The 111,098-nt window shown below is 39.1% G+C and overlaps 1 protein-coding gene across 5 annotated transcripts; it reads left to right on the top strand.

The window, feature by feature from the left end:
* Nucleotides 1-13,677: 13,677 nt before the first annotated feature.
* On the top strand, nucleotides 13,678-106,402 carry LOC124594971 (lysophosphatidylserine lipase ABHD12). 5 transcript variants are annotated; one of them, XM_047133492.1, is made up of 11 exons: nucleotides 13,678-13,908; nucleotides 29,436-29,512; nucleotides 34,235-34,392; nucleotides 45,456-45,574; nucleotides 56,402-56,507; nucleotides 72,379-72,575; nucleotides 78,583-78,715; nucleotides 78,852-78,969; nucleotides 79,061-79,222; nucleotides 82,341-82,468; nucleotides 106,208-106,402. In XM_047133492.1, exons 3-11 carry the CDS (start codon nucleotides 34,328-34,330, stop codon nucleotides 106,236-106,238), a joined length of 1,059 nt encoding a protein of 352 aa, XP_046989448.1. In that variant the 5' UTR covers nucleotides 13,678-13,908; nucleotides 29,436-29,512; nucleotides 34,235-34,327; the 3' UTR covers nucleotides 106,239-106,402. The 5 variants fall into 5 exon arrangements, with proteins under 5 accessions (XP_046989448.1, XP_046989451.1, XP_046989452.1 ...); XM_047133494.1 differs by having other exon boundaries at nucleotides 13,757-13,839; XM_047133495.1 differs by lacking the exon at nucleotides 34,235-34,392.
* The last annotated feature ends 4,696 nt before the right edge of the window (nucleotides 106,403-111,098 follow it).

Genomic DNA, 111,098 nt, shown 5'->3' with positions numbered 1-111,098 from the left:
TAGCTGGCACAGGGGGCGTGTGGTGTGCATACAACACAACTTCCCCGTTATCCATGACATTTCCTGAGTCAGTCTATTTCCAGTATTTGAAAGCCATTGTAGGGGGTGTGGCTATAAAATAACAGGACCATTGCTGCAAAACATTTTATTTCAAAAACATACATATTTAGTTACTGTCACCCTCAATATAGCCCTCTCCTCTATCCCTACAATGTTACATGTGAAGTCTCCATGGATGGAAACAGTCCTGGGAAGCTTCCTCTGTGAGCTCCCTGATAACCGTGCCACTTTTCCTTTCACTGTTTCAGCGGACTGAAATCTGGTTGGTTTTAATTCAGACTTGACGTTGGAGAATAGATAAAAGACACAGGGTGCTAGGTCGGGCGAATGGGATGGGTGATTTAGCACTGCGATGCTGTACTTCGCTAGAAACCTCTGTACAGACAGTTTGGTATGGGCTGGTGCGTTGTCTTCATACAGAACCCATGACTTGTTCTTCCACAATTCGGGTCTTTTTTCTTATTTTCTCATGGAGCTGAGAAATAACCTAAAGGTAGTAATGCTGATTAATGGTCTGACCTTAAGGAACCTAGTGGAAATGCATAGTTCCATGAACATCGAAATAAACAATCGTCATCGCTTTGAATCTTGATTTGCTCATTCGAACTTTTTTCGCTCTCGATGAAGTTGGGCCCTTCCAGTGCATGAGTTAGTGCTTGGTTTCTGGATCATAAGTGAAAAACCAAGATTCTTCACATGTTATCAGTCTTACCATGGAATTAGCAAACATTTCACACAAGCTTCTTCCTGTTCGATCGCAAGAATTTTCAACACCAGTTTCGTACACCCTTTCTCATATTAAACTGGTAATGTAAAATTTGCCTTTCGCACTCCGTGACAATTCCTACAGTTTCAGCAATCGATCGAACACTCAACCTACGGTCAGATCGAATCAGATTACCCACCTTTTCTATATTGTCATCAGTTTTTGATATTGAAGGGCGTTCCAGGTGCGAGTCATCTTCAACGTCTTCTCGACCATCTCGGAAATGCTTGGACCACTCAACAACTCGCGTGCGTGATAAACGGTCTTCGCCGTACACTATTTTTAGTAAAATATATTTTTCAGTGAAAATCCACTGCACTGTGATTACACTTATCATTTTTCCTGCAAAATAAAGTAATAGCTCTTACGCGAAGGTATGCCACGGCCAGACAGATTTATCTACAGACACCAGACATGCCGCATTTGACTGAGAAGGCTTCACGCTTCACAGCTAGCGTTCACCATTGGCACATGCGTTCTTACTCTGTGACAGCGTTAGCCTCGTTATTTTATAGCCAAACTGCATATGTAACCGATGTTCTGTGGCATATAGCAAACATATTCGACTGAGTGTAGAAAGTCTACGCCATAAACCATCTCCACCAGTTTGAGTATTTATTTAAAAAAAAAGATAAATCTGTCATCAAACTGAGGGATGTTTTGAACACCTTTGTGCTTTATTAGACTTGGTTTTATTGGAGGTGGTATGCCCTTGTCTTCATCTGAGCTTTCAGTCCGTTAAAGGGAAACCTACAGTATAACGTGGTCTCTGAGCCACGATAAGGTGCAGCACGGCGTTATTTTATATTAACAGACTTTGATAGTGAGGTAAGAAGTGATAACTGAAAGATAAAATTCTTAAGGCTGATTGGAGGAAAGCAGGAGCAGCAATGTGGCGTGCAAAGTGATACAACCAGTTGAACCGAGCCATCGAGAGAGAACAATACCGTTTATCCATGTTCCAAAAAGAAACTCCAGATCATGCTCTATTTGTGGAACCACTCAAGTTGACAGCTAATTCTGTGTCGTCCTGATATGTTGCCATGTGTAACTCCTTCAAATAATATGCATGTTTCCATGAAAATTAGCACAGTAGCTGGCAGACATTGTACCAGGGGTCATAAGTAGATAGATTGTTGTTTTGTTCATACTGCCATCCGTTCTTAAAAGAATAATTTCAACTTATCTCGAAGTATCAGAATAGACATTAACTGACTTGCTTAATTTGTTCGTTTATACTTCACAAATTCATTGGCTTTATTATATGACGCGAGAAACGGTGCCATATCGAATGCCATTTAATCGAAGTTGTGAAGGTAGTTGTGTGGGGCAATATGGGTCGGAAATTGTTTATGTGACATCTGCTGAGACTTTGACGGTGATTTGATTGTGCACATCTGTTTGCATATATGTGGAGGACACATTTAGATTATCTTCATTAAAGCGTTTTGATTTTATACCAAAACAATGAGACAGGACTCACTGAAATGAACATACTACACTTGTTGCAGAGGTTCACTAATTTCGTATCAGTCAGTCTTGTACAGTAGTAAGGAAGGTGACAGTCTTTGTACATTTTGTATCCATTCATGTGCAGTATAGCAGTTGTAGGATGCACTACGAACAGCTTGACTTCACAGTCTTACAACAAGGTAAAAACCATTTTCAGAACAATACCCTGTCCAGTCGTCTTTTGGGTTGGGCATTCATTCATACTGAGACAGTCATGATTGTGTGAGTCTGATACGTAGAAGTCTCTTATGAAGCTAATCAACTTGTATACATACAGGAGCCGTTCAAGCAAGTGATCACTATATAATGTCAGCTCGAGATTTACTGATGCATTCTACTTGCATGTCACTTGCACCACCCCACTCTCCATTGTTGCCAGATGTATCGAAGTTGGCGGCGATGACGTCATCCAAGATGGCGGCCTGTAGACTTGAAACAGCGCATGAAGTCATCCAAGATGGCGGCAATGACATCATCCAAGGTGGTGGATTTTGGCGGGAAGATAGGTCAATTGGACTACCTCCACTAACTTAACTCCTCCTCCCCTCCCCCAGAAAATGGCGGGAAATTCAAATTCCATCAGTACAGTGCAACACACCACAGCTACCTCTACTAACCTAAGAAAATGGCCGAAAAATAGGTCACTTGGGCTACCTCCACTAACCTAAGTCATCCGTCTGCCACCTCCTTCTAGGAATTGGCAAGAAATATTAATTTTGGGCTATCTCTACTAACCTAAGAAAATGGCGGGAAAGAAAGGGCACTTGGATTACCTACACTAACCTAAGTCATCCGACCGCCACCTCTTCCTACGGACTGGCAGGAAAAGGACTTGACCTGCGCTGGACATAAGTCTTTATTTTACATGCAGTCTTTATTTAAACAATTTGGTGCACTACAGCCATCCAGTGTGTTCACCACAAGGTCCAGACTCCAACTGACCCAGTACACAGTACCACCACCAGAGGGCGCTGTCATCAATTTCCGTGATGTAATCTAAGACGGCGGTCTGGGGTGGGGAGAAATGGCGGAAAACAGTGTGGTCGCCATGGGGTCCAGAGTCCAACTGACCTAGTACACAATACTGCCAACAGAGGTGCTGTTGTCCATTCCATGACATAATCCAAGATGTTGGGGGAAAATGATGGGAAACAGTGTGGTCGCCATGGGGTTCAGAGTCCAATTGACCTAGTACACTGTACCACCACCAGAGGGCACTGTTGTCCATACATGACATAAACCAAGATGGCTGTCTGGAGGGGAAAGTGACTCAGCCCGTGCATGGCTGCTTGAGAGAGGAAGGAGTGTACTTTATTTATTTTGGAACAGTTTATTTAGGGATGGATTTTAGATAGTATATTTATCATACTGATACAAAACACACACTGACACGCTTGAGGTCATGTCATACAGCCTACAGACCTGTAAACTCTCGTTAATTACCGAAATAATGCTCTGCAGACTCCCAAACAACCCCTAAATTACCGAAATAATTTCAGTAGACAGCATACACACATGCAACCTTCTCCCAACTGATGCAGTACACTCATGTGCTGACACAAAATCAACTCATTAACTATCCAAATAATGTATAGCACAGCCTACAAACCTACTTGCAAAATAATGCAACAGACATGCAAACAACATGCACAGGCACCGCCTGCTGCCCCCTGTCCAGTGGATCATGCAGGAGGCTACCACACACGTTCCCAGAAGTTGGATGCACCAGCAGCCCCCTGCGAAGTGATGCGGCCATCAGCTGCCAAGCCATGCGCAGGTGCCCATACCAGTCCCTCAAGCATGAGGTGGCGGCATCCCTTTCATACTTGACACCTGAGAAATTCCTCTTGAAACACGTGATCACCTAGGCACTGTTGCTGACACGACTGGACTGGAGTAAAGACCTATTTGCAGAGCACAGACACTCAAAGGGTGTGCGCATGTCGACGCCACCGTGAGCCATCACCGAACACGAGCCATTGCTCTCGTGCTGCTGCTGCCTACAACAAGCAGGTGAAAGTTGCGTGCATTTTCGGGTATACAGTTAGAGTTCTTCGAGTGTTATACTGACCTCACAGAACTCCAAGGTGCGCTCATGCTGGTTCCATATGTGAGATGCTTCTGGGCAGCTCGTGTGTTTACTATTGCTGGGGTGATCCCTCTCTCTACCTGTGGTCCAGTGAAGACCTAACTGCCAAGCGACTCACCCTCACAGACATTGCAGAAATCTGTCCCAAAATAGCACAGGGTGCATTGTTCCTAGTGATCTTAACGGGACATGCGAGCTGCGTCTAGTCATGCATGCATACCCAGCATGGCTGACAAGTCGTGTGAAATGTTCGTCTTGCTATCAATATACATCTCAGAAACGTCAAACATTCTCACCACTAAATGCCTGTGCAAGCTCAGAAAAACACTGTTAATCATAAAAGCATTCTTATTGTTTGTAAAGAGAGCATTCTCTAAGCACACACGTGGGGAAATCAGAACAATTACACAAACAGAATTCGAAGCACTGTCTTACAGAAGAGAAAAAAATGGCCAGATTTTTCAGTATCCTACAGCTACAGGTCTGGAGATGTCCTAATGCCACAGTGGTGGATGAGTGACAGCATTGCCGCCAGAGATGGAGGGTCTGTTTCAACTTGTCTTTGAACACTTGCTTTCTCAGAACATTCTGTACATACCTTGCCTCCATCTTGTTCGAATCAGTTTGTAGATACTCCTACATCCCGGATGTCTTGTGAATGGATAGAGCATTATGATTGTTTGTACAGATTACCATATTGCTCCTACAATTAAACCCTGCAAAGTGGCCTACAGATCGTCAAAAAGGGAAAGACTCTCACTCAGTTACACTGCTCTCCCACTGAGGACAGGAGCTTGAATATTAGAGTGTGGAACAGATCTCCAACCCACCAATATATCACTGCGTACCATGTCAATGTAAACATACAATTCATATCCTGCGCCTACAAAATCAGCTGTAAAGCATTGACTAACTAGAAACTTGTCATGTCTGTGAATACATTTACACAGAAACTCTAAGAAAATAGAGAAAACTGATATTTCCACTCGCAAATACCAATGTCGATAATGAAGCAAATTCCAAATCATCCCTATAATTTACAAGGTCAACTAAGGTGTTTCTCATGTCTAGAGAACTGGCAAACATGGCTTCCACACGCTAGATGCACACACCACAATCGATCTTCTCTCAACTAAATAAATGTGCAGAAGCAGTCAACTGAACAATTTACATGGGAGAGAATAACAGTCCAGTGCAAACACACCTCCATATTCAATCTTCTCAAATTTCCACGCGATCACGAAAGCTATCCGACACATACTAAGTATTAGTTTGCTATTCCATCATCTACACATCAGGACAACATGGTTAAGTCATATACATTCCTACACTCCAACAGGCCTCTCCATTCGGACAGCTCCTACTGTCAACAGGAAACATGAATCATCCCCGTACAGATCACCAGCGCTGCATGCCAAACACGCACAGGTAGAATCATCATCCTAAGAAATCGGTCAAATGGTTCAAATGGCTCTGAGCACTATGGGACTTAACATCTGTGGTCATCAGTCCCCTAGAATTTAGAACTACTTAAACCTAACTAACCTAAGAACATCACACACATCCATGCCCGAGGCAGGATTCCTGCGACCGTAGCAGTCGCGCGGTTCCGGACTGAGCGCCTTAGCCGCGAGACCACCGCGGCCGGCAAGAAATCGGTCACATATATCTTTTATCCATGTACTTACAACTAAATGTTACAATTGTGGTTTCAGTTGAATGACATTCGACAATGAGTGAAGTATCAGAAATACACCCTGTTGACGGCTGTGGCTCTGGAAATAGAAATATCAGTACCATTCTTATGACTTGACATACTCTTCCCTTTGCTATCACAGTACTCGACTTCAAATCCATACCTTTATTACGAATCGACATAGTGATTTCCTTTGCACATGTTGGAACACAAACACATACTTTATACGCCTGATGCTCATGGCAAACCTATCACGCAACCCCTGCTACTAAGTATAATACTTCATCAATAACTGATCGCTGGCGATACGAAATAATACTGACCGAAAATCAATGATGGGTGGACATGTCTCGTAAGTTATTCTTGCAAATGCTTCCACCGTGTCTTAGAAAGAGAGGTTTAATCGTCTTACAAACCGCAAGATGTTAAAAAAAAAAAAACAATCCCAACAACTACTGTATGTTACTGTCACAAGCGGTCTTGGATCTACATGTGCACACAACTGTCCATGTTAAAAGCTATACCAGCTTTATAAATCCACATATGGCATTACCTACGAATCACGTGGTTTTTCCAGACTAATACCGAGATGGTGATCATAGGAGTGTATATATCAGACCAGCAGTCCGGTTACACGTACCCCACGATGCAACCTCATCAAAAGATCTCTAAATTTTGAAAGTGGTTCCGCTAAGGAACATGGTATGAAACCGCTATTTGCAACCCCCTCACGCCGCCACCACTAGATATTTCTCCAGTATTTGTAACACATTCTGTCTTGATATCATTTGAAAGGTTCTGCGATATATCCACTGAGCTATAGGCGATGACTGATTGAGAAAAATCACATGCAGTAGTAGATGGTGTGCTGATTGAGTTTGTAAGAAATGTACACTAGCTTTTCAGATCTCTGATGTTTTGCTATCTGCTAAAAATGATGTCTATGATTTGGAATCAAGTCTCTGCATTCAACCACGTACCTGCGTTGGATCCTATGGAGAAGTCCTCTAATGATTACAGCCACAAGTGAATCATATTTCTGGCACTCTCGAAACGAGTCAGCTTTCTCGAACCTGTCTGCTATAGCAAAATTCCAACGTGGTTTTATCAGTCCCTACGCATCTTGCGACTGCTGTCATTTCCGCAGCTTTGCACATGAGATCGTTCCAATTTAAGTTGGAACTGGATGGAAGTCATAGAAAGCCATATCCACCATGCCGGCCGATGTGGCCATGCGGTTCTAGGCGCTTCAGTCTGGAACCGTGCGACCGCTACGGTCGCAGGTTCGAATCCTGCCTCAGGCATGGATGTGTGTGATGTCCTTAGGTTAGTTAGGTTTAAGTAGTTCTAAGTAAGGGGACTGATGACCTCAGATGTTAAGTCCCATAGTGCTCAGAGCCATCTTTGAACCATATCCACCACCTTCTGCAACTTGTGTAGAAACAGAGCGACCTGAGTCAGTGCGGCAGGAGTGTGTTTTGACCATTTGGTGGAAATGGGCTTATTGTGTTGCATCCCCAAACTACATATAGATACTGCAGTCCAAAGCAGATCCACGTCCCTCAGCTCCCATTCACGTCTATCAGCGAAACATGCTATCGTCGTTATTCTATACCATCCAACAGAGAAAAATTACGAAACATAAAAGCTCTACTAACTTCATCCGATATAGAACTCGATAAGATTTTTACTGCATATATCTCCTCCCATACACAGAAACAAATACTATCTGCATGGCGGCATCGAGCACACGTGACAATCCTATTAAATATACAGGTATTGATCAACTGCACAGACCAGTTTAAAGTGTCATCACCTGTACTGTAGGAGGATGACCGTATCCCACAGACTATACTGTAAGTCGCAAGAGACGCTCCCTGTGACCCTGTGTTGTTGTTTGAAACATTGTTTTTTTTTCTGCTCTAACATGCTTTGTACACTGCCATACACACTGTTTTTTCGCCACGATTTCGAGGTCTGTTTTGTAATTCTACATTATACTACCAAACTTAAAGTGCGATTTGGATTAGCATTCTCACTATACCAACAGGAAAAAGGAGCGTCGTGACACTCAGTGGCACACAAGACCAATCAGTTACACATTACACCATTCCTTCATGAGGCAATCGTCAAAACAATAATGAAGAAGTAAAACATGGGGTGCTGCTTGCTGCAAGCGACAATCGCTTTCGAAAATTAGGAATGCATCATAATTGCAACTGCGGATTGGTGAGTTGAGAGACTGCAATATTACGTCACAATATCCTTTCGTAATTTTGCAGAACATCGGTGAACATAGCTAAAGCAGTATAGAGCAACATTATGCACTGCAACACATTCAGTGGCAAGATGTGTTCGATCTTAACAGACGGGAGAGGAGGCAGGGGAGGAGAGAAATCACACAGTTGTGGTATGCGCCCAGGGGGAATGCAAAGAACCGACTGAAGGTGTGGAATACACATGCAGACTCGGAGGTCAACGGAAAGAACAAACAAGTGTTCTAGGCTTACCTCCTTTGAGATATATCAGTATATGTGGTGTCAATGTTCTCAAAATGAATATAGAGCTTTATTTGGGGTTCCGGCAAGTGAAATACTCTGAAGACAAAGTATGGTTCTACGGGTTTAGAGATGTGTTGTACACTGCTGCGTATACGCCCTAATAACAACACTGGCTATCTAAATTCGGTTTTACCAAGCCTGCGCCGATTACAGAGAAAGTTATGCTTGTACACTGATGGAAAAAATCGCAACACCAAAAAATAATTAATGTTAAGTAATGAAATTTCGGGAATACATTTGCCTAGCCAATATTTTAAGTGATTAACAGTGCAAGTTCACAGATTAATATAAGATCGGAGTAACCGCCAGAACGTTGAATGAAAGCATGCAAACGTGCATGTATTGTGCTGTACAGGTACTGGATAGTGGGATGGAGTTGCATGATTTTTGCACTTGGTCGGTCAATACAGGATCGGTTAATGCTCTCTGTGCTGGACGATGGAGTTGTCGTCCTATGACGTCCCATATGTGCTCGATTGGTGACTAAGCTGGTAACCGAGCAGGCCAACGCAACATGTTGACACCCTGCAGGGCATGTTGGATTACAACAGCGATATGTGGGCGAGCGTTATCTTGTTAGAAAACACCGCCTGGAATGCTGTTAATGAATAGCAGTACTACAGGTCGAATTAACAGACTGACGTATGGATTTGCAGTCCAGGTGAGTGGGACAACCACGAGAGTGCTCCTGCTGTTATACGAAAGCACACCCCAGACCATAACTTCAGGTGTAGATCCAGTGTCTGGCATGCAGACAGGTTGGTTGCAGGCCCTCAACAGACCTCCTTCTAACCGTCACACAGCCATCACTGGCACGGATGTTGAACCAGATTTCATTAGAAAACACAACAGACCTCCACCCTGCCCTAAAATGAGCGTTGGTTTGGGGTCAGTGGAAGACACGCTACAGAGCGCCTGTCTCGGAGCTGTCCATGAAGTAACCGATTTGTAACAGTTAGTTGTGTCACTGAGGCCTCAACTGCTGCTCGAACTGCTGCTATAGATGCAGTACGGTGCACAAGAGCCATACGTTAAACACAATGTCTCCCCCTCTCGGTAGTGCCACGTATCCTTCCGGAGCCTGGTCTTCTTTCGAGCATACATTCTCGTGGCCACCGCTGCCAGCAGTCATATACAGTGGCTACACTCCTGCCAAGTCTTTCTGCATTATCACAGAAGGAACATCCAGCTTCTCGCAGCCCTGTTACACAACCTCGTTCAAACTCAGTGAAGTGTTGATAATGACGTCTTATCGCCTTAAAGACGTTCTTGACTAGCATGAACTCAGCACGTCCAATCTCCAAGGTAACTAACGCTCACGAGTCACAGCGTGTATTTAAAGCAAATCTGATTTGTACCCTGATAGTGGCGCTTCTAGCAACTGTAGAAGCTGGCCTGCCAACTTTCGTTAATGTCGTATAGCTTCACCTTGTGTTGCGATTTTGTTTTCCGTCAGTGTATTTAAAAACAAAGAAATAAATAAGTTAAATTAAATAAATGGTAACTAGGTAGGAACAAATTAATGAAGTCAACACAATGGAGGAGATAATTTAGAATCTATACACTGTTAAGTTTGAAACACAAAGATTGATGACCTTATATCAAGTAATTGTAAGCACATTAGTTTCCAAATTAAAGCTGAAACTAAGTGCAGTTAAGATTGCATGAACACACTGTATGTGAACAAGATCAGAGATGATAACAGTCCCTAAGTGATAAGAATGTAAACAAAGTTCAGAGATATAATTTACAAATATTAATTCTCGAGTCCGCCACAACATAAGCTAACATGAAAGCAGAAGCACAATCCAAGTCTCACGTAAGCGTTAACGTTTAAGTTCATCGATGATGCTGCAGCGCCATTCAGAAAAGTTTATTACAAAAGACACTGAAGCGCCAAAGATACTGGTATAGGCATACGTATTCAAATACAGAGATATGTAAACGGACAGAACATGGCGCTGCGGTCAGCAACGCCTATATCACATAACAAGTGTCTGGCGCAGTTGTTAGGTCGGTTACTACTGATACAACTGCAGGTTGTCAAGATTTAACTGAGTTCGAATGTGGAGTTCTAGTCAGCGCAAGAGTGATGGGACACAGCGTCTCCGATGTAGCGATGAAGTGGGAATTTTCCCGCTCGACCATTTCACGAGTGTACTATGAATATCAGGAATCTCGTAAAACATAAATCTCCGACATCGCTGCGGCCGGTAAAAGATCCTGCAAGAAAGGGACCAACGACGACTGAAGAGAATCGTTCAACGTGACAGAGGTGCAACCCTTCCGCAGATTGCTGCAGATTTCCAAGCTGGGCCATCAACAAGTGTCAGTGTGTGAACCATTCAACTAAACGTCATGGATATGGGCTTTCAGAGCCGACGGCCCACTCACGTATCCTTGATGACTGCAAAGCTTTATGCCTCGCCTGGGCCCGTCAACACCGACATTGGACTGTTGATGACTGGAAACATGTTGCCTGGTTGGACGAGCCAGTTTCAAATTGTATCGAGCGGATGGACGTGTACGGGTATGGATACAACCTCATGAATCCGTGGACCGTGCGTATCAGCAGGGGACTGCTGAAGCTGGTGGAGACTCTGTAATGGTGTGGGGCGTGCGCAGTTGGAGTGGTACGGAACCCCAGATACGTCTAGATACGACTCTGACAGGAGACACATACGTAAGCATCCTGTATGATCACCTGCATCCATTCATGTCCATTGTGTATTCCGGCGGACTTGGGCAATTCCAGCAGGACAATGCGACGCCCCACACGTCCAGGATTGCTACAGAGTGACACTAGGAACACTCTTCTGAGTTTAAACACTTCCGCTGGCCACCAAACTCACCAGATATGAAAATTATTGAGCATATCTGGGATGCCTTGCAACGTGTTGTTCAGAAGAGATCTCCACCCCGTCGTACTCTTGCGGATTTCTGGACAGCCCTGCAGGATTCATGGCGTCAATTCCCTCCAGCACTACTACAGACATTATTCGAGTCCATGCCACGTTGTGTTGTGTCACTTCTGTGTGTTCGCGGGGGCCCTACACCATATTAAGCAGGTGTACCAGTTGCTTTGGCTCTTCGGCGTATAACTATCACTAACGCTAAGTTAAATTAGCGTTTGAGACTCGAAGATTGACCACACCTGAAAACATTGCTCAGACTTTGATGATCCATAAGTTTTTACATACCGTATTGAAATGTTGCGGCTGACTTGCCGCCCGAAGACTATGTTCAACTCCTGCCAAAAGCTATCAATCCCTCCAGATCTTTATCTGACACTGGCTCACCACCGGTACACTGCCGAAAGACCACCGAAACGACCACGAAGCACATATGTGCCGACTACTTAAAAGCCCGAGAGCCCATATGACATTAGTCATCTTCACAAATTCTCACGAATTTACGTCAAATTGACATCATTTAATTGTATTTTATTCCAGATGAGCGCCTCCCCACATTGGCCATTTTCCGACATTACAAATCATTATCATATACACGTTGCGATAAATATTTAAGAAAGTAATATGGCGCAATCATACACAACTTTTAAAAAATTGTTACACAAGTAAATTTTTCATGTACATAAGTGTTGTGCACCACATTATGGCGTTTTTTCCTGCTCGTTTACGTAGCTCTGTTCGTTTTTATGTGGCACTCACCAATTTTCAGTTACGGCCAATTTAACTGGACGTTCGTTTGATTCAGTCTGAATAAAGCTTAATTTAAAAGGAAATAGCTTACATACCTAATATAAACCCTTAGACAAAGATTAAGGGTGTAGGACATTACTTGCTTACTTCACAAAATATGCAGATGTGTACTTTTAGTTTTGGTTAATTGAACTGAGTGGTTTTAATCAGTTTGTCAAGATTCTCGATCTGTTTAAGTTACAGTCAGTCTGCAACAGTATGTATTCACTGTGCAGTTCAGCTCCTGTTCAACGTATTGTTTATGACTGTACTTTTTTTGGGTTGTCAGTAGCTTAACTTGAAGTGTTTTGTGTAATCATTGTTTATAGAAAGTCAATGTTAAGTTAAAAAATAGAGTTTGCCCAACATCTTACATTGCTGTGCAGAACTTGTGGCATTGATATCTACATTTACAACGTAGATCCGTTGGAATCAGTTTCCGTATTTTTCTGCGTAATTCCTGCGAGTAATGTTTTGCTGCTGAAAGAAGACGTCTTGGCAGTCGGCAACTCGCCCGCCAGCGGCATACTCATCCTAGAAGTACCAGGCTGGGAAGGCAAAAAAGTGATGGGCATGCTAACGGGTAAAAACACACTCTTGTAGTGCAGTGGAATAAGAAGATACGTACTGTACGCGTAACGCGTCGACTGAATCAGCCTTCCTTGCTCAGACCACGTACGGCTGGGACAAGAAGGAATATTAAAATACTACAGACAAAATGAGAAACGCTTTTTACCACACCGTTTCTGCCGATCAGAGGAATGTAATTACAGATGCACAGGAAAGTACCTATATCAAGAAATATTTATTTTGTTACAAATATATTGTAAAATGTGTATTTAATTGTTTTCTTCTTTCCTTTGTTAATAAATTTCGCGATGCCTGTCATGAACTACCAACTGCTTCGTTCATATTTACAAAATGTACTAAACTGGCAGTAGGTACGAACAGAACGTTCGTAACTTACAGACTATTGTTGATGAAATTGTCTTACACATACCGGTAAGATTTCTATAATCAGTTCGCCAAAGACATCTGGATCTTATTATATGAGGGCTAACAGTAGGCAGTTTATCGTGATTTTTCCATTTTCGTTTACGATTAATTCCGAGACTTTTGTTCTGTATAGAGTAAGTAAGATTTTTGACCACTTTACATAATATGAATACGCCAAGTAACTGACGTCGATTAATAGTTCTGTTTGTGCTGTACGTTAACCGTTGTTTCGGAGATTTTCTTGTGCCCTATGGCTTACCTTTACATATGGTCTGTTGTGTTGGCTGCCATGAAGTTTGGACTTGAGACACTGAATCAGAGATGTTGAAGGATAATAGGATAACAAAGGAGCGTGGGTGTGACTTTGTGTTGGTTTTGCGTTTAGTTTAAGCAATGAAGTGGCCTAAAAGAAGCTGGAATAGATAAAGGCACACAGTTCCTCAATAAGAAACACAAAAGTACGTATTGAAATACGTTGCCGTACGGTTGTTTGTAAGTTTGTGTTATAGCGTCAGTAGAGTAACGTGGTAAGTATTGACATAGGTCTTGGCGTCTTCGTGATTTGTCAGTTTCTGAGCGAAGTATGTGTTGCCAGTAGTATCGTCTTAGAAACAGATCACTCATATAGCATTTAGTAGGAGTTGCCTTGATCGTTTGATCAAATGCGGTGCAAGAAAACGACGATGATACCTGTGTATATGTAGCCGAGCACAAATTATGAGCGCACTGTTCTCCAAACATCTTGTACGCCCTAGTTTTTAGGTAATACTGCAAAAATTGAAGTAAGTGTGTTAAGGAGATGCTTGTTACTGATATTCAAATTTTCCTCTCGACATTTCCAATTGCCCTAGATTAATTATGTTCCAATTTAATCTTAGTTGTTACCGATAATTTGCGGTATCTTCCAATTTATTTTGTCATTGGGGAGATTTTTCCCGTATTAGGTTATTTAATATTTTGGTTAAGTTGTTTGACTGTTATTTTGGTAATTTCGTTGCTGAATATAAACGAATGCTTCACCCCTGCACTTGACATTCTGAAAGGAATCTGTAATTTTTTGTATTGTGATGATGTGTAGTACCATCTTGAATATTCTTTACCTAGAAACGTAAGTATTCTTCTGCAGAAAGGAATATCATAAAATCAGTCAGTGGTTGATTGGGAATGCACTGTAGCAATTTTAAAGCAATTACTGATAATTCTAATGGTTGCATGTAGGACTGATTTGAATTACACAGACTGTGGTTCCAATATTTGTGTCTTCTGTGTCACGCATTTATCTTTTTCTGCATTCTATTAAATATAATACATATTTGCTACCACCATACGCTACAACTTCATGGGTCATTCCATATAAAATCACCCAATAAAAAATAAATTTTACACCCACCTCCTTAGATTTTCATGGAATTTGGCTCAAATGGTTCTAATACCACCCTGACAACACCTGCAAATTTTTTTTGCTGTATCTCTTATAGTTTTTTTTAATAAATTTTTAAAGTTTTTATGTTTTGCATTTTCCGAACCTTCGGAAATGGTAAATTTAATTTGTATTCAAAACCTTAAAATTTCTTATCTTAAAAACTCTTTTAGATAACATCATGAATTTTTGCAGCAAGTTTATTTATTATACATATTTGAAGATAAAAATGATACTATTAAAATATATTAATATTTTCTATGAAAAAAATTATGTATATGTATTTTTTTTCTTTTTTTTTAATGGATGTTTTGTTTTATAAGAATTGCAATATCTAGAGTCTCAGACCTGATAGAATGCTCAAATTTGTTTTAATTTACTCTTAAACATATAGGCTACTTGATAAAACAAAAATAATGATGGCTTTTTAACATGTTTATTAATTATAGTAGATTACATTAGAATTATGTACGAAGATAGTGTTCTTACAACACTTATGTATAACCCAACTGATTGCTTGAAACATTGAATTTTTTGAGTAATTTTGTCTGTTTAATAAACATTAATGCTGATTCAAACTGTTTTTCCACTTCATCCAAGAGCTTTCAGTTCTTTTGATACAGTCTTTTTTGAAGTAATACATTCTTCCAGTGCCGCTTGATTGAGGTGTGTCTACTACACAGACTATGTGCTCCAAAGGCACTATGCAAGAATCTTCTCTTTCAGGCCAATGAAATGATGCAGCTGGTCCTGAAGGATGTAGAAATAGAATTTCTGCATCTTCTTCATCATTGAATATTGTTTTTACCTGTCCAAAGTACCAGTTACCATCATGATTTGCATGGTTCAACATGAACCCAATCAGAAGAAGAATGGAAAGAAAAGACTAAGGAGGGTTTTACACTATCTGTAGTCCTTCTAATTTCAAGGTTGTTTGTTGGAAGTGGTTTGAAGTTATGAAAACTTCTTGTTCCTGGAATGGTTTGGGTTGCTGAAAAAACGTTTTTCTAGTTTTAACCGTAGCAAATCAGCTTTTTTTTTTGTCAATAAAGTGAAAATGAATGTTTTCAATATTTTTTCACAAAACTTGTACACATTGATTGCTGTCATTATTTGTTCTTCATCTGAAAGCTGTAGACTGGCTTTCCTTAAAATTCTTTTAATAGTTCCTCCTAGGCCATCACAAATTGACTTCCCATGACTTGTTGCAAAAAAAGAGTGTTGGGCCTTCAAATTAAAGTCTCTCAAGTGTTCAGTCAATTTTTTAAAACTGTTTCTATTTTTGTACTGCCCAGCACAACCATCTGTAAAGTAGTGAACTGAGTCAATGTCAGTATGATGTAATGACGGCCACTTTGTAATTTCTTTTTGTACAAAGTTAACAAACCAGTGTCATGTTCTTGGTCATCACTAATAAAACAGTGGTTGGAAACAAAAACATTGTTTTCCTCATTTCCTTGGAAAACTCCAACTGGGTGTAGAGTACAACCACCTCTATTCCAGTGGTAACTTTGGATCTCATTTTGTATAACAAAGGAATAATTTTCACTGAAATCCATCACAATAATTGCTGTTTTGGGTGGTGGGTCTTCTTTCAATCTTTTAAAGGCTGCTGATTGGGATTTTGCTATAAACGAGTGCGGGGTGAGCTTTTTCAATGACCTAACCAATAAAGAAATGTAATCTTAAACACTGATAGACTGTTTGATCATTTCTGCCCTGTCTGTGTTAACCCACTGACTGATTACAATTTCTTCTTCTAAATCATAATCTTCAATTAGTTTTTCAGTTAAGTACTCAGTTAGTGCAGCATTTGCAGGACAGCTGTCGCAATGATGTAGCATGCAGTTTTGGTTTTCCGTGTTGCACACAAGCATCTTAATTAGCTCTTTATAAGATTCTTCAATTTTCACAGCATCCAATAATAGTTTAACATTCTGGTGGATACTGCATACACATACAGTGTGTGTGCCTGCAGCACCATCAAGGATACACCATTTAGGTCTCAAGAAACAAAATTTTGAAAATCCTACTTCTACCTCAGGATTATCCCATTTGAAAGAATAATAGAGTTCTCTCAAGTTACACAAAATGAGTCTTTTTTTGCATGTACACATTTTTTTGAACACTTACTTTGTCTTTTGTTCCAGGTAGCACTCTGGAACTTTCATCCTTTTCATAAAAATCTGTTACAAGTCTTACTGTATTTTCAGAAAGAGTTTTACCTTTTTTTTGGACCAGGAGTTTCCAAAATACCCTTTTCAGATTTTAGCTTTCTAGCTTGTCGCACCATGTACTCACTTACATTAAATTCTTTCATCACTTTATTTCGACTCCAAGAATCTGGAGCCAAGGTCAGAACCTGGATTTTTCTAGACCTCCAACAGATGACATCTTCTCTTTCACAAGAGAAATCATTACATCAAAATCCTTTGCTTTCTCAACCACACTTATATCTTCTTTGTCATCATCAGAACTTGGTGCATCATATTTTAATGCTTTCGAAACCGCCTTTTTTGCAGTCTTTTCAATACTACTAACCTTCCTTTTAAAATAAGACCCTTTACTTTGTTCTGACAAGTCATGAAGCTTTATCGGTGTTAAACCTAAATTATCAAGAGCAATGTTTGTTTGTATGAGGGATTCATTTCTGGATTCCAATGATTCTAATTCAACCATGACTTCATCATCTGTTTCACTTTCATTGACTTCAACTCTTAATTTTTCCTCACAAAAGTTACGGCATGTTGAGCAAAGCTTTTGTCCAGGTTTTATGCTACTATTTTTTGTCAGTAATTGTTTAGAAAGATCCAAGCCTACACTTCTCAACGACTTTTGATGGGCTTTTTGTGTTTTTTTTTTTAGTGGGTCTACACATGTTGTTTGATACTTTTCGAAAACATTTAAAAAGTAGTAGCTGTGGTGTGAACATATATTCTTAAATTCACACAGATTAATTCCAGGTCGTAAGTGGATCAAATTTTTTTCTTCCTCACTCAATTCAGGTACCGGTTGTAACTTTTTTGAAGGTGTGTAGGTTGTTTGGAAACAGTCAGATTTTTTAAATAACCCTATGCTACAGGTTTGAATATCTGACATACTGATTTCACTTTTGGTCTGATACTGTTCTGGTTACTTTTATAGGATATTGGAAAAGAATCTCTGTAAACTAAGTAACAGTACTTACTGAAAGTTCGAATAAACTTAATAAAATACTATCCAAGCACTATTTAACACTGTAATAATTTTTTACTTCAAAACACAGGAATAACAAAACAAAATCCAAGCATACATTGTTACTCCAAGAAGACAAAAACTTATTTTTGGTGTCTAAGTCACTTGGTACTTTTTATTTTTAAAATATGATTAATATTACTTAAAAAATTAGATAACTATTGAACAGGTTAAAAAGCCAACATTATTTTTTTTTATCTAATAGCCTATACATTTAAGAGTATTTTAAAACAAATTTGAGCTTTCTATCAGGTGTGAGACTCTAGATATTGCAGTTTTTGTAAAACTAAACAAAAACAAAAAAAACTACTTGTAATTTTTTTTCATTTGGAAGATTTTAATATATTTTTATGGTAATTTTTTTAACATTTAGATATAATACACAAACTTATTCTGAAATTTCATACTGATATCTTGAGTATTCTTTAGCATACAAATTTTTTTAGTTGTGAGGACATATTTAAGTTACGATTTCCGACTGCTGAAACAACGCCAAATCTAAAAACTTTAAAAATTTATAAAAAAAACTATAAGAGATAGAGCAAAAAAAAATTACAAGTTCTTTCAGGATGATAAAAGAAGTAATTGTACAAAGTTTCATCAAAATCTGACATGGTTGGTGTCAAGGCCTGGGTGACTTGACATGGAATGACCCTTATACTATTCCTTATTGTGCATTTTTACCAGGGGCAAAAATTATTATTGCAGGGCAGGCTGTTATTGTAGTTCATCTGTTTATTACACAGCAAATTAAATATGAATCTTTTGTTATGGATGCTACAAGTTGACTTTTCTTGATACACGTGATCAACATGCCGTTTTGGATCCTTTATGCATGAACCGAGAACATTAGAACATGCTGTATTTTGATCCTTTTGCTTTACAGTGTTAATGCTGAAGATTGTTGTGTGTCCATTCCACAGTTCATCTGGTTATAATTGTCAAGCACTGGAACTTTTTGTCTGTAATTCACAGTTTGAGTGTTGAACAGCTCCTGACAAATGGTTTACATCATACTGTTAGACTACACATAGCACTACTAATTTTGATCAGCAGGATGTGACAGGGAACTGTACGTGATCTGTGTACCAAATTTTTTATCTCCCCCCCCCCCCCCCCCCCCCTCCCGTGCACACACACACATTCCTGTCTGTTGCCTTATATGGTATCCAATATGATGAGAATGATTACACATTGCATTGTATTGAATTCTTTACTGGTCCTTTTTAATCATTTTTGTATATGCTAGCAAATGCATTATGATAATGCACAGGTCAGAATTTTATGTCACACTGTAGTATTCAAAACATCCAAAAGAATATACTTAAACATGACAGTAATTATAAAAAAAATATATAAAACAGATTAACATTATGCTGAATAATCAAATGTTGCAAAATCCAGGATGGAATGTAACTATTATGAGTAACAACTTTCCTTTTCATAATATCATTCTAAATAATCTAGAATCATTACAAATAAAGATGTAGTTAATGACTGGTTCCATCCATAGCTACCAAACAGACAGGGTACAAACAAGAGAGAGAACCCATGATATACATCAATGACTTTCTCAAAAATGTTAGTCGTGGGAAAATAATTCTTTTGGTGATGAGCAGTATTGTAGTCAATGAGAAAACAAGAATTCTTGGCACCCTAATGCCCACACTGTTAGTTTACACTGTGTTGTTTCCATCCCTTACTGTACTAACTCAGAAAATTCTATTTTCATTTAATTTGAAAATGTTTTTTTTTTTATGTAGAAAATCTGTCCTCATTCATCAAAGTTCAGTACTTACTCATTCTGGTACAGTGTACTCCCAGTTGTTTTTACTTCCCCACTTCAGCGGCCTTTTTTATAAATTGTCAAGTTAATGTACCTAAAAGAAAATAGGCTGTTTATCATTTATATAATTAAAATTTAGTGGTAGCCATTGTATGTGCTGAGGCTGGACAAAATATGGAAACACCATTAGAAATGCATGCTTAAACATTTATGCAGATGCTAGCTAAGCCTGCAGGTTGTGCTGTTGCATTTGACCATGAATAGCACCTGAACGTATCCTCAGTATGTTTCAAATGTTAGTTGTGGTCAGAATTGTGTCCTGGGTAGTTGCGAGTGCATTATGTTGGAGCTAAGTGACTCTGAACATGGGTAAATTGCTGGTGCTCATATGTCTAGTGCTTCCATAAACCAGGTAGTTGAAGTGTGTGGTGTTTCAGGAGACTCCATATTGAAAATTTATATTGTGTACAGGGAGAGGGGAGGGGAGGAAATCATCATCTGCTAAGTCCCAGTGCAGACAAAGGTTTGTGTTGAGCTATCGTGACACAGTTATTGAAGAGGATTGTGACAAAAAATAAGATGACAGCTGTAAAAGTCCCTGCAGAACTGAAAGTTACACTCGTTAACTCTGTCAGCATCAAAACAACATGAAGGGAGCTCCATAACCCAGGAAATGTATGGCAAGCTGGAATTCCAAACCCACACATCAGTGATGTAAATGCCCATAACAGGAAAATACAGTGCCAGAGCCATAAAACCTGGTGTGTGGAGCAACGGAAGAAATTAGTTTGGTCAGACGAGTCTTAATCGGCTTCACATTCCGTTGATCATTTGATCAATGAAGTGTAATGACATAGTCTGAATCATTTTACATTCACATAACAAATTAGTTTGTAAATTTGGCTATATGCTGACCAATTTTCTAATACACACATGTTACACATACAGTAAGAAATACTTGTGTGGAACAGGAGTTGTTAAGAAGAAACTTCTTTCAGTTTCTTTTCAAATTTTACTTTGCTGTCTGTCAGACATTTTACATCGCTGGGCAAATGATAAAAAAAATTTAGTTGCAGTGTTATGCACCCCTTTTTGTGCTATAGACAACCTTAAATGTGGAGTACTAAATGTAATTTTTTTCTCCTGGTATTGTAATTAAGTATATCAATGTTTCCTTTGAACTGGAGTGTATTATTTACAGCAGACTTCATGAGGGAATTAATATACTGTGAACCAGTAGTCTAAATGCCCCCACTACTGTAACAGATATGAGTGAACACCACATATTCTTACAGGACATCTATGAGCAATGAACACTTTCTTTCTTAAACATGAGTTACCCCAGAAAATTATTCCATATGACATTGTTGAATGAAATTATGCAAAATGTGTCAGCTTACTGATTTGGCTTTCCCCAAGATTTGCAATGATTCTAAGTGGCTGAACTGAGTTGTTTCAGGAGTTGTATAATGCGTTTTTCTAGTTTAAATTCTCATCAGTAGGGACACACAAATTTCGAAGCATATGCACCCCGTTCATTATTTCCTCACCACGTGTAACTCTTATCATTGCTTTAATACCTCTAGACATATGCACTAAATATATGGTATCTTTTTAAAATTGAGTGTGAGACCACTTGCAGAAAACCAATGATACTTTTAAGAACATTGATTACCATTTCTTCTGTAGCTGGTTGTATGCTTGGAGTGGTTACAGTAGTAGTGTATCCACAAAAAGAACTTATGCTGCTTGTATATTAGATGGCAGCTGGTTTATTTATGTGAGGAACAATGGTGGACTTAAGTTTGAGCCTTGGCAAACCCCTTATTTGAATTGTTCCCAGGCAAAATAATATAACATGATTCCATTGGAGAGTTACTAAGTACAACATTCTGCATTCTTTTGGTTAAACATGACATTATCCATTGGTTGGCAAATCAATCAGTTTGTTAAAACCACAGTTTATCTAGGAGAGTATTGTGATTTGCGCAGTCATCTGCCTTAGGTAGATCACAGAAAATTCCATCTGGTGTTGTTTTATTTATTTATTTAATGCTTGTAAAATTTGATGAGTGAACTGTGGGTTATATTACACACTGCAAAAGTTTATGCCCCAAATGTGAAACATAGCACGGGTTCGGTGATGATTTGGGGAGCCATATAGTAGTATTCCATAGTTCCCATGGTCATTCTGCAAGGTTGCATTACTGCCAAGGATTATGTGACTGTTTTGAGTGAATAGGTCTATCCCATGATACAATGTTTGTTCCCCAATAGTAATGTTGTGTTCCAAGGTGACACGGTCCTGTTCACGTAGTTTGCATTGTTAAGGACTTGTGTGAGCACAAGGCTGAATTATCACACCTCCCCTATCCACCAGTCACCAGATCTGTGTTATTGAGCCTGTGTGGCCCATCTTGTAGAGAAGTATGTTGTTGTTGTTGTTGTTGTTGTGGTCTTCAGTCCTGAGACTGGTTTGATTCAGCTCTCCATGCTACTCTATCCTGTGCAAGCTGCTTCATCTCCCAGTACGTACTGCAGCCTACATCCTTCTGAATCTGCTTAGTATATTCATCTCTTGGTCTCCTCACTAGTTACGTGATCTACCCATCTAATATTCAGCATTCTTCTGTAGCACCACATTTCGAAAGCTGCTATTCTCTTCTTGTCCAAACTATTTATCGTCCATGTTTCACTCCCTTACATGGCTACACTCCATACAAATACTCTCAGAAACGACTTTCTGACACTTAAATCTATACTCGATGTTAACAAATTTCTCTTTTTAGAAAAACTTCCCAGTCTACATTTTATGTCCTCTCTACTTTGACCATCATCAGTTATTTTGCTCCCCAAATAGCAAAACTCCTTTACTACTTTCAATGTCTCATTCCCTAATCTAATTCCCTCAACATCACCCGAGTTAACTTGACTACATTCCATTATCCTCGTTTTGCTTTTGTTGATGTTCATCTTATATCCTCCTTTCAAGACACTGTCCATTCCGTTCAACTGCTCTTCCAAGTCCTTTGCTGTCTCCGACAGAATTACGTCATCGGCGAACCTCAGTTTTCATTTCTTCTCCATGGATTTTAATACCTGCTCCAAATTTTTCTTTTGTTTCCTTTATTGCTTGCTCAATATACAGATTGAGTAACATCAGGGAGAGACTACAACCCTGTCTCACTCCCTTCCCAATCACTGCTTCCCTTTCATGCCCCTCGACTCTTATAACTGCCATCTGGTGTCTGTACAAATTGTAAATAGCCTTTCGCTCCCTGTATTTTACCCCTGCCACCTTCAGAATTTTAAAGAGAGTATTCCAGTCAACATTGTCAAAAGCTTTCTCTAAGTCTACAAATGCTAGAAACATAGGTTTGCCTTTCCTTAATCTATTTTCTAAGATAAGTCGTAGGGTCAGTATTGCCTTACGTGTTCCAATATTTCCATGGAATCCAAACTGATCTTCCCCGAAGTCGGCTTCTACCAGTTTTTTCATTCGTCTCTAAAGAATTCGCATTAGTATTTTATAGCCGTGACTTATTAATCTGGTAGTTCGGTAATTTTCACATCTGTTAACACCTGCTTTCTTTGGGATTGGAATTATTATATTCCTCTTGAAGTCTGAGGGTATTTCGCCTGTCTCATACATTTTGCTTGCCAGATGGTAGAGTTTTGTCAGGACTGGCTCTCCCAAGGCTGTCAGTAATTCTAATGGAATGTTGTCTTCTCCCAGGGCCTTGTTTCGACTTAGGTTTTTCAGTGCTCTGTCAAACTCTTCACGCAGTATCATATCTCCCATTTCATCTACATCCTCTTCCATTTCCATAATATTGCCCTCAAGTACCTTGCCCTTGTATAGACCCTGTATATACTCCTTCCACCTTTCTGCTTTCCCTTCTTTGCTTAGAACTGGCTTTCCATCTTAGCTCTTGATATTCATACAAGTGGCTCTCTTTTCTCCAAAGGTCTCTTTAATTTTCCTATAGGCGGTATCTATCTTACCCCTACTGAGATAAGCCTCTACATCCTTACATTTGTCCTCTAGGCATGCCTGCTTAGCCATTTTGCACTTCCTGTCGGTCTCATTTTTGAGAAGTTTGTATTCCTTTTTGCCTGCTTCATTTACTGCATTTTTATATTTTCTCCTTTCATCAATTAAATACAATATTTCTTCTGTCACCCAAGGATTTCTACTAGCCCTCGTCTTTTTACCTACTTGATCCTCTGCTGCCTTCATGACTTCATCTCTCAAAGCTACCCATTCTTCTTCTACTGTATTTCTTTCCCCCATTCTTGTCAATTGTTTCCTTATGCTCTCCCTGAAACTCTGTACAACCTCTGGTTTAGTCAGTTTATCCAGGTCCCATCTCCTTAAATTTCCACCTTTTTGCAGTTTCTTCAGTTTTACTCCACAGATCATAACCAATAGATTGTGGTCCGCATCTGCCCCTGGAAATGTCTTACAATTTAAAACCTGGTTCCTAAATTTCTGTCTTACCATCATATAATCTAACTGAAACATGTCAGTATCTCCAGGCTTCTTCCATGTATACAGCCATCTTTTATGATTCTTGAACCAAGTGTTAGCTATGATTAAGTTGTGCTCTGTGCAAAATTCTACCAGGCGGCTTCCTCTTTCATTCCTTACCCCCAATCTATATTCACCTACTACGTTTCCTTCTCTTCTTTTTCCTACTATTGAGTTCCAGTCACCCATGACTATTAAATTTTCGTCTCCCTTCACTACCTGAATAATTTCTTTTATCTCATCATACATTTCTTCAATATCTTTGTCATCTGCAGAGCTAGTTGGCATTTAAACTTGTACTACTGTAGTAGGCATGGGCTTCGTGTCTGTCTTCTCCACAATAATGCGTTCACTATGCTGTTGGTAGTAGCTTACCCGCACTCCTATTTTTTTAATCATTATTAAACCTACTCCTGCATTACCCCTATTTGATTTTGTATTTATAACCCTGTATTCACCTGACCAAAAGTCTTGTTCCTCCTGCCACCGAACTTCAGTAATTCCCACTATATCTAACTTCAACCTATCCATTTCCCTTTTTAAATTTTCTAACCTACCTGCCCGATTAAGGGATCTGACATTCCACGCTCCGATCGGTAGAACGCCAGTTTTCTTTCTCCTGATAACGGCCCTCCTCTTGAGTAGTTCCCGCCTGGAGATCCGAATGGGGGACTATTTTACCTCCGGAATGTTTTACCCAAGAGGACGCCATCATCATTTAACCATACAGTAAAGCTGCATGCCCTCGGGAAAAATTACAGCTGTAGTTTCCCCTTGCTTTCAGCCGTTTGCAGTACCAGCACAGCATGACCGTTTTGGTTAGTGTTACAAGGCCAGATCAGTCAATCATCCAGACTGTTGCCCCTGCAACTACTGAAAAGACTGCTGCCCCTCTTTAGGAGCCACACGTTCGTCTGGCCTCTTAACAGATACCCTTCCGTTGTCGTTGCACCTACGGTACGGCTACCTGTACCGCTGAGGCATACAAGACTCCCCACCAACGGCAAGGTCTGTGGTTCATGGGGAAGGTAGAGAAGTATATGTGATCACTATCTATCTCTATCATTGTTACCTGAATCCACCACTATTTTGCAAAAAGAGTGGTATAAGGTACACTTGACAACGATATATGACCTGTATTTATCGATTCAGAGATGAATGGAAGCAGTTTTGAATGCCATTGGCTTTCCTACATCATATTAGACACTGTAATGTGTTGTGTTTTTGATGTTTTTCATTTTTAACATTTGTTCGATGTCTCTGTTACACAATGGATTTTCCTATAACTGTGTAAAGAGTTTTTCATAGGCCAGAGGAAAGCAAAAGCATCATGCCTAGTAAAGCAAGTCTCTATTTTGCTTGTCACCTATTCTGTTGCTTAGTACAATTCTGTTACTTAGTGTGAGCACTCAGATGTAGACTTACGTTCTATAGGCAAGTTTCATATCTGGGTATATTTATCTATTTATTAATTCCGCAGTCGGATGCACTGAATTTGTGGTAGCCTTGTCTGTGTGCTCAGTTTGAACTCACATTAAGGCAGCATTATCATGTATGCTGGTAATAGAGTGGATGTGGTGTATGCTGATAAACACCTGATGCCAGTTTTGTACTCTGAACTTTCACGCTATGTTACGCCTCAGAGCAGAGCCATAAATTCCTAAATATTCCCACTTGAACTCCCTGAAGTATTTTCCTTCAGTAATTACGGTCTAGCATCCTTAGGGCATTAATATTGTGGGGATTCATTCATCTGTATGTCTAGATAGGTATTTTTGCAATTAAATTTGTGTTTAAATTCTGAGATTGAAACTGGACACTTAAATTAGCTGGTCACATTTTATGAGTGAGTTGCTACATGACATCCCACATTTTTTTTTTTTTTTTTCCCGTGGGTCTCAACTGTTCAGGTGTTAACATAGATTTTCATTTGCTGTATGTTGTGGTGAAATGAAACTACCTTAAAACGTTTACATTTTAGGATTCCTGCTAAGACACTTCCTGAAGGAAGTCTTTCATCCTCGGAAGTCTGATATCACATCAAGAATCATAACTCTCTTGTGCTTTTATCCAATTTTATACCCAGCTTCACAAAAAAATAAAGTAGTTGCCATGTTGGTGAACTAGCATGTTTGAAAAGTCATTTATTTTAGAGTACTTTACATACATATTTAAGATTATATCATATGCAGGGTGATTCAATAAAAGTTTACGAGCTGACATGGCATACTCTGCATGGAACAAGGATCAGTAATTACATAGGAACCAGGGGCGCATAGGCCAGCTGGGGCTGCTAAATGGCATTGCATTATTTAGTCACCTGCAACAAACGGACACCCACTACAGGAGCCGCGCAAAGTTTTTTCCAGGTGTGTCAAGACGCGCCTTACTTCGATGCTGCATTAAATGGCGCACCCTCTGAGGTATCTCAAAGACATTGTGCTGCCTCAACAATCCAACCCACTAGGTCCTCCAGTGATGTAACAGGTGTTTCATACACAAGGCCCTTCCGATACACCCACAGGAAAAAATCAATTGGGGACAGATCAAGTGATTGTTGTGGCCATGCAACTGGCACACTTTGACCAATCCAGTGGCCAGGAATGGTTGCCTGCGAATGTGCCCTCATTTGTATGCTGTAATGTGCAGCAGTTCTCTCGTGCTGAAATCGAATGTTGTGATGAATGGGCATGGGAACATCACCCAGCATGTCCAACAGAACCTCTTGCAGGAATACGAGATATGTGCAACCATCAAGTCAGTCTGGGAGACTGTATGGCCCAGTTAAACAGTCTCTAATGGTGCCAGCCCACATGTTGAGGGTAAATTTGTGTTGTGAGGTATGTGTACATGTAGCATGTGGGTCCATATCTGTCCATTTATGCCGGTTGTGGACGTTCATCACACCCTTGTGTGAGAACGCAGCCTAATTGGTGAAGAGGATGGCACAGGTCATCCCCGTTTTCAAGAAGGGACGTCGAACAGATGTGCAGAACTATAGACCTATATCTCTAACGTCGATCAGTTGTAGAATTTTGGAACACGTATTATGTTCGAGTATAATGACTTTTCTGGAGACTAGAAATCTACTCTGTAGGAATCAGCATGGGTTTCGAAAAAGATGGTTGTGTGAAACCCAGCTCGCACTATTCCTCCACGAGACTCGGAGGGCTATAGACACGGGTTCCCAGGTAGATGCCATGTTTCTTGACTTCCGCAAGGCGTTCGATACAGTTCCCCACAGTCGTTTAATGAACAAAGTAAGAGCATATGGACTATCAGACCAATTGTGTGATTGGATTGAAGAGTTCCTAGATAACAGAACGCAGCATGTTATTCTCAGTGGAGAGAAGTCTTCCGAAGTAAGAGTGATTTCAGGTGTGCCGCAGGGGACTGTCATAGGACCGTTGCTATTCACATTATACATAAATGATCTTGTGGATGACATTGGAAGTTCACTGAGGCTTTTTTGCAGATGATGCTGTGGTGTATCGAGAGGTTGTAACAATGGAAACTAGTACTGAAATGCAGGAGAATCTTCAGCAAATTGGCGTATGGTGCAGGGAATGGCAATTGAATCTCAATGTAGACAAGTGTAATGTGCTGCGAATACATAGAAAGATAGATCCCTTATCATTTAGCTACAAAATAGCAGGTCAGCAACTGGAAGCAGTTAATTCCATAAATTATCTGGGAGTATGCATTAAGAGTGATTTAAAATGGAATGATCATATAAAGTTGATCGTCGGTAAAGCAGATGCCAGACTGAGATTCATTGGAAGAACCCTAAGGAAATGCAATCCGAAAACAAAGGAAGTAGGTTACAGTACACTTGTTCGCCCACTGCTTGAATACTGCTCAGCAATGTGGGATCCATACCAGATAGGGTAATCGCGAAAGCGTTACGGAGATGATAGATAAACTGCAGTGGAAGACTGCAGGAGAACGCTCAGTAGCTCGGTACGGGCTTTTGTTGAAGTTTGGAGAACACACCTTCACCGAAGAGTCAAGCAGTATATTGATCCCTCCTACGTATATCTTGCGAAGAGACCATGAGGATAAAATCAGAGAGATTAGAGCCCACACAGAAGCATACCGACAATCCTTCTTTCCACGAACAATACGAGACTGGAATAGAAGGGAGAACCGATAGAGGTACTCAGGGTACCCTCCGCCGCACACCATCAGGTGGCTTGCGGGGTATGGATGTAGATGTAGATGTACTGTGAAGCTTAGGTCTACAATGGATTCCTGCGGAAACCAGTGCGCAATTCCCATGTGCTTGTTGTAGTCCTCTGGTTGCAATGCCTGAACATGTTGGAAATTAAGCGGATACAGTTCTTCATTATGTACAGTGCACCAGTGCATATCATTGGAGTGGGACACACCGTATGTGCTGGTTGATGGAGTACACTACGCTTTCTTCCATTGCAGCTGTCCGTGTTGTTTTTTGGTGACCAGCGTCAGGCTTGTGCATATGAAATGAGCCGGTATAGCACAATTGGCAATGCAGGGTGGTGGAAAAATGTGTGGGATGGCATCTTTCTATTGGGATATTTTGCACAATTCAATCACACAGCTTCTCATCCATTGCAACTGGCCGCACCGTAAATCAAATACATCTCAGCCATTTTGTGGTATGTGCAGCTAGCCACTTTATTCCCAGTGCTTGCATGGCATGACTGTCCGTAAACTCCCTGCTGTGCAGCCCACCCGTGTTGGTGTAAGAGCGCCCTCTGATGACCATAGTGCCCTCTTGTGGCATTTGCGACCCTTGGTCCCTATATATTGCTGATCCTTGTTGTATGCTGAGGTGCCATTTAACATTTTTTTGAGTTGCTCTGTATAGTGAATAGGAGACGAGATGTTAATGATGAATAGGATGTATGTAAATCATAGGTTAACTATATGTAGGCCTACATGAAATAAGTGATTTTACACGGAAGCAAGTGAGGCAATTGTGCAGCGCATGTGGGAAGATCTGCTTGAATAACTGTCTCATTTACTGCTGTAGGTTCATGTTGCATTTGTTGAAGGTAATTATGTTTAATTTTCAGAACAAGTGGTGTCTTTCTTTTTCCAGGTGATCTTTTAACCGTGGTACAGAAATTTGCATCTCGGCAGTATGAGGTACCTCTTCAGAAGAAGATACGTCAAAAGGTGATATTGATTACTGTACCTGTTTTAATAAAAGGCAAAACATCCTTAGTTGAAGGCATGGTTGGTAGCATGCTAAGCTCTTAGTATTGTTTTAATTGGTGTGTATGAATTATCGACTTCAGAAGAAATGCAACCAATGTATGCAAGTCTGTAATACTTAGAATACTCTTTCTTTACATCTACCTTATACGTTTCTGCAAGCCGTTGTATTGCGTATGGTGCAGGGTACCCTGTACCACTACTAACCATTTCCTTTCCTCTTCCACTTGCAAATAGAGAGTATTTGTTGACTTGTTTTGGCAGAAGATGCAAATTGATTGCTTTTTTTTCCCATGTGGATAGCAGGAGATTGATTGAATATTGATCAAACTGTTACAGATTAAGGTCCCCAGTTCAAGACCCACTCCAGCACACAATTTTAATCTGTCAGGAAGTTCCATGAATTATCAGCTGGTGACTAGTTTTTGTATGTATTTCTTCTTTGGCTGCGTGTTGGAAGACTGGATCCCATCCCATCTACATCTTTGCCGCTGTGGTTTTTTTTTAGCCTACTTCTTTGACAAGAGGACTGCCTTGATCTCCAACTACAAGTAACCTTAGAAATATTGGATTTCGTCTACACTCATTTATATGATGCCTCTACAATGTCTTCTACCATTTTAACGAATTTCAGTTCATATATCATTTACTGTGTCTACAGTTGATACCAGTTGTTGATCATACACTTATCATAGTATGCAAGGTTCACTTTCACTTTGACAAACTAGATTGATTCTCTTTTTTTCACATTTTGCACAGTAGACAGCTTTATCATTAAATCTCAGTCTAACTGAAACTGTTTGTAATTGCTGTCAGCATAGTTTGCAAAACTTTCAGTATTCTCTTTATAGTTATGAAATCTGGAAATTATGTTGTACTGCTTTGACTTTTTCAGACAACAAATAGAATTATACAGTGATTTCATCCCATAGCCACATTTTTTTCTTAGCAGAAATCTCTGTTTTCAAGTAGTATGAACACAACCTTTGTCAGTGGGGCTTGCTGCACTGCATTGGTTTCATCTTCGCATTTTTTTTTTATTTTTTTTTTTTTTTTAATTTTTTTTTCCACTCACTCATTGTTCCTTTTACCTCTGGGAATTGCTTGTTAATGCGAAAAATTCCCAAGTCACACTTTCACTTAAAATCTTGTGTTGAATTTTGTTCGAAGTCTTATGTTGAAAGACTAAAAATCCATCCTAAATTAGCGGTAGATCTTGACAGTAAAATTATGTTTGTACAGAACATGAAGACTTATTACCTTTATGCCTTACAATTCCAGTTACTTTACCAAATTAACAAGACAGTAAAATTCAAAGTGGTGCATATCCTATAACATGTAGTTTAAATCTGTAATAAATTATCATCTAGTTTTGGTTCCCTTAGTTATTACCCATCACTATGGGCAAAACTTTTGAACTATTATACAACTAAATCCTAATGCTGACCTCTAAAAGCTGTTGAGTTCTATTTTCAGATGATATGATTGTCTTTAAATGTAGAGGAAAGCTGTTCCGTTAATTTACCATTACATTGGAAAACAGCACTGGTATTTTTAATTTTCGGAGGAAAGGTACATGGGTTATTGCTTAATTTGTGGCTGGTGAAGAATGTCCTACAATCATACTCTTCTCATTGTCTATTAACCCGTGGTTGTCTTTCTTTCATAATCTTGTAGATTTGTGCTTAAATTTTTCATTCTTTAATATCCTACAATTTTCTGCTGCTCATCTGAAATCTAAATATTTAAATATGAGATCAGTAAATCAGTTTGAGGAAAGAAAAATCTATTTTCTGAAAAAGTGCTTAATCAGAAACTTCCTTTGTCCTCAGAATGTTTTGTGTATGCTGCTCTGTTTGTGACAGTTGTTAAATTTATTTTACTCTGGAGCTGTATTTTTTAATGTGTTAGTTCCATAGCCACTAACCTCTGAAGCTAGTGTAGACTGACATCACATTTGGTATTACATGTTATGCTTGTAGACTCGCAACTGTTGGAGTTTCCCATCTTACCATGTGAGTAAAATTCCTGTATGAATGTTTATTTTATATCAGTTATAAGATCGTGTACATTGCATTCTACATGATAAAACTGACCTCCTTCTGTACGTGTTCTGCTGTGTTTGTTGTTACCTGAAAAACATTTTGTCAGAGGTTACACTATTTACAAAACTTTATCTTCTTGGCATTCTTTTATGTGTACATGGAGGGGTCCTTTGCATTAATGTGAGATACAGTTAATGTAGTTTTTTGCTTAAAACATAACTCTCAAATTGTTAACACTTTAACTGCTCTGGACGTGTTAACGTGTGCGCCTTTGTACCTGTCCCTGTGTGCTCTGAACGTGTTTATGCGCACCACCAGTCCATCTACCTGGTACTCTGAACGTCTCTACGCCTAGACTCGTTTAGAGTACCAGGTAGAAGGACTGGTGGCACGTGTAAACACGTTCAGAGCACACAGGGACAGGTACAAAGGCACGCACGTTAACACGTCCAGAGCAGTTAAAGGGTTAATAAGAGTGTAACTAATATCTGAAGCATGAAATGTCATTAATATCAGTTACCACCTGCAAAATGATTATAGTTATCAGTTGGTATCTTAGAGTGTGTAATATGCTTCCTCCACTGGAAAAGTTGTTTCTTGAACATTGTTTATCAGAAATTAAATATTATATTTGAGTGTGACTGCAGTTACATGTCCCAGTTTTTCCACTGACAAGGAATCCCTGAGTGCAAGATCGCAAGTTCAGTCATTAGTAAGACACAGTTGAAAGTGTTGGGTTAATTATAACAGGAGAAATATTAGCTGCTAATGACTCACCAAGTGCCCCAGGAGGGCAACAGAAAATGAGCGTGCAGGAGGTGCAGAGATCAACCTTATATGGGCTGTATGTACTACACTTCACAAAATGTACACCTTCAACATTCAAGAAATGTTCAAAATAAACCATTAACTTGCACCATGAACACCAAATGGAAAATCGCATTTCACAGTGATCGCAGAGGTTCACAACATCGAAATTGAAGGCGAACTCCTTTAGAGTTACAGATTGTGCAGGACGTTCAGCTAGGTATCCACTCTTAAAGAATGCATGTAGAATCGTTTTGGTGTAACGGGGTGATGAGAGATGATGGAATGTGATGACATGCAGGAGCTTATCGTGAAATTGGTTATCCTTTAAGGCGTATCTGCAGATAGTATGAAAATGTTTTAAAGGCATTGGGGAAAAAAATCCAGAGGCTGAATTTGTCCAGTGACTCCAGGTGCGATTGCAATGTCCCTCATTTTTTGAGAGGGATCGTTTACTCTAAAGGGGTATGATTTTTATACACAGACCAGGATTCAAGCAAAAGCAAGTTCTTTTGACCAGCTGTTGACCAGAGGCAGTGCTCATACCATAGTTGTATAGTTCTTTAATGCCCGTTCTCCCACTTTTGCTTGCTGTGTCATAAATATTCCCTACTGCCCTTGCAAGATCTCTGCGATACACACACACACACACACACACACACACACACACACACACACAGGGAAGGAATTGAGGAATTGTAGGGGAGCAGAGTGCCTCCAACTTCACTCAGCACAATAAATAATGTTACAGCCAATTTACCATGCAGATTAACAGTCGCATAATTGTATGTGAATGGGTTAAGACATTGATGTTAGTTGATCTTGATACAACTCTCTTAGTACCTCTAATTTCAAGGGTTTCTTTCGTATGCATTTTCTCTTCAAATCCTGATTGGTCAGAGCTGAAGACTAATTCCTTAATGAATGATGGGATACATTTGTTTATTTCAAATACAATTTTTTTAATTTTTTTACTATGCTCTTCATGATCTTCCAGGTACATAGTTATGTTTAGTACCTGCTCCTTGGGCAATGATTGCCCCTTACAATATTTCACTGGAGACAGGATTTATGACTCCCAGTCTGACAAGAATGATGAACTACATGGCTCGACACCTGTTTCAATACCATTTTGACTTGTTACACATGTATCAGCATCATTATACTCCTCAAGGACATTGTCTGCACAGTTAAGTGTATACAACACCATACTTTCCACGGACTAGCTTTGTAAAAATACTAATATTTCGCTTGCTGCTTCTTTCTCATTCTGCGAAATTCCTTCCTGATGGAATATCTACTTCAGCAACTGTTGTTGTAGATATAACGCAATATTTGCTCTGTGTATCATTGCCCCATTTGTACTGTAGCACTGTTGTGAGTTACTAGTCGACTAAGCAGTTCAACTACGCTTCATAGCCTCATGCTGTTGTCAGCATTGGGTACCTCCAGACCTGCCCCCTGTTGGCATTAGCAGCCAATATTTTTGTTGCGTGGTAAACAATATGTGGGCCGTCGAATGCCGTAAACGTCATTGGCCTTTTGCAGCCTTGCTCTCAAAGGATTCCATTTAAAACAATTGTTTCCTGCATTGCATAATGTATGGGCACCATAAGTATGCTTGTGCTCATGTCTAAAGTTTTCTATGAGTGTAAATGATAAAGAATGATAAAGAACACTAGTTTTACATACCATTGTGCCAGTCCAATTGTATCTCGAATAATTTTCTTTTCAGGTGTACTTCCTGGCATTCTGTACATTTTGTGTGTGTGTGTGTGTGTGTGTGTGTGTGTGTGTGTGTTTTTTATTAAATTTGTTTTTATTGTTTCAGGTATTGCATTTAATGTAACCAGTCAGCAAATTAACAACACAATCTAAGTTTATTTCATACTTAGTAAGGATATCATATATTACATTGAAGACCATGGTGGGGATTACAGTTACCATATCCCTGTTCCTACTTCCTGTAGGTCTTTGGTTACAGGGAATGTGAGTATAGTTACTTGACAGATTTTAGTTCTGATGTTATAAAAACATATATTGTCCTTTACATTATTTTTCTTGTATTAGTCACCTTTGTAGTAACCATTATGAAATCCTATGCAGTAAAATCATTTAAAAGGTATAGTGTCAGTTTCTAACTGTGTGTCACTGAATTATGTTATAACATCTGGTATACAGAAGAATAGTAATATTGTTCTGTACAGTAACCTACTATAGTGGGTGTCCAAATAAGGTATTTAGTAAGTTGCACATTTGAAGACTTCTTTAAATATTTGTATAATTCAAGATACGAATCAGAAATACAGATAGTTCATCATGAAAATAATAGCTTTTTAGATTAGATCTTAATTCCAGTCAAGGTGGGAAGAAAGAAAAAACTAAGAATGACACTGTTTAAGGAGAAATGATTAAAGTCAGGAAAAAAACATCCAAAAGGAACTTGGAGAATTATTTACAGTATGTGTGCAAAATATTTCCTTAAATTGCAACCATGCTGTAGTTATTCTCCTTTACAAAATATAAGACAGACAACATATAAATTACAGATCTGTCAGTCTAGAATTAATACCTGCCACATTAAAAATAAAGTAATGAGGTAAAGAAATAAGCTGGGAAAAACGATTTTTGCACACTAGACCTTTTGCATGTCATGAACAAAATTGAATAATATGCATGAATTGGCACTTTCTCGTAGATTTGTGGATTAGAGAAAGCTATCTGATAGCCCTTAAAAAAAGGCTTTGAAAGTGTTGTTAAACGGAAGAATAGATACTACCATTAGGCATCATCAGATTACTGACAGATTCAGAATTGAAAGAGTAGTCAGGTAAGGAGATTTTGTATCCCCAAGACTGTTCATGCCACAGTTAATAGCAATTTACCGTCCACTTCCAGATTATTTCCTTACCTAACATTTTCTATGAATTATGGTCTTTAGCTATGTGTTGCTCATTATGGTTTCTAAAGTCACCTACCCACCTTCCATTAATCTTCTACTCTTTTTTATCATCTGGATACCAACAAAGAATTCTTAGTCAATCTCTGAGCCATTCACCAGTCTACACATTCTGTCTGTTTTCATTACTGTCATAATTACGTCTTTCACTGTAGCTTGTTCTGTGGTTCATTTATTAGTTTTCTGGTCTTTCCTAGTAACTTCCATATGTATCTTATTACTACTTCCTGAGCAACACTCACTTCTTGAAGGGTTTCCTTATTTGGAAGTTCTTGTTTCACAACTGTAAATTGAAACTGGTAGGACAGACAGATTGGAAATTTTTCTTTTTACACACGTCAGAAACTTTTTTTTTGTAAACTCTATTTACCAGTCAAATGTGTAATCTGAATCGTGTATAGTTTCTGACAAATCCTCACATAGTTGATATGTGAAGGTTAGGTTAAAACAAAGACAGGAAAATTTGTGTTCCGACTGAGATTGTCTTGTGACCCCTCAGTTATCCAAAGGATAATTTTTTGTCCAAAATCCCAGTCTTCTCATTGTGGCTGTCTGAGACTAGACACCTCCTCTGTGTGGTGGGTAACAATCTTGCTTTTTCATAATATTATTGTTATTCCATCCTGGACTTTCCGTTGTTTGGTATTTGCTTCAGTTGATAGTTGGAGAGATAAGAGACAAAATTTTGCAGCTGGGAATAAGTGGAGGGAGCAAGATTTTTGAACTTACCTCTATGATGTCTGTCTCTGGAAGGTTTAAAATTTTCTTTTAGGTAGAATATGTTGATTAGGCAGCAACTGCATAGAACAGGAATGTGGCACTAGTAAGGTCATTCTGGTGACGAGCTGGGGAGTTGTGTGCAGGGCACACTGACATGGAGGAGTGCATTGGATGAAGAAGGCTGTGAAGTGGAAGGTGTGAGTGTAGGATGAGTGAAGTTAAGGAACAGAGGGAGGATTAGAGGGTCATAGTGTGTGTTGCAGTGGCAATTCCTGTGTATGTAATTTTGGGAGACTGGCATTGAAGAGGAAGGAATCGGACAACACTGGTTGTGGAGAAGCTGCTGGAATTGCCCGTGTTGTGCTAAGGAATGTGTTCTGTTCTTTGGTTGTCAGCTGTGGCTTTGGCCATGTTGTGTTGGACAACTGGTTGGTAGCCATGCCTACATAAAAACTGTGCTCAACTTACAGCTGAGCCAGTATGTGATACGCCTGTAACAAGATGGATGTATGCTTGTGACTGGCACAATGTTACAGTTTTAACATGCTAAAGCAGTGATTCATGAATCAGAATTTGCTGCTCATTTACAGTCAATTTTATAGTAGCGTGCATCTCACAGCTAGGTAGTTGAGCTGTTGTTCAACCGTTTTTCTGTGACACCATCCTTAAATGGTAGCAAGAGTTCTGTACTCTGCTTTTGTAATCCTCTTTGGATAATATCATTAGATGTCATTTCTACTGTCATTCAACACACACATGAAATTTATTATGTGGTTGATGACTTTCTACAGAACTACTGTTCTAACCCTGATTTGCTCCTTTTTATACCCTCCATCAATCAGGACGAATTATGAGTCATCCAGGGATAACTCAGTTAGTAGAGCAATTTACTGTGAAAGGCAAGGGTTTCACCTCTCTCTCTCTCTCTCTCTCTCTCTCTCTCTCTCTCTCTCTCTGTCTGTCTAGTGAATGAATCAAGCAAAAATGCTAGTTAAATTTTTGTGTAATTTTGTATAAAAACATTACATGCACGTATTTCTCATCTTTTCGTGTTGTGTAGTTGCTGTATTGTGTTCCTTTGTAATAATTTGTGATCTTTAAAAAACATCTGATTTTTCTGTTGGGGACAAAATGATCATCATACAAAAAGCTGTGCTTTGATTGTCATTGTTAGTGTTTCCTCCATAATTTACCATTTACATGATAAAATTAATTAGGAGTTTGGACATAAGATGAATATTTGTAATCTGTCTAAAATTAATTCTTTGTTATAGTGTATCCTTTTGCCTGTTCTTATTGTTTCTTGCCTTCCATCATCATCTTGTGGATCTTCCTTAATATCGGCTTCTCGCCCTTTCTCTTTCATGTGCCCATACAGTTCCATTGCTTTCTTTTCTCAATCTTCACTGGTATCAGTTCCTCATGCGTTATCTCCCTTATACTTTCCACTTCTTTTCGTTGTACACCTTGGCTATAATATGATATCAGTAATTTATTTTCACACTGCCAGCTGATTTTGGTGATTTGCCATTTTCAGGTGATTACTCATGTGATTTGCATTGTGTGTTACCATATCCTTGTATTTTACTAATCATCCTATGTGGGTGTATACATTATACATCTGTCTCATTCTTATATGATATCTGGCATAGTAAACTCGAATGTGAAGAACTGTGCGTACTTGTCAGCCATTTAAACAACACTAATGGCATACATATGTAAAAATTAAACTCACTGTACATTGGCAAACGTGAGCTTGACAGTTTCAAATAAATCTGAGGAGGGCAGAGTTCTGTGCAGTATATCATAAGCTTTACATTTATTGATGTATGCCATTATACTGGTAGTTTTATTGAAATGGTTGACAAATATGGAACACTGTTCTTGTTTGAATGTACTACACCAGCAATTACAGTAATCGGGGGGGGGGGGGGGGGGGGGGGGGGAGGATTACAACACCAAGGAGGAGCTGTGCAACATAATTGAAAGTTGGTAGGTGTGTTTCTACATCCGAAAGATGATCTCTTGGCATTCAAATTACACACCAGTCGCATACTGTGCTGTGAGCGTTAGTTACCAATGAAATTGGACGTAGTAAGTTGGTTAGTCAAGAATACCTTTAAGGCAACAAAGATGTCATTATCAGAACCTCACTGAATTTGTACGAGATCATGTAATAGGGCTATGAGAAGCTGGATGTTCCTTCAGTGATATTGCAGAAAGACTTAGCAGGAATGTAGCCACTGTACTCAATTGCTGGCAGCGGTGGTCACGAGAATGTATGCTTGCAAGAAGACAGAGTTGTGGATGGCACATAACACTACTGAGAGGAAAGACCATCATGTTCGACGTATGGCTCTGGTGCATCGTATTACATCTGCATCAGCTATTTGAGTAGCATTTGGCACTACAGGGACACAATGAACTGCCATAAATCAGTTGCTTCATGGACAGCTCTGAGCCAGATGCCCTGTACCATGCATTCCACTGACCCCAAACAACCCCCATTTGCAAATTCAGTGTTATCAAATGAGAACTCTTGAAGAGCAGGATGGAGGTGTGCTGTGCTTTCTGATGAAAGCTCTGCCTCTGTGTCAGTGATGGCTGTGTGTTGGTGACCTAATTTCTTCTGTACCTTTTGATCACTGTTCCCCCACACCATCAAATCATCCCCCACACCATCACCTGTCCTGCATTCTCTTGCCGCTTGTCATTATGTTATCCCTCACCACTATGGAAAGTATAGTGCACTTTTTTTGTTTCAGACAACTTTTCTGTTCTCTTCCTCCCACTCTCAAACAACTTACACTTCCATGGTACATTTCTTTTGTTCTCAGTACAGTCTGCTTCTCTACAAATTTCCGTCTTAGTGCCTCCCAGACTTTGTTACTGGATACAGTGTTCTATGCTTTCTCTTAATCCAGGAAGGCCGTTAGTAGATGTGTCTCAACTCATAGTTGTGTTCGTGCAGCTGTCTCACTGCAAATATGAGACCTGTTGTGGATCATCATCACAGAAGCTATACTTCTCTCCTCTCAGCTGCTGTTACACTATTTTTTTGGCTTGATCTTTCCAGAATATTCTCATAAATTTTGCACATTGGCACATCAGGGTAATGCCCCTTCAGGTTTTTCTGTCCTTCCAACTTACTTTCTTGAAAACGGATACAGTTATTCATATAATTGTTCCCTTCTTCAAGTTTTCAGGAGTTTTTGTTTCCTTCCAAACAGCTGCCATAATGCTGTACAGTTTGCCTCCTCTGTTCCGTTTGGTTTCAGCAAATCGTCAAAATATGATCTCCACAGTTCTTTTAGGTCTTCCTCCTTTCCTCCCTCATTCCCATCTTCCTCAACCATTTTAACATTCTCTGCCATCCCTCTTCTCCAATTTCTTTATTGTAACATACAGTAATTGCTTATTACCTTTACTATCATGTTCCACATGTATATTTTTTCATCCACTTTCTCTTTTCCTTTACGACAACTTTTGTGCCTCCCTCTTTTCTACTCAATATTCTCTGCTTGCTTCTGATGTCCTTTGTGGGAAACTATACTCCAAATGCCTTCTTCTTATTCCTCAAACCTAATCCTTTAACTTCATAATTCTGCCAAAGTGCTCATTGTATCTCCTTCTATGACTGGATCTTCCACACACCTTGTCTGTCACTTCTACCAGTGTGTTCTGAAATCTTCTCCATTCTTTTTTGCCATTTTGCAGCTCACCCAGTGGGATTTTAATTATATTTTCCTCTGATAGTGTTTCTTCATTTCTGCTTCTTTTAGTGGCCATACTCTTATTTACCAATCTTGGTTTACTGCTCATTTTCTCTCCTTCACTTCTCTGATGTTCATTACTAACATCCTAATGATTGCTGTCTAAGGCCTCTGATGGTCTTATCTTGTCATCTGGTGTGATCATTATTATTTCAACATCTGTTGACATATAAGGTGTCGAGTGAAGGAGTCTTTGATTTCAAAATTAAATGTCTCAATAACTAAGATAGACAGACAGACAAGTGCAATGAATGTACTATTTATTGTGAAAGCTGTAAGAATTTTATACAGAAGGTTTGAAATAGTTTGAAAAGCACTGGCACTGTAATCGCAATGTATAGTGCCTATAAATAAGTGTGCCACAGCTGGGAGCAGTCAGTTCCACCATTAAAACATGAAAGGAGGTTAGTGTACTGCAGGAAGAGGTTGAAATCATGTGTTCCATTGAACAATGTGTTTTTGGTGCTGGAATACCACAAGTTAGAACAAAGTCCTACAGTAACAAGGTGCAGTATTCAGACACCATGTAATGTTACAAAAGTCACCCAGGGTGAAAATCATTTGTCAGCTCTTTGTCAAATTTCAACCAACAGATGGTGTTGCTAATAATCTGGCTGAGAATGTTGGCCCCGGACAAAACTGTAGTTACTCCAGAAAACATTGCTACAGTTTCTGGAATTTCAATATTCAATAAAATTCAGGGAAATCCATCTGAAGAATTGCAGCAGAGACTATTTGAAGCATTCCACCACACAGAAAATACTGGGATGGAGCTGGCACATGTTTCTGTTCAAAATCCAAAGCTACCAGGTCCAGTCTGTATAAGCTGTGTTATAGAGGGCTGGCTTTGCAAACGATATTCTTACAATGATTGATAATGAAGGCTTTGATGTACCTGAATGGAGTTCCGAGTAAACAAAACTGGCGATTTTGGGGTTTCAGAAATCCCCATTTGGGTGAAACGAAACCACTGTGTTCTCCCCAAGTCACTGTTAGGACTGTGGTATGCTGCAGAGGCATTGTTGGCCCCTTTTTTTCGTGTGAGAAATGATCACTAATGTATATTACATTTCAGTTTTGGTACAGTTTGTCACCACATAGCTAGTGTTGAAGGACCAACTGGGCATTGATTGGTTTATGCAAGATTAGGTCAGACCAGATTGCACCAAACAGGTATTTTGCTTCCTTGATGAATACTTTGGGAATAGTCATTGCATTCGATTATTGGAAATTTACTGGTACAAGGATGGGCTGACCTCCATATTCACCCGATCTGACCCCCATGTGAATACTTTTTGTGGAGCACATTGAAAGACACCAGTCTACTGGAACCATTCACCTACATTGGACGAGCTTGAATTGGCGATTTGTGTGGCATCTGAGTCCATTTTCACTGACAAAGGGAAGGCCTCAGACATGACCAACCGATTTGGCTCAGATTTGGCTGGTCACTTGTGTACAACCTAAAATGAAGGAATCTAAGATATTTTGGGTCAACACTCCCACGTTTTTGAGAAAATCACCCCTAAAGTTTATGATGAGCAATTGACTCAAAATTGGTGGGATTGATACATAATTGTAAATAGAGCATTTTTCATCGTCGGGCAAGGGGTCCGAAAACGCATACTTTCCCAGAAATCGAGGAAAGAAACTTTTACAACTGTCACTTCTGTACCCGCATGGTGGATGCTTTTCGCCGACGGCACCTTCAGCACCATGGCCAAGGTAACTGGCTTGGAATCAGAGAACTCAGGTCAAATCTTGAAGAAACCTAGCGGATGTTCTTCTTTTTATTTGTGTTTTTCCATATCTCAATTGATACGGATAGGATGGTTAATAAGGTAAGTAATTCAATAAGGAATGATAATAATAAGGTAGGCAAATAAATTTCTCAAACCTCTTGGGATAGTAAACAACTAAAATGTTACTCCAGCTCACTTTACAATGGCTCTTCCAGTCACTGTTATGTGTTCTCACTTTTCTTTGAACAACTAGATGGATGGTACTTGTCATATAAATATTTGAAATAAATATACTCACGGCACCAATAACATCTAATGAATGCAATCTATCGACAGCTACACTGTTCCTTCCGAAGAGTCGGCGGAAAACAAACTTGTTTTACATTTAAAAATATGTCTTTTTTGGGAATTAAATTTTGATGCGTACCACACATACGATATCATTGCCCGAAAAATCGGTGCTGAAAGTTGGTTATGAATTATGCTGTGAATAGTTATTGCATCTGTGTGGTTGTGCAATTCCCGCTGGATTTCCAGAAGCGCGCTGCAATTCTGAAGCCTGGAAATAAAGTTTTTAACATGGCAATAGAAATAAACATCACACGGCTGGCACACAGGTGTGCAGTTTGGTGGTATTACTCTCACTGTGCACGTCGGCTGACCCTCGCCATCTATAAACATTATGTCATATATTGTTGTATTAATTTGTCCGCTCCAGGAATCCAATATTAGACAAAACCTATCAGAAACGTATGGTTTTAAAACATTCTCAAGAAATGTTTTGTAAATCACATTCGTCAGCTTCTCGGATTTGAAGCAGGTAATGTAAACTTTTTTCAATGAGTCAGTTAAACAATTGACCTCTTCTATAACCCGAGGACCAGATGTAACATTCATTTCTTGTAAACACAGGAAAACCTTAGGCAACACTTTTCCAGAGACTATGATGGGATGTTGCACCATGTACGAATGTGTTAGTTTGTTTTTACTACCAACTGTGAAAAGGGTTCATTTTTGCCCCTTATGCGATAATGTGCGCTGAATGTTCACCCAATACTCGCATCCTGTTTGATTGGTGTTGATCACGTAACCATGATTAAAACCGGTCATAAGTGACGCTGTTTGCTTGCTGAAAAGAGCTGCCACTTTCTGTATATCTTCTATATTTGTACCTCCTTATGAGAGACATATTTAGTGACATGCTGTTGACGAATTTTATACTCCGATTTGAAATTTCTTACCCAAGATAATGATGCAGCAAATGCAAAATCCTTGTTGGCCGTATATTGAAGTGCTGTACCTGCAGCCCACTCCTGAAGTATTCTCGCTGTTACATTCTCGTTACGACAACGAGATTCGACAAATCGGTCGTATGTCCATTTATTTATCACCTGGTGTTTGTCGTGTCTTGTCCGTCCTTTAACCATATCACTTTCCCACAATTTCAAGTCCTTCTTCCTTTTCAGGGCTGTTGTTGCTCCATTCTTTTGCAGTTTTTGTATTCCAATTTGGATGATTCCTGGCTAGTGCTACCACCTTTACTTTTACTTCAAGGGATATAGTGCCGTAGTTCAATTGTTTAGTAACTGGTTTGTAATACTAATCGGGAACAGATGAAGCACATATTCCCAGTGACGTGGAGATTTCCAAAGTGTTATGACCATTTTGCGATTAACTAGTTGGGATATCTTCCACTGAATCACTTCCTGTTCCATTTTCATGGTATAGTACTTCAGTATAAGCAAAAGTCATTTCGTACGTCAGCTCCAAAAATTGTTCAACGATAGCTGCTCCTATCAATCTGGAATGCTGAGAAATAGAACTCCCTGCTTCCGGTAGTGCATTGATAATTGCATCTGTCTTGCAACACTTTTACAAACCAAAACACAGCATCGGTAACTTCGCACTTGCCATCATCTGTGACAGGCTCCCAACTATATATTACAGCGCTAGTCGTAGGGTGTACATTCTCCATTATTCAGATTATGCACCTGAAGGATATGACACAACGAACAATAACTAGTTACTACGGCATAAACAGATGAGCTAATTACTACAAACTACATACAGTACTCGTCATCTGTTACTTACGGAAGAACACTGTATTAATTCACAATACGTATTTCATTTGGCGCATTAGCGATGGAAAAATCACTACGTGTATCTGCGAGGTTCGCAGCAGCCTAATGACGGAAAACAAGTCTTTCCGATAGACTTCTATAAGGCTCGTGCTGGACACCTTCACTCTTCCAGGTTCACAACTATGATATGATGAAGAGGCAACCAGGACAACATAACTCTCCCAGTGTGCATTCTTTCCCATGCGTCGCGTGGTTGGCTATCTGTGATCCCTCATGAGGAATTTGCAGCACTCTTACTCAGAGTTGTTTCCATGTGACAAGGCTTAAAAGTTTAATACTTTACTAACTCACGGCATTTGGGAAATTAGTTTGCCTACCTTATTATTATCATTCCTTATTGATTTACTTACCATATTAAACCACCTATCCCTATCAATTGAGATATGGAAAAATACAAATGAAAAGAATAACATCAGCTAGGTTTCTTAGACATTCGAACCCAGGTTTTCCGATTCCCAGCCAGTTACCTTGGCCGCTGCGCTTTCGGCGAAAAGTGTATACCATGTGGGTACAGAAGCGGCAGTTGTAAAAGTTTCTTTCCTCGATTTCTGGAAAAATTTGTGTTTATGGACCCCATACCTGATGATGAAAAATGCTCTATTTACAATTATCTATCGATCCCTTCAATTTTGAGATAGTTGCTTGTCATAACCTTTAGGGGTGATTTTCTCAAAATTGCGGGGGTGTTGACCCAAAATATCTTAGTCCTTTGTGTTTGGTTGTACACCTGCCAAATTTGACCCTAATCGGTTGGCCGTGTCTGAGGCCTTCCCCTTGTGAGACACTACAGGACTTGATGGCAAATTTCTTGCTCATTTGTTGCACCTCTATACTATGAGTGATGGACGTTTTGAAAAAATTTGAAGTGGCTGTGAAGACTGCTTGCAGAGGATGAATTCATTTATGCCCACTAATACTGTATGAGCCGCACACTGTGCAGCCCAATGCGTTACAGCTTTTGGAACTATTTCAAAAAGTACATATAAAATTCTTATAGCATTCACAGTGAACATACCATTCGTTGTTCTTGTCTTTTGATCTTAGTATTCGAAATATTTAATTTTGAAATCAGGGACTGCTTCGCTGGACACCATGTAATAATCAACAACAGACCTGAAGTGAAATGCTGTCATCTTGTTTGCTGTGATAAACAGTTTACGGGCCACTGTTGCACTAAAAACGTATCTGGGGCATTCGTTAAGAGTTGGTAATGACATAAGCACCATTGTATTTGTTTGATTGTCTACCCTGCCATCTGTAAAGCTACAAACTAGCAGAGCATTTTTACAAGTTATAATACTCATGCAACTCCTTTTGTGTTTACGGTTGCCTGTACAATTAAGATCTACTCATTAATCAAGCTTTGCAGCACGGTAACTAAAGCTGTACACTGACTTTCATATGAGGCAAATACTTTGTGAAAGGCTGCAGAGTTCACAAGATCCAGCATGGATAAAATTGCATCAAAAGATACTGTTATATTGGATATGTAGCATATAGTCAAGTGAGGACAGTGTGGCATAATAAATGCATACTTTAGTTGTTTCACTGCTACAGGATTTTGTTATTACATTGTAGGCAGAAGATAAGAACGGGGGAAAAAAAGAAAAACCAAAAGAAAGAAAATGTAATAGTAGTATCATCAGAACTTTCTTTGTCTGAATATTTTTTTAAAGTTAAATTTTGTCTGTTATATTTGTTTTTCTCTTTTTTTCAGAATTGTCTTGACGACGCTGAAGATATTTCTAGCAGTATTGCTTTTTATATACATTGTTGTACCATTCGTCTTCAGATACACGTATGCTTTACAGAGGACAATGATATTCCTTAATTTTGGTATGTATATTTTTTTTATATGGCGTATCCTATATACAGCTTATGGTTTTATACTTCAAATTTTCATGCCATTTGAACATACATGGTGAGTCGTCTAAGACATGACACCCCTGTTATTTCGTAAACAATTCCAGATATTGAAACAAGGTTTTCTTTTTCTGCTATTGATAGTATCCTGAGTGACAATGCTCTGAACTGTGGTATCAATTTAGTCATTGAAACAAGTATTTGCCCCCCCTCCCTTCTCCCCCCCCCCTCCCCCCTCCCAAAGTGAAACCGTATACTTTTCATAACTCTTTTCAGTAGCTTTTGGAGAGACTGTTACAGTGATGTAGTGCCTGTTAATACTGACATTGAAACCTTTTGCAAATCTGAGAAATGTATTAAAATTCGAAAGTAATGTGCCCAGAGTTAGCTATTGTGGTGTAAATACCTCCAGGCAGAGTTCTCATGCCAGGCTCCGTCATATGTGACAAGACCGGCCTATGCTTCTAAGATAAAACATTGTTTTCTATACAACATAGATACAGGGTCACCTATGATTTTTTTGTGTATGGGTCTATGGCATATGTTATCTTCTGGTGCATCAGATGAAGCTTGGGACAGCTGAGTCAAATGTGTATACGTTTCCTGATTCCTGTGATAATAAATATAGTTAGATCAGGCAGTTTTCCATGCGTTTTTATATGCTGCTTACTTGTCAAAACCCAAACAAATGTCGGTCATTCATTCTTCATAATGGTAAACAGCCCTATTAACAGAAAAAAACTACTGTATTAACTTTCTTAGATTTGAAAAAAGTAATAAAGACACTGGCCCGTTGATGTTCAAGTTACCTGTTCGCACTAGTGACCTACTAATCTGTGCAAGTGACTGGTGTGACAGGGCATGTCATTCTAGATGGCAAAATAAAATTCTGTGATTTTTGTGAATGAGCGGGTCCAAAAATGTGCCTTTTGATGCATAATATCCTAATTTTAAAGATTTTTCTTTATTAATAAATAGTTAGCTTGGTAAATTTGCACGTGATTATAATTTATATTGAAATTTCCAGCAAAAGGGTGTAAATTTATGTAAACTCTACAAAAATTTGCTCAAAAAGTGGTTTAATGAACTCAAATAATTTTCTTTGTGTTCTGTCTTTGTCATCAAACACTGAAAACACTTTGTAAAAAATGTAAAAAGCTTCAGTCAATCATCAAATCTTGCTTTGATTAATTCCTAGACATCATTCTTCAGCTTGCTTCCTGACTGGTAATGTATCCTCGCTTCTCATGAGTATACGCTTTGCCAGGAGCCTCTGTTACTTGTTTCACACACCTATCTATCTACTGTCCATGACGTGGGCACTTCGGAATTGAATTGGCTCTTGAACAAACTTTCTTATTTATGATAGTTTACGTTTACAAGTGGAAGTTCATGTACTTTTTCTGACCAGTCTATCACTTCATAAAGTGAAGTTGCATTTGGATTTACTGCAGGTATTTTCCTAGGCTGAACAGATGGGTCTCCTACAAGGGGAAGGCCTCAGACACAGCCAATGGATTCTGCTCAAATTTGGCAGGTCGCTTGTGTACAACCTGAAACGAAGGAATCTAAGTTATGTTGGGTCAACACCACCATGTTTTTGAGAAAATCGCCCCTAAAGGTTGTGAAGAGTAATCGACTGAAAATTGGAGGGATCAATAGGTAATTGTAAACAGAGCATTTTTCATCATCGGGTATGGGGTCCGCAAATGCAAAATTTTCCAGAAATCGAGGAAAGAAACTTTTATAACTGCCGCTTCTGTATCCACATGATAAATGCTATTTGGCGACAGCGCTGATAGCGCACCGGCCCAGGTAACTGGCTGGGACTCGAAGAACCTGGGTTCGAATCTCGAAAGATATGACGCAACAAACAATAACTAGTTACTACAGCATAAACAGACTAGCTAATTACCACAAACTATAGACAGTACTTGTCATATGTTACTTACGGAAGGACACTATATTCATTCACAAAACATATTTCATTCGGCGCATTAAGGATGGAAAAATCACTACATGTATCTGCGAGGTTCGCGGCAGCCTAATGACGGAAAACAGCTCTTTCCAATTGACTTCTTTAAGGCTCGTGCTGGACACCTTCACTCTTCCAGATTCACAACTATGATATGATGAAGAGGCAACCGGGACAACATAACTCTCCGCGTGTGCATTCTGTCCCGTACCTCGCTGTAAACAAGCGTCGTGCAGTTGGCTATCTGTGATCCCTCATGAGGAATTCGCAGCACTCTTTCTCGGAGTTGTTTTCATGCGACAAGGCTTAAAAGTTTAGTACTTTACTAACTCAAGACGTTTGGGAAATTAGTTTGCCTACCTTATTATTATTATCATTCCTTATTGATTTACTTACCTTATTAACCCTCCTATCCCTATCAAATGAGATATGGGAAAATACAAATGGAAAGAATAACATCCGCTAGATTTCTTCGAGATTTGAAACCGGGCTCTCCCATTCCGAGCCACTTACCTTTGCCATTGCGCTATCGGCGCTGCCGGTGGAAAGCTTTTTGCTTGTCGGTACAGAAGCAGTAGTTGTAAAAGTTTCTTACCCCCATTTCAGACCCCATACCTGATGATGAAAAATGCTCTACTTACAATTATCTATCGATCCCGCCAATTTTGAGTTGTTTGCTTGTCATAACCTTTAGGTGTGATTTTCTCAAAAACGAGGGGGTGTTGACCCAAAATATCTTAGATTCCTTCGTTTTAGGTTGTACACAAGCGACCTGCCAAATTTGAGCTGAAAGCACCATTTAAGTAATTGTGAAGCATGATGAACATTGGGTTGTTGGCAAAAAAAAAATCTGCTACCATTTTCTTCTGGGATTTTAGTAGCTTCAGTTGATAAAGAATGTGACGTGGTCCTTCCACCCAAGAGAATTTAGATTTGTTTGTAAACCACCATGAATCGCAAATGCCAACAACGTATTCCACAAGCAGTTGTGACATCTTCAAATTGCTGCCTTTAAGGCCATGCGACAAATTGTTTACACAGTTTTTAACCACCGAGAGTGGCTTATCAGAAAAATTTCTAATAATGCCAGATCAGTTGGAAGTGCACCAGTCTTTAGAGTCTGAGTTATCTAGTAACTATGAGTCAGATCTGTAGAGAGATCTAATACAACAATGTCACTCACTGAACGAAAGGCTCTAGAAAGGATATCCTGACAAATGAAGCATTGTTTTCAAGTTTTGCTGCACTGTCAAGGATGTCGCCAATCTTATCACTCCACTTGTTGCACTACGTTTTCCCATCCAACTGTTTATTAAATGTGTGCAAAGGGAGCTCATTAGTATGAAGAGTCCAAACCAACCAGATGAGTTTACGAGTCAGCTTTGTCTCAACCCAGTACACAATTCCTTCTTTCCTGCCAGTGTTATAATTCCCTGGTTCACTGCAAATAGTGTAATGCTCATCTTTCACAATACTTGGAAACTGATGATGACATGAGTTATCTTTTTGTAACAGAACTTTAGTGGAATCTCGGCATACATGAAAGAAGATACATTCAGTCTTGCCTGTCCTACATCGAGCATGAAATTCTTCCTGGAGCAATTTCACGACATTTTCCTCAGCCCTTTTTCAATTTATTGTGATCAATAACAAGTCTCCTTCAGTAATTAGTCCAGCAACCAAAGATGAAGCTGTTGTGATTGCAGCTGTAGCACCTAGACAGACACCATAACCAATACTTTGCAATGTAGCACCCCAAAATTGTAATATAATATAATACAATATAATGTAGTATAATATAATAGCTTGTACTTGAAGGAGAAGGTACATCAGAAATGCCACTTAGTATCTGCAAAAGATCTTCAGAATCCTCACCTTTAACATCAGTTGTCTCCTCATCTTCTCCTGAGAAAAGAATTTAGTTTGGTTGTAATATTAACTCTTCCTTGTATTATCTGCTTGTATTCGGAATTTTATCTTAATTCCTCTTGTTGCCTCTTCTGCTTTTTAATTTGCCTTCTGTGTTCAGATAGCTGCTTTTTAATTTGTCTCTTGTGCTCAGGTAGATCTGATAATAAATTCCATGCTATCCAGCAGATCTAACCTTCTCTCTTTGACCTTTAATAAATGCTACTTCTTGGACAGGGATCTTCATATCCATAGAACAGAAGCAGATGTATACCTCTTGGTTACAGCCAGCACCATCTGGACATGGACCCTCATATTCTGAACATAGCTTAATCTCACACTCGAAATTGAGGACGTCAAAGAGTTTGTCCAATGTTGCTATGAAAGCCTCCGTCACTTCCAACTTTCCTCTGCCAAGTGATATGTTTTTGGTCTTTTCCCAGTTTTCAGTCCGTGAGGACTGTAACCCTGGAATTTAATATTGGCAGCACAAAACAACTCTTCGGTAGTGCCCACTTTTTTAGCACTTTTGGATCAATATCCTTTGCAAGAGTGGCTGCTGGTTAATTTCTGACATTCCCTCCACTCTGTTCTCTGAAAAGAAGCCCGTATCATAGAATAGTACATAATGTAGAGATGGGATTTCAGAAGGCAGCATTTCTCGATCAGTTCCAGTGAAGTTATTTGTATAAGTGGAAGTTGCCAGTCTTGTCTTCCTTTCACTAGCTATGGTTATGAATTTTCATATTTTGCATGCGGAAGAAACTGTCTGAGGCTGGCAAAAGACAGACAAGGGAAGTCACAATTTGTAATGTATTAATAAAAAGACACTCTGCTGTAAATGAGTATCGCTAGTTTAAAAGCATTTACAAATGTCAGAAAAATGTTTAAAAATTTTATAGTGTATTCTTATCCTTGCAGCAAAAGTACAAATAGAAATAATAAGAAGGCACTTCTTGAAAGAAGAGAGTTTGCTGTGAATTTTACATGAAACATCAAAATATCACAAAATTCAAGTAGCTGTTTACAAAGCAAAACAATGTAATTGCCATATCTCATGAATATAATTGGGAATTGCTATCAGAACACAACCTCATGACTCAATCATGTTTTGAAAAACGAAATCAAAAGATTTGACAGAACCTACTGGTGCAATGGACAGTGACAATAAGGAAAGACATCCCTACAATGCTATATCACTTCAGCAGCATTTCTTTGACATTTGTTATATAAAAGTAGTGTGTCTAACCCCCGCTCATTGTTTTACATGACTGCATGCAAGGAAAGTTGAAGCAGTGGAGAAAAATACAGTCAAATGGCTCCATATACAACAGTGTAACTTGACGGGGGTGAGTGTAATTACTACACAAGAGCCAATTTCAGTCAAATTTCCTTTCAATTTTTGAACATTTCTGGGATTCTGTTGCAAAAAGTTTCATCCTCATAATTACAAGTATTACATCACTGTACTCTTCTTTTCAAGTGCTTTCAGAGACCATTACAAATATGTATGAATCTTTCATACTTCTTCAATATCTCGATCGATACAAGAGTTAAGACTCGTTGTCACATAATAGAAGTGCGTGCCCCTCATTGTACTATCATTTGCTGAAAGCCTCATTTCAATATCTGGAATTGCACATGGAATAAAAATGGTGTTAAGTCTTATGTGACTCACCCTGTATATCTATACGTAAAAAATATCTCAAAATTTGATGCCAGGGTAGTCTGCAGTGCAACTTTGATTTCCAGCTTTCTTCCCCCATTCCTCATACCATTTTCATTGGTTGTACATGTTTCTCAGTAGACTTAAAGTCCTCACTGTTGCATTATATTGTTAGCATCCCGACATGAAGGAGGGCTGTAAGGGGTGTGGAACCAGTCAAGGTATACATTAACAGGTAGGAGCAGCCATTCCAGTTCATTGTTTAAACAAGAATAAACCATATAACAACATACTGCCTAATGGTTGTAAGAAATTGATGCCAAATGATGATTTTAAAAATTAAACATATTTTAATAGTATCATCTTCATACATTCCCATATAAATGTTTTCCATAAATAAAGCCTGCTGTTGTGACTTAGCTTGTGATAAATTGTGATATGGTTAGAGGTAAGGATGAAGCAGTTTTTATACCATATTCCCTATGGAAGTTGACATTTCATTTTTTGGTATGGGTTGTAAACATTATGTACTAGGTGAAATTGGCAGCACTGGGGTGCACTGCAGATGGCAGCAGAATTTTCTCTCTTACCACAAAATGAACAATTGTAGTTGTTAGAAAAAGTTACGGATTTATTTTAAATATGTTCATCTTAAGTCAGTCGGGCCACAATGGTTAGCAGTCTTTTCATAGTCTGTTGGTGACTCAACATCACCTCCTTTTGGTGAGAAGCAGTCTGACATTTTTCATAATATTATTGTAGATAGCCCATGCATCTTTAAAGAAATAGGAGGAATAGAGGCAGTCAAACAGTCACATAAAAGAATTGGAGATACATCTGAGTTAAGTCTGTAAAAGGTATCTTGTGACTTTTAGGTATGTTTGTTGATGATCTGCTTGTAGTCTTTTGCATGTTTTGCTTATTATCTTCTGTGTGTGCTAACCTGTTTACCTATGTATATTACTTATTAGCTCATAGTTCTCATTGACGTTGCAGAAACTGTCATTCAAAAGAGTACAGTAATCAAATATTAACTGCTGTATTCAAAATTTGTGATTTTTTTTTTTTTTTTTTCCTCATATTATTTACCACTGAAGATATGTTACCTTGGCATTATGGTTTTCAGTCTGAAGACGTTGCATTCAGCTTCCTTGCTAATCTATCCTGTGCAACCCTCTTCATCTCATAATAACTACTGCAACCTACATCCAATTATACCTGCTTACTGTATTAATCTCTTGGTATTCCTTTGCAGTCCCCAAACATGATGATTCTTTGGTGTCTCACTCTTTTTCGTACAAACTGATCCCATACTTTTTTAGTCAAATTGTGCCACAAATTTCTTCTTCACCAATTCTGCTCAGCACCTTCTCATTAGTTCCACAGTGTACCCATTTAACCTTCAGAATTCCTCTGTAGCACCATACTTCAAAAGCTAATACTCTCGTTTTGTATAAACAGCTTATTGCCACTGTTTCAGTTCCATACCAGGCTACACATCAGACAGATGGCTTCAGAAAGGGCTTTTTAACACTTAAATTTATATCTGATATTAACAAATTTTTCATCTTCAGAAACACTTCTATTACTGTTTTAAATTTATATCTTCAGTATTTCAGCCATTGTCCATTATTTTAATGCCCAAGTGGCAAAACTCATTTACTACTTCTAGTGTCGCATTTCTGAATCTGATTGCTTCATCATCACTTGATTTAATTTGACTTCATTCCACTACTCGTGTTTTACTTCTGTACTTGTTAGTTTTTTAGCCTCCTTTCATGATATTGTCCATTCCGGTCAACTGCTCTTACGTGTCCTTTATAGTGATGACAGAATTACATCATCAGCAAACATCAGTTTTTATTCCTTCTCCCCGAACTTAGATTTTTCCAAATTTTTCTTTGGTTTTCTTTACTGCTTACTCTCCAGATTGAATAACATCAGGGATAGGCTACAAACCTGTCGCACTCCCTTCTCAACCATTGCTTCCCTTTCATGCCCTTCAACTCTTATAGATACTGTCTGGTTTGTTGTAAATAATATTTTGCTCTCTGTAATTTATTCCTGCTATCTTAAGAATTTCAGAGAGAATATTCCAGTCAACACTGTTGAAAGCCTTATGTAAGTCTACAAGTGCTGTAAATGTAAGTTTACCTTTTCTTACCCTATCTTCTAAGATAAGTCGTAGGGTCAGTATTGCCTCATGTACTCCTACATTTTTCTGGAGCCCAAATTGATCTACTCAGAGGTAGGCTTCTACCACTTTCACCGTTCTTTTACAAATAATTTGTCAGTATTTTACAACCATGACTTATAAAATTGGTAGTTTGGTAATATTCACATCTGTCAACACCTTTTTTTTTTAATTCTTCATTAATTCTGACAGTATTTCCCCTGTCTCATACATCTTGCACACCGGATGCAATAGTTTGTTCATGGCTGGCTCTCCCAAGGATATCAGTAGTTTAAGGGAATGTTGTCTGCTGCAGGGGCTTTGTTTCATCTTCGGTCTTTCAGTGCTCCAACAAATTCTTTTCACAGTATTGTATCTCCCATCTCATCTTCATCTATGTCCTCTTGCCTTTTGTAATATTGCAAGGAAGTTCATTTTACTTTTATAGTCTCTCTATCTATTCCTTACACCTTCCAGCTTTCCCCTCACTGCTTTCTGTCTGAGCTCTTGATATTCATAAGCCTCCTTCCCTTTTCTCCAAAGGCCTCTTTAATTTTCCTGCAGTAGTGAAATATGCTTCTAAATCTGTGCACTTGTCCTCTCCACAGTCTGCACTTCCTGTCAGTTTTTACATGTTTGTATTCCCTTTTGCCTGTTTCATTTGTTGCATTTTAAAAAATTCTCCTTCATCAGTTAAATTCAGTAGCTCCTGTGACATTCAAGGATTTCTGTTAAACCTTAACTTTTCACGTATTTGACCCTCTGCTGTCATCACTATTTTCTCTCTCAAAGCTACCCATTTGACTTGTACTGTATTCCTGCTCCCTCTGAAACTCTCAACAACCTCTAGTCTTTCAACAATGTAGGAAAAGACAGAATGCTACTTACCATAAAGAAGACACATTAAGTAGCACACGTGCACCATTGACACACTTCCATGACTGCCTGTAACTTAATGTGTCTTCTTTATGGTAAGTAGCAATCTGTCTTTTCTTAAATTGTTGATATTCCTATCTGGTTCTTTCAAGTTAATCAGATTCTACCTCCTTAATGTCCTACCTTTTGCAATTATTCAATTTTAATCTAGTGTTCAAAACAAATAAAATGTGATCTTTCAGGTAACTCCAGGTACCTAGCCTTCTTTCATGATTCCTATGCCAAGTGCTAGTGATGATTAAATTATGTTTTGCACAGAATTGTAGCAGGCAGCTTCCGCTTTTATTCCAGTCCCCCAGTTCATATTCTCCTACTATATTTTTCCTTCTCTTCCTCTTTTTACTAGCAAATTTGTCACCCACCACAAATTTTCCTCTCCCTGAAGTACCTCCATAATTTCTGTGGTTTAGTTGGCATACAAACTTCTACTACTGTTGTGCATGTACGCTTTGTGTGCATCTTGACTATGATAATGCATTCACTATGCTGTTTGTAGTGGCTTACCTACATTCCTATTTTCTTATACATTATTAGACTGATTAATTATGACTATTTGATTTTTTTATTTATATTGCTGTGCGCATCTGACTGGAAATCCTGTTCCTCCTGCCACTGAGCTTCACTATATCCCACTCTACCTAATTTCAATCTATTCATTTCCCTTTTTAAATTTTCTAACCTACCATTGTGATTAAGGTATGTAACATTTCACAATCGAACCTGTAGAATGCCAGTTTCGTTTTTCCGCACTGTGTGACTATTTATATGAAAAATCATGTCTCTTTGTATACAAGAGGATTTTTTTAAATTTTCTGATGTAGTACAAATACATGAAAAATTTAAATTAATTCTGAGAGAATGGACGAGGCTATTTATCATCATATCTCAGTATCAAATTTCTCCTATTCTATTTGTGGTCATAGTGTGGGGATGTTAATTAAATGTGTGTAACAATAATGTGCAGGAAGAAGTGGGTGGTTTTCTATTCGTTAAACATTGTCACTCCTTTAAATTCAAGGGATGTCTAGTATTTTCTGTTGAGAGTAAATGTTTTATATAGGTTGTGACAGTAAGTTGCGGAGAGAGTTTACCTACAATTCCATCTACTGTATGGATTCATACTTCATAGGTACATGTTGCAGTCGCGCGGTGTTAATGTTCCAACAATCAGTTGTGTAAAAGATAGTAGTAACTATTATCACCATTCTCTGAAGACACTCTGGGAGTAAAGTTACTCAATGAAACAAGGTGTGCCCACTATTTCGGGAGCATTATTTGGATATGTTGTGAAGGTCCCATAGATTAAAGTCGAATATGTCCTTCACATTAAGTGAGTAAATTGTTTTGGAAATGTCAGTTTTTTTTTTTAAAGACATAGAAGGCATATTTCATATTTTGCTTGTTTGTGTATATAACAGAAAATTTTAAATATTTGGGTAACATCTTTGTAATTGTTAAACTTCTAATGCTAGGGAAAAGTGAAAGCTGCAGAGACCAATGGATGTAACATATCGTTATGGCAGTGGTTGTAAACCAGAGATGCATAGGGCTCAAATCTGTCTCTGGTCCCCCTAATTTAGATATTTTATGATTCTCTAATTCTCTTTAGGTGAACTATTCATTCAACAGACAACAGCTCGTTACTTCACCTATTGAGGTGGGTGAGGTGGTGTTCCATCTCAGTGAGACGAAACCACCTTCAACTGAGTTGGTGTTTCATCTCGGTGTCACTGGAACATTAAATTGTGTTATTGGTCAGAGGATTCTAATCAGTGACAATAAAAAAGAAAAAGCAAAAATAGTAGTAACAGATAGTTTCTTCCATTTGGTAGGGAATGGTAAGAAACCTTATATGCTGCAGAATACTTCAGTGCACATGTAAAGTTGTCCGGTCAGGCCACAGTGTAGGTGTAAGTGTGTGATTGAGTTACTTATTTCGTTAGTTAGTTGGTTAGAGAGAGAGAGAGGGGAGGGGGAGGTTGTGCAGCTACAGTAATAATCATTTTCTAAGTGTGTCTGTCTGCTGTTCAACTCTTCCTTTGTGTGGTAAGCAGTTGGTTTCTTCCCTTACCATATTTATCCTCCACAAAAAATTTGTTAATACATGTTATGAAAATGCTGTAGGCTTATTTTTATTTTCAGTGAGGTGGCCAAGGAATCCTGACTTCAATGTGCCAAAGAAGTATGGTCTTGATGGAACCAGAAATTTTTATGTTAAGACAACAGAGGATGTTCAGCTTGGAGTATGGTAAGTAATCCTTATTATTTTTATATCTAAGTAAGTAATTTAGTAATTAGTTTGTAACTTACATTAATTTTATGTATGAACAATGGGCTGCAGCCTTGATTGACACACTGATTTTGTAAGTGTGAATTTTTTGGAATGCTGCATAGTGGCTGTTAAATTGCACTTACTATCAAATTATTAGGTGAATGATCTATGAAACGCCGGCCGCGGTGGTCTCGCGGTTCTAGGAGCGCAGTCCGGAACCGTGCGACTGCTACGGTCGCAGGTTCGAATCCTGCCTTGGGCATGGATGTGTGGGATGTCCTTAGGTTAGTTAGGTTTAAGTAGTTCTAAGTTCTAGGGGACTGATGACCACAGCTGTTAAGTCCCATAGTGCTCAGAGCCATTTGAACCATTTGATCTATGAAACAACCGCTCTACTATAATAATCTTTATGCTGCTCAGTGGTAGCAAGGTGTCTGTGTATGATTTATACTAAGTAGAATGGCAAATGCTTTAAGTAGATATAATTTTAGTTCCTTGCTCTGGTTGATTTTAATACAAATTGAAATGCTGGAATGATCCAGCCACATGTGAAAGAAATTTTTTTAACAGTGACAGCTGTTACATCTTATATGGGGAACACTTTGGCCCAACGTGCAAACCTCTGATGCAGTATATACTCGTATATCTCAATCTGAAATCTTTTGTGGTCATTGTCATTGAGGGTAAAATCTTTTGGGAGATTAGGCCAAATCATTTTCCTGCTCAAACTTCAGTATTGTATATTTTGGCAAAACATTGAATTCTGTAGTTTGTGGGGGAATATGATGAGTGGGGCCTAATCTTCTAGAAGATTTTACCTTCAGTATCAGTCGTCTTCATGACAGTATTGAGCTCCTTATGTCAATATGGACATGCTTAAATCACTTTTTGATGCAGAGAAGTGAAAGTACCAAATGGGATTGCAACAGACTGTTCATCTTGTTGTGTTGGCATGCACCACACTTATGTACAAAGTTGTTGCAGTATTTTTTGTATTCTGGGTGCAGACTGCCAGCTTAGTGACTTACGTCTTGATGTAACTAAGTGTGGAGCAATGAGATAACACACCAGTGAGAAACTGCTGTCACAAAAGGGGATGCTTGCACAACTGAAACACTCCAGTAAAACGTAATATTGAAATGTGGCATCAGGAGATGCCTGTGCAGTGAGCCTCATGTTTCCTTAAGGAACACATTCAGTTTATTGTCTCAACACTATGCAAGAATGAAAGCTTCAATATCAAGTTACTTTGTGATAACATTGGTACAGTAGTTTCTGTCTGCTAGCACATTATACATGCTTGACGTCTGTTGTGAACTGCACAATACAGTTTAACTGTCCCGCTGACGTACCATTGCTTCGTCCAGTCTCTCACGAAGACCAAAAGTGAGTGATAAGTGATTCAAAAATGTCTCACTTTTGAGAATGTACAAAAGTTTTTCTTGGAGGCATGGCTACATATACCTCATACTTGTGTCCACATCAGTTCATTTGCCGGAATGATCACTTTCGACTGAAAATTACCAAAAGTTGGTTTTGTTAGTTGACAAATTGTTTAACACAGCTGCTGTAACAGTTACAAATGTGTTCATTGTGAGAGTGACAGATGGCTGAAGATGAGACCATGCCAGTGGTGTGCCTTCTGCAATAGTGACTTATAATCTGTTCAAAAGCATTTACTTTAGTCTTACTCTGCAGGCTTAAATTTTTAGCAACTATTTGAATGATGTGGCCAAAACCATATTACTGTATGCAAAATTTGCTGTGGATATTTGTCATGCTCAAGACCTGCCACAACTCGTGTACCCTTTTAGATTGTTTAAACTTGCAGATTGCTTCGAAAACGCTGTTGAGACTATCATTGAGACTCCTTGGTTTCCATATAGGAGGTCTGTTCAAATAATTCCGGAACATCGGTAATTTCGCACCAATGGTGTGTTGGAGCGAAATGCAGTTGGCATCCCTGCACACCCCTTTGCTTAATGTGTAAGTGCCGGAAGTGAGGCTTTGCACTAATTCTCACTGTCTAATTAAATGCAGTAAGAAGGAATGCTGGGAGCATGGTGTCTCTTCCTAAGGAGCCTATGTTTCTTCATCCCAAGTGTGGGCCAAGCTCCATAATCCTTTCGGCCACCAAATATCATAGCTGTTCTGAGTCTCTTCCTTCAGTGTGGCATTTGTACTGATGCAGCCCACTTTGCAATAGTGTCAGAATCCTATTCTTATCCAGCTACCATTCAAATGCATAAGTTGAAGACGTCTCTCTATCTTTCACCCCACCCTGAATTATATAATGAACATTTCACTGACTTGAGGACTGCTTCAGGCTCTTGTCTTGTCACAATATAGCCCCATGACCTGGTTAAATTCATAATCAGATGGCACAACATAGGAGTGTTACTGAGACTCCATCTACTCAATGTCTTTGACTATATTTGACTTGAAGGTGTTTCTCTTTCGCTGTGGAGAGATAGTACTATCTACTCAATCATTAAGCCAGACAAAAACCCAACATCCATTGACAGCTAATAAACACTTAGGATCATCAATGTGCTCTGCAAACTGCTTGTAAGGTTGGTAGTCTGATGATTACACCGGATTATCAAATGAAATCAAATTAAGATGCTTAAAGACAACATTTTTCTGATGCACTGTTGTTAAAACTTCCTCGTATGATGCTTGCCTGGTGTTCAATGATGATAACTCTGGAAGAATCAGGATCCTTATGAGATGAGGCTCTGATGCAGGTTGCTGTACAGGAAACCTGCTGAAGAGGATTGATGATGTGCATATTGATTGTTCTGAAATCTCAGTGGAAGATATTGGCAAAAAGGCAAACCAGAAGATCAGATTAGAAGAAAAGAGCTGCATGAAGACCACAAAGACCAAATGTACAGATATGGCCAGCACTAAGGTGCTTGGTTCTGGCATAAATCTTAATAATTTTTTTCTGCATTTCTTGCAACTTTCATTTTTCATTGTTCAATGAACACTTTCTGCTGAAGCATTGCAGACAAAAAGGTGAAATTCACTGCATATTTTGTACATACTGTAACACAACTTCCTGTGGTACAAAGTTTTTCAAAGTGAATTACTGTCAATTTATGTACATTTTTGTGAAATAAAAATTGCTGTGTATCATAAGCATAAATTTAAAAAGTTGTGAGAATTCTAAGACTGATATTAAAAAAGTGGTGTACAGATTTGTGTACGTAATTACTAAGAATAATGTAAGACATTTTGAAAATGGCAAGTAAAGTATGTGTTGTAATACTAAAAATATGCAATGAGGTACTGTTTAAATTATTTGACCAAAGAAATGGAAAAGTATACAGATTATAGCAAATAACATAATGACAATATGCAAAATTTGATTCAGTTGTCTGTCAAACAGTAGAAGTTACATTAGCTCACTTCGTCTCATTATTGTTAGTTCAAACTAGTACCCATTACATTTTTAACCTTCTCCCAGCTAAAAGGAATTCTTTACTCTGTGACTGTCTTTGCCCATAGTAGGGTTGGTGGGTGGGGGAAGGGGGTCCGATGCAGGTCTGGTTTTTCTCATCACAGATGAGCCCTGAGAGGTGCTTTGTCTGTTCTGATCGATGTACATCAGCTCTGGCATCAGTAATGCTTTCAATGCCTCAATTTTACCAGTCCTGCATACTTTTACGACCCCTTTAAATTTCTGTTGACGTCACTAACTCCAGACAAATTCCCCCTTGAGCAAGGGACTAACGACCTCACTGCTTAGCCCCTTAATCACCAACCAACCTTCTATATTTGTTCATTACAAAATCATTAATATGCTGTGCCGGATAGCAGTTGATTATAGTTTGGGCATTGAGTTATCAGTAGTTGCTACAGGAGTGCCATCTGTTGTCTTAATTACAACATAGAGTGATCAAGTCAAACTGCTCTTCGAAGGACAATGGTATACATTTCAGCATAAACCAGTAGTTTTATTTTGCAGTTGGAAGCTTATCTAGATACAACCAGTATGCCCATGCATGAACCAGTAACATTGGATAAGGTGATTGGTTAGAAATGTTTCACTATTGCTGAAGTAGTTATTTATTGAGTGACACCTGGGCATTGCCAAAGCTGTTCATCATACCAACACCAAACTTAACAATCATTCTCACAACAGAATTGTTGACATGACAGAACTGGCCTCACCTAGAAAAATGAGTTTTATGTTTCTGCAGCTGGGAGCATTTTCTTCGTATACCACGTGTGTGTACTAAGAGTCATCAAGTGCATTTTCTCTGGTGTTTCAGCAGATATTTGTAGTTTCATTCTCACTATATGAAGTTGGAGTTATACCAAACAAATATTGTTCATCACATCTTTCATGCAATACCCAATGTTGACAGAAAACATCAGTTTGTTTCCCATTACAAATAAGAGCTTTTAAAGCTGAACTTCACATGCCCAACAGATAGTGGTCCCAAATTAATATAGTAAATTATTGGATTTGGAGATATGTTTTAACAGGGACAGTAAAACACTGTAAAATATGTGCTCACCCTGTCTTCATTACACGACTTACCGTGTCTCACATGCTGTCTTGGCTTTTTGCTGCCTGCTACCTCCATGCAGCAGTGCTACTCAGTCACAGCTGGGGATTAGTGGTTATTCTTAATTTTCTACTGTCGCTAGTGACACATATAGCTAAAAAAATTTCACACTATACTAATTTGAGATCACCCTATCGAAAGCGCACATAAAATTAAGTTTTAAAAATAATTTTATTTGTAACTGGAAACAAGCCAACACTTTCCATTGAAACTAGACATTACATGAAACACATGATGAGCAGTATTTATTTGGGCCAACTCTGTCTACATATTGCAAAAGCAGAACTTAAAATATCTGCTGAAACACTAGACAAAATGCACCTAACAACTTATGTATCTTCAACCTGCAGAAAGTCATGGCTACTATTTTTTGATGTTTGTCATTTATCATGGTGTGGTGCTCAATGACTACTACCACAATTGCAGGACCACTATTGCATTATACTATAGTACTGTATGTGGGATGCAGTTGGTGATAAATGTCCACATCCTTCAAAGAGAAAATTCTTTTCTATCTCAAGGTGCACACTCGCACATTTTAGATCAGGACCGGCCATGGCATCCCAAACTTAATCCATGCCAGGTATGCGAGCCTTGTGCATCCCAATGCCAGGGCTGTCTCAGCTTATTTTCAGTCCTTCTCAGTAAAGCCCGCTACAGCATGAGGGTTTTCTCTCTCTCTCTCTCTCTCTCTCTCTCTCTCTCTCTCTCTCTCTCTTTTTTTTTTTTTTTTTTTTTTTTTTTTTTTTTTTTTTTTTTTTTTTTTTTTTTTTAAAAAAAAAAATTGTGGTGTGGCATTTTTCAGCCAGCACAATTCTTTTTAGTTTGGTAGAATCATGGCGCCAGTGCTGTTTTCCTTTTGCTATTTCTTCGCATTCACAAGTCCAGTGTGTGCCTGCACAAAAAGAGGCTGTCTGGTGATGTATTGCCACAAGGCTTTAAGAATGAAATGGGAATGGCATTCGACATTGCAAGGTGAGAAACAACTTATTTTTAATTTGATGGGGATTGAATTAAAAAGAACACACACATTCAGAAAAACACTCCAGTTCCCCAAACTCGCTTACATTAAAGAAAATGCAAGGTTTGAAGAATTCATTGTGGCCGTGAAGGAATTACAAGGATAGTGTCATAAATGTTTTGAGGACATTGGCAGTGTTAAATCTGTTTTGTAGCTATTTTTGAGATCTTTTGCTGTTTCCCTTGAAAGTGCCTCGTGCATGTGTGAAACACTTTGTTGTGTGATTATGAAACTAAATGTCATGATTACGTGGCAGCTTGAGTGCAAAAATCTGTGAAATTGCCTTTGTCTGTCCGTATGCCAACAGTTTGTACTGGATAGAAATTATGTCTTCATTGCACCAAAAATAATTAAATAATACTAAAAATTTGTTTTGTTTGTTGTCTGTATTGCTGAGAAATTTGAATTATAAAGCCAAGTCGTATTATCCAGTGTAACAAAACTGTCATTTACAAGGGCCATTCAATAAGTAAAGCAACACTCTTTTTTTTTTCTGTGCCAGTTTTGATTGAAAAATGCAGAATTTGTTGTGGAATATTCCTGTTTCAGTCCCTGTAGTTCTGTGAAGTTCCAATTGGTGGCATATGTAACAGTGATTTTATAGAAGTACAGGAATGTCATTGAGTTTCTTTTGGCAGAAAACTGGAGCATCACAGATATACATAGGTGATTGTAGAATGTGTATGGAGACCTGACTGTGAACAGAAGCATGGTGAATCATTGGGCAAGGCATTTGTCATCATCGCAACAAGGTCACGTGAACTTGTCTGATCTCTGTGTGCTGGCTGGCCATGCACAGCTGTGACTCCTGCAATTTTGGAATATGTGGCCACTATCATTTGGGTGACCGGTGGATCACAAACAAACACCTCGTTACTCAACTGGATGTCTGTTGGTAGTGCTCACATACTCTTCCACCAGTTGGGCTATTCAAGTTTGTGCACCTGCTGCGTTCTTTTCCGCCTAACGGAAGATCGTAAATAGTATTCTGGAACCACAAAGAGCAGTCGAAGGACCCTCTGTACAGAATTGCCTGTGCATTATGAGGCTGATTGTGACAATTTTTTGTTGAACATCATTGCAGGTGATGAAATGTGGGTTCATCACTTCAAACAGGAAACAAAATGGCAATCCATGGTGTGGTGTCACACCACAAAAAAAAATGTCATGGTGAATCTCACACCTTCCGACTTCCATCCTTTTGTAGCCAAATGAGTGGGGAATAATATGGTATATTGGAATCCTGAATAAAACCAATGTGTATTCAGAAAAAAAGTGTTGCATTACTTATTCGACACCCCTCACAAGTGCAAAGCAATTGTAGCTTCCCCTCGTTCCATAGAACAAGCGAGAAGACCATTTTGAAAAAGAGTAACAAGAAAGGACTGCAAAGATTCACTTTCTCATTTCTGGTCATGTTTCTCTGACATTTTCAGTGATTAGACTGTTCGTTTTATAAAATTGCAGTTAATTTTTCCTATAAATACATACTTCCTCTTATAAACTTTTAAAAAGACAAAAGTTTTTATCACCTACCAAGTACCATCACATCTGCATACAGTATCTGCTGGAAGGGTGTACTTCAGTTCTTGCTCATGCCAGCAGGCAGTAGAAGTTGTTACTGTGGCCATATGAATAATGTTGTGTATAAGGTACAGGGAAGTACTTTTTTTATTATGGGACCAGAGGATAGGAAATGGTTGAGGGATTTATACTGTATTTCTTGCCATGAGAGCCATGTGTTTGCCCAATTGAAAACTAAAACTTACTTTCTATATAAATAATATTGTACAAAGAAATGTCTACAGTGATAGGAAATACTGAATACTAGGTACTCATTATTGTCTTTACATATATCTTGGCTTATAACAAGTAATGTTTTTACTATTCAGTGTTCTTTATTATATTTGACAAATTGGATGTATTTATCCAGAATGAGATTAACACTCTGGAGCGGAGTGTGCGCTGATATGAAACTTCCTGGCAGATTAAAACTGTGTGCCAGACTGAGACTCGAACTCAGGACCATTGCCTTTCGCAGGTAAGCGCTCACTATCTGAGCTATCCAAGCACGACTCTTGCCCCGTCCTCACAGTATTATGAGACAAGGTACTGGCGGAAGTAAAGCTTTGAGGATGGGGCGTGTGTCGTGCTTGGATAGCTCAGATGGTAAGCACTTGACCGCGAAAGGCAAAGGTCCCGAGTTCGAGTCTTGGTCCTGCACACTGTTTTAATGTGCCTGGATGTATTTATGTTTCTGTCACTTCATGTCACTTAAAACGCTTCAGTTAAGATACTTTGAGCTGCATTGTTCTCACGGTCAGTCTTCATGTTGTGCTGTGCCAGAATTGCCACGTAAGAGTGTCCATCTCTCTAGCCCTGATAAAACATTCAGGTGTGACCCCAACCCAGTACAAGAGGAAATATAGGGAAAAAATGCAATAAATTGCTAATAATTCATGGAGAGGTGCAATAGGTCTAACCTCTCAGAAGATAAGATTCTTTGAAACACTGTGTGAGCATTTCTGGAAATGATCAGCACTCGTGTATCTGATCGCATTGTTAAAACAGCTTTCCAACACTGTAATATTATAATGATCCCATGGATCTTCTTGAGTTAAGCTCATAAATAATTATAGAGATCAACAACACACCACAAATGAGTATATTGTACAAATTACCATGAATGAAAATTATACTTGACAGTCATACTCTACCATGTAATAATGACACCTCTTAACTAGTTTCTCAGGTAATAACAACATTGCACTTGGCATTAAACTATTTCTGTTAATTAATCCCTGGTCTTTATTACAGCACTTACACATTCCAAAATGTATAAAAGTTCTGTAATTAACTATTTTTATAAAACAGATGACATCTCAGGCCAAAGGTGTATTGATACTGTGGAAATATGCACATTGGTTTATAAGTCTCAACAAAAATATTTTTTAACTCTAACTCCGATGTTACCTTTCAAGAAATTATGGAAATAGTAAACTTTGTGTTGTTAAACTTTGATAAAAATACTTCCTGCTTTCTTTTTAAAGACTCAACATTTATTTATATTATATCACTGACTTCAACATGCTTGCTCTACTTGTTATAAGTCATATCTCTAAACTTTCAACACTTTTTCCACTTTTTGAGGTTCAAAATTGGATTATTCTCCTTCACTTTATGTGGAATAATGGATAAAATGAGAATACGGGGACTTTGTTTTAATTTTAACAAACCAGTTTATTTTAGCTCTTTAAAATGATTCGGATCTTTACATGGTCAAATATTGATGTGAGCGAGTGACCACAAATCTAATCCCCATAATGAACAAGATAAAATGTGCACACACACACACACATACACACACACACACACACACACACACACACACACACAATAAAACCTCGTGACGTGGCTACCACTTTCCAGCTGATTAAAAAACTCAACCACTTCAGATACACATACCCACTACAAATCTTACTGAATGTGACTCATAACTTATTACTAGAATAATGGTATCAGTTGGATTTTCCATCTCCAAATGGTTCATCTAGGGCAAGGAATCTCTATAATTGTCACACTAACAGTGAGAATGGGCTAAATACACTGGTAATCACAGTTCACTTTCAGTCCGTTTTTTCTTGTGCTTGATCCTGCAACCAAGAAAAACTTGAATGACACTCAATTACTAAATACTCAACAGTGTGCCGCAAGTTACAACCTCGCAGTAACACTGTCCTCCACAAATCTACACAAATAGCTAATGCTCAACTACCTTTGCGTGTGCTTATCCCTAAATTTCCAAACTATACGCGATACCCCAGTCTTTTGGCATGTATAATGGACTATCACAGGCAACAAAACCGGTCCCCATCAGACACAATTATGGACATTAAAATCTCTATGGTTGTACCTACAATGCACAAATACTAATCTTCGAACTAACACAGCGCGCCGACAATGCTACACTAAGCCTGTCACTCGAAGATCGCTTGACCACAGTTAAAGTACAAAATAAAATTACAAAGAACTCCTTCCAAATAAAACAAGCCAAATTGTTCTGCTAATTGTGCCGTAATATTGTTTTGCATTATCTAACTTGCATTTAAAAATCTAAATCCAATCAATATGAGCTTCTGAAACGTTTTGAACAAAATTCATGAAAAACCTTCAACTGTCTTTGATAATCAGTACCAAATTCTTCTAGCAAAGTATCAATTGCGACACATGTAAACGTGTCTCGACCTACGTGCAGTAACACAACAATCATCTACGACTCAAACTCACGTATTCTTCAGCTCCTCAATAGTGGCTAACTGCTTCTTTCCACAAGACCGTAGCTGACTGTGTGAAGACTTGTACAGCTGATTACAGTACAGGTTTTTCTAGAACATATACAGGGTTATTCACGGATATCTGCAAATATTTTAATATGTTATTCTACAAGTAAAACGAAAGAAACATAGGTCCGCAAATGTTTAGTTATGAAGTTACGGCTAGTAAAAGATTTTGCCTGAAATTTAGCAACTTTGATAATATGAAGTCATCACAAAACTGTACAAGGTTAAAGTAAAGCACGATTTCCATTGATTTTCTTGTTATTGGTCTGATGAATCGTAGTTTTCCAGAACATCCAGAGAAGCAAGGATTATTATACAAGTAAATTTGTTTGCTTTCCATTAAGAATGTAGAAACATTTACGTCATTATTGACAACGGTTAGTGAGTTGTTTCAGTCATTTCATAACCTTGAAACAAGTTAGTTTTGTGTATTGTTCAGTGAAAGAATATGACAACAACAGTGTATTTAAGTGAAACCGTATAGTAACTGTTGTAGTTTGTAGATTATTTATGAAATAGGGATGCCTTTCAAATTTACGACGGGGGAATATATCGATATGGTGTTTATTTATGGCAAATGTGGTGGTAATGCTATGGCTGCAGTTAACAAATATCGCATACGTTATCCAACTCAAAGGGTTCCACATGCACGAACCATTAGTGGAGTATTTTGAATGGTACGGGAGTCAGGTTTTCTACATAGCATTTATAATCAGTACGAGCACTTGATTCATGATGAGAACAATGATGAAGATATTATGGATGCTGTTCAATTTGGTACGGGTACCAATACGTGACGTATCTCTCAACGATTAGGCATTTCACAATCTAAGGTATGGCGTACACTGAAGTACAATAATATGTATCCTTACCATAAACAAAAAGTGCATCATTTACATCCGGGAGATCCTGCCCTTCGCTTAGAGTTGTGCACCTGGTTAAATAACAGTCAGCAGTTACGCAAATACATTTTATTTGCTGACGAGGCACAGTTTACTCGAGATGGTATAACAATTTACATAACGAGTGCAAATGGTCTTGAAAAAAACCCACATGCAACAGTGCAACGCAATTTCCAGCAGTGATTTAGCATAAATGTGTGGTGTGGTATAATCAGCACACGTTTCATTGGACCATTCATTTTCCCAGGACGTCTAACTGGTGAGAAGTACTTACAGTTTCTTCAAGAAGAAATGGCACACTTGCTCGAAGATGTTTCACTTGCTACACAATTGCAAATGTATTTTCAACATGATGATGTGCCTCCACATCTCACCAATGCTGTTACTACACATTTAAATAAACGTTTTTCCTAGAAATGGATTGATTGTGGTGCTACACATCTGTGGCCTCCCAGATCACCTGATTTAACACCCATGGATTTTTGTGTATGGGGATGGATGAAAGACGTAGTTAATGAGGACAAATTCAATACATTTGAGGAATTACCTGCTCACATTATGAACGCAGTAAACGAAATTAAGAACAACCCTGTGAAATTGAAACGAGCAACAAAATGTGTTCATACACATGCAGCTAAATGCATTGAACTTGGCGGAGACATTTTTGAACATTTATTGTTCATGTTTAAATGCGAACATTTTTAGGTTAGGCTTTACCGTGACTGTTACTGACATTAAATGAAACAACAAGTTTACTGTTACCAGTCACGGTTTTATTTTTTCCACGACTCGTTTTGAAGGTTTAAACACCCATCATCGGGTGGATTTACATTAGTTGGTATTAGATATGTGTGTGTGTTGTGTTACGCCACATATATTGCAGCAGAGCTAGTGTATAGTGTGGCTGCTATCACAAGTGGCACTCCATGTAATGGGATAGGATAAGCCTGTGACAGGACTAGAGGAGACTGCTGGGTGTGTGGATTGGCCAGGTCTTGCATCTAAATCTTCAACAGGGATATGATCCCTATGTCAAGGAGATGAGAGCAGCATAGAGATAGAGAAGGATATTGTGTAGGTTGGTGGGTGGCAGAATACCACTTCAGGAGAGCTGGCAAGTATTCTAGGTAGGCTGTCTCTCATTTCCGGGTATTACGATAGAAATTCAAAGCCCTGGAAAAGGTTGTTATTAAGTTACTCCAATCCAGGATGATATTCAGTGATGAGGGGGGTGCTCCTTTGCAGCTAGGTTCTAAGGGTTGGTGGGAGGATTAGGGTTGTGTGAGAATATGGTACTGAAAAACTGTTTGCAGACTAGGTTTGGTATATAGTGCTTTTCTGAAGGCCTCAGACTATATGGGAGTGACTTTTTGGTATGCAAGGGATGATAGCTCTGAAATTGCAGGGATTGTTGAAAGTTAGAGGGCTTGATGTGAACAGAGGTATGGATGGAATCATCAGAAGGTGAAGGTCATCATTCAGGAAGGTTGCACATTGGGCTTAGGAGGACCAGGTGAAGTGAATGGGACAGAAGGTATTTAACACTGGAGGAATGAGGATGGGGGGCCTTTGCCCTGGATCCAGATCATGAAAATGTCACAATGAACCTGAAGGTGTTTGGGGTTTTGGGAGGCTAGGATGACTCCCTTTAGATGGCCCGTAAACAGATCAGCATAAGGTGGTGCCATGCGGCACCCATGACCATGCCAATGAGTTGTTTGTGTATCTTCTCCTGAAAGAGAAATAGTAGTGTGTGTGGATGTATAAGGAATGAAGTTGTGGGTTTGGAATCTGGTGGACTTTGGGAGAGGTGGTGGTCAGTAGCAGCAAGATCACGGGCATAAGGGATGTTGGTGTATAGGGCAGTGGCGTCAACAATAACAAGCAGGGATCAGGGATCTACATGGTAATTGAGTGGTGATGGTCGAGAGTCAGTGACGGAAAGTGGTTCATACCACAATATGAGAGGCTAGGCTACAAGCAATTTTTTGGAGATGTTAGATGGTAACAGAAATTCTTTCAATGAAAACACAGTAATGGGGGGGGGGGGGGGGGGGAGGACAGATTTGGATTAGGGGGAGGGGGGGGGGGGATTTGGGGCAGGCCTAAGTGTTTAAATAAGAGTTTAAGGTCGTATAGGACTTCTGAGATGTCGGTACGATTCGTCAAGGCACTGGTGGAGCCGTTGTCTGCAGCGAGGCTCATTAAATCAGGCTGTTCTTTTGTTGTGAGGTTTGTGTTCTTGAGAAGTGACCTGTGTGAGTAAGGAATTCTTGGAACGTAATTGGGGTGGTTAGAAGGAGGCTTCTGGATGGATGGATGGTGGTATGGACTGGGAGAAGCAAGGTTCAATGTTGGATTAGTTTGGTTTTTGTTGGAGGGATTGGTAGCAAAGAAGGGTTTCCACTGTAGGGATCAGGAGAAGCAGAGTAGGTCTGTGATGAGTCCAGCATGCTAAAACTCGGATGTAGGACTGAAAGTGAGACCTTTGGATGGGATTGAAATTTCTGTAGCATTGAGGTTCTTGGTAAATAGGTTTTTTTAATTGAATTTCTTGGACTTTAGCTTACACCACACTTATTTAAAATTACTGTTAAATATTTTTTATTCCCTCATGAACCATGGACCTTGCCGTGATGGGGTGGCTTGCATGCCTCAGCGATACAGATTATTGTACCATAGGTACAATGATAGCAGAGACCAGACAAATGGGTGTTTCCTGTAGAAGGGAGCAGCCTTTTCAGTAATTGCTGGGACAAAAGCCTGGGTGATTGACTGATTTGACCTTGGAACATAAAACATCATGGCCTTGCTGTGTTGGTATTGCAAGTAGTTGAAAGCAAGGGGAAAGTACAGCTGTTATTTTTCCTGTGTACATACAGCTTTTCTGCGCTGTTAAATGATCATGGCAAGCTCTTGGGTAAAATAGTCAGGAGGTAAAATAGCTCCCCATTTGGATCTCTGGGTGGGGCCTATTCAGGAGGCTTTCATCATCAGGAAAAACAAAGCTGGCACTGTAGGGGTTGGATATGGAATGTTAGATCCCTTAATCGGGCAGGAAGATTAGAAAACTTTGGAAGGGAAATGTGTAGGTTGAAGTTAGATATAGTGAGAATTAGTGAATTTGGTGCCAGGATGAACAGGACTACTGGTTTGGTGAGTACAGGGTTATAATTACAAAATGAAATAGGGTCAATGAATAAGAAAATAGGAATGCGGGTCAGCTAATATGAGCAGCAAAGTGAATGCATTATCATAGCCAAGACTTCGTCTGTCCCCCCCCCCCCCCCCTCTCTCTCTCTCTCTCTCTCTCTCTCTCTCTCTCTCTCTCACGCACACACACACACACACACACACACACACACACACACACACACACACACACACACGAAGTCACACCACTTCCTCTCTCTTCCATCATCACTCTCTCTCACTTTTGTCAGGTTTTTTTTTTCCAAAGAAAAGCATATTTGCCTTTATTGTGCTCCAGCAGGAGCCTTCTTCAGCTGGTTTGCTTCTTTTCCCTGTGCTACCTTTGGATCAAGAGGTCCCGTGTTTGATTCCCAGCCAGGTTGGGGATTTTTACTGCCCGGGTACGGATCGTTTGTGTTGTCATCATCATTCAGTTTTCATTCATGAATATGGCAAAATTGGCCTGTGTACAGATTGGGAATGTGTAAGGGCAATGATGACTGTGCAGTTGAGTGCCCCACAAACCAAAACATCATAATCGTCACCTTGCAGGAGGGTTAGTTGTTTATACTTGTTAAATGAATTGTCTAGGCCATAAAGTTTTGACAGTTTATTTATATACTTACATTCATTTACATACTTTTGACACATACAAACAACAGATAAGTATGCATGATATAAGATTAACACAGAATCGTCTCCCAACCTTTACAAGTCCTTCTTACACTACTGTACATAAAAATGCATAGCATTTTTAGGCTATCCTACAGCTTACCAAAAACACCATGTTTAATGTTGAAGTACAAAGAATGTTGTATGACAAAATAATTTTTTGTACAGTGCTTACACCACCAGGTGACATCATTGAATAATTTCCAGTTCGAGACAGCCTGTATAGATGTGAATTGTCCATTATACAGAGACAAAGTTTTATTGATGGAAAAAATAGCGATTAAAAACATAGTGTGGTGACCTCAGAACCCTTCCAGTGGCCCCTAAACGCTTGCCGTGTATTCACTATGTCAGTTGAAACTACATTTAAACTCAGACCAGATATTACATCCATATTTTACGTGCATGCTGTACTCTTAACTTTTAACCTGTGGATCTCAACACCAGATAATGATACCAAAAAATGTTTCAAGGTTCCATGAGAACATCATCTAAAGAAATTTCAACAATACGCCATGAATAAAAATTATATGAGGGGTCATCCCCACAGTCTGTACTTTCGGTGTCCAAAAATCATGATTTCTCAGAGTGTTTTCAGGAACAGGCCATAAGCAAATGGTGCTTTCAGAAGCCACCTAAGGCCCACCCTAGACCACAACTAATGCAAAGGAATCAACCAATTTGCTTGGACTGGAAAAAGTGTGTAATGTTTAAATTTTGACTCTATGTTGTAATATAGCTACAATTCTTTCTTCTGATAGGAATAGAAATGGTCGCTAGGCCAAGGGCTATACAAAACACTTGTCCTCTTATCTCTGTGATCAATGGAACCTGAGATAAGACCCCCTTAAAAACTTTTTTTTTTTTTTTTTTTTTTTTTTTTTTTTTTTTTTTTTTTTACACGCATGACTTTTTGGAATGTATTGGTACCATACACAGTCATGCAAAGACTGATCATCACTAATACTCCATTTCTTTCCATACCATCTTGAAATGAAGTTACTTTTGTGGAGGAAGAAGGGCAAGTTACATGCATAGTGATGTTAGTAACAAGAAGTATCAACAGACAAAATTCAATTTCCTTAGCAGTAATAAGAAGTCACTGCCAGCAGTTTATAGAACGTTTGGTCTCTCTTTCAGGCATACATTACCCAAATCTCTCATCAATGAATCAAAAACTGCTGATGACGAGTTTTTTGAGAAGTCACTGACACGTGGTGAGCCAATCATACTGTACATGCATGGAAATTCTGGGTCTAGAGCAAGTCCACATCGTGTTGAGCTGTACAAGATGCTGAGGAACCTTAATTATCATGTTATTAGTTTTGACTACAGAAGTAAGTATTGTTAAGTAGATTTTATTTACAGATCTTGATGACTTAAGTTAATGCAAAAAAAGATTTTACAATTAAACCACTTATTTATTTAAATAGTTTATACAATTAATTCTTCCCTTGCAGTGGCTTATTAGAATCACTGGAAACGAACTTTTTTTATAGTTTGGCCATTACCTGAAGTACTGTTTTAGGATTTGTTTCCTGACGCAGTTTGTGTTTTCTCTGTTCTGAAACAGTGTGTGTGAAATAATGCAAAGTTCAGCTGTGGTCCAGATTCCATGTTTCAATTGTTTGTTCGCACAATGAGATGGATTAAGTAGTTCATTCTAAAACAATATAAAAGCTTAAACTTCCTACCAGATGAAGACTGTGTGCTGGACTGGGATACAAATCGGAACTTTGCTTTTTGCTGGATAGTACTCTGCCGACTGAGCTTGCCAAGCATGACTCACCCTCATAGCTTTGCTTCCACCAGCCTCTCCAACCTTAGCAGAAGTTCTGCTGCACACCTTATGGGACTACAACTCTTAGAAGAAATGATAATGCAGAGGAATGGCTTAATCATAGCCTAGGATATGTTCCAGTGTTGCCCCATACGATGAAGACACTCACAGACATCCCTCACCTGCCCACGGGCAGCTGCATCCTGGCTGCATGACTTCCTGTGTGTTAGCCGTTTGCCTGCCCCTGCCCTCTTGCGTCTGTGGGTGCCCAGTTGCCTGCTGGCAGGCACTCTTGATGGAACAGCCTTGCATAGGGGATTGCTTCCAGGCTGAAATTTGGATGGTAGGACAAGAGATACTGGTGAAATGAAGATGTGAGGGCGAGTTGTGAATCCTGCTTGGATAACTCAGATGGTGATGCAATTGCCCACAAAAGGCGAAGGACTTGGATTTGAGTCTTGGTCCAGCATACAATTTTAATCTTCTAGGAAGTTCAAATCAATGCACGTTCCACTGCAGGGTGGAAATTCATTTCAGGAACTTGAGAGAGAGAGATGGATAGAGAGAAATGTTGTGTCTGTTGCACACCACACCTGCTTCGGGGAACAGTCATTAACTTGCTGTAATATAAGCATTGCTGAACAGTATAGGAACAATGCTGAACACAAATTTTGTATGAAACTTACATGAATAAGTGCAACACTTTCGAGTGGGGTAGGGAGGGGAAATGGAGGGGGTAGCAGGGTACAGCCAGGGGAAGAGGAATCAGGCCTCCCTGGCAGAGTTTGCAGGGATGAGAGGTGACAGGACAGGGCTGCCAAGAGCAGTGTCAGCAGGCTGTGGATGAGGGAGAAGGGTCAAAATGAAGAGTGGAAAAGAAAGGAGCAGTGAAGGGAAAATGACTGCTGAGTGCAAAAGCAGAGAGCAGCACACAATGAGGGTGATGTAGGGCAAATTATGAGGTGGTGGGAGGATAGAGGAGGTGGAAACAGTTGGGTCAAGGGTGTGGGGACAGTAGGTTACTGTAGGGGGAGGCTGGGATGATTTTGGGAGTGGAGAATGTCTTGTAAGGATAACTTCCATGTGCACAGTTCAAAAAAACTGGTGATGGAGTAGAGGATACAGCTGGGTTGTGAAGCAGCTATTCGAATCAAGCATGTTACACTCAGCTAAATGTTGTGCCACTGGGTGATCCACTTTGCTGTTGGTCATAGTTTTGTGGTGGCCATCCATCCTGGTGGGCAGCTGGTTGGTAGTCATTAGGAGCACAATAACCAGCTGCAATGGGGCATCCAGAACTGGTGGGTTTGTGGTTTTTAGAGAGCATGTAGAAAGTGGGTGTGCGGTGTGTCATAGGGGTGAGGAGAGGAAAATGGATTCAGGGGAGAGGTTCTGGGAAGGGCCTAAGGTTTTAAGTAGGGATTAGAGGTTATATTGGGCTTCTAGGATGGGATCACAATGGCAGAGGTTCTAAATGGTGAAGTCACAGTTGGCGGAGGCCTTCCGCCAGGTAGTCACCACAATTTATGACGACAGTGGTGGAACCTTATTTTGCAGATAAGTTGATTAGTTCAGGATCTGTTTTGAGGCTGTGTATGGTTGTCCTGTCTTTTTCTGAAAGGCTGATGTTCTTAGGAAGGGACCTGGGGAAGGATGGTGAGATCAAGCTGGAGGTAAAGCATTCCTGGAGGGTGACAAGGATCACCCCCTGAAAGAATTTCAGCCCTCATCGACCAACACTTCCAACTTCTTGCCCAAAATCTAGCCTCTCACATCAAAGATACCAACCACTACCTTCACCGACTCATCACAATCGCCACACATTCGCCTCCTGGATCTGTAATCGTAATTGTCGTCACCGTTTTCCTAGACACACATTTTTCATGAACAAGGTCTTGCCATTATTGAACACTATCTCTCCCAATGTAATTCAGACTCCAGATCCACTATCTCATTCCTCTTACGCCAACTATATGCTAACACACAACTTACATTCCATTTGAAGGGGAGGTACACAAACAAATCTGCAGCAGGGCTATAGGCACCCACATGGCACCCTTCTGAGCCAACCTGTTTACAGGATGCATAGAGGAGACCTTCTTAGCCTCCCAAATTCCTGCTCTGTTTCAAATTTGTTGATGATCTCATCATTATCTTGACTCAGGGCCAAGGTGCCCGATCCTCATTCCCACACAAGCTTAACACCACCTCTTCCATCCACTTTACGTGGACCTCGTCGCCCATTGCCATCTTCCTGGACATTCACATGCTTCTGATGGCTCCATACACACCTCTGTCCAAGTTAAATCCACCAACAGTACCTGCATTTCGACATGTGCCATCCCTTCCACACCAAAAAAATGCATTCCGTACGTACTGACCACCCAGGGGTAACATATCTGCAGTGACAGGAGCTCCTTTGCCCAGTATGCTGAAGCCTTCCAAAGACCTCAATGGGCAGGCGCTGTCCCTCAGACCTAGTCCGCAAAAAGGTTTTCTTGCCATATCCCCATAGACCCCTCCAGTACTCCCACCACCCCTAAGAACCAGCTACAAAGCAGCATTCCCTTCATCACCCAATATCACTTTGGTCTGGGACTACTGAACCTCATCCTTTATCAGGGCTTTGATTATCTATGATTGTGCCTTGAAATTAAGGCTTCCTACCCAAGATCCTTCCCTCCCTTCCTAAAGTGGTGTTTTGTTCCCACACAACCTCCGCAACATCCTAGTCCATCCCAGTCCCACTCTCAATCCCAACCCCTTGCCACAGGGATCGTATCCCTGTGGAACAGCCAGGTGTGAGGCCTTCCCAATCCACCCAACCAGCACTTTCTAATCCAGTCCTGTCATAGGCTTATCCTACCCCATCAGAGGCCAGGCCACCTGTGAAAGCAACCATGTTATATACCAACTCTCTCCAGTCAGTGCTCAGCTTCTTATATTGGCATGATACCAACCATCTATCCACCAGGAAGAATGGCCATTGCCAGACTGGCCAAAAGTGAAGTGGACCACCTTGTGACACAACATGCAATTGAACAGAACAAGCTTGATTTCAATGGCTGCTTCACAACATGCACTATCTGGATCCTCCCCTCCACCACCAGCTTTCCTGAACTGTGCAGATGGGAGCTATCCTTAAAACACATTCTGCACTCCCAAAGCCATCCTGGCCTCAAAATACAGTAATATACTACCACCACACCTTCCACCCAACTATTTGCACTCCCCAGTTCCTATTACATCCTCGCAAATTGCCTCCCCTCACCCTCGTGGTATGTTGCTGTCTGTTGCGCACCCACAAGTCGTTCCACATTCTCTGGTCCTCTCTTTTTTTGCTCTCCATCTCCCTTCTAGTCAACATTATCAAAAGCTTTCTCTGAGTGTACAACTGTTACAAACATAGGTTTGACTTCCCTTAATCTATCTTCTAAGACAAGTCGTAGGATCAGTTTTGCCTCACGTGTTCCAACATTTCTACGGAATCCAAACTGATTTTCTCCAAAGTTGGGCTCTACCAGTTCTTCCATTTGTCTGTAAAGAATTCATGTTAGTATTTTGCAGCCCTGGCTTATTAAACTGATAGTTTGTTAATTTTCACATATATCGACACCTGCTTTCTTTGGTATTGGAATTATTATATTCTTCTTGAAGTCTGAGTGTGTTTCACCTGTCTCATACATCTTGCTCACCAGATGGTAGAGTTTTGTCAGGGCTGACTCTCTCAAGGCTATCAGTAGTTCTAATGGAATGTTGTCTACTGCCAGGGCCTAGTTTTGACTTAGGTCTTTTAGTGCTCTGTCAAACTCTTCACGAAGTATGATATCTCCCATTTCCTCTTCATCTACATCCTCTTCCATTTCCATAATATTGTCCTCAAGTACATCACCCTTGTATAGACCCTCTATATACTCCTCCCACCTTTCTGCTTTCCCTTCTTTGCTTAGAACTGGGTTTCCATCTGAGCTCTTGATGTTCATACAAGTGGTTCTCTCTTCTCCAAACGCCCCTTTAATTTTCCTGTAGGCAGTATCTATCTTACCCGTAGTGATATACACCTCTACATCCTTACTTTGTCCTCTATCCATCACTGCTTAGCCATTTTGCACTTCCTGTCGATCTCATTTTTGAGACGTTTGTATTCCTTTTTGCCTGCTTCATTTACTGCATTTTTATATCTTCTCCTTTCATCAATTAAATTCAATATATCTTCTGTTACCCAAGGATTCCTACTAGCCCCCATCTTTTTACCTACTTGATCCTCTGCTGCCTTAACTATTTCATCTTTCATAGCTACACATTATTCTTCTACTGTATTTCTTTCCCCCATTCTTGTCAATCGTTTGCTAATGCTCTCCCTGAAACTCTGTACAACCTCTGGTTTAGTCAGTTTATCCAGGTCCCATCTCCTTAAATTCCCACTTCTTTGCAGTTTCTTCAGTTTTAATCTACAGTTCATAACCAATAGCTTGTGGTCAGAGTCCACATCTGCCCCTGGAAATGTCATACAGTTTAAAACCTAGTTCCCAAATCTCTGTCTTCCCATTATTTAATCTGTCTGATACTTTCTAGTATCTCCAGGATTCTTCCATGTATACAACCTTTTTTTATGATTCTTGAACCAAGTGTTAGCTATGATTAAGTTGTGCTCTGTGCAAAATTCTACCATGCAGCTTCCTCTTTCATTTCTTACGCCCATTCCATATTCACCTACTACGTTTCCTTCTCTTCCTTTTCCTACTATCGAATTCCAGTCACCAGTGACTATTAAATTTTCGTCTCCCTTCACTATCGCAATATATTTTTTCTTTTTTTTTTCTTGTATCTCATCATACATTTCATGAATCTCTTCGTCATCTGCATAGCTAGTTGGCGTATAAACTTGTACTACTGTGGTAGGTGTGGGCTTCGTGTCTCTCTTGGCCACAATAATGCGTATTTGCTGTTTGTAGTAGGGCTATGATAGAAGTGCATTGAAAGCTATATCAAACCAGATTTAGGACTAGGACCACACCATCAACACAACAGATCACGTACTGCCTCCTTCCGCCACACTTCCTCCTCTTGTCCCGTGTGCGCATTCTCTCTCTCTCTCTCTCTCTCTCTAATTCTCAGCCATATGATGGTTAAATGTGCAAGGCATTGTTTTCACGACAATTACAATTTGCTTTTACGCTTCAACTGAAAATAGTTGTAAATTGAGCACATAAAATTCATGACCTTACCTATGCGTTGTTATTCCCCTTCAGACTCTCCGTATCTTTGAAGCCAGCAAGTGTGTTATCAGATGAATTCTTTTACAACAGCAAACATCACTTGAATTTATGGGACTACATTGCGCTATTTTCTACAAAGTGAGTTAACATTATCTCAGCTGGAGTGTTATATTGTAATACGCAGCACTCTGTCAGTGACATAAAGTTCTCTCTAAATGAAAAAAGAATGGTAGCCTTGATGTGAATTATTTGGAAAGATCCTTCCTATTTCATCACAACATATTTTTGTGTCACATTCTGTGTCATTCAGATGTTGTTTACCGTCACGCTTATTGTGATACACAGGTTATGCTGATTCAAGTCCTGTGTCACCATCGGAGACAGGTGTTGTGTCCGATGGAAAATTTATGTACAGATGGGTGGAGGAGCATGCCAAAGGATCTCCATTGTTTGTGTGGGGTCATTCTTTAGGAACAGGGTAACTACTTCATAATATGTTATTTTTATTATGAAACTATAGATTTAAAAAGAAATGCTATTATGCCTTAATCATAGGATGTAATGGTAAGATGCCAGTGCTTATTTGTAAGAAATGTCTCCCATTTTTGTTTTAGAGTGTCATCACATGTGTTAGATCTGTTGGCACAAGAAGGAAAGAGTCCATCTGGACTTATCCTGGAATCTCCTTTCAATAATTTGAGAGATGAAATAAAGGAACATCCATTTGCAAGGGTAAAATTACAGATTTACATCAATTATTGATTACAGTTTCATATTTGAAGCCCTTCCATATATTTTGCTTAAATAAGAATCTCTGTTTCAGCTTTTCAACCAGTTACCATGGTTTGATTTCTTTTTCATTGATCCAATAGAGCAAAACGATCTGTTGTTTGCTTCGGATAAGCACTTGGTGAATGTTCATTGCCCTATTCTCATTCTGCATGCCCAGGATGATGTCGTTGTTCCCTTCATTCTGGGCCAAAGGGTTAGTACGTATGTCATATCTTAATTACAATAATGTATACTAGGAATCAGAAAATGTGCCTTAATCATAATATTGTCTCATTTGTGATTTACCATGTTTCTAGCCAATAGCAGTAGTTACATGTTCTGATAAAATTTTTCGAATGGAATGTGTTACTTGTCACTCAGTCATTCAAACATTTATTATTAAAAGTAAAGTGAAGCATTTGTTGATGTTAAACCTTTCTTTAGATTTTCCATGGGATTGGTTTTCCATAACATCTCATATTAATAGAATGTGACACACACTTAAATGTCACAGGCTGCTCATCACTACTCAATCTCAGTTCTTTTTTCCTTTTTTGTACCATATGGAGATTGGTTTTCTTGGAGAAAACATGAATAGTGCATCAAAACCACGTTGCAATGTAAAAGTTTTGGTGTAATTGTAGGTCTAATAATGAAATATTTCAGAAATGCATTAATACTTCTTGATTTCTTCTACCTCGTCTGTGTTGAGATTACTTCCTTTCAAATACAACTAGTTCAGACTACCTGTCCAGCTGGTGCATTTAGTTTCCTCCTCCCCTTCTGGGCGATTCTTCTTCTTCTTCTTTTTCCAGACAGTGTACATTTAAAACATTGTTGTATCAGAAAAGTTGCATCACATGGTGACAGTTTTATTGTTGCAATTACAATATCATGGAATGGATAGTTGCTACTTACCGTTCAGTGGAGATGCCAAGTCACATACAAGCACAACAAAAAGACTGTCAAACAAAGCTTTCAGCCAAACAGGCCCTCATATGAATTACACACACACACACACACACACACACACACACACACACACACACACAGTGATCACTGTCTGTCGCTGTCAAGGTCAGATTGTGTGTTTGTGTGTGTGTGTGTGTGTGTGTGTGTGTGTGCGCGCGTGTGTGTGCGCGCGTGCGTGTGTGTGTACACACTTCTGATGAAGGTCTGTTTGCCTGAAAGCTTCGTCTGACAGTGTTTTTGTTGTGCCTATCTGCGACCCAGCATCTCTGCTATACGGTGAGTAGCAACTGTCCTTTTCATAATATTGCCAATTTTCCATCCTGGATTTTCCAGTATTGGTGCAATGGTAGTATAAGTTATTTCACACTGCATAAACTAATAAAAATGCATAAGTAGCCATATGTTGGAAGCATCAGACGATTGCATCAAAATTCTCATTTCATTTTAAGTTGCCTGTACTGGCGGAAACTTACAGACATAGCTCTTGCCTTAACAGAAGCAGAAGTTTCAGAAAATTAAATAATAAATAAGTAGCAGCAATTAACCTAGCTCAGAAAAGGCGAAACAATAAAATCAACATCCTCCATTTTTTATTCCATTTCTAATCCTTGTCTACATATTATATTTTCCACTTTTACTCCTCCCAGCACCAAACTATTATTGTGTGCTATAGCATACATCCCATTAACCTGTCCATTCTTCTACTAACAGTTTTTCATAGCTTTATTTCCTAAGATATTTTTACTAGTAATTTTTCATTTTGTACTTATCTATATTTGTCCACTTAATTTTTTACATTATTTCTGTACCAACACATTTCAAATGACTACAGTTTATTGTTCTCCTGATTTCCAATGGTCCACATTTCACTTCCATATTATGCTATGCTCCAGATGCACAATTTTAGAAACTTTTTCCTCATTTATGTATGAATATCTGAAACCAGTATAATTATGTTAATGTAGAGAGCATTATTTGCTTACGTCAGTCTGCTTGTTATTTTTACTTTTCTGAATTTATGTTTAATACCCCTATATGTTGTGTGGATATTTCATATAATCATACCTTTCTCAATATCTTCTTTTTCATCCATTCTGATTCAGCCTGTTGGAGCTTCACCTTATTTTAATTCCTAACTAAAGCTCAAATATTTCTTGAATCATCGATGGCTTCTTTTCCTCGACTTTATCTGCACTTCCGGTATTCTATCCTACTTAAATTATTTCATCATCATGTTAAGTGGAATTGGTTCCTGTGTGTACTTCATGACTGTACATATTTTTGTGTTGCTTGGTAGAAATCCTATGTATAACTGTTATTCTATGGTAAAGGATCCAGCCAAACCAGAATTACTAAGTTAGCAGTAAATGCTTATTGAAAACTTTTAAAAGAAGCTTGCATCAAATCCAATACAATTTCATGAAGATGTGAAACATAAAATGACTATGCTCTTCATCGCCCAATCCAGGAACGGCATAAAACTAAGTTAGTTATTGGAAGTTGTACATATAAACTCCCATTCTGGCTTTTCTTGGTTTAGCATTTATATGGTTTTACAATAAATCTCGTAAGGCAACACTAGAGGGATTCCTTCAATAAGTACATAACCACCATTGTCCTGCAGAGTTGTGGTCCATCACCGATTACTTTGTTGTGAATGGTATATTAAACATTCTTCACAAAAATCTATATAAATTGCTAAATTATATAATTTCATAAGTAACGAATTTCTAAGGCAAGTGAATATTCCTTGGTTATATAGCTAGTTTAGTAATACAGATAATGCAGTGAGACTGAAGGTAACCTCTTTTTATAACTGTAAGTTCATTTTATCCTTGATGGGAAAGATGTGTTTAGTTGTACTATATTTGCAGACTGAAGTGACAAATGAAAATTTGCACCAAGTCCAGGATTCGAACCCATGTCTCCTGCTCACTAGCAAATGCGCTAAGCACTACACCACTCTGGCACAGTGGCTTTGCACAAATGCATGGACTACCATATCATACCTCCTTTCTCAGTCCAGATTCCTGTTCATGCCTCTTGCCACTTGGTATTCCCCGATTTACACGTATACATCATAGATGTTTGAGACTTGAAAAGATTTCTGGAACCATATGGTTTCATTTGCTATTTAGTTGTAGGTTTATTTTTCACCTATTGCATCTTGTTTACACTTTCATAATTAAAATAGTTTGTGAAGAATTGTGACTAATGAATTATGCTATTACTGTGAAATACTGTGGTCATTTCTCAATAACTGCTGGACCAACCTAAACTAGAATGAATCACTTCTGAAAAAAAAATACATTGCAGGAAGCAGATAGCAATAATAAAACTTCGTTTTAAATTTATTTCAGCTCTACAAAAGTCTTGAACAAACACGGCCCAAAGATGCTGCTTCTGTTGAATTTGTGATATTTGAAGATAAGTACCGATATGGACACAAGTATATTTGTAGAGCTCCTGAATTGCCTGACATTATTCAGTAAGTATTTAAAAATACTTTGTAATGTGTGAATCCTGGGGGGGGGGGGGGGGGATATATTTTTGGTAATTCTTCTTCATAGTGTTAACCTGCACTAGCAAGGTCCACTTGCTGACACCTCTGTCTCCATTTGGGTCTGTCAACGGCATCTTCATAGTTGGCACTGAAGAACTCCATATTCCTCTTGATACGGCCCATCCGTGTCTCGGGTGTACCACTAGGCTGTCTGCCATTTGTGTCCAGGTGTGTAGTTGCTCTTGCCACCAAGTCTGCTTCACTGCGCACGAAGCGTCCATGTACCATCTTAACCTGCTTTTCCATAGTTCGTCTGAGATGAGTGCAACTCAAAGTCGCTGTCGAACGTTGACGTTTGTTGCATTGTCAAATCAATTGCTCCACTTTCTTCAGGTCCTCTCCACTGACTTTGATGATCTCATCAGTCTGAATACCACACTCCATGCATTCTGTCTTCTGCATATTCAGACGGAGGCCAAATTTGCCTAGTCATTGATTCCATTGCTGCGTCTGTTCCTGGAGATCTTAATGGTGTTCGCTTGCCAGTAAAACATCGTCAACATGTAGAAGTGACCAAGGGTGGGGTACTGTAGGTCGTGTGTCACAATGTATGTACAGAGGGTAAAAACTAGAGGTGACAGTGCTGAACCTTGATGTACTCTGACATGGATAGTGAAAGGGGGTGATGTTCCCACTGCATATATCGGACATTGCTGGAGACATTTTGATAAAGCAGTTGGACCCATTGGACATAGGCTTCAGGGACATTGAGAGATTGTAATGCATGCCAAATAAGCTGATGTGGGACATGGTTGAAGACCTTTCCAGACCTAGGAATTACATGTGAGTATCCTTGGTCTTCTCAAGTTGTGTCTCAATAAGTAACAAAGCGGTATGGATGGCATATGTGGTTCCACTTCCTTTGATAAACCTCCATTGATTTGGGGTGATAGAAACAGTTGCACTGAGCCTAGAATCTATAACACACTCAAAGATCTTCATCATGTGACAAAGCAGTTGAATTAGTCAATACTGTGAGCATTCTGTCACATCACCTTTTTGCTACCAGATTGTCGGTGTGACACTAGTTGTCCTGGGACTATATCCTCACCAGTGATTCTGTTGAAGAGGGTAGTAAGAATTGTGGCACCTTTGTGGCCAAGGATCTTCCATACATTAGCTGCGATTCATCAGGGCCAGTAGCCTTCCCATTCTTCATCTTTTTGACTGCTTGCTTGACATCTTAATTGGTAGCACAGGTCCAGCATCCATATCAGCACTTAGTATTGGAGGATAGCAAAAATTTTTGGACAAGTAGTCACTTTATCTGTGGAGAATGCTGAGAGGGTCTCGAAGGAGTTGATGGTCTTCGTTCTTTATGTTTGACATGACCAATGTCCTGGGTGGCTCGATGGTGTGCTTTGGTGAGTTGATAAATTTATTTACTTCCTCTGGTGCATCCAGTTCATCATACACATGATAGTAAAATAATGTGGCTGCCGCAATTGCTCTCTCGGTAGTCAATTTTTGTGTCTTGGAATGTTGCAGATTTTCATTTGTGTGGGACTGGAACCATACTTAGAAAACCTTCTTCTTCTCCCTCACAGATGTTTGAACGTTTTCATTTCACCACCAGACTTCGTTATTGATTGCTTGTTTGCCTGGTTTCATCCTGCCAAGAATGTTGTTCACTGCACAGTGGGCTTGGCTAGTAATGCTGTCCCATATGCTTAATACTGCCTGGTCTGTATCCATATCAATGGCCTTAAGAGCAGTGGTGAGCTGAGCTACGCATTCTGACATACGCCACCATTTGACTCCCTGCACTCTAATGATTTGGGGATGATTTCGGTTGTGGATATTCAACTTGAGGTCCATCAAGAGAGACCAATGCTGGAAGCAATTTATTCTGAGGAGATGACTTTTATGTCAGTTACCAGCTTCAGGTTGTGTCCTTCTTGTAAGTAGATAATCAATTTGAATGTCGTGCACACCACTTGTGTAGGTTATCAGATGTGCATGTCCCTTCTTGAAGAATGTGTTGGGCACCACAAGCTCATGTGCTCGGACAAAATCCAGAATCAGTATCCCAGCCTCACTGACAGTGCCATATCCATTTCCACCATGACATTGGTCATATCCATTTTTTGCTGATTCTGCACGACCAACTATTATCAGATATTGTTCGGGGTCAATAGTTTGTAGATGTGTATCTAATGCTGTCAAAAATTCATCCTTCTCTTCATAAGAGCATCCGGCTTGAGGCACCTAGCAGGACACAGTTCGAACTGTAGATGTGCCAGATGCGAATTTTACACTCCTGAGTCAGTCGGAGATTCTGTATACTTTTGTGACTCTGTCCTGACACTTATTGCTAGTCACAATGCCTACGCCATTACGAATGCTGTTTGTGCTGTTATGGTACAGTTTGAATCCATAACCGATCTCCTGGACCTTCACCTATTTCCATTTCTTTTCGTGCATACATGCAGTATTAATGTGCCGGTTTTTCAAGGTTTCAGCTAATGCCTGGCTCCTTCCAGACATGGTGCCATTGTTGACAGTAGCAATTCATAGATGAACTAACTTCTTTAGCCCAGATCATCCAGCTCTTATCCATTTCTCATGTTTCCCAGCTGACGGGAATGTGAGTCGCTTGTAGGGTATGCCGTAGCATTCATACCCAATATTCGAGCAGACATGCTCATTTGATGTTATGCTAGAGGCATTTTATACTTGCTGCCAAGTAGCAGGGACAAGCAGCTCCTCTGGAGAACAGTTGCCTTTTTGCAGCTGCCTCACTGAGGTACAGATGCTGCTGGATGAAGATAGTTTCTCCGCCTTGTCCACAGCTGGGACTTTGTCCTCCTGTGCCTTAAGAACCATTGACCATCTTCACCTGTCGCTCCTGGTAGGGGCCATCACATGGTACTACCAGGTGGGCCAGTTGGACCAAGGTTTTTTTAAAGAGGTGTTACTTCTCTCTCGCTCCTCACTTTGTCCTGGCTTGTAACAGGCAGAGCTTGGCTTCCCAAATTTTGGGTCCAAGTTGGTGACGTTCGTTATTTTTTGCAACACGGTGAACAGATACATCTTTCTACAGGGGTGCTAGATATTCTAACAGTGTGATTCACTGCAGCATTACCAAGCAGAGAAGTTATGTGTTCTTAGTTTAGGCATATTAGAGGGGTGGTAGAAGTCATTTCAACTTAACAACTCCTTATTCAACTGATTCTTAAGTATTCCTCCTCAGTGGGGCTCTCTAAGAAGTTAAGATTAATGGAGGAAATAGTTATTATTCTAGAGGGACTAAGAATTTCTATCACAGCTTCATTTAGTAATCTGGTCATTCCATGTCAAATCAACTAATTTTGGAAAATTTTCCTGCTTGACCATTACAAATTTCATTGAAATTTTATGTAAACATGCACACAGGTCCCCAATGAACATTTTCAAATTTATCATTCATCAAAGCATTACTAGCCAAGATATATCAAACAATGGAAACTCCAGGTAGGAATATCAGCAGTGTAGGGAAAGACAGATTACTACTTACCGTAAAGAAGACATGTCAAGTTGCAGACAGGCACAATTTAAAGACACTTAACATAAAGCTTTCGGCCACAGCCTTCATCAGTAAAAGAGAGGCACACATCATTCACACACACAAGCACACCTCATGCACAAATGACCGCCAGTTCCAGCATCTTGAACCAAGCTCTCTGGGGCACTCTGGGATGCTCTGTGTTGTACGCTCCACTGGATAAAGAGGCATGAGTCATATATCAATTTTTTGTGTGCGACCTTAACTGATTGCAGCCCTCACCCATACGTGGGCTACTAGAGATCTTACCATCCGCATACAGGGTAGGCGCTGCACCCTGTCGTGAATTTTTCTGAGCCCAGAGTGGCTATATAAGGTGAGTGCAATCGTGTCTTTGGAGTGGTCTGGATCTGGGTGCTGCACAGGCAACTCCATTGAATGCCAACATGCCTCCAAGGAAAAGACATCATTCTCATTCAAGACATATGATGTATAAGTCAATAAATGATATAGAGCTGACTACCTCATCTGGTGATGACAAGAATAAAATACCTGTTAAATCAGTAGCACCTCTTTCCCTACATGGCTGGCAAAGATATAGTCATTTGTTTGATTCTATGTGTGACTTTGCACAGAGCGAGTGTCAGTTTCTAGCAACTTTGAGTTGTATATCTCTGGCAACAGTCGAAAGAAATGAAATTTTGTGATCTTGTACAACTTTATGCATTCTCATAAATGATGATGATGATGATGATGATGATGATGAAAAGGATTTTACTAGTGGTATCCAGCCAGAAAATTTTAGGCAAAATCGCCCGAAAAAACTGGCACCTAAAATATGTCATTTTGGCTTCGTATATCATGGAGACTAATGGTATGAGAACTTGGTATGTAAACAACATAAGTTCTCAAATGTAAAGTTTCATTTATCTGCTACTCTCCAATTCTGAATAAATTAAGTTGAAAATTGAAGATTTTGTAAAAACGTCAAAAATGCATTATTTTTTACTTGAGTTTGCAACAAACTCTGTCCTGTAAAAACACTATAAACTGGGCACATTAGGAAGACCATGGTTTGAACCGCAAAACGAGGTGTGTTTGATTATCGAGTATGGGCTGATTTTGTAGTTTTTACAGAAATTGTGTGTGAACTGATTTTCTAGAAATTTGGGAAGCAGTACATGAATAATATTTTATATTGGAAAACCTTATATTGCTAAGTTGCTGTATCCGAAGTTCCATGTTTATCATGTCTTTAGTCAATGAGATATAAGAAGCCAAAGTTACAACTTTATTTTCAGCACAATTTTTCTGGTTACTTTGCCTCAATTTATGTAGTATTGTTAGCTCATGTTGGAAATTAAATCCACTGTTAGTGGGGGGGGGGGGGGGTCAGGATTAAAACACATTATTTCAAATGAGACTGGTTTTGAAGCTGAATAGAAAACTATTTGTAAAAGAAGTGTCAAATATACCTTATTTGCCTTTTTGACAAATTTGTAGATAAATTGTTGATGGTGTATTGCAAACAGCCACAAATTGGTTTTGGGTTACTTTATTCAAAAAGTACTGTTACTGGTTTCGAATTTATTAATGTACAATTCATCATTGAACAGTTTTTTCAGGCATGTAACAATAGTTACTGTAAACCAAACGTTAGCATGGTATCGTCTGTAGACTTGTAATATACTGTATGTCGTGAACGAAAAAACCCGAAGCCGGTAATGATACGTTTGGAATAACGTAACCCAAAACCAATTTATGGCTGGTTGCTGTACGCTATCAACAATTTATTTTAGGTAATAGCCACGGTCTCCAACCATGTCTATATTTGACAAAATTGAATTACTGGAAAATAGTATGTGAATGAAATTTTGTATTCCACATCCTTGTGCTATCGAGCTAATGTTTATTAAGTTTCATGTTCAGCATGTGTTGCCTCCACAGGATATAAGAATCCAAAGTTTATCTTTTATTCATACCACGATTTTATGTGCCCAAATTTGGTTCAAATTATCTAGCATTGTAAACTCATGTTGGGTAATCAAGTACACTTTGTTTTGCAATTCAAACCATGAGCCCAGTTTGGAGAGTTTTATAGAACACAGTTTTTTTGCAAAATCAGATCTAAAATACCATATTTTTTACCTTTTTGCAAAGTCTTCGACTTTGCATGTAATTTATTCAGAATTGGAAAGTGGTACATAAATGAAACTTTATGATTGAGAACTTGTGTTGGTAGGGTACTACATGCCAAATTTCATGTTCACCTTTAGTCCTCATGATATAAGAAACCAAACTTTGACACTTGTTTTTGGGAACAAATTTTTTGGACGATTTTGCCTAAAATTTTCTGGCTGAATATCACTTGTAAAATTCTTCCTATTATTATTCGTAACAAAACAAGTAAAGCTGTACAAATTTCATTCCCTTCAACAAACATTGCCTGACATACAACAGTTCAAAGTTGCCAGAAGTTTACACTCACTCTGCACAAAGTCGTGCATAGTCAAACAAATGACTACCGTATATGTCGGCCAGTATTGCTTTGAGGAATGTTAACCTTTACCAATGTTCATTAGGGAAATGTGTGTGAGTTGACATGGAATGACCCCATCATGAGAATACCATGGAGGTGTTGATCAAACACCAGGGAGTGACTCAACAAGAGCAGTATTACACATCATGGAAGATTCAAACAACACATCACTTCTCCCAAACAATGGAAAGTCCAGGTTGGGATATCAGCAGTATTATGAATATAATAGATTGCTACTCTCCATAAAGACGACACATTGAGTTGCAGACAGAAGCGACAAAAAGCTGTTACACGTTTGAGCTTTCAACCAAAGCCTCCTTCAGAAAGGAGAATGCACACACATTCACACAAGGAAGCACATCAGACACACACATAACAGCTATTTTTGGCAGCTTCATCAGTTTGGTCAGAGCAGCCAAATGTAGCAGGCATTACGACTTTTCATCATGCTTGTGTGCAACTCATAGTGTCACCTTTATTATGAGCAGCAATGTATCTTTTTTATAATATTCTTTTTGTCACTTATACTTATACATTAAGAAAAATGAATATGAAGGGAAAACCAGAGAAATTTGAACAGGTGCAGTTGTTCTCCCTCGCAGCATTCACAGATGGAACAGGGAGAAGTGGAAATATGTAGTAGTACTTAAAAGTACTGTCCACTGCTCACAGTGAGATGGGTTGCAGAGTATAGCTGTAGATGTCTAGGAAAATAATAAAAAGTTGTCATTATAAGAGTAATTATAATTAAACTTCCACCACTTGAGAGGCCCCTCATGAAAGTAGAGCAATTGTAGGCCAAATGGAACTTTATGGAAATATTTGTAGGAACACGCGGAAGAGAAACAAAGAACAAGCCACTGAAAGAAACACATTTTAATTTCCCCATGTCAAGGTAATGCTAATGTGCTCATGCCACAGGAGGACTATATTAATAAGGTCAATGTTTTATTGTGTGACTAAATGTATCGCAAAACGGATAAGGGTCCTAGTAATAGAGTGATGGGAAAAACAGCAGAACTTCTGTCTTAACAGCTCTCTGCCAATGGAAGCCTTCAAGAGTCTGAGACCAAATAGTTCATTTCCAGCTATGCTGTGTGGACTGCCCAAGGCCTACAAAGAAAGTGTGCTTTTATGTCCTATAGTAAGCAATATTGGAGCAGCAACGTATGGTATGGCCAGACACCTGGCATCTGTACTCAAATCCTTTGCAGGCAAATGCCCATATCATATCAGAAATTATAGTGATTTCATCAGACTCAAGTCACTTAAACTGGAAAGCAGTGACTTATTGGTCAGTTTTGAGGTCGTTTCACTTCTTACAAATGCACTTCTGGTGGACTTGACATATCTCATTGGCAGTAGGTTTGAGGCTGACATTACAGCTTTGTTGGAACATATTCTCTTCTTGACATAGTTGTTGTTTAACAAGGACTTTTTTTTAACAATGGGATGGTGTCAGAATGAGAATGCTTTCGTCTCCTGTGGTGGCTAATCGTATGGAAGAGTCTAAGGAGTGAGTGCTTCCCTCACCTATTTTATAACCAACATTATTTTGGTGATAAGTTGGTGACACTTCTACAGTTCAGTCTCATGGTTTTACTCTGTCTCCAAGGGTTCCTCCAACATCTGTACTCCATACATGAAAAAATAATATTTATTATGAAGATGGAAAAAAAGACAGTTGTTTGCTGCCATTTTTAAGTATGTTGGTGCGATATAAGAGTAATGGGACATTTGGTATCCCGAAAATCCACTCACACAGACTGTATTTGCTAGCTGCTAATTAGCACCATTCAGCACAAACAGTGGGTGTTGTAAAGACCTTAATCCACTGAACCCATACCATCTCGGATGTCGATAATATGCAAACAGAACTGGACTACCTGTAAACTGTGTTCCTGAGCAATAGATACTCATCTCAGCAAGTATGGAGAGCACTAAAGACATAAAAACAACAGACTGTTTATCTGCCATATATTGGAAATATTTCAGCAAAAAATAGGCAGAATATTAAAAAGACATAAAGTTAAAGCAAACTTTCATCCTTGGAAAATTTCAACACTGTTGGGATCTATTAAAGGTGACTTAAGAGTTGCGCAAGGCAAGTGTTTACTGGATTCCATGTGAATGTGGCAAACCTTACATTGGGCAAATAATGCACGCAGTGCAGGATCACATTATAGAAAATCAGCGGCATACTTGCCTTCCTCAAACCAGTAAGTCTGCTTTCACTGAACGCTGTATTTCCACAGGTCATTTGATGAAATGCAGTGAAACAAAAATTGTGGCCTCTATGTCAAACTTTTGGCACTCCAGTTAAATTCTACGTGGAATCTTTTCACAGAGAAATTTCATGCTATGCATAGCTGGCATAATTTTGTGATTTTACGGTACAAAGGCAATTCATTTGATGTTGATGAGGTGAACTTTCACTGTGAAGGGCACGCAGTGCAGTGCACAGACTTGCAGCACAAGTTTCCATAGTATTCACTTGCCGGTGGCCAGAAGACTCACCAAGCAAGGTGGCGCAGTGGTTAGCACACTGGACTCGCATTCTGGAGGACAACGCTTCAAACCCATGTCCAGCTGTCATGATTTAGGTTTTAAGTGATTTCCCTAAATTGGTTCAGGCAAATTCCAGGATGGTTCCTTTGAAAGGACATAGCAGACTTCCTTTGCCATCCTATCTTAAACTGATGGGACCGATGACCTCGCTGTTTGGACCTCCTCCCCCAGACCAACCAAACCAACCAACCAGAAGACGCTGCACTGAAATATTGTAGCAGCAAGTTGCAGACATCTGCCAGTTCTGCTAAATTTTATGAAACAATATAGCGCCTGTTCCCTCCTTCATTATTTTGTTATTCCAGAGGACTGATTTCAGTTGTGCGACTTTTGCTCTGCCCTATTTTATTATTTATATCATCTTCACTTCTGTTTGGAACCATTATATTCCCCGGATACTTAAGACTTTCCCCTGATTGTAATGGCTCCCACGTCCAAATCCTCTAGGGTATTGTTGCCAATCTTCGTGTATTCAATTTTCCTCGTTCTTGCTCTGAAGCCCAATCTTTCATACTAGTCTTTGAGCTTTGGAAGCATGTACTTGGTATCCTTGTCATCAGTGAAGAGAAGTGTGTACAAGGCTTCTTCCAACGCCCACAGCGACTCCAATGCCCCCATGTGTACCTTTTTAGGAAAAGACATTGTTGTTTTAAATTAATTTAACTGTAGATTGTTTTCTAAAAATTTAAAAATCAGAAGTTTTGTTATCATTTTAACTGTGTATTTTGAACTGCTTTTGGTTGAGACAATTTATTTTATAAGTTTAATTACTTAAAATTTTAGTTTGGCATAAGCAAATATCCCGCAACCTATGACATTGGTTGTTGCCACTTGCTTAGTAATGAACCATGGCTGTGACCATTTTTCCCTTGGTTTATAAACAAATCATTATTTTTTTAAAAGAATAATAATGCTGAAGACATTAAAAACTGAGAAGTTATTTTTACTGATGTTCGAGCACTAACTGATTTTGTAAGATGACTGAAAGAAAACTGACATAAAATTTCCGCTACAGCAAGAAAAATTCCGTGCAGGAATGATAATCCCGCAAATTTAATTTCTTCACGTGATATCCTTTGCTTTGAGGATTACTTTGGAAAAAAATATTTTGTGGATTATCCGTTTCCCATGTCATATTCTATGTAATAACAAGCAGTGTTCCTTTTTTTTACAAAATGAAACACCAAAATGTAAATACACATTTTTTGTTGCTTTGGTGAGCTTACTTAAAGATATTAGATACTTTTGAAACTTCCTAGCAGATTAAAACTGTGTGGTGGACCGAGACTCGAACTCGGGACCTTTGCCTTTCGCAGGCAAGTGCTCTACCATCCTTTCTTTTAGGAGTGCTAGTTCTGCGAGGTTCGCAGGAGAGCTTCAGTAAAGTTTGAAAGGTAGGAGACGAGGTACTGGCAGAAGTAAAGCTGTGAGGATGGGACATGAGTTGTGCTTTGGTAGCTCAGATGGTAGAGCACTTGCCCGTGAAAGGCAAATGTCCCGAGTTCGAGTCTCGGTCCGGCACACAGTTTTAATCTGCCAGGAAGTTTCATATCAGCGCACACTCCGCTGCAGAGTGAAAATCTCATTCTGGATTAGATACTTCTGCTTACAATCCTTATACAGCCATCAAATTTCATACATTACATGAATGCCTGGTGTCCATCCTTCTGAACAAGTCCAAAAGATCAGACATGGTGTGGATTCTGCAGCTGTCATACATGTTATGTAAATAGAAGGTGAAGGGAAGCTAAGGGAAGAAGGGACGGGACGGGACTTCTGATGTCAGCTGCATTAGGAGTTGATTTGGAATCATCAGCGATGAGTGAAGAAAATGTTTATCAGACATTGATTCAAACCCAGGATTGCAGAGGTAGTGTGCACACTTATGATAAACATGGTGCTGGGTGGTGCACTGGTTAACAGAAATACCTAGTAAGCAGGAGGCCCTGGGTACAAATCCTGGTTCAGCATACATTTTCACTCGTTACTGCTGATTTCGCATCAAGTCATGCAGCTGACATCGGTAGTTCCTTTCATTTCCTTTTGCTTTTGATTTTCCTTTCCCTTTTCCTTTCCTTTTTCCCCTCTCCACCTTCGATTTAAATAGTAAATTTCATACAGGTTGTTCAGTAAAACCTGAAATTCATAGCAGTGAGATTTATGGGGAAAATTTAAGTTTATATCGAAAGGATAGGCGAATGGAAAATGGAGGTGGCGTGTTTGTCATAGTAGACAAGAAACCCAAATCCATCGAGATAGAAATTGAAACATGTGAGACTGGGGCAAGACTCGGTATCAGGGATGTGCATAAAATGATAATTAGATCCTTCCGTCACCCACTAGGCTTGTCTCCTGATGTAACCAAAAACTTTAAGGGGGCACTCAGTTCACTTGTATGCATGTTCCCCATGCCTACTGTAGTCCTCGGTGAAGATTTTAGTCATCCAACAATCAGTTGGGAAAATTATAGTTTTATTAGTGGAGGGTGTGATAAGACATCCTGTGAAACATTACTAAAGGCTTTCTCTGAAAGCTACCTAGAACAGATAGGTTGGGACCCCACTCATAGAAGTACACAGGATCTAATGGCAACAAATAGATCTGAACTCTTAGATGACGCCCACATTGAAACCGATTTCAGTGAACATGATACAGTTGCAGCAACAATGATCACCAAAGTACAAGAAGCAAGAGGAAAGATATATATGTTCACTAAACTAAATACAAAAATCAGTAGTGTCATATCTCATTAAGGAACTTGGAAATTCCAGCACAGGGCAGGAGCATGTTGAACTATGACCCATGTTTAAAAGAATAATGTACCATGTGGGTGGAAACATATGTATCCAGCAGAACAGTTCGTAATGGGAGCGGCTCTCCATGGTACGCAGTCACTGTAAAGAAACTACTTGAGAGGCAGACTACTGCATAATGGGTGTAAAACAAAGCATAGGGCTGTAGATAGAGAGATGGTGAATGAAACGTGTTCTGCTGTAAAGACAGCAATGCTTGAAGCCTTCAATGACTACCACAGCAGAATACTGTCAAATGATCTTCCACAAAACCCAAAAAGGTCTTATTGTAAGTAAAAGCTGTTAGTGGCACGAAAGTTAGTGTCCAGTCCCTGGCGAATGAGACAGGAACTGAAATTGAGCGTAGCAAAGCAATAGATGAAATCCTTAACCCTATATTCAAATGTTCCTCTACAAAGGAAAATGTAGGAGAGTTACCTCAATGTAATTCTCATGCCACTGAAAAGATGAATGAAATTAGTGTTAGTGTAAGTGGTGTTGAGAAAAAGCTGAAATCATTGAAACTGAACAAAGCTCCAGGACTCAGTGGACTCCGAGTCAAGCTCAGTACTGAATTTGTGGCCAAGTTAGCCCCTCTTCTAACTTTAATCTATCATAGATCCTCTGAGCGATGCACAGTTCGTGGAAAAAAAGCACAGGTCACTCCCGTCTACTAGAAGGGTAGTAGAAGTGATGCACAAAACTACCATCCAATATCATTGAAATTGATTTATTGTAAAAATTTAGAACATATTGTGAGCTCAAACATAATGGGATTGCAACCAGTATATATTCTGAAAACATTGATCACATGAAACCCAACTCACACTTTCTTCACTTGACATACTGAAGGCTTTGGATCAAGGCAGACAGGTAGGTGCAGTATTTCTTGATTTCTGAAGAGCATTGGACTTATTTCTACACCTGTGCTTACTGTCAAAAGTACAGTCAAATGGCATATCAAGTGACATTTGTGACTGGATTGAGGACTTTTTGGTAAGGAAGACACAGGATGTTATATAGGATGGAGAGTCATCGTCAGATGTAGAAGTAACTTCAGGTGTGCCCCTGGGAAGTGTTGGGCCACTTGCCGTTCATGTTTTATATCAATGACCTTGCAGACAATATTAACATCCGACTTTTGAAAGAAGCTGGATAGATACTCAGTCAGATCTTGAGAAGATTTCAAAGTGGTGCAATGATTGGCAGCTTGCTTTAAATATTCAAAAACATAAAATTGTGCGCTTCACAAAATGGAAAAAAAATGTGGAATCCTATGACTAAAATATCAATGAGGCACCGTTTCAATCAGCCAACAGATACAATTACCTGGGTGTAACACTTCATAGGGATACGAAATGGAATAATCATATAGGCTGTCATGTAGAATGCTGGGAAAGTGCAATCAGTCTACAAAGCAGATAGTTTACAGATCACTTGTGTGACCAGTTGTGGGTCATGGCAGCTGTACCAAATGGGACTAACAGAGCTATAAAATTAAACTGGAGAGAGAGAAAATTGTAAATGTGGCATGGTTACTCATCTTCGCAGAGAAAACAAATAAGTGACCCACTAAAGCAATGTTTTTTGAACTTTGTATGTTCACAGTTGCCTTGATCTGAATGAAAAAAAAAGAGTGGTTATTCCTGTATTAGCTATTATTATAACATGCTTTAATCAATTTTTAATGTGATTACATCTTATACTTACAACAAAATCATTGGGAAGGATGAACTTGCTTAATCATCATCAGTTCTTCAAACCTTAGCACATGATTGGAAATTGTGACTCTCATCTCTGTCTCTCTATTCATTTGCAATCTGTATTTTGTACAGGGTGTCCCACTCAAACCTTCCTCATTTCAAGGACCCGGGAGAGAAAAACCACAGTAGATACGACAATGAAAAATGCACCACATTGTAGAGCATCTCAAAGAATTTATATTCCCGCATCAGAAGTGCCAAGTATCGTCACCAGAGTGCAGCATGGTCACATGAAGTGAAAATGGTGACTCCACAGCAGCACTTGGCAAGCAGTAGTGTGGTTTGCAGAAACAAAATCGCTGATTACTGTGCAAAGAAATTATTGTTGTATGTATGAATGTGATCCACCTGATGTGAAAACAATTAAGGAATGGTATAGGAAGTTTCTGGCAATAGGAAGTGTTCTAAAACATTCTGGCGGTGCATGTTACGGAGTTACAGAAGAGACAGTGGTGGACGCCACACAAACGTTTCTCAGAAGCCCACGTAAGTCAATTCATCAAGCATCTAGGCAACTTGATGTACCTTGATCAACATTGCATCGTGTAGTTCACCAGCGTCGTCATGTGTGTGCTTACAAAGTGCAAATTCTGCAACATCTGATGCCGAACGACAAACAACACCAACAACAATTTGCTGTGGATATGCTGCAGCGTATTGATATGCATGCCAGCTTCCTGGAAAGATGTTTATTCTCAGATGAGGCAACCTTTCATGTATCAGGAAGGTTTAATAGGTGTAATGTTTAGATTTGGGGTTCGCAAAATCCGCACATTGTCATTGAACATGTTCCTGATAGCCCTAAACTAAACGTCTGGTGTGGGCTAATGCACAACAGGATTGTTGGACCGTTCTTCTTTGCGGCACAAACATTAAATGGGTCAGTATATCTAGACATGTTGGATCAGTTTGTGTACCCTCTGATACAAGACTTCCAACCCAACATCATTTTTCAACAAGATGGAGCTCTGCTGTATTGGTCAATGGCTGTTTGCAAGTTCCTGGATAGGAAATTTCCCAATCATTGGTTCGGATGCGGACAACCCATTGCCTGGCCACCACATTCATCTGACATTATGCGGCTTGATTTCTTCATTTAGGGATTCATGAAGGACCATGTGTATGCGATCAAAGTAGACAATGTTCCTACATTGCAACATCCTAAAACTAATGTGATTGCAACAATAACAGAGGAAATATTACAAAGAACTTGGCAAGAAATTGAATTAGTCTCAGTACTCTTCGTGCTACAAATGGTTCACATGTAGAGGTGTATTGATGGTAAATAAATAAATTCTTTGAGATGCTCCACTGTGTGGTGCAATTTTATATTTTTCCCCTGAATCTTTGAAAGCAGGGAAGTCTGAGTGGGACACCGTATATTGATGCCTCCAATGCTGAAAAACCTACCTCGCAGAAGTAGGATGTTGCTAAAGGTGTAAAAACTCAGAGCCATATTATTGACGTGTGGATACTCCAGCTTCAACAATCTCTGAAACTCAAGCTGTGATAAGAATATGAACTTCAGTTTCAATCTAGAGCATGAAGAAATACCAGTTAAATTGCTCTTGCTCTTCAGTTATAAGTTTTGATGGAAGTTCTGGGCTGAAAAGTATCTTTGATCCAGTTGTGTTGGTGAACTACTTGTGGAAATTAATTTTGAAACTGTTGAGCTCATTTAAATGATCCACAAACGTAGACCATAGTTACTCGCTCAGCTGAAAGTCAGTTTCTTTTAAAACCATGTTAAGAGCAGGAAAAATGTGAAGTGTATCTTTATCATCAGAATTTTTCTTCCAAAATAATAATTTCTGTCTGAAAGGTGTCAGTGTTGTTACGTTCAAGGGATACATCCAGTGAACTGAGTTTTTCAAAGATGTCACAAAGATACCCCAGCTTCAGAACAGTCACTGTGTATGAATTTTGCAGAACTCAAATGTTTCTCTTCAACAAGTCAAGATGAAAGTCCATTCCTGAGTTGCATACATCCTTTTCAAGACATTCTCATTTGAAAGCCAGAGAAAGTTACTGTAATAAATTGGGAACATATGCTAAGTCCCCATATCAAGGCATTTTTGTTGAAAACATCTCAAATTAAGTGGCCAACCTTTAATGAAGTTACTATTTTGATCACTGATTGAAGAACCTTATGAAGGACAAGGTGCATGCTTTTTGATACCAGTACTTCTCTGTGAATAAAACAGTGTTTCCATATAGCACAAGGAGTTTCTTTACTAATCAGAGCTTACAATCTGGTTTAATGACCTCCCATACTATGACCTCCATCAGCACACATACCTACAAAATTTTTCCACTTAATTTTGTTTTCTTCCATGAAATAATATAGTATCTCAAAGAAATTTATTGTTTTGGTTTCAAGAGTTATTTTGTTGCACAAAACAAGATCTTTATTAAATTTGTTGCCATGTATAAACCCCATGTAACAAATTAGATGTGCATCTTTGTGATTTTCTGTTGCCTCATCCAATTGAAAAGCAAAGTCACTATTACCTTTGATTTTTTTTCCAGTCAACTGGTCATTATTGTCATCAGCCATATAGAGTATTTGAAGACTAATCCCATTGTCCAACAAGGGCACATGCCCCCATTGCTTGACAGCCGACTCACCTGTCATAATAGATACCATGTACAGAGCAGCTGGTAAAATATGGTCTGTCATTGTGGTGTAAGGTTTCTTGGTCTTTGCTACATGGTAGGCAACTTTAAGATGGAAGAAGAGCACTTGAAGGAATTGTAGCTCTCTTAGTGGAAAGTGTTTTTTTAGTTTGTGGGAAAAATATTCTTTTGTTTTGTTTACCAAACTGTGTGGTTTTACTCCAAATGTTGTTTCACTTTATTAGGCAGCATGTTTTGAGTAAGTAGGACTTTGAAACAAATGACACACTATTGTGATACATTATTTCCAACAGTAGCACTTGTAAAACTGAAATTAAAGTAACTGCTGTCATGCTTCCTGCGTGTTTGACTATTCATGTCTTTATAATTTTATGTTATACTTAAGTATCATGTTTTGTACTAACATTTAAAAATTTGTCCATGCTGACAGAAGACAAATGATCGTTAAAAATGATAAACATTCAACAAAACTAGCCTTAAAATCAATTGTTACGTAATAAAAACAGATGAATCTCGTAATATGATTAAACTGACATCTACCAAACTGCCATAGTAACTACACTGTTTGTCAGCCCACTACATATCATTATTAATTTACACACTGTTCATTCACTCAGAAAGCAAATAATATCAGATTATCATTTTTATGAAACTCCTGCTGTAAGGTCGTGACATCCCTGAGAGCCATGACACACAGTTTGAAAACCTCCGCATTAGAGCCTTGAATACAACACTTATTCAAATCATCCCCATAGACTATTGGTTAAATTACTTTACTGGTGTGCTGGCAGTTGTGGTTTTGAATCCTGTCAACTGCGATCTTTTTCTTCCTCCTCCTTTTTTTATGCCTTTGTTGAAATGGGTGCAATCATCATTTTTGTTCAATTAATTATTTCAAACATTTGTTTCCCTAACCCTTCACCATACCATTTTAAACATTTTTTTCTCTCATTTTTTTACTTCAATTTATTCCTTTTTCATTTGGAATCTTTCTCTATATGACTTTAATAATATTTATTTATGTATAATAATATATAAAAGATTGATAATACCAACCTGTTGGTTAAAAGACAAGAGATGAAATGATCTATATATTGCTTGGGCCATGCTGACATTTTTTCCTTCATTACAAGATGGACATTGTTTGGGTGCTAATTTTCATTCAGAGACATAAAACATAGTTTTTTTCTCACACCATGGACAAAATAATGCAGAGGAAATTTAAATGATGAAAGGTTTTATAAATCAAGTGAAAATTGGTAATAGAAGAGTCTTGGATAACAGAAATAACTACTGCAATAACATGGACAAAAACAAAATGTATGAAATCAATACCTGAAAATAATTAAAAACTAAGAAAATGAAATGGACGAAAAATTAAAGTAAATTACAGAATTAATATGATGATTAAAAGTAGGAACACAAGGAAACACATGACCATAAAAAAGATACAATTTAGTGGGTCACATGGTGGCATCCACAAGAGTACAATGAAACTAGTTTACATGTCTCGAATACATTTAATAACTGATGGCCTGGAGGCCCGTGCAATGTCTTGTAAAGACGCTATCCATGTCAGATGTTGCTGATGTAGTGCTGTGCATGATGGTGGTCGGAGTCTGGGCTGTCCTTGGCAACTGCCAAGGGTAAATGTGAGTGTGCTGTTCGAATTTCTGTGCACCCTGTGCTTGCCCTAGTGGCCTGACCTGCATTTGCTGTGGGTGATAGGCATGACAATCGGTAGGCCACTGGCCGCTACACTGTTTATTCCTAACGGTGAGGGGGGGGGGGGGGGGAGACCAGATGCCACCATCCACAGTGCTGCGATTGAAGACACATCCATGGCTGTGTGTGTGTGGGGGGGGGGGGGGGGTGGCAGCAGCAGCAGCCAGCGGCCCAAGAACCCAGTCTGCCCAGACCGATACATAATAGACAGAGGTGAGTGAGACAAGGGCACCTCCACCACTCATAGACTCGGGGGCGAATGGTGGACAGGACCAATGATAGGAGGGCAGGACCCACTTGGACGTCAGAGTGCACACCAAGGGGCACCAGCACTGGCAGCAATTATGGTGAACTGGAGGGCAGAGGCTCTGGTGATGGAGAGCTGTCTTCCATCCCAACTGACTGTGGCACCTACTCAGCACAATGAGAGACACTAGCACTGGCCACAGGAAGCAAATCTGCCATTGGTGCTGATTAAGTCCAAACCACTTGGGTAGTCGGCCATGACATGGCCTGCTCGACCCCTAGAGTGGCCAGTGCCGACAAAGAGTGAGATGTCAGGCCCACAGCCACAGGAAGGGGTCGTCTACCCATCCTGGGAAGTGACTGGTTCTGGTGGTATTCAGCAAGTTGATCTTCAGTGTGGACCATGAAGGCATGGTAACTGCACTGTCTGTGGACAACTGCCAGAATCCATTGAGGACACCATCCAAACATCCTGGGCCAGACAGGTGTACAGGGCGTGAACATTGATTAAACCAGAGCAGCTGGAGACACCTGCCCAGCAGCAAGATGTTGAGCAGTGTCCATGCCTGATGGCCGTGCAGGAGCTCAGTGGGACTCTTGGCCCCAGTTAAGAGTTGTTCTGTAAGTGCTTCAAAGAAATGTGAGAGCCTCCTCAGCCATGAAATCTTCTACATACGTGCACATTTGTGTCTTAATTGTTCGAAGAAGTTGTTCTGCCTTGCTGTTTGACTGGATAGAAGGGAAACGCTGTGACATGGCAAATTCCATTGTGTGTAGAGAAGTTCTGGAGAGACTGTGCCATGAACTGAGGGCCATTGTCCAAAACCAGGATGCTGGGCAAGCCTTTTATGGAGAATATCTTCGACAGGGTCCTAACAGTCACACCTGCTGTCATAGATGGACATGACTGAAATAAGAAAAACAGAAAAAAGCATCAATTTCAAATAACCAGGAAGTGTCAAGGAAAAAGAAAAAAGGGACCAGTGAATGCAGCGTAGACTCTTTGCGAGAAACAGTGGGCGATGTTGCCTGCTGACACAAATGCTTATTGCAAGCCATGGCAATGTGTTCCACATCAAGATCGATGCCTGGCCAAAAATCTTGGCGGTGCACCAACAGTTTTGTGTGTGAGAGCCCCCAGAGTTCCTAAGATTATAAGCAGAGTACCTCATGCCACAGAGCCACTGGAACCATAACACAGGTAGTAAACTCTTTCATTGACAAGAGAACAGTGCCATCCAAAATGAGAGGTAACGGCACAATGCATAAAAATTCTACAGGGGGTTTGATGCTGAGTGTGCTGGGCCATCAGGCCACCTGTGTTGTATCATATGTACAAGCTGCCAGAGCGCTGAATCTGCCACCACAGCGGAGACAATATGGGAACTGGTGATGGGGAAGCCGTCCACCATGTGCTCACCTCTGTATCCAGTTGAAAACAAAGCAGTTCCTCCTGGTTGAACAAGAGGTTATGGCCAATGGGGAGCTGTGATAAGAGCATCTGCATGTGCCTGTTGAAACATAGGACGAAAATGTTTCTCGTAATTGTATCGGACAAGAACATAGCCCAACGCTGAATAAAATGAGTGACTTTGTCCGATAAGGACGCTGAAGGGCTAAACAGGGAAACCCAGGGCTTATGGTCGGTAATTAAATAAAATTTTGCACCATACAGGGGCACATGAAAATTTTTAAGGGATAGACAACAGCTTCTTTTTCCATCTGAGAATACAGTTGCTGAGCCAAGAGAATTGTTTCTGATACAAAGACAGTAGGTTGTTCTCTGACATCTGAATGGTAGTGGACCAGAACTTCTCCCACCTTGTACTTGGGCATGTCCGTAGCCAGGACCAGGTGTTTGCCAGATTGAAATGTTTGCAAGATGCGGCACAGAGCAAAGACTATCCTTAAAGCTGCACAAAAGCATGCTCAGAGGCTGCAGGCCGAAAACAGGAGCACTTTTCTGAAGCTACAGATACAAGTAGTAGATAGTAGTAGCCATCCTGGGAATGAGCTTGTGATAATGCTCCACTTTGTAAAGGAATGCCCGAAGTTCTTGTGGATTAGATGGAGAGGGAAATGCTGTAATGTCAGTGACAGGTTTTTCCATGGGGTCTACTCCATGCTAGGAATTTTCATGACCCAAATAAACAAAGGAAGTCTAGAAATTACATTTGAGACCTACGGAGTATAGAACAGTAAACAAAGAATGGACGTTACATAGGTGATCCTCCATGGTAGCACCTGTCATAACGATGTTCTTAAGATAGATAGTGCAGTGAGGCACAACTGTCAGACCGGTTAAGCAGAAAGTTGAAATATGGCAGGTGCATTAGTAACCCTAAACATTAGTCATTGATACCGATAGAGGCCAAACAGTGTGTTACCCACAAGGCAACTCTTTCAAAGCCTCATCCAGTGTAACCTTAAGGTAGGCTTTGACCAAGTCAGTTTTCGAAAAGAGTTAATCCCCAATCAACTCCAATGCCTATAACTGTTTTAACTCCTCATTACTTTACCAGTGAGTTATTTAACATTAAGCATGTAAATGAGAAAAAGTTTAGAAAAGCTTAGAAATTTTGTTTAAAGTTTGTTGGATGTCACTAAATGCTCTCATGATCAAATACTGGATGAGTGTGGTCTGGGTAATTTGTGCCCTGTTTTAAGCAAAAGCTCGTTTTTCACACATATAAATGTTTAATATGTTATATCTTCTGAACTGTGTGTCCTGTAGTTATATAATTTTGGAGGTAGAGTCAGTGGTATATGTGGATGATGTCTGCAAAAATGTTTTGTGAATAGAATTAGTAGTAAAGAAGTAATTCGAAATGTCATGCCTGATGCGGGCAGTTTTACTGCATGACTAGCAAAAATGTAGTAAACCATAAACTTCATTTTGTCAGGGGGAGGAGGGAGATTGAGTGTTCACAAGAAACATCCTGATTGAGGTATGAAATTGTGCGTAAAGTTCGTTGCACGCCACTATGTGCTCAAATTTGCAAATACTGGATGATTATAGTCTAGGTATTTGTGCGTGATGAGTTATGCTTTGTCAAAACATACACACAAATTCTAACTGCAATGCTTGACTTATTTTGTTAAATATTTAACATAAATTAAAACCCTTCATGTGTGACAGAATTTTAAATTTTTAAACCCAGTCAATAATTATGCAAAATACAGAAAATCAAATTTTTGTTGCCCCTGTAAGCTGTTAGTTAAGCAACCTTCAACTTGGTTTATGAAGTACGGCCAGGATAGCTGTTCAGTAATACAGAGTGTATTTTAGTGTCTTTCAAAGCCCAGTTACTATTTTGTTTGAGGTGTTGCTTACACTCAAACCTCCAGATGTGAGACTCTCAGATCGGTACCAAACATTGTATCTCGATAGAGAATGTACTAAACCACCGATTTAGTTCGTGCTGTGTGCTGTCATCCAGTAGAACATGCATAAATGGTAATTAAAAGTGTCACCAGAACTATGGAGCACAGGAAAAGTGTATATGTGAGTGTCTGTATTGTAGATCTCATGTGAGTGAGAAGGTAGAGTGTTCAAAACCCGCTGACGACAGTTGTTTAAACTGTTTACGCATGAAACTATTATATTGCATGGGAGAACATTTACCTGACATGTGAAAGGACTTTTCAGAGTTTGTAACAATGTTGTTTTGGCAGTCTGCTTTCGCTTCATTAGTTGAACATTATTATTGATCTTATCATTTTGTTTATTGTTAATTATTAATATTACTATTGCTACTGCACGTGTGGTGCAATTGTTTCTTTACTTTTGTGTTCTGATTGTATATTCTGTGAAACTACAAATGTACTCAATAGGTTTACTATTTTCAAAGAAACAAAGCAAAAGCAGATTGCCAAGGCAATATTGCTGTAATCTCCAAACAGCCCTTTTACGCATCGTTAACACATTGTCCCATGTAACAATTTCACAAACAATACACTAAAAAAAAAAATTGGTGTCGTCGGAGTTCGAATGCGGGACTCTTGGTATGAGGGTCTAACGCTTTACCAACTTCCCCACAGAAGCAGCAGTTGTTAGTTACCCACAGTAATGCTTTTGATATGCTCCATAGTTCTGGTATTACTTTTAATTAAAATTTACACCCTTTGCCCTTCCTGCTGGATGACAGAATGTAGGACTAAGTGAATAGGAGTTTGGTTGATACTCTACTGGCATATGATTGGTACCTATTTGAGTGTCTGACATCTGTAGGTTTGGCTGTTAGTACATTATTTAGTTTTCCATGATTTTTCTTTTTCATTTCTTTCTTGGGGTCTTGGTTTAAAAGTTAGGGTTATATGGAGTTGACATAGAATTATTGTAAAAATTAGATTTGTAATTGGCACCAACAGCCGAGAAGCTAACACAATGGTCCTACTGATGTGAGCAGAAAACAGAACTAAATTATTTACATGGTTTGTGATTATTTCATGTTATTAATGTCTTCTAAAGGTTTACTAATACTATTACATCTTATCAGAATATTCTCTTGTGACAGGAGGTAAATATTCCTTATTGTATATTTACTATCACAGCACTGTGCAATTCACACAGGACAAAGACTTTTTTTCCATTGTGTGCTCAGTTGGCAGTGTACATTTTGCTATTAGTGATAAAGTGACAATTTTCTACTTCTTTCTAGGCTGGATTATCATTGCCATAAAAAAGTAATTGTGTGACAAACTATGATAATCCAGTGATTAGAGAATGTCGAACCAGTTCGTTTGCCATCAACAGCTTCTTTTATGGTGTCACATTATTGTCAGTTCTCCTTTTCCTGGAAGATAGCCCCACCCCCCCTCCCCCATATGTGCATACAACTTTTGGAACAACATTGCCCACACAGTCCCATAGATAAATATGACACCTATCAAATGGATGAGTATAAAGCATACCGTAAGGGAGTGCATGCAGGTGTAATAGGTTTTGATTCCCAGGACATATGGGATACATTATTGCAGTTGGAGTCTGGAAGTGGTCTGAAAGACTTACAATCCAAGGCAGGAAGAATATGTAACATTCCTATGTGATTACTAAAATATCTGGGAGAAGTAGCAACCAAACAGTTATTTAGTTTATAGTGTAGAATCTATGACACTGGTGACATATCACGAGTTATTCAGAAGAATTTCATATGCACCATCTTAAACAAAGTAAGTATTGTATGAAAGTGAATTGTGGACAGTGGGAAAATTGGAAAAGAAGCGAATCAAAGTGTTTGAGATGAGTTAAAGCAGGATGTTGAAAATTGTGTGGCATGGTAAGAAAGTGAGATAAGAAATAAGGAGGTTCTATACAGAATCAGTGAGGAGGGAATGTGTGGAGAGGGAATGTGTGGAATGTTTAATTAGAAGAAGGGACAGAATAATAGTACAGATTTTGAAACATCAGAGAAAAACTTTTGTAGTACCACAGAGCAAACGGTGTATGAGAAGACAAATAATTGAAGATATTTGGTGCAAGTGCTATTGTGAGATGAAGAGACTGTCAGAGAGGACATCATGATGAGCCGCATCAAACTAGACCGAAGACACACCCTACATCCAGGGAGCAGGAGTGGGGAGGAGGAGTAGATGACTAAAGATTGACATTGTATAATGTAGGGTTCCTCTTGTTTAGTCTTCATTTAAAAGGATTTAATGTAACTTCTTCTTTATTACCTTACTGCTCATAGCCCAGTAGTTTTTGTGAGCTGTTTTCCAATCTACCTATTGTTCCTCTGTTCTGTCATTTCTTAATGGGGGTATTAAGTTTAGTTATTAATAAGAGTGCATTTTTGTCCCCTAGTGTTCATCAAATCCCAGTTTATCTACAAATACATTATGTGTTCTTTGATTATTATGTCTTTTATTTTGTTTATATTGTGCTTATTAATAATATTTTGTTTTCAGAAAATTTCTTGGCAGTATCTTGAAAAGTTAAAGTAATCTTTCAAACACAGAGGTGCCTTGTAAGTACTGCATTCTTGTATTCTCCGGAGTTTACATGTGAGGGGCAGTATTTTAGTGTCATTTGTTGTTACTACCTACCTTTTTGTGCTGTCAGTTTTTTTGTAAATAAAATCAACAAGTTTCTATAAAATTCTTTCACTTGAGTATATTTTATCAGAACTTTACAAAAGGTTGAGATATTTTAAATTCAGTGGTTAGTAGTGGAAGTTATTAACTACTACTAATATTTCAGGCCTATTAATTGAACAAGTATAAAGTTATCAGAAACATTGAAGAATGTAGTCTGTGTAAGGCTCTGCTTACATGATCTATTTAGTTTGTGGTAAGAGTATTAATGCTCTTGTAAGACTGTATCACGGAGAGAAAATGAAATAGATGTTGCTCATTTGCTAATTTTGGACCAGTGGTTAGTTGCGATAATTAACTACCATTTAAACATTGGTGTGTGTGTCAAATGAATGTGGTGTTAAATTATGTGGGTGATTATTCAAATATTTATCTAGTGATTAGATAATTTATTGGCCTTAGTTGTAAAGGAGGACAGCTTAAAACATTTATGTATATCTGCGGAGTAATTGAGTAGGTATCATGATGAAAGTATGCAGACTGTGGTGAATGGGAAAATGTCAACCCAAAGCATTATGTGTTTTGTATAATTAATGAAACTATTTTTTGAAAGGAACAAATGGCCTATTATAGGCGTAGCGGACCAAGCTCACTGTAAACATGTGTTAGGAATAATAAATTTACTGAAGTATGGCCATATTTTGTCCCCAGTGAATGAAGTATTGCACAAGTACTATTTGGTTAATGTAGTAGTTTGTGTGCTTATTTTTCTGCACGTTACATCGCCAGATTCCAACATACGTGTTGTGTGCTTTGATGGATTCTGTGCAGTTTGTAACAGAACCATGTATTGATTTTTCGTGTCTTCATTTGACTGTGAAGTTTCGTGACATAAAGTTTTGAAGAATTTAACTTCCAGTTTTATGTCTGGATATAAATGTGAACAAATCATTATTGTGTAAATTAAATGACATCTGTTAAAAGTTTGGTTGTCTGACAGAATGTGTTGCATATGCAGTTTAGTTGGCTGTTTGCGGCAATTACAGACAAAAAAGTTCATTTCATCTGTGAGAATTTCGCATTATATGCACATTGCTCTGGCAGCTCTTGCTTATTTACTTTTAGTGTTCATAGATATTAATTTTTTAATGTGATTTTGTTCTTGCCATTGCATTACAGAATTCCGTGGTAGATGTGCATAAAAAAGTGGTTCTACATGTTTCTTTCTGGTACATTTGTAAACATTCCATTTTAGTATCATTGCCCACACTGCATAGTACACTATGCCTGCTCAAAGTCTTTAGTGTATTTATTGCTATTCATTGCATTTGCACTGTTTTGCCATTACTTGTTTAGAGAAATTCTGTGTCATTTGTACATGTGAAAGTTCTCATTTTTAAGGTTGAGAAACCTGTTGGGGTCTCTTTATTTTGGAGTGTTTCTTTGACCTTCAAAATTTTTATTGAAGCATTATTATTGTTATTAGTCAACTACTTAAATGTATGTACTTTTGCTGTATGGTATTTAATTTTCTTGATGTACAGATATTTTGTTGAATGATGTGTGTCGTCTTTTGTTATTGCTGTCATAGCAGTTGAAGAAGTAGTATACAAGAATTTCTGCCAATGTTGCAACATTTTTCAACTTTACGCTTAGCTAAGAGAGAGGTATATATGTAGATATTGTTTTTGCATTTCTGTGATATGAGAAATAAATACAAAACAGTGGAGGAATATACCTGTACCTTTTGTTTTCATTGCCCCTTCTCTGCAGTTGAGTGGTCGTTGACCACAGTCTTCATAATTGGTAAGTATAAATTGTTACCAAAATTGATTTTAAAAGGACAATTACCATAAAGTCGTGTATTTTAACACAATAATTTCCTTGTTGAAAGACAAGATTAATTTTTTTGGGAAGAGATGAGTATTGGAATAAAAGTTACTGTGTGTGTGTGTGTGTGTGTGTGTGTGTGTGTGTGTGTGTGTGTGAGAGAGAGAGAGAGAGAGAGAGAGAGAGAGAGAGAGAGAGAGAGAGAGAGACAGACAGACATCCTCTCATTGATGAGGTCATAGGAGACAGCTTGCTAGGGAAGTGAATGAGCACTGTTACTTTCAAAGGAACCACTTGGGTTCTTCTTGTAGTAATTTATGGAATTTACGGGAACCCAATACAGGATTGCCAGATGGAGATTTTTACTCCACTTTTCTTTCGTTTGAATCCAGTGCATTAGCCACTGCATCACCATTCATGGTTGAGTCTTTGGAAGATCATCTCTAAATTCAGGAATTGCAGGAAGTTAATGTGTGTAGTTTGAAATATTTAGGAACTGTAGATACGGATATTTACAGATATCAGTTCCATAAGTGATCTGCTGGATTAACATCAAGTAAACCTAGCAGCAAAACCATTATTGAGATAATATAGGTTTGTTTTTCAGGTGGAATATCTTTTTATTTTACTGTTTGAAGAGATGTAAATGGCCCCCAGCGGTCTTGTAAGGTGACCACATACTACATCTACATCTACATGATTACTCTGAAATTCACATTTAAGTGCTTTGCAGAGGGTTCATCGAACCACAATCATACTATCTCCCTACCATTCCACTCCCGAACAGCGCACGGGAAAAACAAACACCTAAACCTTTCTGTTCGAGCTCTGATTTCTCTTATTTTATTTTGATGATCATTCCTACCTATGTAGGTTGGGCTCAACAAAATATTTTCGCATTCGGAAGAGAAAGTTGGTGACTGAAATTTCGTAAATAGATCTCGCCGCGACGAAAAACGTCTTTGCTTTAATGACTTCCATCCCAACTCGCGTATCATATCTGCCACACTCTCTCCCCTATTACGTGATAATACAAAACGAGCTGCCCTTTTTTGCACCCTTTCGATGTCCTCCGTCAATCTCACCTGGTAAGGATCCCACACCGTGCAGCAATATTCTAACAGAGGATGAATGAGTGTAGTGTAAGCTGTCTCTTTAGTGGACTTGTTGCATCTTCTAAGTGTCCTGCCAATGAAACGCAACCTTTGGCTCGCCTTCCCCACAGTATTATCAATGTGGTCTTTCCAACTGAAGTTGTTCGTAATTTTAACATCCAGGTACTTAGTTGAATTGACAGCCTTGAGAATTGTACTATTTATCGAGTAATCGAATTCCAACGGATTTCTTTTGGAACTCATGTGGATCACCTCACACTTTTCGTTATTTAACGTCAACTACCACCTGCCACACCATACAGCAATCTTTTCTAAATCGCTTTGCAACTGATACTGGTCTTCAGATGACCTTACTAGACGGTAAATTACAGCATCATCTGCGAACAACCTGAGAGAACTGCTCAGATTGTCACCCAGGTCATTTATATAGATCAGGAACAGCAGAGGTTCCAGGACGCTTCCCTGGGGAACACCTGATATCACTTCAGTTTTACTCGATGATTTGCCGTCTATTACTACGAACCGCGACCTTCCTGCCAGGAAATCACAAATCCAGTTGCACAACTGAGACGATTAAAAGTCGCTTGTGAGGAACGGTGTCAAAAACTTTCCGGAAATCTAGAAATATGGAATCAAGCTGCGTTGCACAAGAACTAATGATATATGTTGATTCCAGTGGAGTTTGTTAATGGCGTTAGAAATCATGAGCCCATAAAATGTGTTGTTAACAAGATTGATTCATTTCCTCACATACTTGCACTGTACGTAAATCTGACAGACTGTGCATGAATTTTTAGGTTGGGCCATTACTGAGCACATTTGTTACTGGTCTTTATTTCACAGTGGATATTACAGAGCTTAGAGCAGTCTTTCTAAAGTTGAGTTTTCACAGCTTCAGGGATAGTAGCCCATATATTTGACACCAATTGTATATGTTTTGCAGATGCATCTTTATTCTATTCAGAGCTTATTTCCAATCTCGCGAATCTTTATTTTAAACCAACATTCAGGTTCTAGAGTCAAAACATCAGCTAGATGTTTTTGTATCATGGGCACTGGCTGTAGCTTTAAAATGCTATTGGAATTGATAACCCCATTGTAATATTAGCCTGTTTTCAAGTATGGTTGGTTCTCCGTGAAAATAAGGATAAGTCCCATACTATTTCTAACCCAGCATTGGTTGGATACTGGGCACCAGGAAGGAAAGAAGCAAGAATACTTTTAATTTTCAAATTTTATAGTTCTTTAAAAATAATTTTCATGTTTTTGGTGATATCGTGTTTACAGAAATGCATGCTGTATAGTTGGGATGGTGAACAAATAGTTGGACACTAACCTACTCAGTAGAAAATGAATTGGTGCAGCTGTTAAACATTGAGCATATTGTCAAGATGGCTGTGGTTCAAAGAATTTTTTTAAATGATTTTTTAACAATGACGGAAATTCCTGGATGGAGCAATATGTGAAATAAGGCAACCACTCGCATATATAGAAGATTGAAGAATGGAGCACAGAAACAGATAACTGAAAACAACGTTTACACAAGCTTCCAAGCACTACCTCTTTTTCTTGCTGAAGTACACACAGACACACTCAGCCGCAAACTTCCATAGCAACTGCAAGACTTTTTTTACTGTGGCCGTGAGAGGGTGCTTTTTGATGTCTGCCTGTGTGTGTGTGTGTGTGTGTGTGTGTGTGTGTGTGTGTGTGTGTGTGTGTGTGTGTGTACTCAAAAACTAGTGTAAATGCCATTTGCTGTTATGTGTTTGTGCTCCATGCATTGATCCACTAAAGGTGAGTAGCTGTCCTTCCATTATTTT

The sequence above is a fragment of the Schistocerca americana genome, chromosome 2 (assembly GCF_021461395.2).
Source record: "Schistocerca americana isolate TAMUIC-IGC-003095 chromosome 2, iqSchAmer2.1, whole genome shotgun sequence".
In the NCBI taxonomy this organism is placed as follows: domain Eukaryota; kingdom Metazoa; phylum Arthropoda; class Insecta; order Orthoptera; family Acrididae; genus Schistocerca; species Schistocerca americana.
The sequence above is the reverse complement of the archived record's forward strand: the minus strand, read 5'-3'. Positions and strand labels throughout refer to the sequence as shown.

Excerpts from the sequence above, each read along its gene's own strand:
- LOC124594971 (XM_047133492.1), top strand. The coding sequence starts at position 34,328 with ATGGTGGGGATTACAGTTACCATATCCCTGTTCCTACTTCCTGTAGGT. Across the intron at positions 45,575-56,401 it reads AATGATATTCCTTAATTTTG|TGAGGTGGCCAAGGAATCCT; the intron begins GTATGTATATTT and ends TTTTATTTTCAG. Across the intron at positions 78,970-79,060 it reads AGGAACATCCATTTGCAAGG|CTTTTCAACCAGTTACCATG; the intron begins GTAAAATTACAG and ends TCTCTGTTTCAG.